Here is a 144,179-nt window from a genome sequence, read left to right as displayed (position 1 = left end):
TTTTAGCCTATCTAGTTCACTCTACAACCTTTTTCACCACCACTATGTGCTCAATAAACATGATGCACCTTGTCTAAAATGGCTGCTTGACATCAGATGGACAAGCCACTATGAGGTGACAAGGTGCACTGTGTTATAATCTGATGAGGAATATTTAATTTTTTGTTGTTTTATTTTTCAGTTTTCCACCTGCGGGATTACCACCTTATCGTGGTCAGGGGGTTTGCGTGCCTCAGTGACCCTAAGAGCTACACCAGCAGAAGCTTAACCTTCAGGTGGGACACCCAAGTTGGACAGGTCTTAGGGTAGAGGCCTGATAAAGAGCAATCCAATTACATGACAAAAACAGTTACCCAGAGCACCCCACCCCTTTCCAGCCTCCATCGCCACCATGTGCCCCCTTCACATTTCTGTCTGCCCCCTTAAATATGCCTGTCTAGAACCGGCCCAGCTCTCAAGGTGTCGTAAAGGCAGCGTATGAGCTAAACACACCATTTCGCAACAAAGAATCACCTGAATTAAAACTAAACTAAAAACTGAACTTAAAAAAAATCTACTAAAAGGCAACTACTTCTTGCCCAGATTAAGTGCACACACTTGTCTTACCGCCCAACAACAACGCGACTAACATTTTTCCAGTTTCTTAAAACACAGAACAGTTATCACACAAACTCCAAGTTACTTTCCCTTGGAAATGAAGAGCTACACTAAGCTGCAAACAGATTGTTCATACAAAACATTCTAAGGTCCTGCTTTGCCTTTCAGATTTCCCAGAATACACTTCACTCCAGTTCAGTTTGACAATTCTTTCAGGTATCGGCTGTTTAGCTTGAATATGTAAATTGAAAAGATTAAAGCATCCACATACAATATTGAATTTGAGATTTAACATTTTATTGTTTAAACCATCACAAAATATATAGCTCTTTAACTTATACAGTGTTACTAACTTTTAAGGTTATCCACAACCTTGCCCCTCCATATCTGTCTGACCTCTTCCATGTTGCCTTTCCCTCCCGTACACTTAGATCCTCTTCCTCCATCCACTTGACTGTCCCCTTCGTCCGTCTTACCACTATGGGGAGCAGAGCATTCAGTTGCTCTGCTCCCCAGCTTTGGAACTCACTACCACCTGAGCTTAGAAATATTGAATCATTTTCCCTTTTCAAATCTAAACTTAAAACTCATTTTTTTAGGACTGCTTTTTCTCTTTGATTACAATTGCTCTGTCTGATTTTAACTTTTGTATTTAACTTTTGTTTATAATTTGTGTTTTGTCTATTGTTCGGTGTCCTTGAGTGTTTAGAAAGGCGCCTACAAATAAATAAAATGTGTTATTATTATTATTAGTAATGTATATCCTCTATTTTTGTGTGTGTACAGTATATTCTTTTTATCACTTTCTTAACAACATAAGTGGTACCAAAAAGAAGATCAATAAGTTCCCAGACTTCTAGTAGGACATTAGGTCACCTTCTGCAACTGGATTTTAGATTTGCTAACTGACAGAACTCTACATGTGAAGACTGACACTATCATTTCCTCCTCAAAGATCCCCAACATTGATATCCCACAGGGTAGTTCTCAGAGTCCATTTTTAATGCTTATTTTATATTTTTAAACTTTCACTTTATGACCAGACACAACTTCAACTCTATCACTACCTTTATTGATGATACCACCTTCGTAGGCCTGATCACAAGCAACAGAGACTGTTTTCAGAAAAGGGTTCTACCTGCTGACAAAGTGGTGCTAGGACAATAATGTCAGCAAAACTAATCAACTTGTCATAGTATTCATGTAGCAGAATGTAGACCATAATATACTGCTGAGTGTCAGACACTTTAAGCAACCGGACGTGGTTACACAACACATCACAGCTATCATCGAGAAGGCTCATCAATGCCTTTACTTCCTTAGACATCTTAAAAAATGCACATTTGCTTCCTATTTTCAATATGTGCACAGTGGAATCTGTCAGCAATGGCTCCATAATAGTGTTGTGACGTGTTTTTCACTTTATTTTTTAACTATCCGTTTAACTGACTCCTTTCTTTTGATTCATTTAGAGTCTGGCATATTGTGCTTTCTGAGGGTGGTCCTCCCCTCTGTGATCACATCACAAATATATAATTTCATAATTCATACATTATTTTCATATATATGAACAATAAGACACAATGAATAGGATCAGACCAGATTTCATTATCAGTTCTTAATCACTACAGTAACAATCCTAAGAACATTGTCTCCCCCACGTAATCAAAACCCCATCTCGGAGCCTAACAAATTGAAATGACACTCACTTTTGGAGGCACTAGCACTTCTCCCTTCTTACTTCTTCTTGTCCAGTTTTTCCACTGATGAGTCAATGTCCAGTTTATGAAGAGCCTCATATATGTGCCTCATGTTCATGGTTTCAGCTTCTGAACCCAGGGACACTTTAAACTCTGGCATTTCTATCTCCCTCACCATCTTTTTGTTCTTGCTTCTCCAGTAATAAGTAAACCTTCTGGTTTCTTTTCTGATTCTTATGGGTTTGCAGTTCTGCTGCCAGACACGCAAACACTCTGATGCCAGGTAACTTATGTTTTCTTCTGCTTTTATTTTGGTATTCACAGATTTCACTTTAATGCTGGCTTCCTCTTTTAAGATTCTGTTCTGATTTTTCAATGATATTAATACTAGAATTACCAGAGCCAACGTGAAAACTCATAAATCCGGCCCACCTTAAATCCGTTCGCACCTCTCCGTCAGCGTCTTTTGTCCTGTACATGTGCCGATTAAGACAAACAGCAAGCAGCCTGCTATTCCATCCCCCACTGTCGCAGAACGTTCACTAAGTTCTCCCAGCTCATGCCTTGATTATCTGGGAGTGAACTGCTGGAGTTTTAGAGTGGAAATAATAGATCGTTATTTGGAACACATGCATTTCATATGTGTTCCGTTTCTACAGTAATCTGTGTAAACACATTGTTAAAACAGAAACTTTTTCATATTTTAGTAATAAATGTTACAAAATGTAGGCATAAACTATACAATGTGTGAAGCCTGAAGTCCAAAGATCAAATAAACACTTCCACAAAAGGTTCAAGGGCAATACAACAGCTTCCGTGGTGTAGCAGTAAGATTTGCCAACTTATAATCAAGAGTCCCCGGTTCGATCCTGTCTCCTGTATTTACTGTTTTCAGTAGTGAGCTGTAACAGCTGTAACAGACGGTGTGCATTTGCAGGACTTGTGAAAGTTACCTTTTTTTTTTCACTTTTATTGTCTCCGTCACGATCACGATACATACTAAGGGGAGCTGACACTGTTAGTTTTTATTTGAAACTAGGAGTAATTGTAGATGTGAGTGGTGTTTTGAGGCAATGGAACTGGACATTCTCTGATCCGGAGGGATAAAAGCTGACACACAAATGCTGGTGAATCTGCCTTCTCCGTATCTCACCATCACTTTATTTGTTTTTATTCAGTTTTATTGAGTGTTCCTGCTGCAGTGAATAAGCTCACGCCTTCTGTTGCACAATGTTGACGCAGCATGGAGAAAAAAAAGAAAGAGACAAATATATGGGACATTGGGTATAAATTTATGGTACTTGTAAAAGTTAGCTTTTTTCAGTTTTATTCTCTCAATCACGATCACGCTCTAACACAACCCGCGCCTCCTGAACGGACTCCAAGTAACAGTGCCAGCATAAATTGACACCCGATCTGATGCTGTTCGTTTTCAAATAATATTGCATTAGTGCGATGATGTTTTCTGATTGGCACTATTTATTTAAAGAATTCTGGGCAAGAGAATTAAGAAATGTCAGCAAGTTTCCTCTCAGATAAAATCCGTACAACCATGTACAGTACATGAAGTGTTGTGTAATTTGTCACCTGCACGGGATGCTACTGAGGGACCCACAAACCAGAATGATGCTCTGACACTCCAAATTCAAACACAATAGGAGGTTATTGACAGAATCTGAAGTTCCAGGGAGGATATAAGAGAAGAAAAATACAGAAGGAAATATTAAAAAAAAATATAAGGTTGTCCCTCTACACACAAAATCACCTTCCTGCCACTTCATCTCACACCAGGCCTCTGGTCACATCTTCCTCCTTTTTCTACTCTTCCTACTTCTCGGCAGGAGAGCTGTTGTCTACTCTTCTGTCCCACCTGAGAATTTGCGAGTTCTTTTAAAGTAGCCCTTCTTTAAATTCACTTTAGGAGCTGTGCAGCTATCACATTATAGGGCCAGCCGTCCACAAATGTGGCTGGAGAACAGTGGTGGTCCCCTGCTGATTCCAACAGACTTGATAACCACTTACAGCAGCTTTGAATGACTTGTCTGAGATGTGGCATCTTCCAACCCCAGGATGACATCACATCTGGGCAATCACCAAGACCATCTTCTGAACAGCTCTTTGGCATCCAGTGCAGGCAGCAATTCCTACCAACTCTTGGATGGTGCTTTGGCATCCCATCCTGGTAATATTCCATGCCAATACATTAACAGGAGAAAAAAAACCTCTTTCGGTATGCATCACCACCTTGCTTTCCTTCACAAAGGGTAATAACATATAATGTTGTTCAACTTTTTATCATAATATCTTAATAATATTTAGCAGCACACCTTTGTTTTCTTTTTTGTTTTCTTGTCAATAGCCTTCCATTAAAATTCTTATTTCTATGAGATATGACACAGAAGTGATCTTTGTATCAGCCACATTTCCTTAGCAATCTCAAATATGAGGGCTTCCTCCAGCCACCCCAACCATTTTCAGAATTGGCTATCTGAACTAATTTCAGCAATTTAACTAGCAATCACAGGATGCAAAGCAGGAACACACACATACAGTACATCTGGGGCCAATTTGGCATCTCCAGTCCATTAACCTTCATAACTTTTGATTGTGGAAGAAAACCAGAGCACACAGAGTAAACCCACATGGAGATGAGGAGAACATGCAAACAAAAAAGAGTTTGGTCTCATTATTGTGAAGCAGTAGCATTACCACTGAGACCAGTTTAATCAGTTTAATTAATTTGGAGTTTAGTGGACCACTGGAGACGAATCTAGCAGCACTGAGCAAAAGGCAGGAAACAGCCTACATTTAATTTAATGTGGCCAATAAAAGACAACCTGTGTTTTGTCTTGGTAAAGTAATATATTACTCTACTTTCCCCTTTTGTATTATTAATATGTAGCCTTTGTCAGAATGCCTCAAATCTCACAGACTTACTACTGTTTATAAGGTATTAGAGCATATAATTTCTCCCCACCTTTCTACATCTATAACCTCAGATAATTAATTAGGTGTAGTTAAAGACAAGCAGGAGTTAAGTTACACTTTAAATAATATATTATTGATAATATTCATAAATAATAACAATATGCAGAGTAAGTCAGCTTTCTTTAGAACGGGCCACATGCTTGTCTCAATAAGGCTGCCGAGCTGTGCTCTCCATTGTTTTGTCCTTTTCAGTTCATGTTGTGTGACATGGTCATTCAACAGTTTGGTGAGAGAGAGAGAGAGGTAAAGCAAGCAAATGTATAGGTTTTCTGCCCAACCCCTATAGCCAATAGGGCATCATCGTACTTAAAGACATCTGATACAAGCCAATTCTAAACAGCCATACTTCAGACCAATTTGACATTTTACTGTCATACTGCTACCTCTATACTGCACACTAGTTCCTAATACAAACTTGTTCCCATAATGAGGAAAAAATTAAAAACAGAGCACAATTGAACAACATGGATGATAGATTATGAGCATATTGTTATGTCACGACTTTCCAAAGTTGCTTAGATGGACTGCAGCACAGATCACATTCACCTATTTTTTCAGATCCAGCTGATCTTTTTAAATTGTGTCATACTCATGCACTTGCAAAATAAATTGAGGGTTTATCCAATGGTAATTCCACCCTGAGTCGAGGGTTGGCACTGTTGCCTAATGTTTCTTCTCCTCTCTTCCTTACAGATCAGAAAATTGGTAGCACTAATGATGTCAGAATGGTTTCCTGGCTCTGCCACTTCCATTCTGGCTTCTTCTTAAGAGGTTCCACTGCCATATTGAGCCAATCTCTTTGCTGACTCGTGTCTGAAAAGACATACTTGCTATTTGCAATTGTTTTGATATTTTATTCCATCAGCTATATGGGGTTTGCATACAAGGTGTCTCAACTCTTTATCTTGTTTTTGTGTTTGTTTTACAATGGTTTAGTCAGTTTCATACTGGCAATGAGTGAACAAGTGGACTTGAAAGTGTTGGTGTCTGCCATGACAGAGGAAATCCAGGCACTATGGTGGGGAACCAGAGAACCCAGCTGGCCAAGTCAGAAGATCATCTAACTGCCTGGATGGCACTCTGTGAAGAGAGAGCAATGGGCATCCCCCAGGTATTGTTGCCCTGTCATCACAGGAATGATATGGAAGTGTATATGCTCATCTTTGAATGAACAGCGGTACAACATCACTGGGCACACAAGGATTGTGCACAAATACTGTCCCTTTTACTGACAGGTGAGGCTTGGAAGGATGATTACGACCTAAATGAGTGGGTTGCTGAAGATTATGATAAGCTTAAGGCAGAGAATCCCTCATGCTATGGAATGACTGCGGACCTGCAGATGAAACAATTTTGCACTACCAAGCATATGAGTTGTGGAGCAAACTTGGGCACTGCTTAAAGCCAGGGAGTAACTCGGCTGTGCAAATTGTGGAACTACTCACATCTACTTGCTCCCCAAGTCTCTCAGACGACTAGTCCGCAGGAAAGTATAGAAAAATATGGATTCTAGTGGATCAGACAGCCAGTAGTCTGATCTGCTTGTAATGATACTGGTACAGTAATTTTACATCCTTTTCCTTTCTCGGACACTTTCTGTTTATGTTTTAATTACAATTATACGCGTATATGTATGTATGTGTGGAAGAAATTAAATTAGTAACTTTTTTTTTTAACATCATACCCTTGGTGTATTGTTATTATTGTATTAGGGCTTACTAAGCTTATCCAGGGCCACTTTTTAACACCAGATATCTTAATTTAAGTCCTCATATGCCGCTGCTGGAGGGCTTGTTTTGTTTTGGACGTGCTCTGTCTCTAGATATGTCAGTAGATTGGGACTTTGTGAAGTGTGGTCCAGTCTCAAGTGGGGAGGCAAAATGGGGGGATGGGGGACTAGGGGGGAAGAGAAAGAAAACGAGCTATATCTAAACTATCCTTTTAATCCTTATAATGATAAGTGCCAATGTAACAATAGGCTTCATGGCAATAACACATGGGAAAACTGGAAATTAAGGTCAAAGCTGTCTCACTTTCAGTTAAGATTACAAAATGACATCAAAAATTCGGAATCAATGTTTCCATGATGGGACAGTTAACTTTGTGAGCTGGAATGTTAAAGGCCTGAATCATGAATTAATGAGAAAGTATTCTCTCATCTAACAGGTCAAAATGCTAAAATAGTATTTTTATAAGAGACTCACTTATTAAGTAAGGATCAGTTCCAGCTGCAAAAAGACTGGACCCACCAAATATTCCATTCCAGCTTTACAAAGAAAACTAGAGGTGTGGAAATTCTTATACATAGAACAGTCTCATTTGTGGTATCAGATGCAATATCTGATCCTGAAGGGAGATATGTGATTTTCATGGATAATTTATTTAATTATAAAGTGATTTTGATAAACGTTTATGCACCCAATGTGAACACTCATAAAACAATAATGTCTGGGAACTTTAATTGTGTTTAAAATCCAGACTTAGGTCTCCTGTCACAGGGGTGATGACATCTAACACTGCAAAAACAAATACTCAGCTTTGTGTCCCAATAAATGCAAGTTATTGCCAATATACTAACAACCCAATTGTGCTTCATTCACTCAGAATATGGAACCAATGTAGGAAGCACTTTAAGATAAAGAAGCTTTTATTTGTGGCACCTCTGCATGAGAACCACCTTTTTCCACCCTCTCAAATGTATGTAGTTTTTAATGTCTGGAAAACATTTGGGATTAAATCACTTAGAGATCTGTACATAGACACCATCTTTGCATCCTACAAATGATTACATTCCAAATTTAACTTTCCAGCCACACATTTCTTTCACTACCTTCAAATCAGAAACTTTGTTAAATAGAACCTTAACAATTTTCCTCACCTCCCACCTACTTCTGCACCAGAAAAAATATTGATCAGTCTTGAGGACTCAAACAGCATTTCTGCAACATATAAAACCATTCTAGACTCCCTCCCTTTCAAAGATCCAATAGGACATTGGGAAAAGGATCTCTCACTCAACATCTCAGAAAAGGAGTGGAAGGTATCAATGCAGGGTATTCACTCATGTAACATTTTTTTTTTCAAAACAATGTGTTTTTTGTTTACATAAATCTGATATCTTGAAGAAATGGTTTATGGTAGAGAAATTACAATTTAAAAAATAAATTCATCACATCTCAAAAGTCTAAACTACTTTTTTTGCAGAAGGATTTTGGTACAGGACAGTGCAACTGATAAATAAATATCCTTGGTAAAAATAACTTCCAAGTGAACTTAACTTAATGAATGGCAAAACTCATGCATGTATGTATGAGTAAGTTTACTGCCAAAATGATGTAGGGGCATCATACTGTACTTTTATAAATTCAAGGGATGCCAAACAGAATACAATAACTATTATAAGTATTGTAATGAGACAAAAAGACAAAGAAAGATGTCGGGGGCATCTTGAAGGCAAACACCACCTATTAATAAATATGCAAAAGGCATAGAAGAAAACATGTGGTATTGACTCATTTGGTAAAAAAGTTGGACTGTCCAAGATGGTGGTGTTTCCTGTTTTGATGGATTCTGGAAATTCCAGGTGGTCTGATCCCAAAAGTGATCTCATAGATGGAAATATGTCAGTCTTCCTTTCTAGGGAAGGGAAAGGAGAGTGATCATTATTGCACAGTGCCCCCTCATGTCTCAGTGGAGAATTACAATCATATAAGCCCTTAAACTGTTCCCCAAGGGTATGCATGTGACAATACATAGGGACATATAACATTTGAGGCATTACCCTCCTGTCACTCCAAGAAAGGCTTCTATCATTACAATATCAGAATGAGGAAAGCACCCTCTGAAACATTGAACAAAGGAGCAAAGTGGCTTTACCCCAGCACACAAAAAGTGCATGTTATACAATATTTACGTTGAATGCTCTCATTAAATCCCACAGAGATCCAGTGGCTTTTATTGACTGCATAGATTGCAGGGTCACAGAGTGATGCACTAGTGTTCTTATTTAGCTGCCAGAGATTTCCTGCAAAGATCACTAACTTACAAAATGTCACTAAATTGTGGTTTCTACAACCATTCAGGCACAGACTAGTACCATATTAAAACTAGAATCAAGAAGTACTGCAAAATGGCTTCTGATCTTTTTGTAAGACCTATGAATGAGATAGACCATATAGTCCACAAAAGAATACTGAGTAAAACATTAGGAGGGACCCTCAAATGCCTGGAGTTTGCATATGATGCTTTTTTGCTGGCACAGATGTTGGAAGTTCTATTTTGCCAATGGAAGTCTTCTTCTTTCGGCTGCTTCCGTTAGTGGTTGCCATAGCGGAACATCTTCCATATCTTTCTGTCCTCTGCATCTTCCTGTGTTACACCCATCACCTGCATGTCCTCTCTCACCACATCCATACAACATTGCTTAGGCCTTCTTCTTTTCCTCTACCCTGGCAGCTCTATCCTTAGCATCCTTCTCCCAATATACCCCTCATCTCTCCTCTGCACATGTCCAAACCAATGCAATCTCACCTCTCTGACTTTGTCTCCCAACCATCCAACTTGAACTGACCCTCTAATTTCCTCATTTCTAATCCTATCCATCCTCGTCACATCCATTGCAAATCTTAGCATCTTTAACTCTGCTACCTCCAGCTCTGTCTCCTGCTTTCTGGTCAGTGCCACCATCTCCAACCCATATAATATAGCTGGTCTCACTACCGTCCTGTAGATCTTCCCTTTCACTCTTGCTGATATCCTTCTGTCACAAATTACTCCTGATACTCTTCTCCACCCATTCCACCCTGCCTGCACTCTCTTTTCACCTCCTTCCACAATCCCATTACTCTGTACTGTTGATCCCAAGTATTTAAACTCATCCACCTTCGCCAGCTCTACTTCCTGCATCCTCACCATTCCACTGACCTCCCTCTCATTTACACACATGTATTCTGTCTTGTTCCTACTCACCTTCATTCCTCTCCTCTCTAGAGCATATCTCCACCTCTCCAGGGTCTCCTCAACCTGCTCCCTACTATCGCTACAGATCACAATGTCATCAGCAAACATCATAGTCCACGGGACTCCTGTCTAATCTGTCTGTCAACCTGTCCATCACCATTGCAAATAAGAAAGGGCTCAGAGCTGATCCCTGATGTAATCCCACCTACAACTTGAATGCATTTGTCATCCTACCGCAGACCTACACCACTGTTACACTTCCCACGTACATATCCTGTACAACTCTTATGTACTTCTCTGCCACTCCCGACTTCCTCATACAATACCACAACTCCTCTCGAGGCACCCTGTCATATGCTTTCTCCAGGTCCACAAAGATGCAATGCAACTCCTTCTGGCCTCTAAACTTCTCCATCAACATCCTCAGAGCAAACATTGCATCTGTGGTGCTCTTTCTTGGCATGAAACCATACTGCTGCTCACTAATCATCACCTCACTTCTTAACCTAGCTTCCACTACTTTTCCCATAACTTCATGCTGTGGCTCATCAATTTTATTCCCCTGTAGTTACTGCAGTCCTGCACATCCCCCTTATTCTTAAATATCAGCACCAGTACACTTCTTCTCCACTCCTCAGGCATCCTCTCACTTTCCAAGATTCCATTAAACAATCTGGTTAAAACTCCACTGCCATCTCTCCTAAACACCTCCATGCTTCCATAGGTATGTCATCTGGACCAACGGCCTTTCCTTTTTTCATCCTCTTCATAGCTGTCCTTACTTCTTCCTTGCTAATCCATTGCACTTCCTGATTCACTATCTCCACATCATCCAACCTCTTCTCTCTCGTTCTCTTCATTCATCAGCCTCTCAAAGTACTCTTTCCATCTGCTCAACACACTCTCCTCACTTGTGAGTACATTTCCATCTTTATCCTTTATCACCCTAACCTGCTGCACATCTTTCCCAGCTTGGTCCCTCTGTCTAGCCAATCAGTACAGGTCCTTTTCTCCCTCCTTAGTGTCCAACCTCTCATACAACTCATCATATGCCTTTTCTTTAGCCTTCACCACCTCTCTCTTCACCTTGCGCCTTATCTCCTTGTACTCTTGTCTACTTTCTGCATCTCTGACTATCCCACTTCTTCTTTGCCATCCTCTTCCTCTGTATACTCTCCTGTATTTCCTCATTCCACCACCAGGTTTCCTTTTCCTCCTTCCTTTTTCCAGATGTCATGCCAAGCACCCTTCTTGCTGTCACCCTTACTACATCTGCTGTAGTTTCCCAGCTGTCTGGTAACTCTTCACTGCCACCCAGTGCCTGTCTCACCTCCTCCCTAAACTCAACCTTGCAGTCTTCCTTTTTCAACTTCCACCATTTGATCCTTGGCTCTGCCCTCACTCTTCCTCTTCTTGATCTCCAACATCATCCTACAGACCACCATCCTATGCTGCTTAACTACACTTTCCTGCCACCACTTTGCAGTCTTCAATCTCCTTCAGATCAGCTCTTCTGCATAGGATATAATCTACCTGTGTGCATCTTCCTCCACTCTTTATGTACCCTATGTTCCTCCCTCTTCTTAAAATACATATTCACCACAGCCATGTCCATCCTTTTGGCAAAATCCACTATCCTCTGACCTTCTTCATTCCTCTCCTTGACACCATACCTACCCATCACCTCCTCGTCTCCACTGTTCCCTTCACCAACATGCCCATTGAAATCTGCTCCAATCACCACTTTCTGTCCCTTGGGTACACTGTTCATCACTTCATCCAACTCACTCCAAAAATCTTCTTTCTCACCCATTGCACACCAACTTGGGTATATGCACTAACAACATTCATCATCACACCTCCAATTTCCAGCTTCATAATCATTACTCTGCCTGACACTCTTTTCACCTCCAAAACACTCTTGACATACTGTTCCTTCAGAATAACTCCTACCCCATTTCTCCTCCCATCCACACCATGATAGAACAATTTGAATCCACCTCCGATCCACCTGGCCTTACTCCCCTTCCATTTAGTCTCTTGCACGAACAATATATAAATCTTCCTTCTCTCCATCATATCAGCTAAATCTTTCCCTTTACCAGTCATACTGCCAACATTCAAAGTTCCTACCCTCAGTTCCACTCTCTTTATTTTCCTCCTGTCCTCCTGCCTCCGGACACGTCTCCCCCCTCTTCTTCTTCGGCCAACAGTATCCCAATTTCCACCGGCACCCTGTTGGATAACAGTACTGGTGACGGTCGTTGTTAACCTGGGGCTTGACCGATCTGGTATGGAAATTTGTATTGTTGTCCACATATTGATTTGGCAAAATTTTCCACTGGATGCCCTTCCTGACGTAACCCTCCCCATTTATCCGGGCTTGGGACCGGCATGAAGAAACACACTGTTTTGTGCATCCAAAATTAAAAAAAAAACTTTGCTCTTAAGATAAACGGTACAAATACCAAAATAAACATTACTATAGATTAGGCCATAAGGTGCTATGGAAAATATTCAGTTAATAACAAAAAGTTTTGAGTCTACGTTGCAAATAAAATTCAGGATGGACATCCCTTATTTACATTAGCAGCAATGGAGCCTAAAAAAGTAAGACTGAAAGGATAAACAGAATAGTGTCCTGGAATTGGCTACTCTTATTTACATATAATAGCTTGTACTAGGGTGTTGTACAGTGATAACCAGTATGAATATAGTGAGAAGTCAAGCTTTATATCTTTGCCTGAAGAAGGGTCCTGAGTTGCCTCGACAGCTTGCATATTGTAATCTTTTCAGTTAGCCAATAAAAGGTGTAATTTTGCTTGACTTCTCACTACATATAATAGCTAGAAAGCATTTCAATCAAACCAATCAGCACACAGATAAATAGTATATTTCTTAAACATCCTCCATACCATTAAGTACCATTGAAAGGTCTCAAAATAGTTAATCATTAAAAGTCTTGGGCATGGTTAATAAAATATTTTTTATGTAGAGAACAAAAAATAAAAAGGTAAAATGTTACATGAACTCACGTCTAATTTAAATGTGCTGGTACAAATAAAATCAGGATATCCTAGGCAGGCATTTAAGCACATTTTCCCTTACAAAGACAAACTGGGGAATATACCATAGGAGAAATAAAAGTTGTTTTCACCTTCACTTACAGTGCAAGCCAGACCATAACGAGTGGTTTCAATCAACCTTAGACAAAGTGTCTTGTAATCCAACATGCATGGAATTTACCTGGACTGGAACATCTGCCACTTTAGATTTAACTGCATTTGAATAGGCAGAAAGTGTTGCCTGTCCTGATTTACGGTTAAAAGACATGAATACATATGAGGCAAGGAGATTGGTATTTTTAATGTGCAACCTCCAAAGAAATCTTTCAGTTCCATGCAATATACATGTTAATAATCCAGAATTTTGGAGCAGATTAGCCAGTGTCTAGGTTCAATAGATTTATGGAAAACCTCACTACAGTTATGTGGGCACATCATAAGACTAGACCTTAAGGAGAAGGGTGCCACATGCAGACATGAACAAAACACTTCAAGGATTAAAGAGGCTGAGCTATTGGCCCACGTCCACATGGACAAGAACAGTTGAGAAGCATTTGGACCCAAATTTACACAATAGTTGACCTACACACAACATTTAAGTTTGCCCTTGTCTGTATATGGTTATGTTTCAGAGAGACGTTTGCCCCTATAAAGTGAAAATTGTCTTAGCCTTAGAAAATTAAGATTAAGAAATGTTGTGTCTCATTTTGCTCCTCCTTAAAGAAAGCAGAGGTGACAGTTATTAATGTGACAATTTTAATGCTCACAATATGATTTGCCATTAGGAGAAAATAAGGAAGACAGAAGTTTTGGAGTTAGTTGTTTTATTCACTAATCATGTTGCTGAAGAATGGCAACATGTTGCATGTTGATTAACATGTTGAAACTTCTGTTTCCTTACTTCAAACTATCTGTCTGAAATAGCTTCCTTAACTTGAGGTTTGAATTCTTATAAAAGAAGACACATCAGTCTCAGTATTACTTATGAACCTGCTTTATTGAAAGGCAGTCTCTTTTCTTAGAAGAAACACGGCTAACCTTACAACAGAAGTGCTTAAAATGCATGGTGGATTCCTGCCTAAAACCCTCATTGTACAGTGCCTTGCAAATTTTGTTTTGTCGCATTGCAATCTGGAATTAAAATTGACTTTCATTTGTATTTTAGATAATGAACTTAAACGTATAGTCCAAATTGTAAAAGTGTAACAAAAATAAAATATCTTGTATATATATATATATATATTGTGACAGATTAAAGGCTTTCTCGCTCTCTTGTACCCTCAAACCACTCGTCAGACACCAGATAAAAAGTCCAATTATTATTTATTATACTAATAATGTGCACAAAGCACCCTCCACTCCCAAATACTCAATAAACAATACAATAATCCAATCCTCTACTCCCAACAACAACAACAACATTTATTTATATAGCACATTTTCATACAAACAATAGCTCAAAGTGCTTTACATATTAAAGAATAGAAAAATGAAAGACACAATTATAAAACAAAATAAATCAACATTAACATCGAATAAGAGTAAGGTTCAATGGCCAGGGGGGACAGAAAAAACAAAAACTCCAGACGGCTGGAGAAAAAAATAAAATCTGCAGGGATTTCAGACCATGAGACCGCCCAGTCCCCTCTGGGCATTCTACCTAACATAAATGAAGGAGTCCTCTTTGGATTTAGGATTCTCACGGAAGGACTTGACGATGATGATGGTCACGTAGACTTCTGCCTTTTAATCCGTCCATCATTGTTTGAGCATCATGAAGCTTTGAGTAGGTGGTGGTGGCGCAGGCCACCACCACAAAGAAACCGGAAAAAGAAACGGAAGAGAGAGTAGGGGTCAGTACAGATTTTAGAGCCACCATGAATAGTTATTTTGAGGAGATTGAACATATAGAGTATCAGGATTAAGTTAAATTACGATTAAAATGAAGTTATAAAAAGGCCATGTTAAAGTAATGTGTTTTCAGCAGTGTTTTAAAGTGCTCAACTGTATCAGCCTGGCGAATTCCTATTGGCAGGCTATTCCAGATTTTAGGTGCATAGCAGCAGAAGGCCGCCTCACCACTTCTTTTAAGCTTTGTTCTTGGAATTCTAAGGAGACACTCATTTGAGGATCTGAGGTTACGATTTGGAATATAAGGTGTCAGACATTCCGATATATAAGATGGGGGCTTAGATTATTTAAGGCTTTATAAACCATAAGCAGAATTTTAAAGTCAATCCTGAATGACACAGGCAACCAGTGTAGTGACATTAAAACTGGAGAAATGTGTTCGGATTTTCTTTTCCTAGTTAGGATTCTAGCAGCTGCATTCTGCACTAGTTGGAAATGATTTATATCTTTTTTGGGTAGTCCAGAGAGGAGTGCATTACAGTAATCTAGTCGACTGAAAACAAATGCGTGAACTAATTTCTCAGCATCTTTCAGTGATATAAGCGGTCTAACTTTACTTATGTTTCTTAAGTGAAAAAATGCTGTCCTAGTGATCTGATTAATATGCGATTTAAAATTAAGATTACAGTCAACAATCACCTCTAAGCTTTTTAAGCCTCCCAACTCAGCTCGTCCGTCTGGGATTTCCCAGAGTCCTTTATAGTCCTTGACCCAGAAGTGTTTGTCCCTCAGTCCATGTGACTTTCTATCACTTCCGGGTCAGGAAAAAACTCCTTTTCTTCATCCCGGAAGCACGTCATTTCTTCTGTCCATGTGACTGGGACGTACTTCCAGGGTGTAGGGAAAATAGTCCCTGGGCTTCCCTGCAGCGACTCCTGGCTGCCCCCATGGTATCCAGCAGGGCTGTGCATTAAAAGTCCACTGTCCATAATTCTCTGCTGGCATTAGGGGCATCTCCATGCTGCAAGGAGGGCTCCACCTGGCGGCCTGAGGGTATTGGCCTCGATGAATGGCCGGCCATGTACCACAATATATATACACACCCCTTCTGCCATGGACTCCTCAGTACCTCTCCCGGGACGCTTGGTGGCAGCCTCCCTGGTTGACGATGATGCCTCAGTTTCCTGCAGGGTTTCATGAGAGATGGAGTTCTCCCCAACCCTGTGGGGACCGGGGATTGCCGCAAGGGAGCGTGGCAGAGATCGTTGAGCCCAGCTGCTCTACTTATCGGCCCCACCCGGGAGTGCGATTGGGAACAGGTGAGCAAGCACGAGGAGCACTTCCGGGAGGGCCATAAAAGGAGCCAGCAACCACCACTCAGGGCCAGAATCGGGAGGAAGAGGACGAGGTTACCTGGAAGGAGTGTTGGTGGTGCCAGAGGAAGAGTATGGTCGGTGACTCATTTGTGTTTGGGACTGTGTTGGGACTGTGTTGGGCCTGTGGTACACGGGGAAGGCATGCCCCACGGCTGAAGAAAAATAAAAGATTTCTGTTCCTTTGACACGTGCCTCTGTGTAAGTCTGTTCAGGGTCGGGCGCTATAAAGCCCAAATATCAGAATATATATATATATATATATATATATATATATATATATATATATATATATATATATATATATATATATATATATATAAACATAAAAACAGACAAGATGAAACCCTGAAGTAAGATCTGATCCAACCAATTGCCTTCAGAAGTCACATAATAATTTGATTAGGGTCCACATGCACATGCAAACAAAGTGTCACCTGATCTGTCACATGATGTCTGTATAAGTAGGCCTATTCTGAAAGGCCTCTGGCTCTGCAACACCATTAAGCAAGCAAAATTAAGACCAAACAGCTCTCCAAACAGGCCAGAGACAAAGTTGTGAAGATGTACAGATCAGTGTTGGGTTATAAAAATATATCCCAAACTTTGAATGTCCCACGGAACACCATTGAATCCATTATAACAAAATGGAAAGAATATAGCACCACTACAAAGAGAAGTTTGCCCACCAAAACTCAGAGACCAGGCAAGGAGGGCATTAATCAGAGATGCAACAAAGACACCATGGATAACAATGAAAGAAATGCAAAGATCCACAGTGGAAATGGGAGTATCTTTTTATAGGACGACTATAAGTTGTACAATTCACAGGGAGGGGCTTAATAGAAGAGTGGCAAGAAAAAAGCACACATTTGCCATTTGCCTAAAAGCATGTGGTGGACTCTCTAAACACAAGGAAAAAGGTTCTCTGGTCAGATGAGAGTAAAACTGATGTTTGTCGCTATCATGGGAAACACCATGTGTGGAATAAACCTAACACTTCCCATCACCCAGAGAACTCCATTCTCACAGGGAAGCATGGTGGTGGCAGCATCATGTTATGGGGGTGTTTTTCATACAGGAAAACTAGACAGGATTGAAGGAAAGATGGAAGGCACTAAATACAAGGCCATTCTTGAGGAAAACCTGGTTCAGTCTGACAGAGATTTGAGACTGGGACGAAGGTTGACCTTCCATACTGCTAAAGCTAAACTAGAGTGGTTTAAAGGAAAACATTTAAATGTCTTGGAATAGCCTAGTCAAAACCCAGACCTCTATCCAACAGAATCTGTGGCATGACTTGAAGATTGCTGTACACCAACGTAAGCAATCAAACTTGAAGGATTTGGAGCAGTTTTGCCTTAAGGAATGGGTGAAAATCCCAGTAGTAAGATGTAGGCATTCACCAAGAGACCTGCAGCTGGAATTGCAGCAACAGGTGGCTATACAAAGTATTGACTTTAGGGGGTGAATACCTATGCACACTCAAGTGTTCTGTTTTTTTGTCTTAATTGTTGCTTGTGTTGAAATGAAACATATTTTGCACCTTCAAAATGGTATGCAGGACAAACACAGAGGGGAGGAATACTTTCGCAAGGAGCTGTATAGATTATGGGTACTAGACGTATAGTTCAGCTTCTCGATTGTGATTAAGAAAACTGAATGCAACATAATCAGCTGTGCCCAATGGAATGTGCTGGGAGGAGCTCTAAGGGGAGCCACCCGGAAGGTATCCTTATGACAGCAATTCTACTCTGAGGATCTCCTAAATTGCTGAACTTATCACCCTATCACAGAGTGTCAGCCCTACAAAGAAACCTCATTTCTGCTGCTTGTACTCGTGATATCATTCTTTTGAATATTAACTAAACCTCATGGCCATAGGTGAGGACAGGGATGTAGATTGATTGGTAAACCAAGAGTTTGTCTTTAGACATAGTTTCTATTTCACCTGCACAGACAGGTGCAGCACCCGCAGAACATCAACCGCTGCTCCAATCATATTGTTAATCTCATATTCTCTTTTTCCATTCTAAATGTGCTGTAGCTGCCTTCCTTGTGTTAACGATGCTAGCTCAGCAATGTCTAGAAGCTTCAACATCTCTATTTGGATTTCATCTTCACTGGCAGCTTTACCACTACAGAGTCCCTGAACCACCACAGTGACTTCGGCAAATGTGATGGGATGACCTTCCATGGGACAAGTCCAATGCTGCTGGTAGGAGGACATGTCCACCAGGTTGAGGAATTCCTCAAAGTGTTCTTTCCACACAAAACAATTTCCCTAGAAGGGGTCTGCACTTGTCTAGGCAAGGTCATGCCCTTCTCTCCTGATATGTTGAGCAGTTTTCCAGAACAGTCTGGAGGCCATCTGATGAGGCCTCTCCAAACTCCTCCCATGCTCAAGCTTTTGCTTCCAAGACTTTGGCAGCAGTCCTCTTAGGCTACTGGTACCTCTTCACTGAGTCAGGAGATCTCACAGAGAGCATTTCCCTCCCTCCCTTCTGGATGGATGGATGGATGGATGAAAAAGTGGAAGATGCAGTTTATAGTATATACAGTACCTCAATTCAGTGTAAATATTATGACATTCTGCTCCTGTCGGCATCCGCATAGTGTTTTGTGGAATCCAACTCATGTGGATATATTTAGTATTAAAAAAATTTTGATGGAATTCTACAATTGCCTAGGAAATATATATTAATGTTAAAGTGCCACTGAGTATGTCTGAAGTTGAGAGTCTCTGTATAAAGGAAATTAGGAAATTGTGGCACGAAAGGTGGAATCCAGGGAATTTGAATACATATTTGTTCCAAATCCAGAATTCAGTTCATAGTATTCTCTTTTGGGAAGCATAGGAGGGAAGGTATCATTGTAAAAAGACTTAGAATAAAATAGAATGGAACTAGTGGATGGGAACTGCAAGGATTATGAAATGCAGGAAAGTGTTTCACATACTATTGCAATGTACAATTTATGAGTTGAGTCTGAAAACTAAGTTGAAGGCTTTAGGTATTTATGACTTTACCTTTAAATATCTTTTGGGTAAAAGTTAAATAAGCAAAGAAATTTATGACATATAACTACAATTCTTAAAAACACACTATTATGTAAAAGATTTAAGGTTGCAGACTCCAATAGAACAGAAGATGGCAGTAATGCACCACAAAATGGATCCTAGTTCTGATGGCTGTAATCACATTCACCAAAAGTAGAAGAGAAATCTAACTTCTAAAGCTACATGTCTGTTACACAGGTAAACATATGAAGACTTCAAAGAACTTTTCTTAAAAAAACACTGGGCTCTGAAAGCCTAGAATGGAGGTATGTCTTTGGCTTAACATTTATCTGAACTGTACTTAAGTTTCAAATAATTTGTATCAAACACTGTGGGAGAGAAACACTTTTTTGTGAGTTTATGCTTTGAATGGCAGAGCACCTTATAGTGCTTACATATGACAGTACTGTTTATATTTGAGAAGTAGGCAAGAAAATGTAATCTCTACTCTTTCATTTAAAATTAAATCTATACTAATAAAAGGCAAAGCCCTCACTGACTGACTGACTGACTGACTCATTCACTCACTCACTCACTGACTCATCACTAATTCTCCAACATCCCGTGTAGGTAGAAGGCTGAAATTTGGCAGGCTCATTCCTTACAGGTTATTTACAAAAGTTAAGCAGGTTTCATTTCGAAATTCTATGTGTAATGGTCATAACTGAATCCTACTTACGTACATATATACGGCCATAGCCTGCAGCTCGGTCGCCGTGTGAGGCGGAGTTGCGTACCCCATCACCACGCATCCCACGTAGCTGGCTGCCTGCCTATATTGCGTCCCCCATCCCCACACCTCCCACGTAATTGACTGCCTGCCCATATAAGGCCATCCGTCAGCAGCAATCCAAGCTGTGAGAAAACAGTAAAAAGGAGGCGTGTCAGACGTTGTGGTACATTTTCTGATGCAGCTAGACGGAAACAACTTCGTGACGCTGTCACTAAATACTCGCAGAAAAATCCACAAGTTAATAGACACGCTGTCACTAAATACTCTCAGGCAAATCCACAACTTCATAGAGACGCTGCCGCTAAATACTCGCGGACCAATCCACAAGTTCATAGAGACGGTGTCGCTAAATACTCGCAGGCAATTCCACAACTTAATAGAGACTGTAGCGAGTTCCTCTTAACTTGAATGAGGAGCCCACCACACGCAAAAGGAACAGAAACCGACAGAACCTTAGCCCCAATTTGATATCCTCAAGTGTAGTTGGATTTTGTGAATTTATAGGAGAAAAGGAAATAATCACCACAACAATTCTTTAAACAATCAAAAAAAATATATATATATTATAAATCAAACAAAACAATAAACACTCTTTAAACAATCCTTAACTAATCTATAATAACTATACAACTCCTAAATAATCTGCCACCCCCTTAAACACTTTATAATATATTACTCAGAAAACTGCAAAACAAGAAAAAAAACGAAAGAATGCAAGAAAGCAGGAAAGAAAGAAAACAAGGTAAAGAAACGAAAGAATATCTTATTTATAAACGGCACAAATATATTCACATGTACTTAACCTATATTACAACTATATACACATATAAATTAGACACCCAGACACACACAATCCCCACACGTTCCCCAGTCCTTTATTTGAACTTTGTTTTAAAAGTTTATAATCACACGTCCTGGGAAGTCTACAGTGAATCCAGCGACCAATCCTGATGTGCGCCATGCACATGTTTACTTAATTTACATGTAAAGAAGCGATCTCACCGGCTTGGTAACAGTTCCTTTATTGAAGAATGAAGTCCGTCTCACCCAGGTGACTCGGCGTTAGCATCCATCCATGTTCGATGCCTGCTCCACAACAGACAAGTAAAGCCATGAGGTCCGAATATCCCTTTTAGGTTAGCAGGCACCCATTCTACGTGCACCCAACCGTCCTTATTACGGAGACTTCCTTGCTTTACCGCTGGCTGCTTCTTTCCAATCACCTTCCCAGCTCTTTATTTAAACAGTTTTCCTTCTCACTTTTCTGCTCCTTCTCTCTCTTAACCTTTTCCTTCAAAATACGCATCTCCTTGCCTTTTTACAGTCAGTTCCCCTTACGTCACACCATGGTACGTTTAGCAAGGACCCACAGGCATAGTTTGGCCCCCAATTCTTCTTAAAGAGATATCCCACAGACAGTTAATTACAGGGACATAATCTCTAAAAGGAAGCACACGGCAGAAATAGTTAAAAGCACACAATAAAAAAAATATGTGACAACCGTTACAAGGCGCTGTCGCTAAATACTCGCAAGAGATTCCACAAGTTTATAGACACTCTGCCGCTAAATATTTGCAGGCAAATCCACAAGTTAATACTGGGAATGCCTGTTAAACATCTTAGATTCACGAGTAGCGATTTGGGTAGTGAACACTTCGATGAATGAAACCGTTATCTTTACAACGGTTGACAAACACGGAATATAACTTGAACACAACACGTCCTCCAAATACGAACCTGATTGAAAGAAATAATGATAATCAAATCCTTGATGACAGCAACACTCATAACAGTGACAAAACAATTACATTGACAATCATGTTACGCTATTTTTAAAATGTTTTTCTTTTCATAACTTCTTTAACACACTACTTCTCCGTTGCGAAGCGCGGGTATTTTGCTAGTATCCAATAAAACGTAAGACAACAGAGGAACATGGAAAATAGAAAATTAAAAAAAAAAAGTCTGGAAATATTTTTTTATCTGAGAATACACTGTGTGCACAATTATTAGGCAAGTGAGTATTTTGACCATATCATCATTTTTAATGCGTATATTCCAACTCCAAGCTGTATTAACTTGAATGCTTATTGGATTTAAGCAAGTCAGGTGATGTGTATTTGTGTAATGAGGGAGGGTGTGGCCTAAGGAGATCAACACCCTATATCAAGGTGTGCAGAATTATTAGGCAGCTAGTTTTCCTCAGGCAAAATGGGCCAAAAAAGAGATTTAACTGACTCTGAAAAGTCAAAAATTGTAAAAAGTCTTTCAGAGGGATGCAGCACTTTTGGAATTGCTAAGATATTGGTGTGTGATCACAGAACCATCAAACATTTTGTTGCAAATAGTCAACAGGGTCGCAAGAAACGTGTTGAGAACAAAAGACGCAAATTAGCTGCCAAAGATTTGAGAAGAATCAAACGTGAAGCTACCAGGAACCCATTATCCTCCAGTACTTTCATATTCCAGAGCTGCAACCTACCTGGAGTGCCCAGAAGTACAAGGTGTTCAGTGCTCAAAGACATGGGCAAGGTAAGGAGGGCTGAAACCCAACCACCACTGAACAAGAAACATAAGTTGAAACGTCAAAACTGGGCCAAGAAATATCTGAAGACAGATTTTTTTCAAAGGTTTTATGGACCGATGAGATGAGAGTGACTCTTGATGGACCAGATGGATGGACCTGTGGATCAGTAATGGCACAGAGCTCCACTCCAACGTGGAGGTGGGGTACTGGTATGAGCTGGTATTTTTAAAGATGAGTTAGTTGGACCTTTTTGCATTGAAGATGAACTCAAAATCAACTCCCAAACCTACTGCCAGTTTTTCGAAGACACTTTCTTCAAACAGTGATACAGGAAAAAGACCATGATTTTTATGCAGGCCAATGCTCCATCACTTGCATCGAAGTTCTCCACTGCGTGGCCAGCCAGTAAAGGCCTTAAAGATGAAGGAATAATGACATGGCCCCCGTTCCTCATCTGACCTAAACTCTATCGAGAACTTGTGGGCACTTCTTAAACGCTTAGATTTACGGGGAGAAAAACAATACACCTCTCTGAAGAGTGTCTGGGAGGCTGTAGTCACTGCTCCACAAAAGCTGATCGTCAACAGATCAAGAAACTGACAGACTCCATGAATGGAAAGGCTTATGACTGTTATTGGAAAGAAGGGTGGCTATATTGGTCATTGATTGATTGATTTATTTTTTGAAATGTCAGAGATGTTTATTTGTAAATTTTGAGGTGTTTGTTTATTATTCTCACTATAACAGATGAAAATAAACAAGTGAGATGGGAAAATTTTCATTGTTCCTTTAGTTGCATAATAAATCTGCACACTAATAGTTGCCTAATAATTGTGCGCACATATGTATTCCCCTGATGATGTTCACACACATTTCCGTTGTGAAACATTCAGGTTTCAGGTTTATTAACATTTTGGATTGACTGATAGCACTGTGTTTGTTCCATATTAAAATTAATCCTCAAAAATACAACTTGCCTAATAATTCTGCACTCCCTGTAATAGTTGCTTTAAATAAGTTACCAAGTAGTTTAGTTGACAGTGAAAGTAGTAGTTTAGTTGAAAAGTAGAAGTAATAATATTTTGTTAACAATAAGTAAACTGGAATCCTCATCCCATGAGGTATGCTGGGATGCATGACGTAATGTTTCTTGTGTTTTTATGGCTTAAGTTGTAAAATGAGGTCTTTCCTGATCCTGACACATGAGGTTCAAAAGTCTGAGTACAGTTGTTTACACAGCAAGGTTCTTACAGACATTAATGAGAATATGAGACAATGTTCAATATTTAACAATAGGAGTTAATCTTCTTGAGTTGTGCTAAAATTCTAAAAGGAAACTGCATGACTTTGTTAGCATCTCAGCAGATAATGAGCTCTTTTATAGTTAATGTACATCTAGGAGAAAATTTGTGTGTAGCTTTTTAACAGTAAAATATTAATGTAAATAACACAAATACAAGACATTCATTTAATTATTATTTCTTTATTGGTCATATTGGTTGTTGGTATAAGGTAATTGCATTTCCTTTACTAAAATTTACATGGAGAATTATAATAATACAATTTCTAAAGCAATTAGAAAATTATTTAGCATTACAGAACTAGTCAAAACATTAATTGATTATAACTGAACTTATAAAAACATAGGCACTGAAACCAAAAAATGGTGAATCATTAATAGAAAAGCTCTTAAATTCAAATACAGCACGAATAAGCAGCAAATCATTTCAAAATGTTGAATATTTAGTATTTTATTATAAGCTTAAATTATATCCAGACTTGTCATTACCATAAAGTTAAATCAACTGTATCCACTGCTTATCTTAGTTAGTTTTCTTCATATTGTATGCATACTGTAAAACTGGTATTAGTAGGTGGATAAATCATATGAAACATAGTAGTTTATTTATATTTAACAAGGTATTCATTTCTTAGGACTGCACTATAGTAAACATTATAGACTATGTATAAATGTTCTAAGGTCTATTCATGATCAGCTAACCTTTGAAGCATTGTGAAAAAGCCGACATTCCAGTGTAAGGACAGCACATTTGCTGATATTCAAGAGACTTTTTTAGGTGAACATATTTTTGAATCCTCTGTATGCTGCCCCAAACAGCCTTACTACCATTCCCCTTTGTTTTTTCCTCTCTTCTTTATAGTTGTATCTGATTTTTTCAGAAGGTAAAAGCTCTTCTTTATTTTTGAGTTTCTGTATTATCACAGCCTGCTGCTTCACCTCCTCGAGTGATTTTATTCTTTCCATAAATCCTGGCTTTGCTTCTTGTTTTTCGTTGTTAATGAGGAGGTCAATGTAGTCTGGGGTTGAAAGAGGGTTTGGCCGGAGAGCAATTTCCTCAAGCCGTGTTATACAGTAGTGAGAGACATGTATGTGATCACAAACAGCATCTTCAACTTCATCAAACTCATGTTGAAGCTGCTGAAATAGTTTTTCTGTTGTCATTTTTTCACCTGTTGCTTTTTCATAATTTTTCTTAAGCTCATCATAAGTCCTCTTTATCTTTGAAGTTACATAGTTAAACTTGTACTGTTGGTTGGAGTGAACGCTCCATACACACTTGCCAGGACAAACCCTGCAATCCCCATTAGTCATAGAAGCACAATTGATCTTTTGTTCATCATTTGGTAAAGCACATGGGTAATGACATGTATAGTTGCATTTCTGGCAGTTAGTTATGAACTTGCCAGTTCCAGCTATACTCTCTCGTACTGTCTCTGTTACTTCAACTTCATACTCAAAGTCCTTGTTACTCTCTATTTGATTCATATGTTGTTTTAAAGCCTGTTCTGTCTTTCTAATTTCCTCAAGTTTAGTCAAACCTGCTCTGATTTGAGGCTGCAAACCTTCTATTGATGTTTCCAAACGTTTGCGCTCTTCAAGCACCTCCATTGTCAGAGTTAAACTTTTTGTATTCATCTGCTCCAAAGAGTCAAAAAATCTTTTCATACTTTGTGTACCCATCTCCCAAAACATTTTATCAAAAATCATATCACTGCAGGTAGACTCCTTATTGTTAGCAAAAAGGACAGAATTGTTGAATTTGAAATAAACTGGGTTCCCTTTGTCATCTGTGTTACATGGGATGTTGGAAGCAGTGATAGCATCCAGGACTGGTGGACGCTGTCCATCTGCAAATGTGATGAGCATCAATATGTTGTTTGCTATGTCTTTACCAAAAATTGACAATATTGAATCAAAAATGTACTTTTGTGCATGGGTTAATCGTGCTTGAGAGGCCTGGACTACAAAGCATACAGCATCAATTTGTTGGATGCCCTGTGGGCTTAAAAAGCATTCTGCTATCTGTTCAGTGATCTCTTGGTCACGTTTAATCCCCATGGTATCTCCAAATCCTGGTGTGTCGATTATAGTCAGGGAGTAATTAACCTGGAAACCTTCCTGATGCTTCATTTCATAAGCAGTAATTTTAGAGGTCTGACTTTCAGCCTGAGATTTACAAGTTTCTTCATAAATCAGTTTGAACCTCAAGTCATCGTCCCACTGAACTCCAAGAATGTAATTGATCATTCCATTGATGAGTGTGGATTTCCCAGATCCAGTGGCTCCAAGGAGCATTATTGTTCTCTTTGGTCTGTAGCTTATTTGTTCTCCAAAAGTACATTTTACTATTTCCCTGTACTTGTTGATGTATTCTAATCTCAGCTTCAGTCGATAAAAACTAGGACAACCTTGTTTTAACAAAGTACCTTTAGACTTAAGTTTAAAAGCGAGTCTCTCTTCAATATCAGGGGGTTTATTTATGAAAGTTTCTTCTATTTGTTGCTCGGGTAAACATGCTGAGGTCTTGCAATGGGTTTTAATTTCAGTCACATCACTAGCTACCCCCACATCTGACCAGCAAACAGTCTTGTATCGTACTTGATAGACTGACTCTGGAAGGAGTCCTGAAAGAATAACTTCTTCATATTCATCATGGATGTTCTTCACTGTCCACTCGTCATCTTCTCTTTTCTTATACTCCAGCTGAGTGTTTTGTGTTGGATTCTCAAGTTTTACTGTAATGCTATCACTAGACACACATTTCTCAGCAGGAGGCAGAGGCTTAGATGGTATTTGAAAATCACAATCTAATTCTCCAAAAGAGTAAAGGCAAATGAATGATCCTGGGCAAGCTGTGTCAGGGATTGATGTTATAATAAATTTGGTTTTAAGACTATTAGCATTCTCTTTGGAAAATTCAATAAACTGCACAGCACAGGCTCTCATGGTTTTTGATATGATGTCATAATCATACTTTTGTGCCACACTTTTCTCAAGATTACTGTCTTCGTTCACAATTTCCATTTCATTGCTACTGAAAGACGACGGCACCAAGTCAATGGTGTGTTGGGAAGGTTTATAAAAAAAATGCAAAATGTACAGCCAGAGTTGCCACATTATTGTCATTATGTAAGATGAAGAACTCAAGTTTTGTGTCTGAATGTCTTCCTCAGTGTCATGTAGTGACTGCAGATGATTTTTCAAATGAAATAAATCTGGTTCTTCTTCAAGAAGTGAGCTAAAATTAAAACAGACAATGTGCTCAATATCAGGATTGTGAATTAATTGATCAAGTTCATTTCTAGATACAACCTGAATATCTTTCATAAAATTAAAATAAGATATTATTGTAGCTATGTCTTTCTCTTTATGTTTAATCCATGATGTGAGGAACTTTTTACTGAAAGGAGAATGTTCTTTCTTCTTGAGAATCTCTACCAACTTTTGCTTCACTGCACTACCACTTCTTATGGCAGGTAGAATGTGTGCTAGATCCCGCTGAAAGAACTGTTTGTACTCAAGAAGGATTGCTTTAAATTCTTCAATCCCATATGTAGCCTCAGGAAACATTGAAATAACTTCTTTCATTATGTCATTACATTTGATCACATATTCATTCAGTTCTTCTATGACAGCCTGGCACTGTGAGACTTGATCTTCACTGATGTCCTGTACAACAGATGCAGCCCGAGAGTTCAGTTGTTTCAGAGGGTACAGCCAGACCAGCACAGGCACAGCCAGCTGTGGATTTTCCTCAAGCTGTTGAGGAACGCTGGAGCAAATCTGAAAGACATCTGTTAAATCTGGGTTGACGTCAAATAAAAAATCACCATAAAATGTACAGCTGAATAAATTGTTCTGTTCTTCTTCTTTTGTCAGTTTTAGATCTCCTTTCCCTTCTTTTATAGCAGTTACTATTCTTGAGAGTAAATACTTTGCTTTTTTCTCAAAGTCAAGCTTTTTTTCATTTTTTGTACAAATGTGATCTAAAAATAAAAAGGCCTGAATACCATAGAGAACACCTGCTACCACATGAGTTGCTGTTTTTTCCTTAAAAACCTTAGAACTGGAAACTTTCTTTGTCCTCAGTGTGTTCATATTAAGTTGCTCCAGTCTGCTTGTCGTGCTGTAATGAAGGGTTACTCTTGACTGTTGATTTGATATTTTGTTAGAATTGAGATACTCAGCTGCCCCTTGTGGTTCAACCAAACCTGCTAGTATACTGGCTTTAAGGGGAAGGTTTACATTCAGTGCAGATGCTTTCTCATCCAAGGAGTCTGATGTTAGGACATTAAACACGGTGGTGGTCTGCTTTGTGACATTAAGGTTGTTCTTGAGTGTGTCCATATCCCACAATGTGCCATCTGTCAAAAAAGAATTTTATCAGAAATTTAGTTTGTGAGATTGAACTGTGTAAGGAGTTATTAATTATTTTATTCATTCACTTAATTTTCTCATTCTATGTTACGTTCCTGTCATTAACTCTAATATTAACTGTTATGCAGTGTACTATATAGAGACCTACTTTTTCAATTTGCACTTTATTTTTCTATGTTAAGTTTATCATAGTCAGGATCATAAGGCACTTGAATGCTTTCCATATTTTTAGTTTGTTTTTGGAATGTTTTTTAAATACTTTTTTCTTTTTCTCTATGTCTTTTCTGGTCTTCTTAGAGTCATAAATTAGAAACACAGTATCCTTATTTATGTGTAATGTATTGTTACGCCAATGAAGACTCGAACCCAGAAATGATCTCATAGGCTCTCTTAATAGCAAGTGACAAATAGAGCTAGTTTTTTTGTGAGTAAGGGCTCAGATGGGTTTTAGTAAAAAAAAACTTATATTTTCTCCTTTCCGGGTGAGAGAAGTATAAAAGAGATGTTCCAGCTGGGAGAGTGATGCAAAAATCTTTGATGCCATTTGACCACATTTTGAGACTTAGCTAAAGGATCTACATTTTTGGATTCCATCTTTACTTGTGGTTTAAAGCTTGATTTTGCTTTTGGTTAGCTTCTCTACATGCATATTAACAATCACAATTTGCTTGGCAGGTGAGAGTTTTAGGACCAGTTTATTTAAACATGACATAGTCACTCTTATTTTTGGAGGGGGGTGGGGGTGAATTGTGAATGTTTTGAAAAATAAAACAGGACTTTTTGTGGCAAAAACATTTTTACGTATCGAATGGCTTTTGTTTAATTACTTGTTAATTAACATCAGGGATCTTTAGATGTCCACTAAGAATCCTAGGAAAATTAACTTTAGGCTTTTTATTTTGTTTAATCCTGGAAACTGTGTGCATCTCACTGAGTGGCAGCAGTCCAATCAGCCAACTTGTAAGTGTCTGGGATAACTGCTAAATCCACTTTAGAGTTTTTTTGTTTGTGATACATTTCTAATTTTTATTATCATTTGTTTATATTTATTACTGTTATTTCAGTAGCATAAATAATGTCCCCTTTTCAAGTGTGTATTTTATTAATGTTACCACCATTTTTGTGTGATAGGAAACACCAATTTAAAAACTTTTGGTTGATGTAATACTACTTGGTTGTTTGACATGTGATTCCTTTGTCATGTGACCCATGGCATAATAGTATTCTTAATAAAAGATTGCAATACATATCTCACAGTGTCCAAATAATTTAAATGAAACAATCTAGTTGAAATAACATCTTCTTTTTTTAATTCTTTGTTTCTGATTTTATGCTAGTTTTGCCCTTCACTTTATGTACGTATAACACCTTGTTTTTTAGTTTTGTTTCTGATTTTGTGCTAGTTTTACCTTATTTATATAAATGTCTTGTGCCTACTTTTTTACTTAATCCTTATAGCAAGACCATATTTTAGAACTCTTCCACTCGAATAATTATTTGATCACATGGATTCTATCAATTCTCTCCTATTACCAAGAGGCTATTTGGTTTGCCTGTTTGTTCAGTTACAACAAAAAACTACAGAGGTTACCAAGAAAACCAAAATTTGCCTACAGCCAGATGGTGGCAAAATCAAAACAACAAAATTTGGAAACTGCAATAAGTTAGGATATGTAGCATTGTGCCTCTTTAAAAACTTTCCACGGTTATAAGCAAAAGACCTATTAGAACATGATTAAAATATAGGAAGGATGGCCAGGTAGTTGTGATGTGCTGCTGTGTTTGCCTAAAGCATGCGGAATGATAGGTTACAGCACATCCTCCAGAGATTTCCTTTCTTCTAGACCTCTCAAGGTACGGCACGTGCATTATGGCACAATATTTTTGCCTGTGTTCATATAGGACAGGCGTGACGGAGCACCTGCAATCACAGCAACAGATAACAATATGGAAAATGAAGTAAGTTGTTTTGTTAAAGCTTACTGGGCTTGATTGGAATCATCCGTTAACCTAAGTTGCACATTGAGATATGAAAGGAAAACTTGAGTACCCAAATGGAAAACCCCATGGATATGGGGAGAACATGCACACTCTACATGGACTTCAAACACCCATGGTATTCAATCCTAGAATGTTGCAGGTAGGACTTCTAATCACGATGATACTGATCTGCTTCCTTCAAAATACACAAAATGACAAAACAATAAATGAAGTGGATAATAACTAGGATCACTTCAATGAAACAAACAGAAAGAAGCATACTAGTCTCAATGATCTTGTAAATTAAAAAATGTAGTTATTGATTTTTAATCTATGGTAAGTGTGCCTGTATATATGTGGTTTTATAACAATTTCATGTCAGGTAGTTTTTGCAGAAAAAGTAAATGATAAAAACAATATAGTTCCAATTTATTTGCTGAGTTGCTCTTTAATAATAGAGGGACAATGGCTAACCAAGCTTTTAGCAAAACATAATTAATGGCAGCATACAAATGCAACAGAAAAAAAAAAAAAAATTAAAAGAAACCTAGCCATCGTAACACATACAGAACAACTGGAAAAAGAACACTAAGTTTGCCTGAAGCTGTTTGTTTCATCCCATCACCAATCAGTCTCCCAAATGAAAGGAATGGAAATGGAAATGAGTTCCTTCCACCCTTTAACTCTGTAAGTTACAGCTACAAAAATACTTTGTGTTCCTTTTGTTATAATAAAAATGAGAGCCACCCAGTAAAATACAGATTTCTCATAGATTTGCTTGCTACCTGTTCTTATACCGAAATGACAGAGGTCCTGTGACACTTTTGTGTTCTTACTGTATGACTCAACTTTAACGAATATTATTAGATCATGATTGTGTAAGAGAGGTGAAAAAGAGAGTGCAGACAGGGTGGAATGGGTGGAGAAGAGTGTCAGGAGTGATTTTTGACAGACGGGTATCAGCAAGAGTGAAAGGGAAGGTCTACAGGACGGTAGTGAGACCAGCCATGTTATATGGGTTGGAGACAGTGGCATTGACCAGAAAGCAGGAGACAGCGCTGGAGGTGGCAGAGTTAAAGATGTTAAGATTTGCATTGGGTGTGACGAGGATGGACAGGATTAGAAATGATGGCATTAGAGGGTCAGCTCATGTTGGACAGTTGGGAGACAAAGTCAGCGAGGCAAGATTGCATTGGTTTGGACATGTGCAGAGGAGAGATGCTAAGGATAGAGCTGCCAGGTAAGAGGAAAATAGGGAGGCCTAAGAGAAGGTTTATGGATGTGGTGAGAAAGGACATTCTGGTGATTAGTGTAACGAAACAAGATGATCCGCTGTGGAAACCCGTAATGGGAGCACCCGAAAGAAGATGAAGAAGATTAGATCATGATTTCATATTAGAGCTGGAAAAAAAAACAAGTCATGAAACACCATACACTCCAGATATTCCCACCATTGTTAGGACCATTTGTCAGGGCTTAAACACTATTCAAAGAAGTATTTTAAATATCATGTAATTCCTAGATCTAATGAGACATATGCTAAGTATCATATCTAAAGTATAATGTGTTTCTTCTGGACTTTTAAAGAAGTGGGAACACATTGACAAGAATACAAACAATTGGGGGATGATTGGGAATGATTCATATTTTATTCTATACATAGTTATCTTTTTAAACTGTTTCTTAATTTTATAAAATTATTTCAGAATTTACTGTTGCTTACAGAACTGTACAATTACCATTAAAAGCAAGAGATACATTTATAAAGTGTGTAAAGAGATAATGAAAAGAACGCTTACCTTGCATTAAAACATCTTTGCGGCAATCATACAACTGTCCCACCTCAAAACTGCGTCCAAGAGGAGCCATCTCAAGCAGAGCACCATCTTTGCTTACCAAGGGAGGCTTTGGAAAAGATTTGATTGGCAAAAGTGGAATATTAAGCTTTTGGGATTCCACCCTGACTATTGCATTTTTTCTCAAATCTGTCAGGATATTGTCACCTTTTGAATGCATTTGTAAAACCTCTTTTTCACTATATTTGACTGAAACTTGAGACCTTCTTACATTTCTGGAATTCTCTGTAGTGTCAGATTGTAGTTCTTTAAGAGCATTAAATGTTAGTCTTGAATGTGAACTAGCTTGTTCTTTCACAGTTACGTTGAAATTTTTATTTTTTATAGAGTTGTTGCTCTCATTTTGATCTGTTGAAGAGCTGATCTGCAGAGCATTATTGTTTCTATGTTGCAATTCTAAATTTACATTATTTGTATCTCCTCTAGTTGAGCTCATTTTAGAAATATTTCCGCATATTTTAGAGGATTTATGCTCATTCTGTTCTAACAAATCCATTATGGAGCCTCCCTGCAATTTTTTTGGGGGGTTAAAGGGTAGCGCTGCTGCTGAAATTTGTAAATCTGAATTATTTCTGTCTTCTTTATTATTGCTGCCAATATTGGTAGGCACTGTAAAAGATTTATTATCATTTTGTTCATTTGAATTTGCTGTGCAGTCAGTTTTCAACTCTTTATTAAAATTAGAATCTTCTGTAACTTTGCTGACTGAGTTGTTAGGTAATGCAGAAGATTTATTCTCATTCTTTCCAACCAAATCTGCTGTGGAGTCTGTCTTTGGTTCTGCATTCTGGTTAGGAGAGACATGTAATGAAGCAATAGCCCTATTGTCTGCATTTACATCAGATATACTGTTGTATATGTCATCAGATTTGCATTCATTCTTTTGCAGTGTTTCCACTATGGAGTCTGGCTTCAATGTGTTTTTGCGTTTTGAAGTTATAGGTGTGATTGAGTTATTTCTGTCTTCTTTATTATTGCTGCTAATACTAGTTGGCACTGCAGAAGATTCACTATCATTTTGTTCATTTGAATCAGCAGTGGAATCCATTTGCAACTCTTTATTAGAATTAGAATCCTCTGTAACTTTGCTGACTGAGTTGTTTGGTAATACCGAAGATTTATTCTCTTTCTTTCCAACCAAATCCACTGTGGAGTCTGTCTTTGGTTCTGCATTCTGGTTAGGAGAGACATGTGATGAAGCAGTAGACGTATTGTCTGCATTTACATCAGATATACTGTTGTATATGTCATCAGATTTGCATTCATTCTTTTGCAGTGTTTCCACTATGGAGTCTGGCTTCAATGTGTTTTTGCGTTTTGAAGTTATAGGTGTGATTGAGTTATTTCTGTCTTCTTTATTATTGCTGCTAATACTAGTTGGCACTGCAGAAGATTCACTATCATTTTGTTCATTTGAATCAGCAGTGGAATCCATTTGCAACTCTTTATTAGAATTAGAATCCTCTGTAACTTTGCTGACTGAGTTGTTTGGTAATACCGAAGATTTATTCTCTTTCTTTCCAACCAAATCCACTGTGGAGTCTGTCTTTGGTTCTGCATTCTGGTTAGGAGAGACATGTGATGAAGCAGTAGACTTATTGTCTGCATTTACATCAGATATACTGTTGTATATGTCATCAGATTTGCATTCATTCTTTTGCAGTGGTTCCTCTGTGGAATCAGGCTGCAACGTATTTTCACATTTGGAAATTAGAGGTGCAATTACGTTATTTCTGTCTTCTTTATTATTGCTGCTAATATTGGTGGGCACTACAGATGATTTACTATCATTTTGTTCATTTGAATCTGCTGTGCAGTCAGTTTGCAACTCTTTATTAGAATTAGAATCCTCTGTAACTTTGCTGACTGAGTTGTTTGGTAATACAGAAGATTTATTCTCATTCTTTTCAACCAAATCCGCTGTGGAGTCTGTCTTTGGTTCTGCATTCTGATTAGGAGAGACATGTGATGAAGCAGTAGACTTATTGTCTGCATTTACATCAGATATACTGTTGTTTATGTCCTCAGATTTGCATTCATTCTTTTGCAGTGGTTCCTCTGTGGAGTCTAACTGCAACAGGTTTATGCGTTTAGAAATTAGAGGTGCAATTGAGTTATTTCTGTCTTCTTTATCATTGCTGCCAATATTGGTAGGCACTGCAAAAGATTTATTATCATTTTGTTCATTTGAATCTGCTGTGAAGTCAGTTTTCAACTCTTTATTAAAATTAGAATCTTCTGTAACTTTGCTGACTGAGTTGTTAGGTAATACAGAAGATTTATTCTCTTTCTTTCCAACCAAATCTGCTGTGGAGTCTGTCTTTGGTTCTGCATTCTGGTTAGGAGAGACATGTAATGAAGCAATAGCCCTATTGTCTGCATTTACATCAGATATACTGTTGTATATGTCATCAGATTTGCATTCATTCTTTTGCAGTGGTTCCTCTGTGGAATCAGGCTGCAACGTGTTTTCGCATTTGGAAATTAGAGGTGCAATTACGTTATTTCTGTCTTCTTTATTATTGCTGCTAATATTGGTGGGCACTGCAGAAGATTCACTATCATTTTGTTCATTTGAATCAGCAGTGGAATCCATTTGCAACTCTTTATTAGAATTAGAATCCTCTGTAACTTTGCTGACTGAGTTGTTTGGTAATACAGAAGATTTATTCTCATTCTTTTCAACCAAATCCACTGTGGAGTCTGTCTTTGGTTCTGCATTCTGGTTAGGAGAAACATGTGATGAAACAATAGCCCTATTGTCTGCATTTACATCAGATATACTGTTGTATATGTCATCAGATTTGCATCCATTCTTTTGCAGTGGTTCCTCTGTGGAATCAGGCTGCAACGTGTTTTCACATTTGGAAATTAGAGGTGCAATTACGTTATTTCTGTCTTCTTTATTATTGATGCCAATATTGGTGGGCACTACAGATGATTTACTATCATTTTGTTCATTTGAATCTGCTGTGCAGTCAGTTTGCAACTCTTTATTAGAATTAGAATCTTCTGTAACTTTGCTGACTGAGTTGTTGGGTAATACAGAAGATGTATTCCTGTTCTGCTGAGATGAAGCTGATATGCAGTCAGTCTTCAGCTCTGTGTCTTGGTTAGAAGAATGAGGTGATGAAGGAATACACTTACTGTCTGCATTAACGTTGGGTGCATTACTGCATATTTTCGATAATTTGCATTCATCCTGTTCCACCGAATCTTTTGTGGATTCACTCATCAGGTCTTTATTAGAATCAGAAGACACCTGTGTTGCTGAACTCTGTGTATCTTCTTTACTCTGACTAACTATGTTGTTGGCCAGTAAACATGATTCATTTTCCTTCTCTTCCCCTGGATTCTGTGCAGCTGAACTGTCTTTCTTGTCCACACTCATAGTGGATTTGTTGTGGAGAACCAATTTTGTTCTTTTTTTATTTTGTTGCAATAAATATTCTATGGAGTTGGTCTGTGGCGTTTTTCTGCAGTTATTTGAAGGTTTGAGAAGGCAGTATCCCTTTTGTCCTCCTTCCACTAGTGACAGTAATATACTACCAATAAAAGACAGAAAAAGACAATGAACACCAAAACATTCACAGAATGCAAAATAAATTTATAATATATACAGAAGCATGTATATATCACTTTGAGTGGCTGTAAAGTAATCTTATGACCTGTGGTTAAAAACTGCCTCTGAATGTAATGGCGCCGGTATCAATCCTCCTGTACTGTTTGCCAAAAGAGAGGAGAGAGACCAGTGACTATGAAGGATTTCTGAGTTCTTTCATACTACAGTTAACCTCTCCAGGGCAAGGTAGCAAGTGTTACATACAATAAGTCTTGAACAGTAGATGTGTGTCAATAATATTCTGTGCCACCTTTACCAGCCTCTGTACTGCCCTTAGGCATAAAAGAATGTAATGCAGACAGTGAGTATTGACTTCACTGTGCATCTGTAAAGGCTGGTGAGCATAGGTTCTGTGTTACCGTATTTTTCAGACCATAAGACGCACCCAGTTTTTACAGCAGGAAAACAAGAAAAAAATATTCTGAACCAAATAGTACCGTTATACTAAAATTTTTATTAAAATATAGCAAAATACGGTAATATTTAACAGCATAAACTCAACAGTGGTGTTAAGAACCATCATCACTTCCATTAACAAATGAGGAAAGACTTAGAGGCTCAAGCACTTTTCTAGTTTTCTGGAAACCCCAAAAACTCATCATAGCTAGTGTCAGAATTTATGAAGCTCAGTTGCTTACAATCACTTATATCACTTTCTTCGCTATCTTCATATATGATATTATCTTCAGTTTAATCTAAGACATTGCTAATGCCACATTTTTTGAATGATCGTGCAACGATTTCCTCCTTCACTGACTGCCATGATGTTTTAACCCATTCACAAAGTTCAGTGATAGTGGGCTTCATCATTCGTCCAGTAGGAGTCAGATCATGATTCCCAGCAGCCATCCATTTGTTCCACTCTTCTCTCATAAAGACTTTAAATGGTTTGTTGATTGAAACATCGAGTGGTTGCAACCGGCTGGTAAGACCCCCAGGAATTACAGCTAGATGAGTCTTCACCTCTTTAAATCTGTTTTTTGTTGCTTCGCTAATATGTGCTCTGAACTGGTCAAGCACTAATAAAGTAGATTTTTTCAGAAGCCCTCCAGGATGTTTGGACCACACTTTTTCAATCCATACTTTCATTCCATTTTCGTCCATCCATCCTTTTTCATGAACATGTACAACAACTCCTCATGGAATAACATCTTTTGGAAAGGTTTTCCTTTTGAAAATTAGCATCGGTGGCAATTTGGTGCCGTCAGCACAGCAGGACAACACAGCAGTGTAATGTGTTTTCTCATGTCCTAAGGTTTTCACAGTTATTGTTTTGGCACCTTTGAGGTCAACCATTTTATTAGATGGCACATCAAAGGTTAGCAGAACTTCATCCATATTCCCAATCTGGTCTATTGGAAAATTATTTTTTTCCTACCATTAATTACAAATTTATGAAAAGACAGAATCTTCGATTCATATTCTTGCGCCATTTTTTGTGCAATTCTAGTTTTGGTGTGCATAGCAAGGTCCCTTCTCCTCATAAATCTGTAGCACCATGATGGTGAGCCAGTAAAATCCTTAATGCCTTTCTCTACAGCAATGCATTTGGCTTTATAGATGATCATTTTTGTAGAAACTGAGAAGCCCATATTCCAGAGACGTGTGATCCATTCTTTCATGTTCATTTCTAACTGTGGCCATTTTGCAGCATGCCCACGCAAAGTGTGCTTACCGGTAGTTTTATCAAGTTTTTGCAGCTGATCCTCCTGTTTCCTCCACTCTCTTATCTTTTTTTCAGTTGGAGGTGGCCCAAAATGTCTCTCCGCTGCTCTGTTTCCATGTTCTTTTGCATATTTTACTACCTCCAGTTTAAACGGAATTTTATATGCTAATCTTTTCGTCTTTGACATTTTGTACTGTTAGAGAATTGGTGTTTTTCTGAGGAAAATACAGTAATGAAGAACTGTCAGTTGTTATGAGAGACATATTACCATACACATCAGTAATTTGACTCATACTGCTTGGTGATGCGCATGGGTTACCATAAGTCTTAATCCATGCATGGCCAAGCGGTATTAAAATTAAAGCGCACCAACCAGCCTGACAGGCAGGGCTTTGCATGGCAGGAGAGACTATGTGTCCCTCCTGCCATGACGGGCTCCTTGCCTGCCTGTCAGGGCACTGTGCGGCATCACATAGTCCCGGCCGGCCAATCAAGAGGCCGACTGGACGAACCCATGCTCCGCCAAATGGAGCAGGTGACAGGGCGGACAGCGGCTCCACAGATGGGTGAGTAGCGTGATCTATGCAGTGCACAACTGAGCTGATGGTTCTTCACTCTCTCTCTCTATCGCTGCGGGATTGTGGGCAATCGTCTCCTATTCTCCATCTGAGTCTGCATGCCTCACTCATATAGTCAACATACGTACGCGCGTATACTGTTTAATGCAGCATTGTGTATGTGTGTGTGTGTGCGCGTGTGTGTGCTGTGACGTGCGAGTCCCCATCTTGCACCCCAAAACACGAAGCTGAATCTCAGTACTTTAGCAGCACCAACTTTATTCAGCTTGAAACAGCGGTTATTTATGGGATCTGCCACTCTCCTATACACATACACATCAGTCAGGCAGGGTCATGGCCAAGTAGTACTGTGCCCTGCACATTTGTAATGTTCCTTGTTCCTTGTATCACCCATCGACGGCAGGCGCTTATAGCATGTCTGCGATCTTTTCGGATTCGCGCTTACGGCGAACTGCTACAGCGATGGGAGACTGCGATTACTTTGGGACGCTCTTCCGCATGTCATCACGTTGGGTAGAATCCCACAAGAGTTTAGAAACTCACTCACACCAGCCATGATTCTTTTTAAAGGTAAAGTGCAGGTTAATTTGTTTTATGTATTTTTACTTTAGATTTTGTATTAATCATTTTTATATGAACAGTTTTGGGTTGTGGAACAAACCTTCTGAGTTTCCATTACTGGTATTTCTTATGGGAAAATTTACTTTAATATACGAGTGCTTTGGACTGCGAGCACGTTTCCGGAACGAATTATGCTCACAAACTGAGGTTCCACTGTATTTTGTTTTGTAAGTGCTGCTGGCTAGTGCCCTTTAAAAAAGCACCTAGGCAGGGCTTTTTATTTTTATTTTTTTAATATACCACTGTACATTCGTTTATTGTTTAAACACATTTTGTTGTAAACGTACGGTAACTAGAACACTTCTGGTGATGGAATTGAATCCTCCTGTCTGGACCTGTCCTTGATGATCTGTCAGTCAGTCAATCAGAATCACACACACACACACACACAGGGGAGGCATGAGCTGTGCTGATCATGTGACCTGAATGACTGACTGACCATTGAGACTCCAGGAGGCATGACTTGCAGTGCTCTCACGAACACAGCTACAACAAGCTGGACATGGAGCAGCACATTAGTACCAGCACAGTAAGAAGCAGGCGGAGGGAGAAAGGGAGACGACTGTCACAGGCTGTCATGGTTTTAATAATCTTTTATTTTCCCAGGTACCGGTACATTAAGCCTTTCCCCCTCCCTCCTTCACACAGTCATCGCCATCGAGGTCATCTGACTCCTACTGTTGGCGGACGCTATCCCGCCTCCTTTCACGTCGTTTGACGCAGGGTGTGTGGCGTGTCTGAGAGTGGTGGGCGGGCATTGCCTCAGCAACAGTCCATATGGCGTTGCTGATTGAGCGGCTGTGGCTATGAGGGGCGGGGAGGGCTGACATCACCTCAAGCACCTGAACTGTAAATTGTAAGTACCGTAAGCGACAGTAAGCGTATGCAGCAGCGGCCGACAGCACATGGGACACCACGAGCAAACAAATATCCTTTTACAACAGCTTTGCTGCACAGCATTCAGACCATAAGACGCACCCTCATTTTCCCCCCATTTTTGAGGAAAAAATAGTGCATCTTATGGTTCGAAAAAAGCAGTAATTTTTTTAGAGGATTTGTTCTCATTCTGCTTAATTTCATTGTGGCACAGTGTACACTTTGCAGATGTTTTTTTTTGCTTTCCCAATTAGAAAGTCATCTGAATGAGAGAAAAGTAGATTGAGTAAGCAAAAAATTAAGATACATTACTGCATCTATACTAATAAACGGCAAAGCCCTCACTGACTCAGTCACTGACTGACTGACTGACTCATCACTAATTCTCCAACTTCCCGTGTGGGTGGAAGGCTGAAATTTGGCAGGTTCATTCCTTACAGCTTCCTTACAAAAGTTGGGCAGGTTTTATATCGAAATTCTACGCGTAATGGTCATAACTGGAAGCTGTTTTTCCATTTACTGTAATGGAGATGAGCTTGAACGCCGTGGGGCGGAGTTTCGTGTGACATCATCACGCCTCCACGTAATCACGCAGTACATAGAAAACCAGGAAGACCTCCAAAAAGCGCTGAAGAAAACATGCATTATATAATTGAGAAGGCAGCGAAACAATAAGAAGCGAGCGAGTGACATATACAACCATATTCATGAGTTCTGCTACTTCGGAAACAAAGCACGATGTAAACCTACACTTTAAATTAAGTTCATAGACAGGCTGCGCTGGCGTTTGTAATTTAGTGCCTGCCCATATAAGGCCGTCCGTCAGCGGCAATCCAATAGCAAACTGCCACTAAATATTCACGGGTGAAGGACTGTGCTTATGCAGAGGAAGATGAGATGGTCAGGGTGGTGTTTGACACAAACTCAGCGAAACTGCGAGAGAAAGTTTTAAGTGCCAGGACTAAGGTAACATTAAATACAGCCATGGACATAGCACGAGATGGCACCAGCACAGCTGGGAACCTTCGATGCATGTACACCGGCGGCTCACGGAACTGACGCAGTGCACAGATAAAAGCAACAGTTCCAAAGAGCGCTGAACAAAACCAATTACACAATTGAAAAGGCAGCAAAAATATGAAGCGTCTGATACATACAAGCATATTCATAAATCCAGCTACTGCGGAAACAAAGCACACGTGGAAAAAGTCAATGTCCCGCTAAAGGAAGACAGTGTAAAAAACCGTGCATGCAGTGTGTCAGGTCTCAGATAAAGAAGAAGACGAGCTGTTTATTGATGCAGTAAGAAACGAATCGATGAATGAAACCTGTCATCTTTACAACGATTGACAAACACGGAATGTAACTTGAACACAACACATCCTACAAATACGAACCTGATTGAAAGAAATAATGATAATCAAATCCTTGATGACAGCAACACTCAGTAACACTCACAAAACAAATACTGTATATTGACAGTCATGTTACGTTATTTTTAAAATGTTCCCTTTTCTTTTCTAGCTTTTTAACACACTACTTCTCCTGCGATACGCTGGTATATATATATATATATATATATATATATCCCGATCTACATACTCGAATAATGGATACTTTATTCGCCATCAATGATTGTTTTGGTAAAGCCATACTCAGTGTATTCATTAGATGAACGGTAAAAAGTAAGAGCGAGGGAGGATGACTTATTGAGGCATGCAGGCTGTAGCGCGCCAACTCTATCTGAATTGCGCGATCACATTTGAAAAATATATCTTTTCAAGTTCTATTTAGTCCATATGTGTCAAACTCAAGGGCAGGGCCACATCCGCCCGGCGTGTAATTATATCCGCCCGAGATCATTTTATATACTGTATTATTGTTATTAATGGCCCGAGTATATGAAGCGCTGGTAACACAATAAACTACAGATCCCATAATGCAGCGCTTCAGCTGCCTTGCCGAACACTTACCCGTTAATCAAGTCTAGCTTATGATGCTGCAAGTTATTGCGAAGCTAGCTCACACGATGCTGAAGAGAAAAGTTGATTCTGAAAATAGAGCCTTTAAAACCGATGGGAGGCTGAGTATATGTTTACTGAACCCGTGTGTCTCATTTGTGGAGCTAATGTGGCTGTAATTACAGAATTTAATCTAAGACGGCACTATGAGACAAAACATCAGGGTAACCTGAATGCAATGCAGAAGATACAGAAAGCAGAAGAATTAAATAAGAATCTGACACTTCAGCGGACGTTTTACCGTGCACAATCACAAAGTGATTTCAAGTGAAGCTGCTTTTATGGGAGACACAAATGCACCAGTGCACCTTGCCCCACTTTCCCTGTTGCCAAGTAATGTTAAACCAAGTCGTCACTACGGTGTTCCCAAATACGCACTTTGCTGATAAACTGGCGCACTGAGTTTGCACGGCGCTTTGGTGACTTTGAAGAACAAAAAGTCCGTCTACATGCGGCTCGAACCTTGTGCATGTTTGGTAGCACATATCTGTGTGAGAAGCTCTTCTCAGTGATAAAGACTAACAAAACAGCACACAGGAGTCGCCTCACTGATGAGCACCTGCAATCCATCCTGAGAATCTCCACAACACAGAACCTCACACCAAACAGAAACGAACCTGTTGCCAAAAAGATGCCAGGCGTCCAGCTCTAAAATGACATATGAGCAAAGAAAACTGAATGATTTGATTTGTTATTGCTGAAAGGAACACATTTCATTTATATTTCCAGGTTTTGTTATGCAGCATGTTCATATTTGAATTTGTATAATTTTGACAGGATATATTTTTATGGAGAGCAAAATCTTTTGGGATATTTAAAATCTAAGTTTATTTTTTATATAAAATTACATAAGAGTAAAGAAATGTGAATGTTTGTTCTTTTAACGTTTACTTTATTTCTAACTTGTATAATTTAGACAGGATAAATTTTTATGGAGAGCAAAATATTATAAGTTGTTTAAGGTTTGAGTTGATTTATTCACGAATAATATTCCTGTCTGTTTTTACCATTCCTACCAAAGATATTTCTGTCGACTAAATAAAAATTCCTTCTATTTAAAATTTAAATAGAACTTGAACAAATACGATAGTTCATAATATCCACGCAGACTTGCACGTAAGAGCGGGAGTTATCCGTTTTAACAAGCAGCATATTGCACTGATACAAAATAGCTGTGTGTGTATATATATAGAACTGAGTATGTCGCACTTGGCAGTGCAAAATCTCACACCCATAATGTTACCTGTGGTGTTCCACAGGGCTCTGTGTTGGGCCCCATCCTTTTCATCATTTAGATGCTCCCCCTTGGAAGTGTCATTAGCAGACATGGTTTTTCTTTTCATTGTTATGCCGATGAAACTCAGCTTTATCTTAGGACTACTCCCACCTCCTCTACTGCTCCTCTGCCAACATCTACACTGACTATTTGTTTGGAGGAAATAGAGGCATGGATGAGGCTCAACTTCCTTCAGCTAAACAGATCTAAAACAGAAGCCATTTTAGTTGGCACACCACACCAGCTTCGTTCCACTACCATCACCAGTATCACCTTCTCTGGAAAAAAGATACCTCTTTCTACATTTGTTACAAACTTGGGTGTTAAAATGGATTCTCAACTAACTTTTGACACCCACATTAAACATCTCTGTAAGTCATCTTTTCACCATCTCAGGAACATTGCTAAACTCCGTCTAACAATTACCCTGGCAGATGCAGAGAGGCTTGTCCATGCCTTTGTCTCATCCAGGCTGGATTACTGTAATGCGCTCCCTCATTGGGATTCCTGGCAAGAGTATCCAGAGACTCCAGTACATTCAGAACAGCGCTGCCAGGATCCTGATGAGGGTGCGAAAGCATGACCACATCACTCCTATCCTGAAAACCCTTCACTGGCTCCCTGTACCACTTAGAATTGAGTACAAGGTTTCCCTCCTTACCCATCACTGCATTTATGGATCTGCTCCCCTGTATTTACAGGAACTCCTTATCCCTCATACTTCCTCACGCACCCTCCGCTCTGTGCATACCAACACTCTTCAAGTTCCCAGAACTAAACTTAGCAGTATGGGTGATAGGGCCTTTTCTTCGGTGGCACCGAGGCTGTGGAATTCCCTCCCCGACTACTTGAGAGCCCCACAGTCGATTGATGCCTTCAAACAAAACCTAAAAACTTATCTTTTTAGTAAGGCTTTTTGTTAAATTATTTCTATTGATTTTTTGTTTGTTAATTTTATTTTTATTTTGTAGCACTTTGAGATTGTTAAATATAAAGCGCGATATAAATAAAATCTATTATTATTTATTATTATTATTATATGTAGATATGTATGTATATGTATATATATGTTTATATATGTGTGTGTGTATGTATGTATATATATGTATTTGTGTGTATATATGTGTGTGTATGTATGTATGTGTGTATGTATATGTATGTGTATATTGTAACGACCCGGCAGCAAGCGCTGGCGGAGTGACGCCTCATGGGTAATTTATGTAAATAGTTTGTGGGGAATTTATGGGTAATTTATGTAAAAGCTTATTGTTGTGTAAAAATTAACTAAGTACGTAATTGTCTTTCCTGTTGTAAGTGTTATATGTGTTTGTGCTCAACCGGTGGGGTGGGTTGGGTTATCACCGTCTGGGGTTGTGTAAATGTAAATAGTCACCATCAATGAGAAAGATGGCTCTGTAAATGACCTTGACCATGGCTATTCAATGAGTTTTAAGCTTTGTTTTACTGGCTATCTGTTAATAAAAAGATACAACAGGACAGAGCTGTATCATTGCTAAGATTCTATCTAAGCAATTATTGCCGAGACACTCGGAGTCGTGCGGTGTATGGGACACGAGTGCTCGTTATCTAAAGAGCTGGGTGCAGCTGCGTGCATAACGCTGGCAATCCACTAGCCGACAGCTTGGGAGAGGTGCACGGCAGAGTTTGGCTCTAAAATCTTTAAAGACTCCACCACGGGTCGCTACATTGGTGTCAGAAGTGGGAGACCAGGCTGTTTAGAAGACGCCGTTATGGACAGAGTCTTGAAGAATTAGAGCGTGCCATCTTAGAGAACAGCGTTACGCTAGAGCGCTTGATCAGCGGAGCTGTGCGGAGAAAAGAGGCAGACCGGCCTGATGGTGCCAGTGTTCCCCGGACAGTGTTGCGATCTTCTAAGCACGGCCAGAGTGGGCCGTCGGCTGCCGCAGCGATACCCCAGGTTACCAGTCGGCCGGTCCTCTTCTCACGGTCACCTGCTAAGCTGGCGCGATACAGCGGATTGACGCCCTTAGAGCCATACCTTGCACAAGTGGATCTGGCCGCGATACACAATGAGTGGAACCGCGAGGAAGCTGCGACACACTTGGCCCTGGCCTTGGAGGGTCCCGCACTTCAGGTACTCATTGATCTTCCATCGGAAGAGTGTCGTGATCTTCAGGCTCTCACCGCTGCTCTCACCCGTCGCTTTGGACAAAGAACCTCAGCAGAATGCAGCAGAGAAAAGCTGACTAGCCGACGTCGGCGTGAAGGTGAGAGTGTAGGAGCCTTGCCGCTGACATCAGGGTATATACACGAAAAGGTTACCCTACTTTCGACAGCAGCGAGGAGGAACTCAGTCTTCATGCTTTCCTGCGGGCCTCACACCAGAACGTCTTCGCCAGCATGTCTGTCTATCGTCACCCCGAGATTTGAGCGAGGCACTACGAGAGGCTGAGCGGGCTGAAGAGGTACTACAGGCTGAGTCACCGACAAGACGAATGCCACACCCGAGTCGACTAACAAGAGCAGTTGAACGAAGGACGGAAGGGGACCTGTCTGAGGTAGTGGAGGTCAGTCGCACCCAACCAACATCAACCCCCCGACAGAGACAACGAGGTGAGGCTGTGAGGGGACCCTCGCTCCGTTTTTCAGCACCCCTCCACAATGACTGCTTTAAAGTTGGGCGCTGTGGATTTTCCACTGGACTATACCTAGACTGCACTATTGACGGACGGCCATGCAGTGCTTTAGTGGACACGGGGTCCACTATTTGTTTGCTACAAAGGAGTGTTGCCCGAAACCGCTAGTCTTCTCCCAGAGGGCTGGACGCCCACAGCGAACTACGCACTGTTACGGGTGAACGGACAGTAATGCCCGGAAAGAAACTGTTATCTGTGTTGGTAGGGACGAGCCAGACCAACCACGAATTCTGGCTTGTGGACATTAAAGACCAGTGCATTATTGGGTTGGACTTGTTGGCCCACTGGGGAGCACATGTTGATGTGTCAAGGTCCGTCCTTTGTTTGGGTAATGAGACTGTGCCGCTCCGGTCGGGCTGGAACCGTCCTGGAAGGACTGCCAGAGTGGATTCACCTGGACACCACTGCTCACCGGCTCCCAACCATTGTTTGGAAGTGGCAAGGGTTCAAGAGAACCCCCAGGAGAGTATTGCTGGACAGTCAAAATTATCGCACGACCCCCATTAGCTGAGACAATTGCCGCTGTGGAGGAATTGGGCCATCGAAGTGGTGAACATCTGAGCACGCCACAGCAGGAGCAACTCCAGAAATTACTGAACGACTTTGTGGACATTTTGCGGCTCGAGAGGAGGACTGCACCAGAACCTCGTTAGTAAACACCACATTGACACTGGCCATGCCGCTCCCATTCGTTTGCGCCCCCACCGATTGCCTCTTGCAAAACGCCAAGCTGCCGAAGAATTGATTCGCGAGATGGTAACCAACGACATCATTGAGCCTTCGGACAGTCCCTGGGCCGCACCCATGGTCATGGTGCGGAAGAAAACGGGGGGTTGGCGCCCTTGTGTGGACTTTCGTAAATTAAATGCAGTCACTCGAAAAGACTCTTACCCACTGCCCCGCATCGATGATGCATTGGACTATGTGGCTGGATCCCGTTGGTTCAGCACCTTGGACTTGCGCAGTGGATATTGGCAGGTAGAACTGGCAGCAGAGGACCGACCCAAAACTGCATTCACCATCGGACAAGGGCTGTGGCAGTTCAAGGTAATGCCGTTTGGACTTTGTAATGCACCGGCCACTTTTGAAAGACTAATGGAGCGGGTCCTAAAAGACATTCCCGAACCCGTTGTGTGGTCTATTTAGATGATCTGTTGATTCATGCCAGAGACTTTGACCAGGCTGTGCACAATTTAAGGGAGGTCCTGACCGCCATTCGTAGCGTCGGGTTGCAGTTGAACCCTGAGAAATGCAATCTTCTCGCCTGACAGACCCAGTTTCTAGGGCACGTAATCAGCGAGAGTGGGGTGGCTGCCGTGAGCAACTGGCCCCCACCAGCCAACATCACCGAACTGCGGAGCTTCCTGGGTTTAGCCTCATATTACAGGAGGTTTGTAAAAAAACTTTGCAACCATTGCCAGCCCCTTGCACCGACTGACGAGTAAGGGCCAACAGTTTGGGTGGACGGAGGACTTTCCAACAATTAAAGGCTGCCCTCGTCAGCGCGCCTGTCCTGGCGTACCCTGACCCCAACCAACCTTTTGTGGTGGACACTGACGCTAGCAATGTGGGGATTGGGGCCGTGACTCTCACAGAAGGGGAGGCTGGAGAGAGTGGTAGCTTATTACAGCTGCAGCCTCAGTCGACGGAGAGGAATCACTCGGCGGGAACTGTTGGCAGTGATCCTAGCGGTACGGCACTTTCGGCCCTACCTATTGGGCACTAGGTTCACGCCATGGACTGACCATGCTAGCCTCACCTGGATGTTGAATTTCCGCAACCAGAGGGCCAGGTGGCAAGGTGGATGGAGATTCTACAGGAATATGACTTTGAGATACAGCACCGACCGGACGGCAGCATGCCAACGCTGATGCCCTCTCCAGGCGTCCATGCCTCAGCAATGAATGTCGATATTGCCGCCGACAGGAAGAAAGGGGTCTGGGGCCATCGTCAGCATCCGCAAGGATAGATGACACTGTTGGAGTAGGGGAGCCGTTCACTATTGACCAATTGAGGCAATTACAGGCGAGCGACCAAGCGCTAGAAAAGGTAAAGGGCTGGTTGGAGACACAAGAACGTCCCGACTGGCAAACCGTGTCTCACAGGGCCTGAACTCAAACTACTACACTCCCAGTGGGGCAACTTGGAGTTGCATGATGGCGTAATCTACAGAAGGTGGCAAGCACCCGGGGGGGGAATTGACCGACTACAACTGCTGGTTCCCCAGGCTTTGCGCGCCGAGGGCCATGTGACCATAGTATTAAGTGGAATATTTATTGACTCATTCTTACAGTCTTAAATAAGATTTTATAAATAATTTTTCATTTTCCTTATTTATAACCTCTTTGATGTATTTATGTAATGTACTTAAAGCTATCTTAATATGAAAATACCCTATACTATATATATATACTGTATATATATATATATATATATATATATATATATATATATATATATATATATATATATATATATATAAAAGATGTGTGTACAGGTGTGCATGGGAGGCAGCTAAAGGGCTTGAGTAAGGGCAGTTCCGAATCATGCTGGGATGTGCACTGAGTCTTTTTCTCCCTTTCCTGTAGACCATTCACAGGAGATTCCACCTGGTCCTCTTGATATCACTTCTGGGACCAAGCCTATGGAAGGAGACGTTGTCAGCTCCGGCCCCTGGTATCTCACGTCCGGGCTCAAACCTATAGCTGAAGACCTTCATGAGCCCGACCCCTTTGATCTCACTTCTTGTCTTCCCCTTTAAAAGCATCCACCTTCTCCCTATTCCCACAGTTCTGTTTTGGACTTGGTTTTGTGCACAGCAGTGCTATCATTTAAACAACAATTTGCAGCCTGGAAACCAAATATACGTGTGGCTGCACGAAACCTTGCTATGGCTCTTTGTGGCTTTTGTGACAATGGTGTAACCAGCAGGATGGAGAAGTCTCGGAAGAGAAGGGGACAGAACCTGCAATGTACTCAGGTGGGAGCGTACCGGGGCAGAGTTTTCAGGCGGGGAGGGTGTCCCATGGTTCAGCAAGTCCTGGTATGGTCTCCGCTCCTGGCATGCTTAACTAGGCAACCTAGAGAGGCCAGGGAGTGTGTGGGAGGGGCTCACAGAGTTGGGCTGCTCCGGAGGGGGGAGGTAAAAGGGGCTTATTATGTTCTCTCGGAGGAGAGTGCCCGTCTCCCTGTGAAACCAGAGTCCCAATTACCACCTAGGGGTGCCCCAGACTGGCAAGTGTGAAAAATAAAAAACAGGAGGTTGGACCCAGAGTGGCTGACCCACAGACAAGCCTGGTCCTTCTGGGCAATGGCAGGGCAGTGGTTACGGCCATCTGAGAACAAGCCCTACCAAATAATAGAGCAGGTATCCTGCTATCTATTCCTGAAAGCACTTTCCCATGGCTTCACCCAGCCGGTCTGGGGAAAGCAGTTTAAGAACATGGCAGAGCTCATAGAGCTTCTGGAGACACAAAGGACGGCCTCAGAATCTGAGGGAGCAGAACCGTTCCTTTGTCCAACTCAGCCGGAGTACGTCCCAAAACCTAGCCCCTCCCTCGTACAACCCGGAGCTTGTGATGGCGTCCCCTGAGTCGTGGACGCGCTTGGAAGCTAGGAGAGATGCCAGTGGAGGTGGAGAAGGGGTTGGTGTGCTCTGACTAACCTGTTGGCGGCCCCACATACAGGCGTGGTGATCGTAAATGAGTATAAGACCACAGCTTTATTCGATTCTGGCAGCAACATTACCATTGTTGCCCGCCGGTTTGTGCTGCTGCAACAGTGGTTAAAAATGAAGACCAGTATAACCTGTGTCCACGAAGAAATCCGCTGGTACAGGTCCGCCATCTGTGTCATCAGTTGTGGAGGATCGGTAAAAATTTAACCGTGCAGTGATCCTGGTCAATGGCCAGCGCACTCACCAGTTGATGCCACAGGGTCCTCACTTTGTGTTGGAAAATTACCTCCTATATCGTATAGTTGAGCATGATAGGCAGGAGAGATGGCTACTGCTAATCCCGCAGACCTTCCAGCAGCAGGTCTGTGAGTTAGCACATGCCCACCTCCTAGGTGGCCATTTGGGCACCGAGAAAACCCTGGAGTGGTTCAAGATCTGCTTTTATTGGCTGGGAATCAATGAGGAGGTTCGTCGCTTTTGCACTTCCTGCCCGGAGTGTAAGTTGTCACTGATTCCTAGGAAGGATCATGATCCTCTCATTCCTATTCCCCTAATTGATGTTCCCTTTCACAGAATTGGGGTCAATTTAGTAGGACCCCTAGAACCCTCAGCCCGAGGACACAAGTATATTTTAGTCCTCCTGGATTATGCTACCAAATACCCCAAAGCTGTTCCACTGCACTCAGCCACTTCTAAAGCCATTGCACGGGAATTAGTAGGGGTCTTTGCACGCGTTGGCATCCCTAAGGAAGTCCTGACGGATCAAGGGATGCCTTTTACCTCGGAGACGTTCAAGAAGACTGCCAAGTTACTTAAAACATTTAAAGACCGCGGTAAATCATCTTCAAACTGACGGTTTGGTAGAGAGGTTCAATCAAACTCTCAAGCAAATGCTTCGTAAGGTGGTCAACAAGGATAGAATGAACTGGGATCAGCTCCTCCCCCTCATACTTTTTGCCTATCGGGAAGTCCCACAAGCCTCCACGGGGTTCTCCCCTTTTGAATTATTGTATGGGCAACAATCCCAGGGAATATTAGATATCTTAAAAGAAGGATGGGAAGAAGAGGCCCTTCCCTCTACAAATATATTGGAATATATTGCGCAATTACACAATAGATTTGGTAAAATTCGTCCCCTCCTTACAAGTCACATGGAAGAGGCTCAAGCAGCACAGGTCCGATATTACGACCTTGGCATGTCTCTCCGGGACATCAGGTCATGGTCCTAGTACCTACCTCCCACTCTAAGTTGCTTGCCCATTGGCAAAGTCCCTATGAATTTAAGGAGAGGAAAGGACTCTTCGACTATTTGGTGAGTCAACCCAATCGTCGGCAGAGGGAGAGGGTTTATTATGTAAATCTGCTGAAACTGTGGAAGGACAGGGATCCCGATCCCTACTCCGGTCAGCCCAGCTCACTCTTTGTTCACATGGCTAGCCTTAACTTCGGTGCGCATTTAAGTCCCAGACAATGACGGGAGCTGAAAACAGTTATCCTGTCTGTCCTGGAGGTAGTGAGTTAAAACCCCGGAAGGACCTCTCTGGTTGAGCACAACATTGTGACAGAACCCGGGGTTATAGTCCGCGAACATCTGTATCATCTTCCTGAGGCAAAAAAGGGCTGAAGTAGAGCTTGAGATCAAACACATGCTGGAACTAGGTGTAATCGAGGAGAGTCATAGTCCCTGGTCCAGTCCCATTGTATTGGTCACTAAGCCTGACGGGAGTTGGAGGTTTTGCAATGACTTCCGTCGGCTTAATCAAGTCTCCCAATTTGATGCTTATCCAATGCCACAAGTGGACAACCTCCTCGAGAGGCTTGGACAGGCTCAATATTTCACCACACTGGACATGACAAATGGGGTACTGGCAGGTTCCTTTAACGGATCCACGAAGGTTAAAACTGCATTTAGCATCCCTAGCGGACACTGGCAGTATTGTGTCCTTCCATTTGGCTTACACGGGGCTCCAGCAACCTTCCAGCATCTGGTGGACAAAGTGCTCAGGCCTCATAACTCATACAGTGCTGCCTACCTGAATGACGTGGTCATCTATTCCAGCACATGGATGGAACACCTACTGCAGGTAAAAGAGGTATTGCGGACACTTGGTGAGGCTGGGCTTCGGATTAATCCCAAGAAATGTTTCTTTGGATTGAGCAAAGCCAAGTATTTAGGTTATCTGGTAGGTTGGAGTACCAAAGTGTTTCAAAGTAGATGCCATTTTGAAATGGCCCAGTCCGCGAACCAAGCGGCAGGTCCATGCCTTTCTCGGGTTAGCGGGGTACTACCACCGGTTTGTACCCCAGTTCTCAGAGAGAGTGGCACCCTTGTCTGATTTGACAAAGAAGAGGGCCCCAAACATTGTGGTATAGACTGAAAAGACAGGCGCTTACTTCTGCACCTATTTTGAAAGCACCTAACTTTTCTTTACCTTTCATCCTCCAGATGGACGCTTCGGACACAGGCATGGGGGCCGTGCTGAGCCAAAGCATCGATGGTGTGGAACACCCCATCATGTTCCTGAGCCAGAAACTGTTGGACCGAGAGACCAGGTATGCGGCGGTGGAGAGAGAGGCTTTGACGATTAAATGGGCGATTACTCAGCTGAGATACTACCTGTTGAGCCGGGAATTAACCCTTGTCATGGACCATGCACCTTTACAGTGGATGGCCCTGCACAAGGAGTCGAATCTACGGGTAACCAGGTTGTTTCTTGACCTCCAGCAATACAAGTTTTCACTTCTTCATTGTCGGGGCTGTCTTCATGCCAACACTGATGCCCTTTCTCGGGTTCACGACCTCTCGGTCAGGGTCGCCCAACCCAACAGGTCCGGACAGAGGGGGGTGCCTTGTCACACACGTGTGCATGGGAGGCAGTTAAAGGGCTTGAGTAAGGGCAGTTCCGAGTCATACCAGGATGTGGCAGAGTGCACTGACTCTCTTTGTCCCTTTTCTACAGGCCATTCACGGGAGATTCCACCTGGCCCTCTTGACGTCCTTCCGGGAACGAGCCTATGGAAGAAGACCTTGCCGGCTCTGGCCCCAGTGATGTCATGTCCGGGCTCGAGCCTATGGCTGAAGACCTTCATGAGCCCGACTCCTTTGATCTGACTTCTTGTCTTCCCCATTAAAAGCCTCCACCTTTTCTCTATTCCTTCAGTTCTGTTTTGGACTCGGTTTTGTGCACAGCAGTGCTATCATTTAAACAACAATTTTCAGCCAGGAAACCAAATATATGGGTGGCTGCACCAAACCTTGCTATGGCTCTTTGTGGATTTTGTGACAATATACAGTATATCTATGAGTGTGTGTATGTGTGTGTATATATATAATAATAAAATGTTTTTGTTCATATTTATTTTTAATATTATGATGATAACATCACTGGGGTGCCATTTTAGTATGGATTTTCCTTGAAAGTGCCATTCGCTCTTGATTTTCATGTTATTTGTAGCAATCTGGTAGTTGCTACACATGATCAGCAGCATTGCATGGTCAGCATACTAAATGAAGGCAAAGCAGCTTGCTTAGCAAAGCAAACCTTTGGTTAGCACATTAGATAAATAGGGAAAGATCTTTAAATATAGATGTAGACTTTTGTGACTATGATTTTCTTTTGCAATATTTAACACGTCTTGCTTTGACCTCTTGCTGTTTATTGACTACTCCCTTGGATCTCCCATAAAGCTCCTGATTATTTACTGTTTTCTCTGCTTTTCATTTGACCTTCAAACTGCTCATTAAACTATGCATCAAATATTTAAAAAGCATCAGCGTACCATCTCAGGTTTGACGGCATTGGTAAGAAAGGTTCAGTTAAGCCTTCAAACAGATGTTAAAAAAGTACTTAAAACAGATGGAAAGGATTGCGATCAGCTGCTCTTTTTGTGATGTTTACATGTATGATGTACAATACAATCTAATAAGAAAATATAGGGAGGTGCTTCAAGTGTCAGTTAACTTTAACCAACCTTAAGCTGCAGTAAAAGACAAAACCCTTCTTCTTCACCTAATCAAGAAAACCAATGTTTGAACCATTATTTATTTTGTTTTTTGTGGTTATTTATTTTTGTAATGCTATACTATTGACATTGTTTTGTGACATGGAGGACATGTGACATACAGTATTTTGTTATACCAGATATAATCATAGCTTTATTATCATGGAAACATGTACAAATTTCTGCCAGTGACAGAGTTATGGTCCTTATCCCTCCCTTCCAATTCAAACTTCTAGCTCACTGCTAGAGATCCTACAGAAGGGTTTCTTCCTCCGAACTGATTGAAGAAACAAAAAGCAAACCTATTGAAACCATTTTTTTCAATGGACGAGCTGATTAGCCCAGCTGGGTAGACATTAACACATATTTCCCTATTGTTGGACCTAAATTTTGGATAACAGCTAACTCCAAACCAATGAAAAAGTTAATAACAATTATACAAAATGTGGCTGTTCCCATGGGTACCAAGCTAGGGTTTACAAACCTAATCTTGCACTTTATTATTACCAGACCAGAGTAGTGGTTCATGAACAACCCTATTGAATCCTCATAGAAAAGTGTGTGGAATTAATGCCAAAGATCCCAAAATGTTATATGTAGGGATAATCTAAGATAATACTTGTTTTTAGTATAACCCCATCACATTCCTCCCTAAGCCTGTTGGGCAATTTGTTCTTGTAACGACTTCCAAAGATTTAAGATTATCATTTTGTCATGGATTGTTGATCTTATCAAATAACTTTGTAACACTTGATTCCTACCACCATTATCTTAACAAATGAATATTGGCAAAATCCTTTACCTCAAAAGACAAACAAAAAACATGTTTAGCATTCCCGGTGAACATTGGCAGTACTGACACCTCATTTTTGGGATACATGGGGTCCTGAACACTTTCCAACATCTGGTGGACAGACTATTTAGGCCTATCAATACGATTAGTGTTGCCAAACTTGATGATATCATCCAGCACCTGGGAAGAACACCAACTGAAATTATTGGTTACAGTACTAAACGTAAAAGTCAATGGCCTATATATAAATAAAAAAATATATATTTTGGGCTAGCAGAGTAATAGAATATCTTGTGTGTAGTATGACAAGCAAAGGTTAGGCCACAGATATCATAGTAGAAGCCATTTGCAACTGGCTCCACTTGAAATAAAAGCAAGTGCAAGCTGTTTTAAGATTTAGTATCAAAGATAAGTGCCTTGCTCTTCTAAAGGAAATGCACCGTTAAGAAACATAACACTGGAATCACCACACATTTTTTTCAATACTATAACCACCAAGGCTACATCAATTGGCATCCAAATCATTTTGTTTTTACTAATGATCGATCTCCAAAAATACAGAGAAACTAACTGAATGTATATACAAAAAACATTTCCAGAGCCAAGCTGATACGTGGCATAGAACCACTTTGGTACAGTATTTAATAATGAGAAGCAAAGCAACATAACTATTTAATATCATTAGAGCACATAAATAACAAAACAAATAGAGACAATTTTTTCTTTGAAGATAGATAAAAATGTATGGCCATACTACTATCTGAGGGTACATCTAAACATTTGTAAATGTTAGCTCATCAGCAGTCCGCATAGAGTTTGGTGATCAGCTCAGCACTTTATAGAGTTCTCCTTTGCTTTGTTGCATGTGTATCATCCCACTTAGCCCTGTGACTGCACCATGTTGACCATCTTTTGGTATGCTGCTTTTTACAATGTTGAACTTAGGGCAGAGGTTCCTGTCTCATTTTGTCCACAGTATTAAGAAGGCTTGTTTTGCACTTTTCGCTACGTTATTTGTATGAAAATGTGCTATATAAATAAATGTTGTTGTTTTTTTTTTGTCAGTTATGAGTCACAGCACCACAGTCCCAGTCTTCCTCTTGAAATAGTGTTTTAGCACATGTGACATTTATGTCAGTGGTTGTAGAATATTTGATGCCAAACTTACTGGGTTTGTTTAATATATACATAAGTGAAAAGGTATAGACAGTTCATCTGACATAACTGTTCTTTAATGGTTATGTTCTGCCTAAGCTTACAACACATTATGAAGCGTGCCAGATGTCTGAAATACTGTAGCAGCTAAGTTGTCAATATGTAAACATTCTTGCCACATATCCCTATTATCAAACTGCAGAAATGTCATGATTTTTTAGTTGCAGTTCCATTGCATGGACTAAAACTACTTTGACCAGATGTCCCCATATCCATATGCCATCAGTTCAGTCAAGACCCATTTGCAATGGTCCATCTGGCTTCAGTCGTGGTACACTGTCAACATCTTCATGTTACACAAACAAATAAAATCAATTGGTTGTCCTTGCATTTGCATGCATAGTCATGCCTTCCATGGCTATGAAAATGTATTGAATGGACTATCTTCCTGAACTGGCTAGCTCTTTCACTTTGTCCTTCCTCAATGTGATTATTGATGGTCGCTGTGCACTGTGCAATTTATTGACCTTGGTACTGTCAGGGAGTCTCATGGACCCAGGGTTCTTTTGTCCATTCTATTCTGTGTCATTATATTTTACATAACATATGGAGCAAGATTTATGGTGCCAGAGATTGATAACGTGTTGAGTGTTGGTCAAACCCAGAAATAAGAATGTAATTAAATTCTGCATATGTGACAATAAATTTAAACTGAACTGATACTATAGTACATTTCTTTCAAATCAAAGCCTTAGTAACCCTGCGTGTGTTTACTGACCTTGTAATACCAAACAATTCAATGTTACACACTTTGTAATACCAAACAATTCAATGTTACACACTTTCTGTAAAGTGGTGTTTGTACACAAGACAGCAAAAATACAAACAAAAAGGAAAGAAGCGACACTAACCAATTACTCCTTTTTTATACTACATGCTTAGGCTGACAATTGTAGAGAGAAAAAGAACAATTGAGGAAAGCATGTTTGAGTGTGTAGAAGTTATTAGTAGCTTTTACGTTTTCTTGTTGGTAGATGTCTATTCAGGTCCACAATATCATGAATCAATTTTCCTATTAGTAACTGACACAGATGCATAGTTGTGATTCTTACCACTTTTAAATATCTTTGACTGATTTGTAATCATGTTCATAACCAAATACTGCTTTCAATGATCTCTGCTGAAGTACAACCCCAATTATAAAAGTGCTGAGACAGAAAAGAAAATGCTAATAAAAATAAATCAAATTTACTTGGATTTATATTCAGAGAAAAACAGTATAAAGGCAAAGTATTTCATATTTTACCTAATCAACTAAAAATGTTTTTTATAACATATATATCAGAAATTGATGCCTGCAACAGGTTCCAAAAAGTTCGGGACTGATAACAATGTGACATTAAAATAACAAGATGATGTGAAACAGATGATGTTAAACAGGTGAGATCATTGTGTTCTAATACTATTTATAAGGAGCCTCCAAAAAAGGCCTAGTCCTTCAAGAAATTGGATGGGTCACAGCTCACCAGTTATCCCACAGATGAGTTAGTTAATAACCTAGCACTTTGAGAACAACACTCTCCAAAGACATGTGAGTAGGATTTAGAGTTTTCCCCCCTCTACAGTGCTCAATAAAATTAAAAGGTTCAAGCAATCCTGTCAAAACTTGGTGCATAAAGGGAAAATCTGGCAACAGCTTTGGAATGTGCATGATCTCTGATCCTTCAGGCTTCACTATCTTAAAAACTACCATTCATCAGCAATGGATATCATGACAAGTGCTCCAGAATACTTAAGTAAACGTTTGTCAGTCAACAAAGTTCACTGCTGTAAACTCCCAGTAATCTGTTTGTATCACAACCACATCCTTTGCTAGTCAACTGCCATCTTAAAACCTCCCCACCTCTCCAATGCTTTCTACAGTCAGTGTTCCAAGTACAGTACTTTGAAAAACATTGTGATACCAGTTCACCTCATTTGTAACTGAAATAATGGGAACATCAACAGATTTTTTAATTGGACTTTAACCTTCGTCAGAAAGCTTGAAATATTGTCAATATTTTTAATATCTAGATGGCTAGAGAAGACAGAGGTAACGATTCATATTTATATTTAAGGCAAATAAAATATGCTGTAGTGATTCACACCTGGGTGCCAGTGTCCAATAGCATTGCTTATGGCAGTAGTAATGGGTCCTTCATGTAAAAAAAGTGAAAATAAATAAATAAATATCTCTTTTTCTGAAAAGAATGTTGGAGATGCAACAAGTAGAGCATTTGCAGTGCAGCTGTTTAGAAAAGGTTAAGAAATGATAGGAGTGAGACATGCAAACTGATGAAATAATTTAAAATACAAAAATACAATTGACTTGACTATGTGTGTTTTTTTGTTTATTAAGATCAGAAGATAACTAAGTACTGGGGTCTTGTGCTGAAGAAAGGGCAGAAGATTAAAAAGTAAAACAATGAAGGAATATGTTACATTGTTTTTGGATATTGGCTTATCTTCCATCCATTCACTTTCCAACCCGCCAAATCCGAACACAGGGTCACGGGGGTCTGCTGGAGCCAATCCTAGCCTACACAGGAACCAAACCCACCGCAGGACACACACAAACTAGGGCCAATTTAGAATCACCAATCCACCTAACCGGCATGTCTTTGGACTGTGGGAGGAAACCCATGCAGACACGGGGAGAACATGCAAGCTCCACGCAGGACTGGGGAAGTGAACCCGGGTCTTCTAACTGCGAGGCAGCAGTGCTACCACTGCACCACCGTGCCACCCTTGGCTTATCTTACAATTAATCATTTGTTCTATTTCTATTACAACATAAAAGCTGTCAATCAAAGCTACTCAAATATGAATGTTAATCACAGGGATGAGATCATTAGAATTTAGAATGATTGGTTAGGCCTAGGATACTTGATTTACATTTGGTTAAAAAACACTGATTTAAGGGGTACTCTGGTAGAGCAGTTGTTAGAGTGTTGTTTTGCTCTCCCTTCAATCTAATCAATGATATGCTATTTGATTAATCCACCAGCCTGAGAGTGAATTATATTTCATCCAGAGCAGTGTTAATAATGACCAAAGTACTGTAATAATAACAATAATTATTTGCATTTATATAGCACTTTTCTCACTACTCAAAGCACTCAACAATTGCAGATTAAGGGCCTTGCAATACAGCAGAGTCTCTTTTGGCATTTACGGGATTCAAACCAGCAACCCTCCGATTGAAGTAGGAGATGCATCAGTGCATATGATTCATTTTTTCACCTACATTTTTCCTTTTTTCATCTTGACTATGGCAAATAAATAGAGAACTTTTGCCCCCAAATTCTTTTTATTTCATCCAATCTGGCTAATCCAAAAACTCTAAATAAAAAATGGGTTCCTGGATTGTACAAAAATTACAGCAATATGTAGTCTATCTTTTTTTCTATTCTATGTCATTGCTCTTGTCCTGCAAAATTCATCTGTTAAAAGTTTTTTTTTTTTTGTTCCTTGACTACAAGGTATTTTTATCTATCTTAACATGGATATTTGAACTGTGAAGGTCCAGGTTGGCTTGGTGCTCCATGGTGCTTCCAGGTGCCTCTTGAACCCAGGACCATCAATAGTCATACACATTCAGCTAGGGTTTGGTGTAAAAGTGCAAACAGTGCAAACAGTGCTGTGTTTTTCCTTAAATAAATAATCCAGTTAAAACAGTGAATAACCCGTGAGTTAAAAATCAGCTGTAAAACAACAATCATCAAGTCCTTAATCTTCCTCCTTTCTTCCCACACAAATCCAGAACGTCTCCCTCTCTGTCCACCTAGTCCAACCATAGCCAACTCAGCTGGTGGCGACTCACCGACCCTGTCTTGGCTGCCTCTGTTGGTATACTGGATAAAGACAGTGAATAGCATACTTATTTCTACAATACCCTGTGTCAGGTAAACTTTTATATATTTTTCCTCCTAAATTAATAGGCGCCCTGCAGTGGGCTGGCACCCTGCCCAGGGTTTGTTTCCTGCCTTGTGCCCTTTGTTGGCTGGGAATGGCTCCAGCAGGCCCCCGTGACCTTGTAGTTAGGATATAGCAGGTTGGATGAATGGATGGATGAATAAATTAATAGGAAAGATAAACTCGTGAGAGCATTAGTTTCTTCCATTAAACTCTCCGCAGCTGTTTCCAGCTTTGTTTAGTGCTGCAGGCTGTTTGTGACATCACACAAATATTATACATCAGGAAATGTATAATGAGTAAAAGAATGAGGTTATGGGAAAAGTGCAAACCAGACAAACCAGCTGAAGAGCTTAATATTTAACCAGACAGAGACCGGTATCATGCAAAAGTATTTAAGAGCCAGTACTGAATGAATGTTTCTTTGGGCGATTCTCTCAAAATATTTATATAGGAAAATATAATTCATAATATTGTGTGACCTGTTCATAGAAGGGAAGAAATTCATTCAGCTTGTTTTATGTTTTTCATTATCCAGTGACAATATGCATTTATTCATTTTCTTTTTTGTGTTATGAATTTTCCCTCAAAATAGAGACATTCAAGGTTTTTATGGTCCTTTGCATGGATTTTAAGTTAAGTTTAACTTTAGCACACAACACCTTTTAGCCTCTGTGTATGTATAGTTAAAAAAGATAAACTTGCACAGGTGCCAAATGTACTTAAGGTTTTATCCCTTGTCTGAAATTTGAACACATTGTCATTAGCATCTGAGTCTGCCCCTTGTTAACTGACATTTTTAAATAAAATTATTTTGAAGAATATGAAATGTTTAATTTGCACAATGAAGTGCATTCAGATGAATATAATAAATAATGTGAAACACCTGCATAACAAATGCTATAAAAAATATCACAATATCTCTGAAAACCAAAAATGAAGTATTTTTTTCTGCTGAATGTGAATGAAAACCCTTTTGAAAAAAAGAAAAATTATTTGTCTTTATTTTCTGCAGCGAACAGAAACAGACAAAATGGAACTGCCATATATAAGGGTGAAAGCTCTTGTTTTAATAGCCTTTAACATCATATTAAAATGTTATTATTTTTTCAGTTTTATAATAGTTAAGTGTACATAACATTTTATACATAAAATTTATTCCTTTTGCCTTTGATCTTCTTAGTTTCTGAGTATATGCATCCAATGCAACTGACTAAATCACAATGATTTACAGTATCTGTTTCATACAGTATTATTTTTCAGCCAGGTCTGGAGCTATTGTAAAGTTTCAACAATTTTTCAAAAATGAAAGAAAAAAATCATATTCACTTACCTGTTGCTTACCTGCTACATTTTGACTGAAGTGCTTGCGATATGTGTAAAGGATCAACAGGAAGGATGTCCTAAAGTACTCCTTATTTATATCCTGAAGGTTAAAAAAAAACAACAAAAAAAAAACAGGAAAGAGCTTTTTAGAACTCACGTGGTTTCTTATAAAAAGTTATGACTAATAGGTAGCAGATAGTGAAAGTATCAAGTACTGTAAATACTGCATATTAAAAGTTTAAACTAAACATTAAAGATTCATAGATTGTATAAGATTTAGCATCCCATGCCTATGCTTTGTTAAAATATACTTAGGTAGCTCTAAATAAAGAGGAATATTAGATGATGTTAGCCAATGACTGGGATTAACTAATTTAGGTAATTGCCACCTGGACACTTACAAGAATTTAGCTGCACCAATATCTAAATTAAAGGATTGCTTTTGGAAAGAAGAAAGGAGATATATCTTTATTAGTGGAAAGTGGAAAAAGGACCTCCTAGGTTTGACACTATGAAAGCGTGATTTGAGTAGAATAATCATCTGAATAGGCTAAGAACATGATCACGCACACAAGGTAATGCAACGTAGTTGCTTTGGTATACAGACTGTCACCTTTTACAGCATACTCACATAAATTTAAGGTGAAACCCATCTGTACTGCAATATAGGCCTGCATACTGGCATGGAAACAATCATATAGATGACGAATGTCCTCCTGTGCATTGATAGTCAATGCATTTTTCAACCTGGAGGTTCAACTGACTAAGGTTAATTGGCAGTGGCTGGGTGCAGGAGACATGTTTTGAAGCTGGTCCCAGTTGTGGAAGAGTCTGATGAGCATGCTGACCATGAGAGTTGATGAACAGCCTCTGGAACATATTGAGTTTCACACCTCTAATTTGGGTAGGGATTGTTTTTCTGGATAAACAAATTTTCCATTTCATGTAGGAAAGTGATCAGTACTGGCTGGACAATATCTGTCATGTAGGTGGCACTGGTCAGTAGTCAGTGTTCCCTCTGGAAACACAAAATGATCCCCAATATGGGCACAATGTGTGTCACAGGTGTATACGTTATGGTCACATCTGCTTACCAAGTTTGTGCCAAGCATTTACACAGTTATTACTCATTGCCTGGTAAAATTTGCTTTTATCACTAATAAAAAAATCACTGTTCCTTCCCTCAGGTGCTACAAATAGTGAATGGCAGTTGTGCCAGGGGAACATATGCGTACAGTCCTGCTTCAAATAGAAGGTGCCAATCAGGCTAGCCACGGTTGTTTGGTGAGGATTACTTGTTCACATGATCACTTCTGTCCATTGGGATCAGACTTAATCCAGCTTTGAACGATTAAGGTTACTTATGTACAATTTAAAAACTTTTGACCCCTAAGATTACAGACTTTTATTCCCAGCAGGGTCTCTTATGCACTTCAGGAGCCGCAAATTTCAAACATGTCTTTCCAATCTGGTTTAATGTAATGTCAGATCACTCGGGAACAAAATTGACAAATTTCATCTTCTTCTTCTCACAACAAATAAGGATTATTTTTTCACGTCAGCATATTGCTTTGTGGAACTGTGACTTTATGCATCAGTTCTCAACTCTGCATCAGAACTGCTGTATTCCTCCTTTGCAGAGCAGATAGTGACACAGATCTTTGTCAAAAGTAAGAAGGTGGTGGGGTCTATTTCTTTATTAATAAATATTGGTGCAACAACATTTCCATGTTATGGAGGCAATGCTCTGGCAATCTGGAACTATTTATTATTAACTGTAAGTAATTCTATTCATCTAGAGGATTGTCTTCAATAATTCTCATTGGAGTTTACAGTGAACAAAAATGAAGTGCAATAGCAGTTGGCAGATTACATCACTATAGAGAACAGTCACACATACTCTTGATTATAGTGATGGGTGACTTTAATCATGCAAACTTAACCATTGAGCTTCCCAGAAACAAACAGTTCATTAAATGTCCTACCAGGAACAAGAAGATGCTGAGATCACTGCTACTGCAGTATATATGATGCATAACAAGCTTTAGCTATAGCACTCAACTGAGAAATTCTGACCATTTTATGCTATATTTACTACCCATTTATAAACTGCAGGGGTTGGTGAAGTTCTGGGGTGTTAAAATTTTGAAGGATAAGTGCTTAGGGGTTAAATTGTTTTTCTAACCATATAGTGGTCTTGACATATTTTATTTAAGCTCATATTTGTATTAACTTATAACTGCTTTTACTGTTTACTTATTTGTATCTATTGTTTTTGCTTATACATTGACATAAGATATGCGTTTCTCAACCTTTAAGTATTTGCGACCCGAGTTTTTATAACAGTTTTAATCGCGCCCTCCTAATGTTTTTTTGAAAGGAGCCCACTAATACCAATTTGTTCTTTTTTAATTAATAATATATCATAGACACATATTTTATTATACCTACTTAACTTTTATTGACATTTATCTAACTCTATATTCATTTTTCTAGTATCAGAATATAGTTTAAGTTAATTGTTTTGTTTTCAATGGATGTATTTTTCATATTTTTGATTCTTGTTTTCTTTTTTTCACATCTTTGCACCCCCCTTTTTGTTACTTCACGCCCCACTAGGGGGGCGCACCCCAAAGGTTGAGAACCACTGAAGTAAAGCAAATAATGCAACAACAATGTTAAGACTCTTAAGTCTGTCTGTGGTTTTTACTAGCAAAACTGCCTATGAAGCTTGTTTCAAAATTAGCTTTCCCATTAGTTTTTAAAATTGTTTGGTTCTTTCATAGAAATGACATTTGATAATAGTTAAATGATCATGTATGTATGAAGGTATAAAAGCAGCCTGCTCAATCCACCGGGTACACACACATATTGGTAGCTGCAGCAAGGTCCTCTCAATGAGTAGGGAATTTTTGTGTGTTTAACAATAAAGTCTTTCTTCGGACTGATCAATGCTTAAAGTTGTGATTTATTTTTCATATAGTTAATCATTTTAAATGCTTATACAGTTTGGTGACAGAGGTGGCTTTCAAGACTGCTAGTCCCTGGTCAACACCAGTGTGTAAAGGTAAGGCGTAGGTAAGCCATTTGGCTTAAGTTTCTCTGTTTCCCTTTGGATTGTTGCTTACAGCCTTGGGTGGGGCCATTAACTGCCAGTTCTCAAATCCTGTAGTAAGTAAGTAAATAAATATTTAAAAGTGACTTATTTACATCCTGAAGCTAAAAAAAAAAAAATTAAAAGAGGTTTTTGTAACACACGTGATTTCTTAGAAAAAGTTATGACTAATAGGTAGGAGATTGTTAAAGTATTATGCACCCACCGCGTGACAATATTAAAAAAACTTAGGCATTGACTGGGATTAACTCATTTAGGTAATTTCCACTTGGACACTTACTATTCAATCCTGTAATAAGTGAGAAAATATTATAAAGTGACCGATTTTCTGAGCAATGGGTATTGCTAAAAAACCAAGCTTGGTAAAATGGGAAATAGGACTGGAAGCTCAGCATCACCATTTCCCAGTTTAGATATTTCAGCATTTAATATGTAAAATGGTTTTGTTATGTTAATAAGTATATTGTAGACCCCACAAATTCTACAAGTTAAAAGGACTACATCACCTCTGAACAACCAAAGTCTTTCCCCCAAAGGGTCTTAATCAATTAACATAGCTTTAATACATGTGCTTTAATTACTGAGCTCATTAGAATAAAGTTAAAATCTGCAGAAAAAATAGTTTACTTCCTAATAAAAAGTTTAGCCCATTATGACTGATCAGCCAGGGTTATTAAGGTAACTAAATACTTTGATCCAGACACCACCTGGCAAGCACAGACTAGGTGAGTGAAAAAGTGTTTAGTGAAATACCAAAAAAACCAAAACACACAAACAAATGTAACAATAAAAGAAAACCTGTGAGAAAACTATACAAACCACATTAAATACCACATAAATATACAATTAAAACTAGTGTGACCTCCAAAACCAGGTTTACAATACTCTAATTGCCACATCAAGTATCACCCAGGCTAATCTGACATTTCCCATGCATTATGCAAACTAAACATTTATTTGGTCTTAAATTAATCAAAACTATTAATAGTTAATTAGCCAAGTAACAATGCTAAAAGCAAATAATCCAACAACAATAATCAAAATATCCAATAAATGCACAATAATCAGTGCATTCAAACCACTTTTGAGCAGGAGTCATATCTACCATGGGTTGCCCAAGGATATCAACCAAGGAGCCACAGTTGACCAGAAAGTAGCAAAGGATCACTCAGTTCCACTACAAGGCCCAAATGTTTCTCCATAGATAGATAGATAGATACTTTATTAATCCCAAGGGGAAATTCACATAATCCAGCAGCAGCATACTGATACAAAAAAAAAAAAAATTAATTTAAAGAGTAATAAAAATACATGTAAAAACAGACAATAACTTTGAATAATGTTAGCATAATGCTACTACCTGACCTCAAATAGCTAATGATGATCCTAAGAGTCTGTATGTGGCAGTGTTGAATAAGGTGCCCAGAAATTAAAAAAAAATATTTGTGTTGTGGTTTCAGATAATGAATTTGTTTTTCCTCCACCTTGTGCAACATTAATGCCATTATTGGACTCTGACCTATCCACAACGATTCACACTGCTGGTCCAGTAGTAAGTCTGGTTGTGCATGCAGATGTTGGAGCTGGAGGAGCGGAAAAAAATAGAAAACCAAAATTGCTCAAAGTGATCACTTTGCAGACTCAGAAATAAGCAGCAGAGTCTGAGATAAATCTAAGTACAAGCAATAAATAACAACATTTATTTACATGGCATGTTTTCATACAAATGATGTAGCTCAAAGTCCTTTACAAGATGAAGAAAGAAAAGTTTATAAAATAGAAAAATATAAAAGTAAAAGTAGGCAATACTAAGCAACAATGAATAAAGTAAGGTCTGATGACCAGGAGGACAAAAAAAAAAAATAGGAAAAAAAACTCTAGAGGGCTGGAGAAAAAAACTAAATCTGCAGGGGATCCCAGGCCACGAGACCACCCAGCTCCCACTGGGCATTCTACTTAACATCAATGATCTCAATCAGTCCTCATGGTTTTCAGGCTTCACGTGAAAGAATTAGATGATGGTGGTCATGTGGACCTCCAGCCTTCAATCCATCAGCGTAGGGACATCACAGTGCTTTGATCAGGTGGTGGTGGTGCAGATCACCAGCACAGGAAACCAGAAAAAGAATAGCAAAGAAAGTAGGGATTAGTATAGATTTTGGAGTCACCATGAATGATAATAATTAAATGCATATACAGAGTATTAGGATTAAGCTAAATGAAGCTATGAGAAAGCCATGTTAAAATAATGTGTTTTTAGAATTTTTTTTAAAGTGCTCCACCATATTGGCCTGGAGGGAGTAGGGTCTGTAGGAAACTACTGAATTGGTGATCTTTAGTTTACTTGTTTTTGGTTACTATCGAGCAGACTTCTTCTTCTTCTTTCAGCTGCTCCCATTAGGGGTTGCCACAGCAGATCATCTTCTTCCATATCTTTCTGTCCTCTGCATCTTGTTCTGCTACACCCATCACCTGCATGTCCTCTCTCACCACATCCATAAACCTTCTCTTAGGCCTTCATCTTTTTTTCTTCCCTGGCAGCTCTTTCCTTAGCACCCTTCTCCCAGTATACCCAGCATCTCTCCTCTGCACATGTCCAAACCAACGCAATCTCACCTCTCTGACTTTGTCTCCCAACCGTCCAACCTGAGCTGACCCTCTAATGTACTCATTTCTAATCCTATCCATCCTCATCGCACCCAGTGCAAATCTTAGCATCTTTAACTCTGCCACCTCCAGCTCTATCTCCTGCTTTCTGGTCAGTGCCACCGTGTCCAACCCATATAACATAGCTGGTCTCACTACCATCCTGTAGACCTTCCCTTTCACTCTTGCTGATACCCGTCTGTCACAAATCACTCCTGACACACTTCTCCACCCACTCCACCCTGCCTGCACTCTCCTCTTCACCTCTCTTCCACAATCCCCATTACTCTGTACTGTTGATCCCAAGTATTTAAACTCATCCACCTTCGCCAACTCTACTTTCTGCATCTTCACCATTCCAATGACCTCCTCTCATTTACACACATGTATTCTGTCTTGTTCCTACTGACCTTCATTCCTCTTCTCTCTAGGCTGCTATCCAGCAGACTGCTCCTTCAAATTGCAACTTCTTGATTCTTAGAGGGCATCAGTCTTGCAAAGCAATTGTTATTCAGCTTCATATGTGTCTCATTTTTTAATCAGACCTATGTAAACCCAGTAAACGCACTCTACAGCTCCTCTTTTTCTCTGTATGTAGTGCTGCTACTTGGTCTGTTTATTGATAAAACATTTCTCTGGAAGTTATATGTTCCTTTTTTGCTATCATTTGAGACTGCCACTGAGTGGAATTGAATGCAGACTAGATGAAACAGTAATGAACTAATAAAGTTATGTCTTTAACTGTCTTCATTGATTACTCCTTTGGATCACTGTGGAGGAAAGCCTCTGTGTAGTACTGCTGATCAGATGTGAACAACATATATGCAGATATAAAAGTGATTTATTTATAGCTGACTGCTTAGATAAAGAAGCTGGTAATATCTGAGCACTGGCCAAAAGGATGCATAGATATTAGAGTTGACTGTGACTGTTTCACAGCTCACTGTGATAAACACATATTGTAATTTGCTGTCTGAATGAGCAAATGTTCAGCTGGCCATTTCATATATGGATCAGTGGACATTTTGGCTATCCAGCTGCCTATCTCTACAGCTGTGTAATTCCACTTAACCATCACAAGTTTTTTATCTTGCAACGTTTCTGTTTCTTCCTTGTTGACTAGATAAGCAAAAATCAGTTTAGCAGAGGCTGTCCCTTTCCTGCTTGCTGCTACTATAAGTAATGGTAGTCTTTCTCTGTAGCCAGAAATTTCAAATAGTTGCAATGTAAATTGACTTTAAAATCTAGATTCATATTCTGCTTTTCATAATCATAATTCTGGTTTGTCCTCTAGTCTAGAAACCCTGTTCTCTAGCACTTGTTCCTAATAGACCCTGCAAATGAGCTTTAGTTTTCCCATTTAAAATTATTTTCAAGCTCCCAACTAGTAGTAATATAAGACAGAAACTGTCAGATGGATGATTGATGACCTTAAACCCAGACCCAAATTATGATTTATGAAACATTGCTTTGTTTTCAGGAAGTTTCCAATACTGTTTTGTGGCCTCACCCTGTAAAATAAGAAATGGAGCAAAACATGAACAGGCATGCACATCCCTTAAAATTCTTTATTTGATTCTGACATTTTGTATCTTTAACACAATGTCTGTATAATTCAAAAGATATTAATTAAATGTGATTACATGTGATTTTGCCTCAATTCACAGATTCAGTGTCCTAAGCTTGAATCACACTATTCTCTTTTATTAGTTATATTTATACAGTACTTCAGAAAGAAGGAGTCTATAATGTAGAAACATTTGTCCAGCATCCATTCTTTTTTCTAAAGGACATGTCAGAATTTGGGGTGCTTCTGGGCTTGTCTCTGCACCTTTTCTAAATTTTAGGGGTATTTAGTTATATTTTGCCCTCTTTTACTTTTGGTGTTTATATTGTTGCATGTCAATGATTTAGCAGATACATACTGTGGATATGTGGAGCCATATATGTCCATGGAATTCCTAATGTGTTGTCATGAACTCCATCTCTATAAATGAAATAAATAGTCTGACTACAGCTACATAAAAAGAGGCCAACTGTAGTCTCCTTTTCAGTACCACCAAACCCTGTGTAATGAAAAAGCCTTTAATATTTAATTCAGGATATAGTTTTAATATCCCCATCACCCCTAAACATATGGAATGAATGAGAAAATAAACTCTTCTTTAAAGACAGACTTACAAAGTGTCCAGGGTTTTAGGTTGACACAGACTTTTTCCTTGTCATGATGGCCCTCAAGAGGAAGTCCAAGAAAGTCATGAAACTGAGTCTGCATGAGGTAATTATTAGAAGGCCAATGGCAACATCTGCAGCTCAAAACATTAGACACGCAACTCTACAGTATATTCATTGCCTGATTCACAGTTGCACTATTGCAAAGAATTTGTGGAAGCTGTGCTTCACAGGTAAAAAGTGCAGTTGTAGAAGACAAGCAACTCTTTCAAAACAATGAAAAACATGAAGGATGAACTGATTGTACAGGCTGGTATCAGTGCAGCTGAGAGTACAGAGTCTAAATAGTTGATTTAAAGATTTTTCGACAACAAAACAATTCTGTTGTTTCAGCTAACGGCTGTCAGAGGAGAAGAAAAAAATTCTGTCTTAACATTTTTTACAGGATAAATTTGACTGAACCAGCCAAACTCCAATCTATTATGGTTACATTTGCTGCTTAAACCTGGTATTTTATTTGTATTACCTAGAAGTACCGTGAGGAATATCATGACATTTCTTTACAGATATTTTACCACCATTATGCTTGATTAGAGGTATAATGTCTATAAGACATTTGCACAGGAGGAATCAACACTTTAGCACTGATTGAATTTTCTGTATCTATGGAAAGAAGAAGAATGTTGCCCTGAGCTGGACAACAGTAAATGTCCTTCCAAATATATCACAAAAATGATATGGCTACAAACTGCCTATAGGAAACATGTTTAAAAATAAAAGGCATTTCGTGAAATGTGTCCATTAGTGAAAAATGAGAGTCTGGAAGAACTTGGAAAGAGATTTAGATTAAGAATGAGCTGTGTGGGATAGTGAGACTTGAACAGGACAGTAATATAGAAACCAGAGTGTTAGAAGATGGCGGTTTATTATAAAAATGTTTTTGGTCCTGTTTTAAATTCCTCCTACCTGGCCTCTCATACTGTGGCAATATCTGTTTTATAAAGTTATTAGGTAATCGTGACATTATTTCATAATAGTCTTTTACAGAAATCCATACAAATCAAGGACATTATCTTTTCCATTTCCTTTGGGTAAACGACTCTTTGACAAGTTTACACTTTGGGTCTGTATTCACAATTAAGTATTTGAGTTCTTCAGAAACATATCCAGGACACTCGAATGGGTACTGCCTCCTTAAAACTGAAATTTAACATCTCGCTCCTGATCATCTGGGATTGTTTGGAGCAGACTCAGACTGCTTTAGAACATGAGTAGGGTATGTCTGCAGTGGTCAGCATATTTTATCAAATATTGCCAAATTTGTCAGCAACAACAACAACAACAACATTTATTTATATAGCACATTTTCATACAAACAGTAGCTCAAAGTGCTTTACATATTAAAGAATAGAAAAATAAAAGACATAATTATAAAAAATAAATCAACATTAACATCGAATAAGAGTAAGGTTCAATGGCCAGGGGGGACAGAAAAACAAAAACTCCAGACAGCTGGAGAAAAAATAAAATCTGTAGGGATTCCAGACCATGAGACTGCCCAGTCCCCTCTGGGCATTCTACCTAACATAAATGAAACAGTCCTCTTTGGATTTAGGATTCTCATGGAAGGGCTTGATGATGATGATGGTCACGTAGACTTCTTCATTTTAATCCGTCCATCATTGTTGGAGCATCATGAAGCTTTGAGTAGGTGGAGGTGGCGCAGGCCACCACCACAAAGAAACCGGAAAAAGAAACAGAAAAGAGAGTAGGGGTCAGTACCGATTTTAGAGCCACCATGAATAGTTATTATGATGAATTGAACATACAGAGTATCAGGATTAAGTGAAAGTGAAGTTATAAAAAGGCCATGTTAAAGTAATGTGTTTTCAGCAGTGTTTTAAAGTGCTCTACTGTATCAGCCTGGCGAATTCCTATCGGCAGGCTATTCCAGATTTTAGGTGCATAACAGCAGAAGGCCGCCTCACCACTTCTTTTAAGTTTTGTTCTTGGATTTCTAAGGAGACACTCATTTGAGGATCTGAGGTTACGATTTGGAATATAAGGTGTCAGACATTCCGATATATAAGATGGGGCGAGATTATTTAAGGCTTTATAAACCATAAGCAGAATTTTAAAGTCAATTCTGAATGACACAGGTAACCAGTGTAGTGACATCAAAACTGGAGAAATGTGTTCTGATTTTCTTTTCCTAGTTAGGATTCTAGCAGCTGCATTCTGCACTAGTTGCAAACGATTTATATCTTTTTTGGGTAGTCCTGAGAGGAGTGCGTTACAGTAATCTAGTCGACTGAAAACAAACGCGTGAACTAATTTCTCAGCATCTTTCAGTGATATAAGAGGTCTAACTTTACTTATGTTTCTTAAGTGAAAAATGCTGTCCTAATGATCTGATTAATATGTGATTTAAAATTCAGATTACAGTCAACAATCACCCCTAAGCTTTTTACCTCCGTCTTGACTTTTAATCCTAATGTATCCAGTTTATTTCTAATAGCCTCATTGTATCCATTATTGCTGATCACTAAAATTTCAGTTTTCTCTTTATTTAACTTGAGAAAATTACTATTCATCCATTCTGAGATACCAGTCAGACATTGTGTTAGTGAATAAATAGAATCGGGGTCATCAGGTGCTATTGATAAGTACAGCTGTGTGTCATCAGCATAGCTGTGGTAGCTCACGTTGTGCCCTGAGATAATCTGACCTAACGGAAGCATGTAGATTGAGAACAGCAGCGGACCCAGGATAGAGCCTTGTGGAACACCATATTGAATATCATGTGTCTTCGAGTTGTAATTCCCACAACTAACAAAATATTTGTCAGCACATATTGATTTCAGATGTTGACAAATACTGCATATGAGATCATGTTCAAATATCCAAGAGCACACACATTTAATTTCCTGTGAATAGTGTGGCAATAAGCAGACTGCCTTACAGAGGGTGGGACTGGACACCTGAGTGAAAATAGCCCATTACCAAGAGTGTTGTACTCCACAAACTTTGGGAGTGCTACACCCTGCAACCCAGAGAAGATTTAAGAATGAGAGAGCAGAGACCATCATAGCAGAAAATAAGTAGAAGCCCTTGCAGAAGACACAGTAAGTGGTCTTCAGTGGAACGCACAGTGAAATGAGAGTGGCAGATCATCTTGACTACTGCATGAGTTAATGTAATGAAGGAACCTTGCAAGAATAGCTGTGGCTAGTTTTCAGTAGGTGTCTGTTGTTTTAACAAAAACATTCACATGATGATAATTCACTAATGATAATTCTCTTAGAGATTCGATAAGAAGTTTGGAAGGAACACAGGCCACATGTAAAGAAAAAGGCTATCCCAGACTGGAACAGCAGCATGGCGATCTGAGCAAATCTCCATTCCACGTCACTCATACCACTATGAAAGAATATTTTAAAAACAAAAATGTCTTAATTTCTTAAATTACAGAAAACGTTCAACTTTCAATTCAGTTAACTAAGGTGCACTTAAATGTTATGCTATGTGCATATTTTCTAACTTAAAATAAGGAAGACAGACAAGTTGATGATCTTATTATGCTTCAAGGTAACTTAAAAGTCTTCAGTGTGAAAAACCATAAAAAAAGAAAGAAAATAAATTACAAAACAAAATGTCCTCTTGCACTTGTTCCAGGATTCCCCTGGTAACGAGCTTTACTTCTCCCACTTAAAATTATACTCAAGCTCCCAACAAAACTATGCTTTTTTAATTAATTAATTAATTTATTTATTTATCATTTATAAAAAGGTATTGCTTCATAATTGCTTGAAAAAATATTAGTTAAAAATCACGAGGTAATAAGTAAGAAAATTTGTGTTTCATTTTTATATTTTACACTTAAGAAAAGCACACACCTTAAAATGTTAGGGAGGGAGGATTCTTCTGGTTTAAGTAAGTTCCAAATACTGTTTTGTGGTTTCAAATGAGAAATGTATCAAAACATAAACTGGAATGCAAGAATCTTAAATGTATTCAGTTGATTCTGATACTTTGCAGCCTAACCTCAATTTATATAAAGTTCAAAAGAAGATAGTTAAATGTGATTATATGTGCCGTTGCCTCAGAGATTTAGTGTCCTGAGTTTGAAACACACTTCTGTTTGCTCTCAACATACTAACAGAAAAGAATTTTTGATCACAATAAAAAAGTTTTAACTGTTTCAGTTAAGGTGTTACAAACCAAGATTTACCTAAATGAGTAGCAGTAGATCAGGTTTCACTTGCATTGCTGGAAGCCCCAGTAATCCTTGCTACAGACAACTCCAGACGTATTAAATTATAGAAGGAAGACTACCAGTTGTCTACAGTAATGCGCTCAGGTGCCTTCCAGTGGTATTCAATTATTAGTTTGTTTGCCAGGGTACCCAAACAAAATAACTTACGTTCAGGGGATCACATTCATGAATTGTTTGTAAATGAATAAAGACATTCACGCATAACAGGCGATTTTACTAAAATCTTACGCCACATTCACAAACCATGAGTAAAACCTTTTCTTAATACCCTGTGTAGTTTCATAAATGCCAATCAATTGTAAATTGTCAGGAGCGTGCACGTTGTCAGTTAATTAGCATAATCCACACCCATCAATGCTCCAAAACATTCCATGGCACACATGCCCGGGATCTGGCAAAATGTCAAAAACAAAAAAAAAAAAAGAAAAAAAACTTCAAAGAAGCAGAGATTAGGCTAATTTTAACACATGTTAACAAAAGTGCATTCGATAACAGCCCACACTGTGGCGTCTGTGGGTTGTTTGGAGGTGTCATAATCCATGTCTTCAATAGGTAACCGCTGTCTCCTCTGGGTATAACAAGATAGGATATTTATACCTTTCAAATAAATACAATTTAATCCACAGGAGAAACTTTTACTCTTACAGAGAAGCTAGCCATCTTGCACAGTTCCTTGTTATAGACGCATGCCAACAGAACTGTGCTGCAGAATGAAACTGTTGTGCATACCCCCATGCAACAACACTGAGAAGTAAGCACTTTGCATCACATATAAGCTGCATGTTGATAGAATGGAAGTGTTTTCTATTCATATATGCAAACGCATCATTTGATGGAGCTTTGATGCGTACATGTGTGTAGTCTATTGCACCAATGACCCTGGGTAGGTTGGCCAGCTCGTAAGACCCTCTACTAATTTCCACTTGCCTTTCCCCACCATATGAGAACTGGATATAATCCCGCCTAAGTGTTAATATACCTTTAAGTACTCAAGGTAGTATGCAACACACAGATGGCTGAGAAATCCCAAACCTGTCTCTAATCTCTTGCTGAAATGTCCCTGTAGCCAAAAAGCCAAGTGTTGACAGCACTTGCAGATGTACAGATATGGCATGGCTTCTTGTTGTTGCTCTTTTCAGAATAGGATCCATAATAGTGCATAGTGCACCAGAATGAGTCTGAGTAGTCTAAAACAATTAATCAACCATTCATCACTCTTTCCCACCACATCAGCGTGATTCTGGAATCTGTGCTCTCTCCTCAGTGTGTCGTGGGTCAAATCATGCAGTAGTGTGAGATCAACCATTGTTACGTTCAGTCAAATCAGGTTCAAATCAATGCCCTTTAATAGGAAAATACATTCACTTAGGTACAGACCTGTGTGATGTGTTTACTGAGACACAAAACTAGACACCTGTGTTGTTGAATAATTATCATTCTAGTAGACAGAGATTTTATTGAAGGATTGTGATATCTTGTAATTTATATTTGACATACGTATTTATACAGTATTTATTTTATTTTATTCATTTAAAATGTGTTTTGGGCAAATGGTATTCATATATCATGCTTTTGATTATTTACACATGCATAGACGTGGTCCTGAGCATGTGTAAGATCTGTTCATTTTTACGAACAGACGGTCCTTGCTAAAACATTGATAAATACCAGATTTTTTTTATATACAAATTCATTCTGCTTACGTTACATGAATGAGACCCACGGGGTTTAAGTGGAAGCACAGAGAGGTCTAAAAGAAACAGGATTTGAGGCAACAGAGGAATATTACAAGAGAGAACAGAAGACAGTAGGTGACAAACGTGCATCCAAAAGAAGAAGACTGAAGGGCACATGGAGAAAAGTTCCAAGTAAACCAAATGAACATAATTGACAATGAGGATAAACGGTGAAGCCCATCAGATGGCACTTACGGAGAGGGGTTGGGGTAAAGTCTGTGTGGAAATGTGAATTGGGTGTGCTAATAATTCAGATTTATAGAGCAAAACCCATGAGAAGGGTGAAGAGAGAGGAGAAATGTCAGAGAAAAGTTAGGGACAGAACTTTGTAAGATGCTTTGCAAAGTAAAGAGTAGAGACTAGAGGCATTTTTTTTCTTAGGAGAAGAAAAACAATCAGAGAGTACAATGAGTGGTTGGGCAGAGGTGCAATTAGAGAAATCCCACTTGTTCTTACCACTGATTGGAGGTGTAGGTAGAAAAAGAAAGTACAACAAAGGAAATTAAAATGAGCTTGTAAATACTTCATAAATCCTGAACTATTGAACAAATCCCCCAGCACACTGATTCCTGTATGCTGCCAAGGAGGAAAAACACAGGGCTGGCCCCCTATTGAGAGAGCAGGGTTATAAAATATGTTTCACTCTTGTTGATGTTTCATGTTGATGTTTCACTCATTACTAGCCCTGGGACTTTTATTGGACATTCCTGACCCTGGAATTAACCACAACTGGGAGTCTAAAAGCTCTTTCCAGTTACAGATTATAACCAGTTGAAAAATAAATATGTGATACTTAAATAGTCATGTTTAACATACACATGCTGACATAAGATTTCTAACTAAAGAAAGCAGAAAAATCCTTTCAGACAGGTGTGACAAACTAAAGACTGTACAGTAAATGAAGGTTAGCGATTGAAACAGGTAATCTGACAGAGGAAGGCAGAATTGGCTAAAGGAGGCTAATCTGTCCATAGCATTGGCCAGCAGAACCTGCAAATAGCTCAATGAATGTGCTAACCTGGTACTAATCTAAGTTAGGTTGGTCGGTGAAAGGTTTGGCTATAAAAGCCTTTCAGAGCTTTAAAGAGCCAGAAGCCAAGAGAAATATCTGAGACTCCTCCAAAAGGTGGAAATGCAATTGTCAAAGTTCCCAATGAAGAACTGTAAGACAACTGCACTGTTTCATGGCTTCTCTTCAGCTGTATGTATGTACAGTATAAAGTATATTATACTCCAATGTATATTGGAAGTGAAAGCTGAATTTTCAAGCAAGTTACATCTTCTCCATTGTTTTGTATCATATTTCTCATCATCAAATCTCTGCTGTGGATACAAGGGAAAGCATATGTTGTGACACTAAAGGGCGATGTCACTCCTCCAACCCAACAGACAGATGCTCAGGACACCAGGTAAAAGTACTAAGAAGTATTTGAATTCTTTTCTTCTTTTATAAATAGTACTCCTAAACACCACAGCCACCATACACAGCCAATTAAATACAATAATCTCTATCTCCTCCACACCTCCCAGCAAGTGTTGTCCACTACCTCCCAACTCTGGCTCGCTTGCTGGGTTCACATCAGTCTTTTATATAGTCCTTGATGAGTCCGGGTCAGATGGAGAACTTGAATTTTCTTCAGCCCGGAAGTACTTTGGAGCGTCCATCCTCGTGACTTGGGAGTACTTCCAGGCTGTGGATGAGACATGAACCCCATCCCCCAGTTCTCTTGTGGCATCTCCTGGTGACACCCGTGGTACCCAGCAGGGCTGTGTTGCTGAACTCCATGTCCCATAGTGCTCTACCAGTGCACCGCTAAACAGCAGGGAAGCTGCCTTCTAACATCTTGGGGGAAGAAGTGTCCCAAAGAGGTTGCCTTCCCTCATCCATCCACTCTGTGGGTATCCCGACCGGGTTAAGCTACCGGCCATCTATCACAATGTATAGCTTTAAAATATAAGCTGCAATTTAAAAAAGAACACATTCCCAGGGAGCATGTTCCTCTTGTTAGATGCACAGGCATCCTGAGCCTGAAGTCAGCAGTGGAGCGTGTGGAAATGGCACTCCAGCCAGAACAAAGTGTGGCCAGTCGAGTTACAGAGAAAATGCAGAAAACAGTTGCTTTCTAATGTTCAGAAGAAACAAAGTGGACCAATCACCCTCAATAGAGGTACTGTAATTATTTTAAGAGTAGAGACGAGTATTGTCTTTTTCTTAATATTATGTTTTTGTTCCACTCTTCACTGTTAACCTTCCCTACATGGTTATATTTTTCTTATTACAACATACTTTTTATTTTACCTGTGCCTTTTTCGGTTATTCTGGGTTTAGTGTCATCTCCAGAGGACCAACAATGGCCAAATTAAATGCTATATTTATCTGCTCCATGCTCATTTCTGGCTCTTTGAATGATCTTCAGTACAACACTCAAGATGCAATTTTAAAAAAATATCTGTAATCAGTTTTATTGTATAAATACCCAGTAAGTTACCTTAGATAAAGATGTCCGCGAAACATACAATAATAAAAAAGGGTAAAACCAGAATCTGTTAGAGGAACTGACTATAACCAGAATCAGAGAACTCAAAATGGTTCGCTGTGTAGCAGTCTTACTACGGACAAGTAAGCAGTTGACTGTGGGTGGGACTGTCAGCTGCACACAGCAGCGTGGAAATGTCTGCAAAAAGGTCTAGCATACAAGGATATAGGATGGCACCATTTGAAAGCCCTTTGGAAACCAGTATGGATACTACTCAAACCACAGAACATGTACTCCAGAATTAACACACAACACAGTGACAGCCACTGCTGAAGTCAAGGACAATGCAAACTGAACTCTCCAAAACAAAACCTCTGATATTTACTTCTAGAATCCCTACTCATTCCAGAGTTTCTGTCTGTAAGCTAACAAATAAAAACTTAGGCTTTTCCATTCCTTATTCAAAAAAACATAAATTATATTTTTTGATCCAAGAAAGAAGCTACATATCTAGTATTCAAGAAAAATAAAAAGACTTTTAATTCTCATGCTCTTCTTACTTTGTTTTCAGGAGAACAGCATTTCCTCTAGCTCTTACTAAACAAAACAGCGACAAAAGATTCCTGTGACTACCACATGGCATTCAAACAAAATAGTGATAGTGACGTCACATGCTTGCATACGTGATGACACACTTAGCATCACAGAACTGTGTGGCTGTGTCCACCTTTTAATTTTCCAGGGAACCAGGGAGCAAAAAGGGATAAAAATGAAGAAACTGGAAAAAAAAAAACTTAAATAGAGAAAAGATATACATGAGAAAAAAATCATACCCACCACCCCAAAAATCTTGTAGACATCATCAAAATAAATGAAACCCTTATATTAATTTACATTTAGGTATGTAGAATGTAGCATGTTTTAAATGAAAGTATGTGAAAACCATGTCGGCAACAAATCATACATGCTGCCTAGAAATAATTTCATAAAGAACTGTAAACACTCTAAATAATTTACTTAGAAATGACTCTTCAATGTTTATATTACTGCATTTTGGGAAGGAATAACACATTTAAATATAAAGTTGTGTGATGCTTCTGCTTTCTTCTCTCTTTCTTACGTGATTGTTCATCTGTTGGCCTGGATTTCATGCCTTTTGCCTTGCTTATCTTATGATATGTGAAATCATCTATTAGTTCTGCTTTAGACAGAGATTTAAGTTAGAAGTGGGATCTTGTGTGGTGATCCAGTCAAACAAATTAAAAAGGTAAAACGGCATATTTTAAAACTGAAAAGTAATGTTTGTCTTTAATGTGTCTTGTCATGTTCTAAAGATTGTCTACATCTATCCATTTATTAATCCATTTTCTTAGCCCAATGTATGTAAGACAGGAATATCTGTTAACCACCTCTGGAGAGGACAAGAATGGAGCACTCTCCAAAAAGTTAACAAGCTAGGAGGTTAGATTGTTCATTGCTTGTCTAACTGTGATTACCTAAGGGCACAAGAGAATGAATTTGTGAAGTTCTCTGTTGGTGGTTACTGGGTTGAAGTAAAGGTTTAACAGTAAAGACAGCCCCAGCTAGCAGGTAGCCTGCCATTAGAAGCCTCTTGTGTTGAATAGACAGGTTACAACAAGGACAGCGACAGAGGTAAGAGGTTACAGATAACAGTTGCATAGCTGGTTTTGGAATTTCTTCATATCCTCCTTTAAGAAAAGAACCTATCAGGTTAGTGAGTGCCTTTTGTGTTAGGTGCCATGTCATAGGTGTTAAACACCATGGATAAAATTATGCAAATAAGGACCAAGACTAATTTTTTCTTACTTTTTTTTATAATATATTTTTGTTCCACTCTTTCATTTTTAATTTATCCTTCTTTGTTTATAATTTTTGTGAATGAAACATCTGTTTTTATTTTAACTCTGCTGCTCTTGGTTCTTCTGGATTTGGGATCACCTTAGGACATAACAATAAAAACACATTTTATCAATTCCGTTCTCACTGTGACCCTCAGCACATCACTTAATGTGTTTGTGATCCAACTGAAAACATTTCTGTAACAATTGTACTATATCTGACCTTGTAAGTTCCCTAGGATATAAATCATCAGCTAAATGGACAATGGGGAAAATACAAAGGGGAAAAACAGAATCTGTTATAAGAACTTGCTGTGATCAACCCATGGGAGGCATCCCAGACAAGTGGGTGTCTTCTGCAGAAAGCAATGCACAGAGAAGCATATGCAGACAAGTGGGCAACTGGATTAAAGTGGCACGGACAGCTGCACACAGCAGCAAGGAGTGGGGTAAGTCTTCTGAAAGGCTGGGTGCACGATAGTGAAAAGTGCAAGATGGCCATGGCTTTGCAGAGCAAGTGACAGGGCAAAAGCAAAGAATAGGCACTCAAACCACAGAGCTTGCACTGCAGTGATTAACACACATAAAGGGTTACATCCATAATACCATAACACCAACAATGTAAACTTTCAGCAAAGAAAACTCAAACAAAACCCTAATCTCTGGAATCCCAACTCGATCCAGAGTTTACAAGTACAAGCAAAAGAGTTTTGTGCCTACAACATGGCTTTTAGCAGAAGTAAAAAGGAGAAACCAAAGATAAACCACCATGAAAAAGTGGATATGAAAAATAATGTCCATTACCACAGAATTTCTGATCAAAATAAATGAAACCTTTACTTTAATTTACATTTAACTTTAATAGCATGGAAATTGCAAGGTTATCAAAAGGAAACCATGTAGTATCAAATCAAAACGTAGGTAACAAACCATATAAACAGTGTTGAACATATTCCAAAAGAAAGGTCAATACAGTATATAAAACTTACATAGGCATCATAATTTATGACAGTTGTAAAGTTTGCATGATAGCTTATTTGAGTTAAAATTTTTATAACATTTCTTAGCTAAATTCTCATTAAAATGATTGCTTATTTCATGGCCTGAATTGTACATTTTTTACCTTGTACACTTCATCATATATTGCATATTTTTATGGGACTGCTTGAGGCAAAGGTTACAATTAAAAGAGGTTGTTTGCTTTGTTTCATGTTCCAGTCAGGCAATGAAAAAGATAAAATAGAACCTGAAGCACTAGTACTGTTACAATCTGCACTTTTCAAGGAGGTGGCTTGGCTAGACGTGCAGATAAAACATAGGACTTTGTAGCTGTGCTTAACTGGAAGCTTCTTTCAGAGACAATGCATTATAGTGTCATTTTTTTGAGTTGCTACAGTATGTTTAACATCTACTTGTTACACAGATTTATTGTGAGAAAACAAGGAAGATATACAGTAAGAGTGAGAATTTTGCCCTTGTGTAAGAAAAAGAGAGCAACATTAAACAATTCTCAAATAGGAGGTCTATTGTACATTGATGGATTCATGGCCTTAAGTCCTGTATAAATTGGTACGCTTCGAGTTATCACTCCTCCTCACCTATGCATTCCCCTTATGTCATGCATGGCTGTGCTGTATTTGAAACAATTATTAAAGCAGGACCAGAGAAACGATTAATTAGTTCTTAGCTATTATCCCAGGGCTGTATATTAAAAGGGAGTATCTCATGTGGCTCCATTCTATGAGACCACAAACTGAGCTTGATTATTCTCATGAATTCCTTTGCTTATTTATATAATAACAAAGCTAACTTTGGCACCTAATATAATATATACATGTGTTAATATATTGTCACGCATGAGCGCATGGGGAGCAGTTTAAGGACCCACATCGCAACAGGTCGTTCCAAGGGGTCAATGGCAGTGCACTAACCTTTCATTTCTTGTTTTCTCAGCCAGAACAAGGAATCGCCGCCATAACAACGCCCGGACAAGCCAAAAAGCCGCCATACTTCCGGGTTCCCTTCTACCCTCCAGGTCCCTATGATGACGTCAATCACCCATCCTGCATCACGATTTTCCCAGCATTCAACCTTCTAATTTCCGGCCCCCCTGTATAAATTGTCCTTCTTCCCTGCATAATATGTCTTATGTTGACCTTGTAAAATACGTGGAGACGTTACTCCATTTTGTTGCAGTATACAGGGCAAAAACCCCAAACCTTTATGCTATGTGCTATTATTTCTTCACAATATATATAACCTACCTTGAGAAAACAACAGGCTTATGTCATAGCAAAAGGAATGCAACATTTCCTATTAGAAATATGGAATTCATTAATGTAAAACAAATGTTATATATTGCAGATAGAATTAAATGGCCATAAAGTACAATTCATGAATGATTCATATTCAAAAGCATAATAAAATTCCGTACCTGACATATATGTTTTTTTTTATCATAGGAGAACCAGAAATCTTTGTCGGAGAGAAGAAGGGCCAAAACTAACAATTCACATAAGAAGATGAGACATCTTAACAAAAAAAGAAACAGATAATGATTAGGGAGCCTAAGGGCATTACCAGTAATTCTTAAAACATTTGTGCTGCATAGTAGCTGCCTAAATGCTTCCTCAAGCAGCATGATTTAGCCACCATTTCCTATAAACCGTGACACAGTGAAATAAGAACTGGAACTGCTTACCTGAGCTGTCAGGGTGTATAAGCTAGTAGGATAAATCAGATAGGAAAGATAAAGTTCAACTAACACTGAGGTGCTTGTCATGCTACACAACTTTTGTAGCACTTTTTTCATCATAGTCTCTATTTATATAATTTTAGCAAGTTAGGGGCATTTGTCGCATGCTCCCAAGACAACAGATCATGTAGTTTGATATCCCCAGTGACTTGGTTAGACCAGCCTACGATAAAGGTTTGATTTTACCTTAAGTAGTAGGAGTAGGCGCTTGTGTATATAAGAGCTGACAACCAATGAACTCTCACATGTAAGTATAAGGCACACAATGCAGCCACAAGGAAAGAAGCAAAGCAGAGAGAGATGTTTGTCTGTCTGATGTCTTATGTTCATTGTACCATGACAAAATGGAGAGATGGAAAAGAATGGTTAAAGACTGTGACTAATTCTGTTATACCTTCAATGCATTAGAACAGGCACCAGCACTGTCATTTTGCAACTATGATGAAAACTTGCCAGAGTTGTTTAGTTTGTCATGCCCTGTGATTCTTACTCAAGGCAGTAAGATCCAGCAATTACAATTGTCAAGTTTGATATGTTCAAAGATTAGAAGTCATTTAATATTCCACTGGCTTAAGGAAGAACAAGCCAGATGCACATAAAAATAGGAATAAAGCTGCCACTAATTGGTTGGGAGCCAAGAAGCTGCGCACACATAGCAGGAGCAAGGACTGCAGTATCCATGAGTTGTGAATGTCAGGTTTATCTAATGACAGGACTTGGCGGCTGCTGGTTGATTTTTCATCATGTTTACTCCAGATGGGATCCTGCACCCAGAGGAGACAACCTTCTGACAGACACAGCCAACTTTTAATATCCAGGCTTGGGACCGAGTTGCAGTCACAGGCTCCCTGCAGGACACCATGCTGAGCCTTGCTCCTCCGACTCCTGCTGCCACTCCTCAGCCTTATGAGGGAGCCATCTTGAGCTACAGGCTGCTCCTGCTCCATCCTGGATCCTCAGCTGGAGTGACCCTCTTCAGCCCCTTTGAGTCCCAGCTATACGCTCCCCCTCAGTGCTTTCTATCTGGCTGCCTCTTCTCTGCTTCACCGTGGCATCTCCCAATCCTGCTGTCTCCATTATGTTTTTTTTTTTCATTCTTTAACCTCCCTCTCTCATGCTTTTTTTCGCCATGCAGACTCCCTTTGATGCACCAATCAGATGCAGGTGCTACAGTCATCTGCTCCGAGGTATGAATGAAGCATCTGACTGATCTGCCTGGACTTGTATGCAAATGCATGATAAGCCAGTCACCCAGATCAACTGCAAAGTGGTCCGTGCACATTCCCACGTGCACCTGCACATGCCTTTAGCCTGCTCGTTCCTGGACTTACAATAACTTATTTAAAATGTGCAGAGCTACAAACCTCTCTTATCTCAAACACACACCCCATAAGCCACCAGTTTTACAGGAAAGCTATACACTCTACCCAACCCAAGTTCATGGCATGGCCCCATTACACTACACTAAAAGCACTGATAAAACCCTTACCATAATAAAAGCACTAAATCAAAGCCCAATCCCCCTTCTAAAAACATAACACTAAAAAGATAAGAACTTTAAAAGACAATAAAATTACAAGTAAATAGTCCATTAAAAGTTCAACATTTTAAAAAGTCCTCTTCAGTCTTGGTTGCGCAGATTTGTGAAACAGTCAGTTGCCAGTCCCTCTTGTTGTTTCTTCTTCATCCTTCTTTCCTCACCACCACTTGCTCATCCCACTTCTGCCACCATTTGTGATGGCTCTGGGTTCAGGTGGCTCCCAGAAGCACCCAAGGAATGTGGAGCCAACCAGGAGCATCACAGGAGTATATTTCATTCAGATTCAAAAGCAGGTAATCATTTATCTGCTGCCGTTGCCTTTTGATCCACTTGTTTAACTCTTTTAGGGCAGATGTTGACTAATGTCAACATTCGTAGCCAGAGGGATGAAACGTCGATGAAACTTACCGTTGCATTACAGGCAGATCGTCTTTGGTAAAGGGATTGTTAGACTCAACTTGACATCAAATCCCTGCATGTGCGTGAGTAGCGTGGAATAAACACCATCTAGAATGGCATCGACATCAGGCGAGAGAGTGATGCCGATGTGCAAAACAAAACTCCCTGATATCGATCCATGGGAGACAAACTGCTACCTGGACTTCATCAAGGACATGGCATACTAGTGGAGTAGTTTTTTTTTTTTCCAGAAAGTGCCTTTCAGATTATAAGTGATAAGACAAGTAGGTATGTAATAAGTATGTGAATTTACATACTGTAGAGGCTCATGTAACATAAAACATAACATTTATCAAAAAGAAGCATTTTATGTTGGTTTATGTGTGAGACCATTGCCTTGTATGATGAGTTTTTTGGAGAAATATTCAGCTCTGGGACAAAAAGCAAAATAATAATAATAATAATAATAATAATAATTAGACCTAAAAGAGTTCATTTGGGTGCTGAGCATATACTTTGCATCCTCTAGGTGGGCTCCCAGTGCTTTCATTTTATTATAAAATTGGCTAATTTTTTTCTCTATACTACCATTTATTTTTCTTAGGTTGTCATTCAACCTTACATTGAAGCTACAATTTAGACAAACCTCCTTATATTTTATATACTGACTCAATTTGTTCATTCTATCATGCATGTTCTTTATAGCCTTCCAAGCTTAATTATAATTATCTTTTGTTTGTCTTTGCAGCTTATGTGTGACAAGCTTTCCGTCCCAATCTTTTTTCTCCATTCACTAAGGAACTGGTTAAATGTTCTACCCAGAGGAGACCAGCTGAACAGGTCTCCTCCTCCTCCTCAATCTATGACAGACGGTACTGTGTCACTAACATTAACTTTAACTTCACCAGCTCTTTAAGGGTCTTTGCTCTTTGTTTAAGATTTTTCACTCCCTTTTGTTTTCTTTTCATGGTTCTATATAATTTTGCAGTTCAATTCAGATTATGAATTACAGGATGCTATGATTTTTTTAAAGGATAACAGAAAAATAAACACCAATTTTAGACATTCATCCTGGTCTACAGATTAGACCAATAACCTGTACCTGATTAGATCAGAGCCTTATATACTATTCATTACCAACTGAACTGGAATGGCTAGGGACAAGACCGCCTCTGACCGTTAGTGTAGACTGACCATAACTGAAGACCAAATAAGGAGACAACTGAGAAAGCTACACACAGGAAAAGCTGTGGGACCACATGGAGTCAGTCCTCGAGTTCTTAAGGCCTGTGCTGACCAACTGAGTGGTGTCCTCTGTCACTTGTTCAGTTTGTCCCTAAGGCTTTAGAAAATGCCACTGCTGTGGAAAGCATCCTACATTGTTCCTGTTCTAAAAAAGGCAGGTGCCTCTTCACCTAATGACTACAGACACACTGCATTTTGCCTATCAGACAAAGACTGGAAGGATGCAGTTATCTATCTGCTCTACAACACTTATTCTCACCTAGGAAAAGCTGTCAGAATTGTGAGGATTATGTTTTTTTTTTATTTCTCCAGTGCCATCAATAGAGCATCCAGCCATCTCTGTTAAGGAGGAAACTCAGAGATATGCAGGTGGATGAGCCTGTAGTGTCCTATATAATGGACCACATTCCTTTAATGTGGGAGTAATATGCTTGGTATCTTTTATAACTCTTTGATGGCCAGTGCAATTTTCTTCATTGTGGTGTGCTGAGCTGGTAACATCACTTCAAGAGAGCCCCACCGAATCAACACACTAATTTAAAGCGCACTCTGGACCCACTGGAGGTCGTAGTGAAGGTAAGAACTATAAAGAAATCTGAGTGCCATTGTTAAGAAAACTGCACATCCCCTCTCTAACAACAAACTATTCAGGACAAGTGTGTCAAAGAACGCTATGGGGGATCCTTTATACGAACAGAAATACACCTAAACAAAGCTTCACTGCAAAATGTATAATAATAATAATAATAATAATATTATTATTATTATTATTATTATTATTATTATTATTATTATTATTATTATTATTATTATTATTATTATTATCTGGGACAACCAAGTTAGTAGTTGCCTTTCATTTTAATTTTCTTGCTTTATAGCCATTCCACTGTGTGTTAAGATCAAAGAGTGGGTGTATATTTATTTACTTTTCTACTTATTTATGTAATTATATCTATCTATCTATCTATCTATCTATCTATCTATCTATCTATCTATCTATCTATCTATCTATCTATCTATCTATCTATTGTAAAATTAGCTATAAATAACAAAGACATCCAGTTTAACAATACTAAGGCTAGTAAACTGGTTACTCATTTCATTTTTTGGTTAAGATTCTTACTTTCTTACTCACAAGAATTCAGTGTAAAGTGTAAAGTTGGGTACAAAAGTGAGTTAACTGCACAGAACAACTGACCATGGAAGAAGGCATTTCTCTTGGACTACAGAAGGAGATTATGATCATCAAAGGAAAAAGTAAGGTCAGTAATTGCAAGTTAAAATGTACTCTTAAAGTTGAAGGTAAATTTCACACAAATGTTTGAAAGATTTTGTTTCACATGAGGACCTTTCAGATTCATAGAACAAGCTAACAAAAAGGTGTAGTCCCAAGTAACAGCTTGGCAGCTTTAAATTCATTTCTTGGTAAATTTTGAAAATGTTGAGGTGATATGAATGCATGGACTAAATTGGATGGAGTGGCCTGATCTTATGTTTTTTTCTACTTTTAAAATGATGAGCACTGTGCCAAATAAGAATCCAAGGAGCATATAGTATTAATCTAAGAGATGTTTTCATGTTCATAACTTAGAAGATATTTTTTCTGGTATCAAACAAGTCATTAGCAAATATTTATGCTATTTTAATCATCCATCTAATTTTACATTTATTGTTAAAAAAGATGCCTCAATATGAAAATTGTAGAATTATTTACAGAAAATATGCAGTAGTGAGCATGGACTGAGAGTGGAAATTTTTTAAGACAAATATTCAAGTCCTTAAAAAATACTTAATTCTAAGACAATGATAAAAGGTATCATATAGTGAAAAGACAGCAGAATAAACATCTGGATAATGTGGAGGCAGCAGAACAGGACCCAGGTGTGTTTTTAGTTCATATTGCTACTAATTCACACAAGGTTTCTTCCAAAGCTGTTTTCTCAATGAAAGAAAACTTCCTCAGTTTGGTCATAGACAAGAGGGATAGCTTATACAATGGTGAAAATATTACTCTGTTGGAATAGTTAACTTTTTTTAATGTGACAGAAAATTAGCAAAATGGAAATGTTCTCATTTTCTGGTGATGGTAGTGTTAAAGGGAGCAGAGCCAGTATTATATTGGTGAATTTAGTCACAGGATGCTTAAGCTGAATGGTTACAAATAAAATGGGAGTCACCTAGAAAGTCAGAGACGTGTGTTTGAATGACGTGCTTAACTTGAATCCAGAAGAACCAAAGGATGAACTAAACTTTCTGAGAAGTGTCAAGGAACGTATTTTAGCAACGTCTAATAAGACTTCTCAGTTTTATAAGAGAAGAACCCTGCCATTTGCCCTGAAGTAGTCAGCTGAGAGAGGCTACAGCAAGCCAAAACAGTTAAACCAGTGGCATATATTAAATAGGCTACACCAGTAGTTCAAGTAGATTTAAAGTCTCCACATAGAATTATTTTCTTTTTCTTTTTAAATGACTGGGGGGTCCGCCCCTGATCAATTCGCTCGCCAACAGGTTTGGTTAACTGGACATACAATTTAAAGAGATTGTTATTTTCATGGGAATTGTTACATATGCATTATTTTCATTTTTACTTTAAAACTTCAGTTAAAACAATATTTGGAATTAACTTTTCTTCAAGATCGTATTGAATTTTGATTCCGTGTTTGGATTTACATTGTGACAATGTAATGTATAACTGCCCATGAGTGAATATTGTTTTTTTCTCTCTAATAAATAAATCGACTTTTTCAAATGTTTGTCCCTGTGATTTGCTAATTGTCATAGCAAAAGCATTCTAACTGGAAACTGTAAACATTTTTATATGAATGGCATATCAAGATATCCTATTATGTCTAATGGTATCCCCTGAAAATGTACTACATTATCTTTCTTGTCGCCTGTTAAAATTTTACATGTCAGAATTGTTCAACTAACTTTTAATACAACTAATCGTGTTCCATTGCATAGTCCATCAGTCATAATAAATTATGCAAAAACATTTCGATACATCCTTCTTTCAACTGTAAATCGGCCGGAGTAAGACCAGACGATGTTAACGCTTATATATATTATTCAGGAAATTGTAAGCTGATGTTTTAATCTTCCGCACGATCACCACCAACTGCTTCAGCATAGTGTATTGATACACATTTAACCAATTTGCTGAGTAGCTGATTGCCAATTTTCACGTTAATTCATTTGACTTTATCGTTTCTCGCTGCCATTTTTAGATGAATGGGTGATTCTAAACTGAATTGGTGTCTGTCCAGGTTAAGTACGGGAATGCACCTGATGACCGTGGTCTTGTTTAAAAATAGTTGTAACCAGGGCATGACTTGAATGAATCTCATGGCAAAAGTCTCCGCCTCGTGTGACTTGCTTCCAAAGGTTGTAAGTTTATAAGTCACAGGATTAGTCTTGTCTCGTCCCAAGATTTTCGCAGGATAACTCTCATCTCCTCCCAAGATTTTTTTTAAATATAATAAAGAGATAATTTACACTACAGCTAAGCATTTGAAACTACATCTAAACTGCACATCTAAACTATTTGTAGTACAATACTGACATCTAGTGGACTTTCTTGTAATTTACTGATTTTATTTTAATTCTGAGAGCTGCATTATTATTATTATTATTATTGTTATTATTATTATTATTGCGCTGTTACTCTTACCACATATTAGCTATTAGGCTATGAAAATCCTGCTGTCCTTTCACTTTTAAAAATAAAAGTGTCAGAATCGTTGCTTCAGAGTATTGCCATAGGGGAACCACCTCCCAAAAGAACCATCCAAATTAAGTTTTCAGAAAAAAAAAAACTTCAGATCCATAACAGGAACTCTAAATAATCATGAGTAGATGGTATATATATATATATATATATATATATATATATATATATATATATATATATATATATATATAATATTAGGGGGCTATGCCCCCTGCTCACTTCACTCATCAACCCCCATTTACCATTTATTCACAACATATTACAAAGTTTATACAAGAACATTAAGTGAGAGTGGAACTTGCTCTTCTTCAGAGTCAGTTTTTTTTTCTGATTCCTATGCTGCATTGTTTCCATATATAGTGTATGTTATTGCAATAATAAGTAATAATACTGAGGTGAGGTTGAGTAAGTTAAAAATAATTTGGGTGATTTTGTGTATGTTATATAGTGTATTAAAGGGATCCCTGTGAGTGCATTTTAAACAAGTTTATGTATGTTTGAGAGAGTTTGTGTGAAACATGTGGTGTTGTTTCAAATGATGAGATGATTGATATTAATATGTGTGAGAAAATAAATGTTTGTTGAAATTAAAAGAGCTCTTAATTTTAACTGAAAAATATATGAACAGGTGGTGTGAAAATGTCTCCAGATTAGGCATGATGTTGTATGAGCACCCATTTCATTTGAGAACTGGCCAGACTCAAATGCAGGTAGGATTTTTAATTAAAAAGAGTACATTTTAATGGGAGGAGACATTCTTTAAAACAGTAATAAAGCTGAAGAAAAACAGTGACTTCCTGTCCAGCTATAAAGAAAAGGGTATAAGGGGGGTTAACTAACAGAAAGACAGACTGTGCTTTTTGGAGTCAACATTCTGGAAAACATGCAATAAACATCTGAAAGTTAACAATGAATGAGCATGCAAGACAAAGTGGCTTTGACAGACGGTTATGGAGAAAAGAAATAAGTGTATGTAATTGTAATAAATTTAGAGTATTTTCTTACTTTGAGATTCTGGGAAGATTAACTAACAAAGAAGCGGATTCTTCATTCTAAATATGGGTGGGAATGTGCTATTTTCCAAGAGGGCATTAAAAAAAAAAATTAATAAATAAAGGCACATTTTGCTTTATAGGGCATTCTGATATATTGATTTCTTTCCTCATCCCCTTTTTGTGTAAAAAGTAACTTGCATATTTTAATTGTGAAATAGAATGGAATGCTGGTGTTTGTATCACTACAAAGCTGATGAAAGGTTCACTTTTTATAATTTGATGCTTTAATGAAACATTGAATCAGACATTTTTATTAAGATTTTAAAACCTAAGATCCAAATGTATGTGGTACTTTAATTAATAAAATAATTATTAATGAAATAAATAAATAATAATTGGGATACATGTATAGAAACTTTAAACTTTTAGATGGCAGGTTATAAGGGGTTAGAGATGAGTCCAAGATTATTTTGATGCTAAATAAACTTTGAAATAATTTAAGGGACTTTGAGTGGGAAGGGATAAAATATTTTACTTCACTGACCTTGTTAATCTTAGATATGGTCCAGATATAGTCAAATATGAACATCTTGTGTAAAAAGAAAAATCGTTTTAAGACTTTACATATTTGAACAATGTCTTATAATTAGATACATGGGAGAGGAAATGTGGAGCCTAACTGTATTTGTTATATTTAATGTCTAAAAACAATTAAGAATTTACCCGTCCAGACTGTGGATTTATTTCTTGACTCTGTTTGCTATGCTAACTATGAGATGTTCTCTGGAGGTCACTGGTATACATTCCCATCCATTTAAGGAAAGAGTACAGTGAGCACTGAGAGAAATTTATATTTATAATAATTAGCTAAAGTCTTCTTACTTTTTACAGCAAACTCCACAGAACATGGCTCTTTAACTAATGAACAATCGACTTTCTCTTTACTTTTGTTTGTTCTCCATCCCTGGAATTATTTGTATTCCCTGTAAGAGATGGTGAATGAGAGACCATGCAGGACCCCTCTGATTGCACATGGCATTGCTACTGTCCCAGGAGTAGTTGTTAGAGAACATCCACATCAGCTCCCAGAAGCAAAAAGAACAGAAGGTGAGAAATTGTGTTCTAAAGTTAAGTGCTTTCTAAATAAAAAATATATAATAATACAGTACATAGCTAGTTCTAGGATTTTACAATGAACCTTATGGTGACTGGAACTTCAGTGGGAAATAAAAACATAAAACACTTGAGTTTTAAAAGAAAATATGCATTCTATGTTTCCAACATGTATTTGTAACAACAAAGAGATCAAAAAATAATAATTTTATCACATATTTCTGGTACTACTTTTCTTAAGATAAGGATACAATTTCTATTTGCTTGTCTAAGTTTTCACATAAGTACAAAAGTAAATCAAAACAAAAATAACCAAATGCCTTTAGAAAGAAAGGGTTACCACAGAATAAGACAAACTCTGAGGTAGTGCATATAGCTAGTCTTCTTTTTAAATTGCTGAATCTCATAATATTAATGCTTTTTTATTCAAAAATGACATGTATAAGCTATTTTACAATAAGTGTGTAATTTCCCCTTGGGATTAATAAAGTATCTATCTATCTATCTATCTATCTATCTATCTATCTATCTATCTATCTATCTAATAGCAAGAATGCGGGCCAATACTCGACAACTGTCGTGGCGTCAAAGATGGACATGTTCTGCAAGGTTTTAGACTTTTATTTTTAATTTGAGGCTAATGACCCATAGGATTGATTGTAAAATGATAGATTGGCTATGTATTTTTAACATCTATGAAAAATGCTTAACTTTAAAATGCATATAAACCATGTTTGTGAAGAAATAACTTTGATAAGCACCAAAGTTATCCTTTAACAATGTTTAACAGAGGTCCAATATGTTTCTCTTTCTCGTGGGACATTCAGTGAACTTTATCAATTTACCATTGGTATTTCATTATGGAGATTTGCTCTGTTCAAATTAAATGCTCAGAAGGAAGTTTGCGTAGTTTTGCTCTCATGCTTGTAATCTGGCCAGCTACTTTTTGTTACATCTATTCCTGTTTATTTTTGAAGGAATAAGAAGAGAGCGAAAAAACTAATTGAGAGGAAAAATAATGTTAATTGATGAGGAAATCTGAAAACTTTTAAGCTTAGAATATACTGTATTGAAAATACTGGTCTGAGAGTGAAAAATACTTATGCCATAAAACTCATGTGATTTTTTTTTCAAAACAATGTTTTTTGTTTTTTTTACTATATCTGATTATCTTGAAGAAATGGTTTATGGTAAAGAAATTACAATTTTTAAAATAAAATCATCACATCTAAAAAGTCTAAACTACTTGTTTTTGCAGAAGGATTTTGGTATGGAACAGTGTAACTGTTAAATAAATATCCTTGGTAAAAATAACTTCCAAGTGATCTTAACTTAAAGAATGGCAAAACTCACGTATGAGTATATATGTATGAGTAAGTTTACTGCCAAAATGATGTAGTGATATCATACTGTCCTTTTATAAATTCAAGGGAAGCCAGATAGAATACAATAACTATTATAAGTATTGAAATGAGATAAAAAGACAAAAAAAAAGGTTGGAGACACCTTGAAGGCAAATACCACCTATTAATAAATAAGCAAAAGGTATAAAAGAAAACATATCCAAGATGGCAGTGTTTCTTATTTTGAAGGATTCTGGGAGTTGCAGGTCCAGGTGGTTTAATCCCAGAAGTGATCTCACAGATGGAAATACATTATGTCAGTCTTCCTTTCTAGGGAGGGGAAAAGAGAGGAGAGATCATTATTGCACAGTGCCTCCTCAAGGGTATGTGATTGAAAATGCATAGGGACATATAACTTTTGAGGCATTACCCTCCTGTCAGTCCAAGAAAGGCTTCTACCATTACAATATCAGAATGAGGAAAGCACCCTTCTGAAACACTGAATGAAGGAGCAAAGTGGCTTTACCCTGGCACACAAAAAAAGTGCATGTTATACAATATTTATGTTGAATGCTCTGATTACAACACACAGTGGCCACTGGCTTATATTGACTGCATAGATTGCAGGGCCACAGAATGATTAGTGTTCTTATTTTGCTACCAGAGATTTCCTGCAAAGATCACAAACCTACAAAATATCACTAAAGGTTTCTGCATCCATTCAGGCACAGACTAGTACCATATTAAAACTGGAATCAAGTAGTACTACAAAATGGCTTCTGATCTTTTTGTAAGACCTAAGAATGAGTTCTTAAAGCATATAGTCCACAAAAGAATACTGAGTAAGACATCAGGAGCAATCCTCAAATGCCTGGAATTTGCATATGATGTTGTTTTGCTGGCACCGATGTTGGAAGCTCTATTTTTGCCACTGGAAGTAATGAAAGAAGATAAAAAAAACTTTGGTCTTAAGATAAACTGTAGAAATACCAAAATACAGATTATAATAGATCAGGCCATAGGGTGCTACAGAAAATATTTAGTTAATGACAAAAGGGTGCGAGTCAGTGTTGCAAATAAAATCCAGGATGGATGTCCTTTATTTACATTAGTAGCAATGGAGCATCATGAAGTAAGACTGAAAGGATAAACAGAATCATTTCCTCGATTCAACTATGTTCATTTATATATAATAGCTAGAAAGCATTTCTATCACACTAATCAGCACACAAATAAATGGTATGTCTTAAAAATCCTCCATGCCATTAAGTATCATTGAAAGGTCTCAAAATAGTTAGTCATTAAAGTCTTAGGTAAATACTGTATCTGGTTCATATAATAAGACTTTTTATATGTAGAGAACAGAAAATAAAAAAGTAAAATGTTACATGATCTCACCTCTAATTTAAGTGTGCTGGTACAAATAAAATCAGGATATCCTAGCTTTAATAGGCAGGCATTTAAGCCCATATTCCTTTATAAAGGTAAACTGTAGAATATACCACAGGAGATGGAATAAAAGTTTTGACCTTCACTTACTTTGAAAGCCAGACGATAGGGACTGGTGCAAGTTAACCTGAGTTAAAGTGTCTTGTAAGCCAACATGCATGAAATTTACCTGGACTGGAACATCTGGCAGTTTAGAATTGATTGCATTTGCAAAGTCTAAATGTGTTGCCTGTCCTGATTTATGGTTGAAAGACATGAATACTTATGAGGCAAGGAGAATGATATTTTTAATGTACAACCTCCAAACAAATCTTTCAGTTCCATGCAATATACATGCTAACATAATTCTGGAGCAGTTTAGCCATTGTTCAAGGTTCAAGAGATTTATAGAAAACCTCACTAAAGTTATGTGGGCACATCATAAGACTAGGCAGGAGAAGGGTGCCACATGCAGCCATGAAGAAAACACTTCGAGGATGAAAGAGACTGAGCTATTGGCCCACATCTACATGCATAAGAACAGTTTAGAATTATTTGGAACCAAATTTATACAGTAGTTGACCTACACACAACATTTAAGATTGCCTTTCTCTGCTATTTATACTGTGGCATGGAAGATAAGCGAAGAGAGAAGTTTGCCCTATAAAGTGAAAAATGTGTTAACTTTAGTAAATTAAGATTAAGATGTACTGTGTCTCATTTTGCTCCTCCTTAAGGAAAGCAGAGGTGGCAGTTACTGATGTGACAATTTTAATGCTCACAATATGATATGTCATAGGGAGAAAATAAGGAAGACAGAAGTATTGGAGTTATTTGTTTTTATTCACTAATCATGGTGCTGAAGAATGGCGAAATGAAGCAGTTGATTAGCATGATGAAATTTCTGTTTCCTTACTTCCAAGCATCTATTTGAAATAGTTTCCATAACTTGAGGTTTTAATACTAATAAAAGAAGACCCATCAGTCTTAGTATTACTTGTGACCCCCAATCATCTTTTTTTGGAAGCAACATGGCTAACATTACAATAGAAGTGCCTAAAATGCATGGTGGATTTCTGCTATAAACCCTCATTGTACAGTGCAATGTAAAGTGGAAATAAAATTGATTTTCATTTGAATTTTATATAATGACCTTAAACGTATAGTCCAAAATTCTAAAAGTGCAACAAAAATAAAACATATTGTATATACAAAAAAAAACATGTAAAAACACACAAGTTGTGCATGCATATGTATTCATCATCTTTACTATGAAACCCTGAAGTAAGATCTGATCCAACCAATTACCTTCAGAAGTCACATAATAATTTGATTAGGGTCCACCTACATGCAATCAATGTGTCACCTGATCTATCACATGATATCTGTATAAGTAGACCTGTTCTGAAAGGCCCCTGGGTCTGCAACACCATTAAAAGCAAGCAACATGAAGACCAAAGAGCTCAACAAACAGGCCAGAGACAAAGTTGTGAAGATGTGTAGATCAGGGTTGGGTTATAAAAATATATCCCAAACTTTGAATGTCCCACAGAACACCATTTAATCCAATATTACAAAATGGAAAGAATATGGCACCACTACAAAGAGAAGATTGCCCACCAAAACTCAGAGACCAGGCAAGGAGGGCATTAATCAGAGATGCAAAAAAGACACCATGGATAACAATGAAAGTGCTGAAAAGATCCACAGTGGAGATGGGAGTATCTATCTATAGGATCACTTTAAGTTGTATACTCCAAAGATTTGGGTTTTATGGAAGAGTGGTAAGAAAAAAGCCAATGCTTAATGAATAAAATCAAAGAACATGTTTGCCGTTTGCCCAACAGCATGTGGTGGACTCCCCAAACACATGGAAAAAGATTCTCTGGCCAGATGAGACTAAAATTGAATTTTATGGTCATCATGGGAAACACCAGGCGTGTAGTAAACCCAACAGGCAGCATCATAATGTGGGGATGTTTTTCATACAGGAAAACTGGTCAGGATTGAAGGAAAAATGAAAGGCGCTAAATACAAGGCCATTCTTGAGGAAAACCTGGTTTAGTCTGACAGAGATTTGAGACTGGGATAAAGGTTGACCTTCCAGCAGGGCAATGTCCCTAAACATACTTGTAAAGCTACACTAGAGTGGTTTAAAGAAAATCATTTAAATGTCTTGGAATGGCCTAGTCAAACCCAGACCTCAATCCAACATAAAATCTGTGGCATGACATAAACATTGCTGTACACCAAGGTAAGCAATCAAACTTGAAGGATTTGGAGCAGTTTTGCCTTGAGGAATCGGTGAAAATCCCAGTAGTAAGATGGAGGCATTCAGCAAGAGACTTGCAGCTGGAATTGCAGCAATGGGTGGTTCTACAAAGTATTTGACTTTAGGCGGTGAATATCAATGCACACTCATATTATCTGTTTTTTGTTGTCTTAATTGTTGTATTTGTGATCTCATTCTTTTGGTCATTAACCAAACCTCATGGTCATAGGTGAGAACAAGGATGTAGATTCATTGGTAAACCAAGAGTTTTGACTTTAGACTTAGCTTCTGTTTCATCAGCACAGACAAGTGTAGCACACGCAGAACAATTACTGCTGCTCCAATCATTTTGTTAATCTCATGTTCCCTTTTTCCATCACTCATGAACAAGATCCCAAGGTACTTGAACTCCTCCATTATGAGCAGCTGTTATCCTGGAAGGAGTGATCCATTCTTTTCTGAGAGAGAACTATGACCTCATTCCAGCAACTTCTCACTTGGCAGAGAATCACTTAAATGAATGCTCACAGTTAATGTCAGATGAGGCAAAGAAAACAACATTGTTCCAATAAAGCAACAACGCTACCCCAAGCCTCCATAATTGGACACCTTCACATCCTTGGCTGCACCTTCATAACCTGTCCATTGGACACACCTCTAATTGCATTCATACAGGAAACAAACAGCACACAAGAGTGGCCCCGTTACCATTTATTCCTGTGACACTTCCCACAACATATGCCATGGTACATGGTCATATGCTTTTTCTAAATCTGCAAAGCAAATGAATTGTGTTATCATACTCCCATGAACCCTCTGGCAACTTGTCCAGAGAGAAGAACTGGTCTGCTGTTCCACAGCCAGGAAGGACTCCACATTATTCCTCATGTATCTTGGGTTTAACCCTCAGATGGATTCCTTCTCCAGCACCATTACATATGCCTTATCCTGGAGGCTGAGGAGGGTGATCCCTCTGTAGTTGGAACAAAACTTCTAGTCACTCTTCTTAAATATGGGAACGACTGCAACAGTCTGACATTCTAAATGTGCTGTATCTGCCTTCCTTGCATTAATCACACTATCTCAGCAATGTTTAGAACCTTCAATATCTGTATTTGGATTTCATCTACACTAGCAGCTTTACCACTACAGAGTCCCTGAACCACCACAGTGCCGTCAGCAACAGTGATGGGATACACACCATGGAACTTGTCCAGTGCTGTTTCCTGGTAGACATGTACACCAGGTTGAGGAATTCCTCAAAGTGTTCTTTCCACACAAAACAATTTCTCCAGAAGGAGTCTACACTTCTCCATCCCTGCTTAACATAGTCTAAGCAAGGTCATGCCCTTCTCTCCTGACGTGTTGAACAGTTTTCCAGAACAGTCTGAAGGCCATCTGATAGTGTTTGTCCATGGCCTCTCCAAACTCCTCCCATTCTCAAGCTTTTGCTTCCATAACGACTTTTGCAACAGTCCTCCTAGCCTGTTGGTAACTGAGTCAGGAGATTTCACAGAGAGGACTTGGACACCTTCTGGATGGATGGATGGATGGATGGAAGGAAGGATGAAAAAGTGGAAGATGTAGTTGATAGTATATACCTCAATTCAGTGTAAATATTATGACATTTTGCTCCTGTTGGCATCACCATAGTGTTTTGTGGGTTCCAGCTCATGTGGCTATATTTAGTAGTAAAAAAATGTTTGATGGAATTTCTACAATTGCCTAGGAAATAAATATTGATGTTAAAATGTTACTGAGTGTGTCTGAATTTGAGAGTCTCTATAAAAAGGAAATTAGAAAATTTTGGCAAGAAAGGTGGAATCCAATGAATTTGAATATACATTTGTTCCAAATCCAGAATTCAGTTCATTGTATTTTCTTTTGGAAAGCATAGGAGGGAAGGTATCATTGTAAAGGGACTTAGAATAAAACAGAACAGAATTAGTGGATGGGAATTGCAAGGACTCTGAAATCCAAGAGAGCATTTCACATGCCATTGCTATGCACAATTTATGAGTTGAGTCTGAAACTAAGTTGAAGGCTTTGAGTATTTATGACTTTACTTTAACATATATTTTGGGTAGGAGTGATATAAGTAAAGAAATTCATGACATAGAACTACAATTCTTAAAAACACACTAGTATGTAAAAAGATTTAAGGATGCAGACTCCAATAGAACAGAAGATGGCAGTAATGCACCACAGGGTATGAAACTGAAAATTAAAAAAGAAGAGCTTCTGAAATTCATTCAACAAAGAAATCCACCTATCACTTAGTACACTTATTGTAAAATGGCTGTAGTCATAGTAAACCAAAATAGAAAAGAAATCTAACTTGTAAAGCCACACGTCTGCTACAATCTAAACCTGGGCCACAGGTAAACGTATGGAGACTTTGAAGAAAATTTCATAAGAAAGACTAGGCTCTGAAGCCTAGAAAGGTGGTATGTCCTGGCTTAACATTTGTCTGAACTGTACTTATTTTTCATATAAATTGTATCCCATACTGTGGGAGAGAAAACACTCTTTTTTGAGTTTGTGTTTTGGTTGGCTGAGCACTACATAGTGCTTACATAGGACAGTAGTGATTATATTTTTGGAGTAGGCAAGAAAACATAATATCAGATCTTTCTTTTAAAATTAAATATTCAATAAAACATAAGAGAGCAGAGAGGCATGGAAAATAGTATATTACAAAAAAAGGTCTCAATGTATTTTTTTCATGCAGAGAATAATAATTGCTTTCAACAAGTTACCATGTAGTTTCGTTGAGAGTGTATTTCAATATTTTGGAACAGCAGGTGAACTGGAATCCTTGACCTATGTTGGGATGTATGACCTAATGTTTCTTGTGTTTTTATGGTTTAAGTGGTACAATGTGCTCTTTCCTGATCCAGACATATGAGACTGAAAACTCTGAGCACAGTTATTTACAGCACCAAGGTTTTTAGAGACATTAATGAGAATATGAGACAAAGATTAATATTTAGCAAATATTTAGCAATGATGAGTTAAGTTTTTTGAATTGTGCTAGAATTCTAAAAAGAAACTGCTTGTCTTTGTTAGCATCTAATCATATAGTTAATGTAAATCTAGGTGGAAATTTGGGTGGAGTTTTTTAACAGTAAAATATTAATGTAAATGGCACAAATACAAGACATTAATTTAGTTATTATTTCTTTATTGGTTACATTCGTTATTGATCCAAGGTAATTGCGTTTCTTTTACTACATTTTACATGGAGTAATATAACAATACAATTTCTAAAAGCAATTAGAATAGTATTTAGCATTATAGAAAACGTAGGCATTGAAACTAAAAAAAGGGTGAATCATTAAGAGCAAATGTATAAAATCCAAAAATAGCGCAAATAAGTAACAAATCATTTCTAAATCTTGAATAGTTAGTATATTATTATAAGCTTAAATGATATCCAGACTTGTCATTACCATAAATATAAAAATCAACTGTATCTACTGCTTATCTTAGTTGGTTTTCTTCATATTGTATGCATAGTGTGAAATTGTAAATTATGATAAACTGGTATTAGTAGTAGTGGATAAATCATTTGAAACGTCGTCATATTTATATTTAACAAGGCATTAATTTCTTAGGACTGCACTATAGTTCCCATTATAGACAATTTATTAATGGTCTATTCTTGATCAGCTAACCTTTGAAGCATTCCAGTGTAAGGACAGCACATTTGCTGATATTCAAGACATTTTTTTAGGTGAATATATTTTTGAATCCTCTGTATGCTGCCCCAAACAGCTTTACTACCATTTCCCTTTGTTTTTTCCTCTCTTCTTTATAGTTGTATCTGATTTTTTCAGAAGGTAAAAGCTCTTCTTTATTTTTGAGTTTCTGTATTATCACAGCCTGCTGCTTCACCTCCTCGAGTGATTTTATTCTTTCCAGAAATCCTGGCTTTGCTTCTTGTTTTTCGTTGTTAATGAGTAGGTCAATGTAGTCTGGGGTCGAGAGAGGGTTTGGCCGGAGAGCAATTTCCTCAAGCCGTGTTATACAGTAGTGAGAGGTATGTATGAGATTACAAACAGCATCTTCAACTTCATCAAACTCATGTTGAAGCTGCTGAAATAGTTTTTCTGTTGTCATTTTTTCACCTGTTGCTTTTTCATAATTTTTCTTAAGCTCATCATAAGTCCTCTTTATCTTTGATGTTTTATAGATAAACCTGTACTGTTGGTTGAAGTGAACGCTCCATACACACTTGCCAGGACAAACAGTGCAAACCCCATTATTCATAGCAGCACAACGGATCTTTTGTTCATCATTTGGTAAAGCACATGGGTAATGACATGTATAGTTGCATTTCTGGCAGTTAGTTATGAACTTGCCAGTTCCAGCTATACTCTCTCGTACTGTTTCCGTTACTTCAACTTCATACTCAAAGTTCTTGTTACTCTCTATTTGATCCATATGTTGTTTTAAAGCCTCTTCTGTCTTTCTAATTTCCTCAAGTTTAGTCAAACCTGCTCTGATTTGAGGCAGTAAACCTTCTATTGATGTTTCCAGACGTTTACGCTCTTCAAGCACCTCCTTTGTAAGAGGTAAACTTTTTGTATTCATCTGCTCTAAAGAGTCAAAAAATCTTTTCATACTTTGTGTACCCATCTCCCAAAACATTTTATCAAAAATCATATCACTGCAGGCAGACTCCTTATTGTTAGCAAAAAGGGCAGAATTGTTGAATTTGAAATAAACTGGGTTCCCTTTGTCATCTGTGTTACATGGGATGTTGGAAGCAGTGATAGCATCCAGGACTGGTGGACGCTGTCCATCTGCAAATGTGATGAGCATAAATATGTTGTTTGCTATGTCTTTACCAAAAATTGACAAAATTGAATCAAAAATGTACTTTTGTGCATGGGTTAATCGTGCTTGAGAGGCCTGGACTACAAAGCATACAGCATCAACTTGTTGGATGCCCTGTGGGCTTAAAAAGCATTCGGCTATCTGTGCGGTGATCTCTTGGTCACGTTTAATCCCCATGGTGTCTCCAAATCCTGGTGTGTCGATTATAGTCAGGGAGTAATTAACCTGGAAACCTTCCTGATGCTTCATTTCATAAGCAGTAATTGTGGAGGTCTGACTTTCAGCCTGAGATTTACAAGTTTCTTCATAAATCAGTTTGAACCTCAAGTCATCGTCCCACTGAACTCCGAGAATGTAATTGATCATTCCATTGATGAGTGTGGATTTCCCAGATCTAGTTGCTCCAAGGAGCATTATTGTTCTTTTTGATCTGTAGCTTATTTTTTCTCCAAAAGTACATTTTACTATTTCCCTGTACTTGTTGATGTATTCTGATCTCAGCTTCAGTCGATAAATATTAGGACTACCTTCTTTTAACAAAGTATCTTTAGACTTAAGTTTAAAAGCGAGTCTCTCTTCAATATCAGGGGGTTTATTTATGAAAGTTTCTTCTATTTGTTGCTCAGGTAAACATGCTGAGGTCTTGCAATGGGTTTTAATTTCAGTCACATCACTAGCTACCCCCACATCTGACCAGCAAACAGTTTTGTATCGCAGTTGATAGACTGACTCTGGAAGGAGTCCTGAAAGAATTAATTCTTCATGATCGTCATGGATGTTCTTCACTGTCCACTCATCATCTTCTCTTTTCTTATACTCCAGCTGAGTGTTTTGTGTTGGATTCTCAAGTTTTACTGTAATGCTATCACTAGACACACATTTCTCAGCAGGAGGCAGAGGCTTAGATGGTATTTGAAAATCGCAATCTAATTCGCCAAAAGAGTAAAGGCAAATGAATGATCCTGGGCAAGCATTGTCAGGGACTGATGTTATAATAAATTTGGTTTTAAGACTATTAGCGTTATCTTTGGAAAATTTAATAAACTGTATGGCACAGGTTCTCATGTTTTTTGATATGATTTCATAATCATACTTTTGAGCCACACTTTGCACTAGATCACTATCTTGGTTCACAATTTCCATTTCATTTCTGTCTAAAGATGAAGGCACCAAGTCAATGGTGTGTTGGGAAGGTTTATAAAAAAAATGCAAAATGTACAGCCAGAGTTGCCACATTATTGTCATTATGTAAGATGAAGAACTCAAGTTTTGTGTCTGAATGTCTTCCTCAGTGTCATGTAGTGATTGAAGATGATTTTGCAAATGGAATAAATCTGGTTCTTCTTCAAGAAGTGAGCTAAAATTAAAACAGACAATGTGCTCAATATCAGGATTATGAATTAATTGATTAAGTTCATTTCTAGATACAACCTGAGTGTCTTTCAAAAAATTAATATAAGATGTAATCATAGCTATGTCTTTCTCTTTATGTTCAATCCATGATGTGAGGAACTTTTTACTGAAAGGAGAATGTTCTTTCTTCTTGAGAATCTCTACCAACTTTTGCTTCACTGCACTACCACTTCTTATGGCAGGTAGAATGTGTGCTAGATCTCGCTGAAAGAACTGTTTGTACTCAAGAAGGATTGCTTTAAATTCTTCAATCCCATATGTAGCCTCAGGAAACATTGAAATAACTCCTTTCATCATGTCATTACATTTGATCACATATTCATTCAGTTCTTCTATGACAGCCTGGCACTGTGAGACTTGATCTTCACTGATGTCCTGAACAACAGATGCAGCCTGAGAGTTCAGTTGTTTCAGAGGGTACAGCCAGACCAGCACAGGCACAGCCAGCTGTGGATTTTCCTCAAGCTGTTGAGGAACGCTGGAGCAAATCTGAAAGACATCTGTTAAATCTGGGTTGATGTTAAATAAAAAATCACCATGAAATATACATCTGAATAGATTGGCAATTCCATGTTCTTCTCCTTTTATCAGTTTTAGATCTCCTTTCCCATCTTTTATGGCAGTTACTATTCCTGAGAGTAAATGCTTTGCTTTTTTCTCAAAGTCAAGTTTTTTTTCATTTTGCGTACAAATGTGATCTAAAGAAAAAAAGGCCTGAATACCATAGAGAACACCTGCTACCACATGAGTTGCTGTTTTTGCCTTAAAAACCTTAGAATTGGAAACTTTTTTTGTCCTCAGTGTGTTTATATTAAGTTGCTCCAGTCTGCTTGTCGTGCTGTAATGAAGGGTTACTCTTGACTGTTGATTTGATATTTTGTTAGAATTGAGATACTCAGCTGCCCCTTGTGGTTTAACCAAACCTGCTAGTATACTGGCTTTAAGGGGAAGGTTTACATTCAGTGCAGATGCTTTCTCATCCAAGGAGTCTGATGTTAGGACATTAAACACGGTGGTGGTCTGCTTTGTGACATTAAGGTTGTTCTTGAGTGTATCCATATTCCACAATGTGCCATCTGTCAAAAAAGAATTTTATCATTATTTAAAATTAAGTTTGATAGATTGAACTTTGGAAGGAGTTATTAATCCTTTATTTCTTTATTTAGTCATGTTTACAGAAGAAAACATGAAATTTGCCTTCTCAGTTGCATCTAATAACAGGCAGAATGAAATAAAACAGACAAATAGAAACAAGAAAGGTTAAGGTAAGGCAGTTAGATAATAAATATTTACACCAAAAAAAAAAAAGTTACAGGATATATATCAAAACCTTAATTATTATTTACGATATTTCTTATTGAAAAGTCATATGGCACTAGGAAGAAAGGAGTTTGTGGAGCGATTTGTGCGGGTTTTCAAAGCAACTATCCTTCCTGATTTACTGAAGCTTAGTTCTGCATGTAACGGATGACTGTCATCAGTTGAGATGATTTCCAGTTTCTTTAACATTTAATATTTTTCTGACACACACTTGTCAAATCATCTACATCAGCCCCAATAACTTTAGCTTTATACTTCGTAATCTGCTGGAGCTTTTTTGAGTTTTGGTTTGTCAGACTATTAAACCACGCAATGAAACTGAAAGTGATCACAGACTGGATCAGACTGCGACAAAAGGACAACATGAGGTCCTTGCCTACTTTAAATAATTTGAGTTTATGGAGGAGAAATAAGCGCTGGTTGCATTTAGAAAATATTTTTTTTGTATTTGTATTCCAGTTAAGATTGTTATCTAGGTAAGCTCCTAAGTATTCATATTCAGTCACTATTTCTCCCTCCTCTCCTAGAACTACAATAGGTGAACATACAGATTTCTGTCTCTTAAAATCAAATATCATTTCTTTGGTCTTTTTAACATTCAGAGTGAGAGACTTTTTATTGCACCAGTTTACCATCCAGTCCACTTGATTTAGATGGTGGCTTTCATCCTCCCCAGATATGCGTCCTATGATCATGGTGTCATTAGCATACTTGATAATGGAGCAGTGGTCATTGTTCTGTCTCAGGTCACTTGTGTACAGAGTAAACAGTAATGGTGATAAGACACACAACCTGTGGACTTCCTGTGTTTGAAAGAATAACTATTGAAAAAGTCATTAACTGTCATATGCTGTACTATATGGAAATCTAACTTTTCAATTTACTCTTTATTTTTCTGTGTTAAGTCTATCATAGTCAGGATCTTAAGGCACATGAATGCATTTCTACATTTTTAGTTTTTTTTTTGAAGAGTTTTTAAAATATTTTTTCTTTTTCTCCATTTCTTTTCTGGTCTTCTTAGAGTCATACATTAGAAACACAATACTCTGTATTGTGTGTAATGTATTTTTTTATTTTATAATTATTTATCTTGTGTGTAATGTATTGTTATGCCAATGAATATGTTACCACCCAAACCCAGAAATGATCTCATAGATTTTGTTAGTCGCAAGTGCCACGCATGAGCGTCTGAGGATCACCTTGAAGGCTCATTCATGGTAAATGGTAACCCACCAGGGCAAGAGGGGCCTTTTTTCTCCCAGAAACCTGTCAGTGAAAGAATATCTGCTCCACCCCTTTCAGTCCTCCCATTATAAAAAGACCGGGTGCCTCCACTAAGTCGTCTTATCTTAATGAGACCAGTTCTGGAGAGTGAAAGCTCTGGGAAAACTTTCCATTGTTTTGTTTACTGTTACTAAGCACTATAGTAGTTTTGTTTTGTTCTCACTTGCCTTATGTTGAGTGTTACAAGATGGCACCTGTTTAAGTTTGAGAAATTTGAAAGAATTTACTTGAACCCGGGTTCGGCCACCCCACACAAGTCACAAATAGAGCTAGTTTTTTGTGAGTAAGGGCTCAGATGGGTTTTGGTAAAACATAAAGAAAAAAAACCTTATATTTTCTTTTTTCCAGGTGACAATTTAGGGGAATATAAAAGAGGTGTTCCAACTAGGACAGTGAAACAAAATCTTTGATGCTTTTTGACCATTTATTTTGAGACTTAGAAAAGAATCTGCATTTTTGGATTCCATTTTTATACTTGTGGTTTAAACCTTGGTTTTGCTTTTGGTTAGCTTGTCTTGATGCATATTCACAATCACAATTTGCTTGGCAGATGAGATATAGAGTTTGTGTGACCAGTGACTTAGTCACTGTTAAAGTTTTAGGGGTAATGGATACAAAATTGTGAATGTTCTGTCATTTCTAAGGTATTTGTTGAAAAATTGTTGACTTTTTGTTGTTGACATTTTTACATTGTAATTATTAGTTAATTAGCATCAGGAGGTGTTTTGGCTCATTAATAAAAGATTACAATACATATCTCACAGTGTCCAAATAATTTAAATGAACAGCTTAATAAACAATCTAGTTAAAATAACATATTGCTTTTTAGTGCTTTATTTCTGATTTTGTGCTAGTTTTGCCCTTCAACTTATGTACATAAATGTGTTGTGACTACTTTTTTTATCTAATCTCTATTGCAAGACCATACTTTAGACCTCTTCCACTCCAATAATTATTTGATCACATGGATTCTATCAATTCTCTCCTATTGCCAAGAGGCTATTTGGTTTGCCTGCTTGTTCAGTTACAACAAAAAACTACCGAGGTTACCAAAAAAACTAAATTTAGCTGCTGCCAGATGGTGGCAAAATCAAATCAACAAAATATCCAAAGTGAAACAAGTTTGGACACACAGCACTGTGTCTTTTTAAAAACTTTCAACGGTCATAAGAAAGGTTAAACCCATTAAAACATGATTAAAAAAAGAACACTGGGAAGGATGGCCAGGTACTGTAGTTATGATGTGCAGTTGTGTTTGCCTGAAGCATACAGAATAATTAAAATCTTGCTGAATTTTTTCATTGCAACAGTGACGGAGAGGGTTACGGCACATCCTCCTGAGATCTGCTTCCTACTAGATCTCTCTGTGTTTGGCACCTGCATTATGACACAATGTCTGTGCATGTGTTCACATTGGATAAGCGTGACAGAGCACCTGCAATCACAGCAACAGATAATAATATGGAAAATGAAGTAAGTTGCTTTGTTAATGCATACTGGACCTGGTTTGGAATCATCAGTAAACCTAATCTGCACATTGTTGGAATTATGAGATGAACACTCGAGTACCCGAAAGGAAATCCCCTTGGATACGGGGAGAACATTTACACTCCACATGGACTTCGAACAGCCAGGGGATTCAATCCTAGGATGTTGCATACATGAGGTAGGAGTGCTAATCACGGTGATACTGATCTGCTTCCTTCAAAATACACAAAATGCCAAAACAATAAATGAATTGGATAATAAACAAAACAAACAAAATGCACCATACTAGTCTCAATGATCTGGTAAATTAAAAAGTTTAGTTATTGATTTTTAATCTACAGTAAGTGTGCCTGTATGTATGTGGTTTTATAACAGTTTAATGTCAGGTACCTTTTGCAGAAGAAGAAAATGATAAAAGCTATATAGTCCCAATTTATTTGATGAGTTGCTACCATATATGCTCGCATATAAGTCGGGTCTTGAAACACAAAAAATCGATCATAAAATCAAACCCCGACTTATACACCCTTTCAAAAATGCGACACTTATTTATTTATTTTTTTACATCTTCTTGCCTCCTCCAAACACGTATCAGTTTCTCAGACACATCAAATTTTGTTGCAGCAGTGCAGTTACCAATTTCTTTAGCCACTTCAATGTTTTTTAATTTAAAACCAGCTTCATATTTTCTTCTGATCGAACGCTCCATTGTAGATAAGGGATGCTCTTACGATAAAGGTGTAGTGTATGAGGGTGTGAGATACAAAAGACACAAAACAGTGCAAACGTTGCTTCAGAATAGTTTGGGTATTAACGTGTGGTCACGTAGGCACAGTACATAGAAAAAAAATATATGTGCTCCATGGTTACTCTCTCAGGTGGGCGTTAGCATATCATAATCTCTTGGACCAATAGCGTGAGTTTTCCGCATTCGACTTATACCAGCGACATTATAAAATACCGGAAATTATACAGGAAAATCAAGTCCTGACTTATACACAGAAGAACACAATTATATACAGTATTTAATAATAGAGGGTCAATGGTTAACCAAGCTTTTAGCAAAACATAATTAAAGGCAGCATACAAATGCCACAGAAAACAAACAGAAACCTAGGCATTGTAACACATACCTGCACAGAACAACTGGAAAGTAAAACACTAGGATTACCTGAAGCTCAGTTTGTTTCATTCCATCACCAATCAGTCTTCTAAATGATGAATTCCATCCACCCTTTAACTGTATAAGTTACAGCTACAAAAATACTCTGTATTCCTTGTGTTAGAATAAAAATGAGAGCCACCTGGTAAAATATAAATTTCTCACAAACATACTTTTGTGTTTTTACTGAATAACTCAGCTTTAATGAATATTATTAGATCACAATTTCATATCAGAGCTGGAAAAAAAAAGTAATGTATCATCACACACTCCAGGTATTTCCAGTATTGTTAGGACCATCTGTCAAGGTTAAACACTTCTCAAAGAAGTATTTTAATTATCATATCATTTTTAGATCTAATGAGACATAAATCATTAATTATGCTAAAAACCATATCCAAAGTATAATGTGTTTCTTCTGAAATTTTAAAAAAGTGGGAACACATTAACAACAATACAAACAATTGGGGGCTGAGTGATTCATATTTCTTCTGTATATAGCTCTACTTGAAAACTGTTTCATAGTTTTATGACTATTTCAGAATTTATTATTACTTACAAAATTGTACAATTAAACAAAGGGATACATTTATATTGTGTGTATAGAGAACATGAAAAGTGAGCTCACCTTGCATTACAACATCTTTGTGGCAATCATACAATTGTCCCACGTCAAAATTGCGTCCAACTGGTGCCATGTCAAGCATAGCCCCATCTTTGATTACCAAGGGAAGCTTTGAATAAAGTTTGATTGGCAAAAGTGGAATATTATGCTCTTGTGATTCCATCTTAACTATTTTTCTCAAACCTTTTAGGATATTGTCATCTTTTTAATGCATTTGTAAAACATCTTTTGTATTACAATTGACTGAAACTTGATATCTCATCACATTTCTGTAATTGTCTGTGGTGTTGGACTGTTGCTCTTTAAATGCATTAAATGTTAGTCTTGAATGTGAACTAGCTTGTTCTTCTGCTGTTACTCTGAATGTTGCTTCTGCATTCTGGTTAGGAATGACATATGATGAAGCAATAGACCTATTGTCTGCATTTACAGCAGAAAGTATTAAAATCAGAAGGCACCTGTGTTGCTGAACTCTGTGTATCTTCTTTACTCTTATTATGTTGTTGGCCAGTACACATGATTCACTTTTCCTTCTCTTCTGCTGGATTCTGTACAGTTGAACTGCATTTCTTGTCCACAAGATAGGATTTGCTTTGGGAAACCAATTTTTCTTTTTTTTTTATTTTTATTTTGATGCAGTAAATATTCTATGGAGTTGGTCTGTGGAGTTTTTCTGGAGTTAATTGAAGGTTTGAGAAGGCAGTATCCCTATGTCCTCCTTCGACTAGTAACAGTATTATGCTACTAAGAAAAGACAAAAAAAGACAATGAATACCAAAACATTCACAGACTGCAAAATAAATTTATAATATATACAGGATCATGTATTTATCACCCTGAGTGGCTGTAGAGCAATCTTATGACCTGTGGTTAAAAACTGCCTCTGAATGTAATGGTGCCGGTATCAATTGTCCTGTACCGTTTGCCAAAAGGGTGGAGGGAGACAAGTGACTATGAAGGATGTCTGAGTTCTTTCATACTACTGTTAACCTCTCCAGGGCAATGTAGCAAGTGTTACATATATAATAAGTCTTGAACAGAAGTAGACGTGTGCCACCTTTACCACCCTCTGTAGTGCCCTTAGGCATAAAAGAATGTCATGCAGTGAGTATTGACTTCACTGTGCATCTGTAGAGGATGGTTAGCATAGGTTCTGTGTTAATTTTTTAGAGGATTTGCTCTCATTCTGCTTCATTTTGGTACAGTGTACACTTTACAGATGGTATTTTCTTCACTGTGATGGTTATCTGCTTTTAGCTCAAATTGGGAAATGGTATTAATTAAAGGTATCTGTTGGAGTTGATTTTTTTTTTTTTGCTTTCTCAATTAGAAAGTCATCTGAATGAGAGAAAAGTAGATTGAGTAAACAAAAAATAAAATACATAAACAGAACCACAAGCACTTAAATGTCTGTGCTACTGCTCATCAGCTTATTAGGGATGACCATTTTTTATGAATATTTTTTGCCAGAATAAGTAAACTATGCTATGTTTTATTGTCTTACCATGCTTTATCACTATGCAAGTACATTGTGCTATGTGCACAATATTTACTGAGGAGAACTAGAGTAGATTTGAAAATTAAGGGGAAGGGCATTTAAGACAGAAATTAGAAAACACTATTTAATATTAAGGGAAATAAGAATTTGGAACAAACTACTGAGTAGGCAAGATGAAGTGGAAATCTTGATCATTTTTAAAAGTTGCTATGAGCTAAACAATTACACATGAAAGACTCAGTAAGCTCCATTACTTTGTCAAACTTATGTTCTTATATACTACAGGTATGTTTTTACAACCTGATTTTCCATAACATTGTGCAGATTACATAAGCATGGCAATGCTAAAACAAAGGCAAAATACAAAGACAGAAACTGATGAAAAGTCCAAAAACAACACATACAATGTCTCAAATCATGCAAAAAATACCCAAGATGTTCCAATTTTCATCAAAAGCATGTTAAATGGAGAAGAACAGTTGTTGATGTTGGAAGTTGATGTTAGAAGGCAGCTGCAGCTGGAAAGTGTTCCCTCATCATAGTTAGTGTACCCTCATGCCACTGGCACAAAATCACTAACCTTCCAAAATTGTGTGAGTACTGTCTGTTCCCTGGCCTTCTCAACTTAACAAATTCTACTAGTAGGCTCTTGGTCAAGGACAATTACATCCTGTCTTCTGAGTCCTTTATGCAATCATCTATAGAAGAGGAACAGGACTGTGTAATCTAGAGATTACTAGCCATGAATATATGCAAGAGATGAGCCTTGAAAGGTTCTTCTGCCACTTTAACTGATACATGAGAGTAGATCTGTAGTGACGTCTGTGATTGTCCTTTTCACTTAGAAAAGGTGCACTAAGCGTAGAAAGTTTTCCACCATGAATAGCCCTCATGTACCAGTCTTGCTTGTAGTCTTTTAGCCTTGGAACTGCTAGAGATTTATTTTCTCTAGAGTTCATGCCGGCTGTAGTTTTTGGTTTTAATATTTCTCCAACCTGGAAGAGAATTATTGTTTGGAAGTGCGTGTGTTTTTCACTGAGTTCCAGAAGGTAAGGGTTTCACTCTTTTTTTTCTGTGATATAAGAGAGAGAGGCATTAGCGTTCTGTGTCAAACCCCATCTGTTGTTATTTTAATACTACATCGGGCCCATTGGCAGCCCTCTATTCGCGCATGTGTGACATGACCTCTATCGCCCCGCCTAGACCCATCGCAAGGTCAAAAATATGAGAAAGGGCATCCGCGTTAGTTTGGAGAGAGCCACAGCGGTAAACAACATTGAACCTGTATGGCTGTATGTCCAAAAACCATCAACACTTTATGCACGGCCATCCACTGCAAACCTGCATGGTCTGTTACCAGTGTGAATTCCCAACCAGCAGGTAGTACCGCAGCTGGATCAGTGCCCATTTAATTACCAGGGTCTTGTTCTACTGCGGTATACCTGAGGCCTCATGTTTAAACAATGTGCATGCACAAAAATGTTGCATACGCCTGTTTCCACGCTCAAATCATGATGTGTAAAACCTAAACTTGCCGTTAAGCCACTCACATTTTCACGCTAGCTCAAACCCTGGCGTACACAAGTTCCCTGCTCAGTTTTGCAAACTGCCGGCACCCAGTGTCAAAGCAGTGTTTTTGTTCCAGTGTGTTTTCCCTTTCTTTTTCAGATCCACATCCCTGACGTGGCTTTACCATATACACTGAAATTAACCACATATTGTTTATTAGTTTAAGACCTCTGATTGTAATTAACCTGTAACAATATAATGGTCCACAGAATGGTCAAACTATTCCAAATACCATAGCTGCTTTAGCATTGTTACTCTCACTGCACCTTTCTTCTTCTTCTTCTTTCAGCTGCTCCTGTTAGGGTTTGCCACAGCAGATCATCTTTTTCTGTATTACTCTCACTGTAGCACTCGGAGTATCTATATCACTGTATCTGAGTGTGGAATCACAGCTCTATAGCAGCTGATCAGAAAGAGAATTATCAGGATAGAGCATCAAGCACACACTGCCTCAGCCATGCGCACAATCTATTGAACATCTCCTGTACGGCAAACACTTCAGAGCCTTTCCTGTACTGACTTTGTGGTTCAGAAACAGTTTCATCCCAAGAACAATAAACACAATCAATCAGTCCATCAAGTGCTCCTTGTAGAACTGTTGGTGCTTAGAAGTACAATTACCTCACTGTAAACTTGCGATACTGTTATACAAATATTATTGCACAACCTGAGTCACTTTATAAAGCGCGTATTTACATATGATGACAGTATTATTTTTAAGATGAAATGCAGCAAAATATGTTTATTATATTATACAGATGAAATGTTAACATCATTTAAATAATCTATATTTTTAATAATTAAACATGTGAGGACCCCATGACCCTGTAGTTAGGATATAGCTTGTTGGATAATGGATGGATGGAAACATGTGAGGACACGGTGTCGCAGAGCTCTGTTCAGGAATTGTTCCTGCCTCACGCTGTATTCTTGCTGGGGCTGGCATGACACTGGAAGAATAGATGTATAGAATAATTAAACATGTGCTATGAAGATATTTCATTGTTCCTTAAATGTTTTGAAGAATCAGAGTTCTAAGCTTACAGATGGCTTAACGTCTATTACTGAGCTGATTGTGTGGCGATTGGGAATTGGGGGTTAGAAAAGGAAAGACAAGAATTGGGGGTTAGTATGTTTGAAAGAGACAGTACTGTTGCAATAAATTATTTCATCGAAGGTCGCACACGGCACAGCAAGCATCTTGCGTGAGGGAGGAACAATCTCTGGAAGCGGCGGAAGTTCGCTACTGTCACTGCGCCACAATGTTCCCATGTTTAATACATGCTTTAATTCCTATCATCATGAAAATGATATCAAGTATTCATCTCAGTATTTAAATTACAGTCTTCACTGTATCGCGGGTTTTTAAATACAGTAATTACTTATTTACCTTTATTTAACAAAAAAAAGAGTTGGGGACCGTCCACTAATAATGTCCAAAAGATAATAATGAAAAAAAGCCAGAATTCGTGATCAAAATACTGTATAGCAACTGACAATTTTACATATGCAAGAATGGCGTTTTTATACGAAAAAATATGGCGGACGGAAGTGAGTTGGAAGGAGATGACATTATGGCTGTCAAACGGAAGTGATATCATCTTTGGAAGCGGAAGTGAGTCGGAAGTGATATCGTCGGGGTGGAAGCAGAAGTGATGTCATAACGAGGGCGTGACATTGTCTTTGGGAGTTGGAGAAGGACGTGATGGTCGGTCACCATCTTGGGAACCCAGAAGTATTGAAGGTATTTTATATTTCTTCTTTCTGTCTGAAGAGAGAGAGAGAGAGAGGCGTTATTACCGTGGATTGACCCCTTGTCTCACGATATTTCACTCACCTCCGGGCTTGTTGACTGCCTCTTAAGCGCACATGTGTGACAATATATATGTTTTTGTTCTTATTTATTTTTAATATTATGATGATAACATCACTGGACCACCATTTTAGTATGGATTTTCCTTGAAAGTGCCATTTGCTCTTGATTTTCATGTTGTGTGTAGCAATCTGGCAGTTGCTACACATGATCAGTAGCATTGCATGGTCAGCATACTAAATGAAGGCAAAGAAGCTTTCTTAGCAAAGCAAACCTATCGTTAGCACATTAGTTAAATAGGGAAATATTTTAAATTTCAAAGACTTAGATTTAGACTATTGTGACTATAATTTTCTTTTGCAATATTTAACACATCCTGCGTTGACCTCTTGCCTCTTTATTGAGTACTCCCTTGGATATCCCATAAAACTCCTGATCATTTACTGTTTTCTCTGATTTTCATTTGATCTTCAAACTGCTCATTAAACTTTGAATCAAATATTTAAAATACATATGCGTACCATCTCAGGTTTGACGGTATTGGTAAGAAAGTTTCAGTTAAGCCTTCAAACAAATGTTAAAAAAGTACTTAAAACAAATGGGAAGGATTGGGATCAGCTGCTCTTTTTGTGATGTTTACATATATGATGTACAATACATAATAATAAGAAGATATAAGAAGGTGCCTCAAGTGCCAGTTGACTTTAACCAAACTTAAGCTGCTGTACAGGAGAAAACCCAGAGTTCTTCTTCACTTAATCAAGAGATGAATCTGGATTTTAGGTGTCCTACTTTCAGTTCCTCTTATGCTTGATCCATTCCTTATTTTGTTTTTTTGTGGTTATTTATTTTTGTAATGCTATTCTATTGATACTGTTTTGTGACATGGAGGTCATGTGACATACAGTATTTTGTTACAACAGACATAGTCATAGCTTTATTATGATGGAAACATGTTGTCTGAATTTCTGCCAGGGACAGAGTTATGATCCTCATCCCTCCCTTCCACTTCAAACTTCTAGCTCACTGCCAGAGATCCTACAGGAGGGTTTCTTACTCCAAACTGACTGAAGAAACAAAGAGCAAACTTATTGAAACCTTTTTTTTCAATGGACAAGCTGATTAGCCTAGCTGGGTAGACACTAATACATTTTTCTCTATCCTTGGACCTAAATTTTGGAGAACAGTTAACTCCAAGCCAAAGAAAAAGTTAATAACAATTATACAAAATGTGGCTGTTCCCATGGGAAACAAGCTAGGGTTTACAAATCTAATCTTGCACTTCATTGTTACCAGACCAGGGTAGTGGTTCATGAACAACCCCATTGACTTGAGTGTGTGGAATTCATGCCAAAGATCCCAAAATGGGTAATCAAAGGTAATACTTTTTGTTAGTAAAACCCCATCACATTCCTTCCTAAGCCTGTTGGGCAATAGTGTTCTTGTAACGACTTCCAAAGACTTAAGATTATCATTTTGTCATGGAATGTTGATCTTATGAAATAACTTTGTAACACTTGATTCCTACCACCATTATCTTAATAAATGGATATTGGCAAACTCCTTTAACTTGAGAGACAAACAAAAAGCATGTTTGGCATTCCTAGTGAACATTGGAAGTACTGACACCTCCTTTTGGGATACATGAGGTCCTGACCACTTTCTAACATCCGGTGGACAGACTATTTAGGCCTATCAATACCATTAGTGCTGCCAAACTTGATGATATCATCCAGCACCTGGGAAGAATGCCAACTCAACCTATATATATATTTTTTTTTTGGGGGGGGGCTTGCAGAGTAATAGAATATCGTGGGTGTAGTATGACAAGCAAAGGTTAGGCCGAAGATATCATATCAGAACCCATTTGCAACTGGCCCCACTTGAAATAAAAGCAAGTGCAAGCTGTTTTAAGATTTAGTATTAAAGGTGAATGCCTTGCTCTTCTAAAGGAAATGCAGATTTAAGAAACATAACACTGGAACTACCACACATTTTTTTCAATACTATAACCAAGGCTACATCAATTGGCATCCAAATCATTTTGTTTTTACTAATGTTCGATCTACAAAAATCAGAGAAACTAACTGAACGTATATACAAAAATCATTTCCACAGCCATGTTGATACGTGGCATAGAACCACTTTGGTATTTAATAATGAGAAGCAAAGTAACATAACTATTTAATATCATCAAAGCACATAAATAACAAAACAAATAGACACAATATTTTCTTTGAAGATAGTTAAAAATGTATGGCTCTACTACTATCTGAGGGTATATCTAAACATTTGTAAATGTTAGCTCATCAGCAGTCTGCATAGAGTTTGGTGATCAGCTGAGCACTTTATAGAGTTCTCCTTTGCTTTGTTGCATGTGTATCATCCCACTTAGCCCTGTGACTGCACCATGTTGACCATCTTTTGGTATGCTGCTTTTTACAATGTTGAACTTAGGGCAGAGGTTCCTGTCTCATTTTGTCCACAGTATTAAGAAGGCTTGTTTTGCACTTTTCGCTACATTATTTGTGTGAAAATGTAATAATATATAAATGTTGTTTTTTTTTTGTCAGTTATGAGTCACAGCACCACAGTCCCAGTCTTCCTCTTGGTCTGCGACTGGGATCTTTCCCCAGATAAGTAATAGTGTTTTAGCACATGTGACATTTATGTCAGTGGTTGTAGAATATTTGATGCCAAACTTACTGGGTTTGTTTAATATATACATAAGTGAAAAGGTATAGACAGTTCATCTGTAATAACTGTTCTTTAATGGTTATGTTCTCCCTCAGCTTACAACACATTATGAAGCGTGCCAGATGTCTGAAATACTGTAGCAGCTAAGTTGTCAATATGTAAACATTCTTGCCACATATCCCTATTATCAAACTGCAGAAATGTCATGATTTTTTAGTTGCAGTTCCATGGCATGGACTGAAACTACTTTGACCAGACGTTCCCCATATCCATACTACTCAGTTCAGTCAAGACCCATTTGCAATGGTCCATCTGGCTTCAGTCGTGGTACACTGTCAACATCTTCATGTTACACAAACAAATAAAATCAATTGGTTGTCCTTGCATTTGCATGCATAGTCATGCCTTCCATGGCTATGAAAATGTATTGAATGGACTATCTTCCTGAACTGGCTAGCTCTTTCACTTTGTCCTTCCTCAATGTGATTATTGATGGTCGCTGTGCACTGTGCAATTTATTGACCTTGGTACTGTCAGGGAGTCTCATGGACCCAGGTTTTTTTTGTCTATTGTATTCTGTGTCATTATATTTTGGTTTGGTTTAGGTTTATTTGTCATATTTAGGTTAACACAGGGTCAACATACAATGAAATGTGTATGACGAGAAAAACAAGTCACTTAGGCTAGATCCAATAAAGCTAAAAAATAATTTAAAATCATTTTAAAAAATTACAAGTTAAAAATAGACTAGCTATATTAAATAAAATGTGTACATTTTAAAAGAAGTTATAGAGCAATATGAGTTGAATGAGCAGCAAGTACAAATGAGAGTTATTGCACAGATAATGTTTAATAAGTATAGATGCATATTCCATAAAGTGCAGATGCATGTTCCAGTCAGTATTCAGAGTGTATGCAGGTACAGTTTGTGTGTGAGTAGTGCAATGTAGGTGTAATGTAAGTGTATGTAAGTGTTCTGGTGTTGCTGTTGAGGAGTCAAATGGCCTGGTGGTAAAAACTGTTTTAAGTCTTGTAGTCCGAGCAGCCAGACTCTTGTATCATCTTCCAGATGGTAACAAGGAGAACAGCTGGTGTGCTGGATGGCTGTGGTCCTTTATGATGCTGCTGTTTGCCTTATGCAAGCACCGATGGAGGTAAATGTCTTCAATGGCAGGGAGACTCTTGCCCGTGATGTGTTCTGCTGCCTTCACCACTCTCTGTAGTGATTTTCGGCTGCTGGCAGAGCAGCTCCCATACCAGACGGTAATGCAGTCTGTCAGCAGGCTCTCGACTTCACTGCTATAAAAGTTTGAGTTGATGTTGGCATTCATGCCAAACTTCCTCAGCCTCCTCAGGAAGTAGAGCCGCTGGTGAGCTTTCTTAACCACATTGTCTATGTGAAGGGTCCATGAGTGATCCACGGTGATGTTTACTCCGAGGAACTTGAAGCTGTTAACCCTTTCAACTTCTACGCCGCTGATGTAGATGGCCTGGTGTTCTCCGACTTGCTGTTTCCGATAGTCCACGATCATCTCCTTGGTTTTGCTGACGTTAAGAGACAAGTTGGTATCCAGGCACCAATTACTCAGTGCCAGCACCTCCTATCGGTAGGCCGTCTCATCGTTGTCAGTGATAAGACCTATAATGGTTGTGTCGTCTGCAAACTTGATGATGTTTTGCAACACAGTTGTGGGTGAACAAGGAATACAAGAGGGGGCTAAGCACACAGCCCTGCGGCGCTCTTGTGTTTAAAATGAGTGATGAGGACATGTGTTTGCCAACTCTCACCACCTGGGGACTGTTTGTGAGGAAAGAGAAAATCCATCTGTAGATGGTCGTCCCCAACCCAAGGTCGTCAAGCTTCAAGACGAGTTTTGAGGGAATGATGGTGTTGAATGCCGAGCTGTAATCTATGAACAGCATTCTTACATATGTATTTCCTCTTTCCAGGTGGGTGAGGGCAGTGTTTATTGTTAGCGCAATGGCATCCTCTGCAGATCTGTTTGCTCTGTAAGCAAATTGGAGAGGATCCAGCGTGTCAGGGAGGGAGGAGCAGATGTAACCTTTGACCAGTTGCTCGAAGCACTTCATAATGACCGATGTCAGTGCAACTGGGCGATAGTCATTCAGACAGGAGACCACCGGTTTCTTTGGGACAGGAATGATGGTGGATGCCTTGAAGGAAGTGGGGAACACCGACTGCCTCAGGGAGAGACTGAAGATGTTGGTGAACACACCTACTAGCTGGTCAGCACACGCCTTGAGGGCACGGCCTGGGATGCCATCTGGTCCCCGAGCTTTGCGAGGATTGATCCTTTTGAAGGACCTTTTCACGTCAGACATTTCAAGGATCAGAGTAACAGACTCACTGACCCCTTGAGGATATAGCACCTGTTCTTTGTTGGCTCCATCAAAATGAGCATAGAAGGTGTTGAGCTTGTCTGCAAGAGATATAGTGGGCTGAACACTGACTGTGTTTTTCTTTTTATAGTCAGTGATGCAGCACAGTCTATTCCACAGGCGCTTGGTGTCAAAGATCTGGTAGCTTGACTATTTTACATAACATATGGAGCATGATTCATGGTGCCAGATATTGATAACATGTTGAGTGTTGGTCAAACCCATAAATAAGAATGATGTTAAACAGGTGAGATCATTGTGTTCTAGTACTATTTATAAGAAGCCTCCAAAAAAGGCCTAGTCCTTCAAGAAATTGGATGGGTCACAGCTCACCAGTTACTCCACAGATGAGTTAGTTAGCACTTTGAGAACAACTCTCTCCAAAGACATGTGAGTAGGATTTTAAGTTTTCCCCCCCTCTACAGTGCTCAATAAAATTAAAAGGTTCAAGGAATCCTGTCAAAACTTTTCCCTGGTGCATAAAGGGAAAATCTGAAAACCACTTTGGAATGTGCATGATCTCTGATCCTTCAGGCTTCACTATCTTAAAAACTACCATTCATCATCAATGGATATCATGACAAGTGCTCCAGAATACTTAAGTAAACGTTTGTTGGTCAACAAAGTTTACTGCTGTAGAAGCACCACTAACTCCTCTGGGTTCGGTTTCATCTGAGATGGAATGTATCACAGTGGAATCAAGTTTTGTGGTCTGATGAGTCAATATTTCAAATAGTTTTTACAAAAAACAGCTATCATGTTCTCTGCCCCAAAGAGTAAAAGGATCATCCAAGGTGTTATCAGCCTCAGGTTAAAAATCCAGTGTTTGTCATCATATGTTGTGTCAGTGCCCATGGCATGTACGACTTGTGCATCTTTGAGGTCACCATTTATGCAGAAAGATATATATACGTTTTGGAGCAACATATACTACCATTCAGCTGCTGTTTTTTCCAGAAATTTTCCCTACATTTTCCAGCAGGACAACACCAAACCACATTCTGCTTGGATTACAAGTGAATGGCTGTGTAAGACTAGAGTGCAGCTACCAGACTGGCCTGCCTGCAGTCCTGATCTGCCTCCGATTGAGAATGTATGATGTTTGAGCGGCTGCTACTTCACCACCTGAGGCCACGCCCTTGACGCTCTGCCGCTCGCATATCAGGAGAAGGTGGGAGCGGAGGATGCCATCATCTACTGTATATGCTACACCGATCCTTCTCCCACTTGGACAGAGGCAGTGGTGCAGTAAGAATTATGTTTCTGGACTTCTCTAGCGTCTTCAACACCATCCAGCCTCTGCTCCTTAGGGACAAGCTGACAGAGATGGGAGTAGATTCATACCTGGTGGCATGGATCAAGGACTTTGTTAAATGGTGTGACTCAAACCACTTACACCTGAACACCAGCAAAACCAAGGAACTGCAGATGGATTTTAGGAGACCCAGGCCCCTCATGGACCCTGTGTTTATCAGAGGCGACTGTGTGCAGAGGGTACAGACCAATAAATACCTAAGAGTGCAGCTGGATGATAAACTGAACTGGACTGCCAGTACTGATGCTCTGTGTAAGAAAGGACAGAGCCGAATATACTTCCTTAGAAGGCTGGCGTCCTTCAACATCTGCAATAAGATGCTGCAGATGTTCTATCAGACGGTTGTGACGAGTGCCCTCTTCTACGCGGTGGTGTGCTGGGGAGGCAGCATAAAGAAGAAGGACGCCTCACGCCTGGACAAACTGTTGAGGAAGGCAGGTTCTACAGTATTGTAGGCATGGAGCTGGACAGTTTGACATCTGTGGCAGAGCGACAGGGTGCTGAGCAGGCTCCTGTCAATCATGGAGAATCCACTGCATCCGCTGAACAGGATCATCTCCAGACTGAGGAGCAGCTTCAGCGACAGACTGCCGTCACTGTCCTGCTCCACTGATTAAGAATTAGAATATGCCAACAAAGGCCACGTAGAAATGCTAAATGAATGCATGAGGAATTTTTCTGCTTGCTAAACTTAACCAACTTGTGTCTTCAGTGCACAAATCTATACTAATACTAATCATCACGCCTCCCACGTAATCACGCAGTACATAGAAAACCAGGAAGACCTCCAAAAAGCGCTGAAGAAAACATGCATTATATAATTGAGAAGGCAGTGAAACAATAAGAAGCGAGCGAGTGACATATACAACCATATTCATGAGTTCTGCTACTTCGGAAACAAAGCACGATGTAAACCTACACTTTAAATTAAGTTCAAAAACCGATGGGAGGCTGAGTATATGTTTACTGAACCCGTGTGTCTCGTTTGTGGAGCTAATGTGGCTGTAATTACAGAATTTAATCTAAGATGGCACTATGAGACAAAACATCACAGTAACCTGAAAGACCTGAATGCAATGCAGAAGATACAGAAAGCAGAAGAATTAAATACGAATCTGACACTTCAGCGGACGTTTTTACCCGTGCAAAATCACAAAGTGATTTCAAGTGAAGCTGCTTTTATGGGAGACACAAATGCACCAGTGCAACTTGCCCCACTTTCCCTGTTGCCAAGTAATGTTGAACCAAGTCGTCACTACGGTGTTCCCAAATACGCACTTTGCTGATAAACCGAGCGCACTGAGTTTGTACGGCGCTTTGGTGACTTTGAAGAACAAAAAAAGTCCATCTACATGAGAGTAAAGAAATTTAAATGTTTGTTCTTTTAACGTTTACTTTATTTCTAACTTGTATAATTTAGACAGGATATATTTTTATGGAGAGCAAAATATTATAAGTTGTTTAAGGTTTGAGTTGATTTATTCAGGAATAATATTCCTGTCTGTTTTTACCATTCCTACCAAAGATATTTCTGTCGACTAAATAAAAATTCCTTCTATTTAAAATTTAAATAGAACTTGAACAAATACGATAGTTCATAATATCCACGCAGACTTGCACGTAAGAGCGGGAGTCATCCGTTTTAACAAACAGCGTATTGCACTGATACGAAATAGCTGTGTGTGTATATATGTAGATATGTATGTATATGTATATATATATATTTGTGTGTATATATGTGTGTGTATGTATGTATGTGTGTATGTATATGTATGTGTATATATGTAGATATATATATGTATGTATATATGTGTGTGTGTGTGTATATATATGTGTATATGTATAGATATGTATATATATATGTTTATGTGTGTGTGTGTAAATATATATATATATATATATATATATATATTACACAACACTCCACTCACAACAGTGACAAAACAATTACATTGACAATCATGTTACGTTATTTTTAAAATGTTTCCTTTTCTTTTTCATTGCTTCTTTAACACACTACTTCTCCGCTGCGAAGCGCGGGTATTTTGCTAGTACTTAATATGTCCTTCTAAAGCAAATGGTGATATTACACAGGGGTGGATGCACACGTTTCCCAACTTTTTTGGATTTTGTGGCAATCAACAGATTTTACATGAGTGTATATTTTCAAAAGAACAAATAATTTATAAGGTAAAACATCAAATGATGTATTTTCAATACAGTAAAGGGTGAATAGAATTTACAACTTCCTCTTTTAATTTTTTAATTAGCATTTTCCCTACTCCCAGTAATCTCTTTGTATCAAAACCACATCCTTTGCTAGTCAAATTCCATTTTAAAACCTCCCACCTCTCCAATGCTTTCTACAGTCAGTGCTCCAAGTAGTTTGAAAGACATTGTGATGCCAGCTCAGTTTATTTGTAACTGAAATAATTGGAGCACCAACAGATTTTCCAATTGGACATTAACCTTCTTCATCACGCATAGTAAATGATTGAAAGCTTGAAATATTGTCAATATTTTTAATATCTAGATGGCTAGAGGAGACAGAGAGATAACGATTCATATTTATGTTTAAGGCAAATAAAATATGCTGTAGTGATTCACATCTGGGTGTCAGTGTCCAATAGCATTGCTTATTGCAGTAGTAATGAGTCCTTCATGTAAAAAAAGTAAAAATAAATAAATAAATATCTTTTTCTGAAAAGAACGTTGGAAATGCGACAAGTAGAGCATTTGCAGTGCAGGTTAAGAAATGATAGGAGTGAGACATGCACACTGATGAAATAATTTAAAATACAAAAATACTCTTGTGTTCTTTTTGTTTATTAAGATCAGAAAATAACTAAGTACTGGAGTCTTGTGCTGAAGAAAGGGCAATAGATTAAAAAATAAAACATCCATCCATTATCCAACCCGCTATATCTACAGGGTCACGGGGTCCTGCTGGAGCCAATCCCAGCCAACACAGGGCGCAAGGCAGGAAACTAACCCCGGGCAGGGCATCAGCACACCATAGTTGTTATCTATCTGAACATGTATATTTGAACTATTATGGTCTGGGTTGGCTTGGTGCTCCTTGGTGCTTCCAGGATCCTCTTGAACCCAGGACCATCAATAGTCACACACATTCAGCAAGGGTTTGGTGCAAAAGTGCAAGCAGTGCTGTGCTGTTCCTTAAATAAATAATCCAGTTACAACAGTGGATAACCCGTGAGTTAAAAATCAACTGTAAAACAACAGTTATCGGGTCCTTAATCTTCCTCCTTTCTTCCCACACAAATTCAGCGCAACTCCTTCTCTGTCCCCTAGTCCAACCATAGCTCACTCAGCTCGTGGTGACGCAACGACCCTCTCTTGGCTGCCTGTGTTGGTATATTGGATAAAGATAGTGAATAGCATATTTATTTCTGCAATACCCTGTGTCAGGCAAATCTTTTAACTTTTATATATTTTTCCTCCTAAATTAATAGGAAAGCTAAACTTGTGAGAGCATTAAACTCTCCGCAGCTGTTTCCAGCTTTGTTTAGTGCTTCAGGCTGTTTGTGACATCACACAAATACTATACATCAGGAAATGTATAATGAATGGGAAAAGTGCAAACCAGACAAACCAGCTGAACAGCTTAATATTTAACCAGACAGAGACCAGTATCATGCAAAAGTATTTAAGAGCCAGTACTGAATGAATGCTGCTTTGGGTGATTCTCTCAAAATATTTATATAGAAAAATATCATTCATAATATTGTGCGACCTGTTCATAGAAGGGAAGAAATTCATCCAGCTTGTTTTATGTTGTTCATTATCCAGTGACAATATGCATTTATCCATTTTCTTTTTAGTGTGTTATGAATTTGCCCTCAAAACAGAGAAAGCCAAGGTTTTTGTGGCCCTTTGCATGGATTTTAAGCCAAGTTTAACTTAAGCACAAAACACCTTTTAACCTTAAAAAAGATAAACTTACACGGGTGAAAAATGTACTTAAGGTATGATCCCTTGTCTGAAATTTGAACACATTGTCATTAGTGTCTGAGTCTGCCCCTTCTTAATTGACATTTTTAAATAAAATTATTTTGAAGAAAATTAGGTTATTAATTTGCACAATCATGCAGAGGACAGAAAGATATGGAAGAAGATGATATGCTGTGGCAACCCCTAACGGGAGCAGCCGAAAGAAGAAGAAGTGCATTCAGATGAATATAATAAATAAATAGAAACACTTGCATAGCAAATGCTATGAAAATATCACAATATCTCTGAAATCATAAATGAAGTATTTTTTTTCTGCTGAATGAGAATGAAAACCCTTTTGAAAAAAAAAATATTTGTCTTTATTTTCTGCAGCAAACAGAAACAGACAAAATGGAACTGCCATATATAAGGGTGAAAGCTCTTGTTTAAATAGCCTTCAACATCATATTAAAATGTTATTATTTTTTCAGTTTTATAATTAGTTAAGTGGACATAACATTTTATACATAACATTTATTCCTTTTACCTTTGATCTTCTTAGTTTCTGAGTATATGCATCCAATGCAACTGACTAAATCACAATGATTTACAGTATCTGTTTCATACAGTATTATTTTTCAGCCAGGTCTGGAGCTATTGTAAAGTTTCAACAATTTTTCAAATAAAAAATCATATTCACTTACCTGTTGCTTATGCTGCTACATTTTGACTGAAGTGCTTGCGATATGTGTAAAGGATTAAAGGAAGGTTGTTCTAAAGTACTCCTTATTTATATCCAGAAGGATAAAAAAAAACCAGGAAAGAGCTGTTTTAGAACTCACGTGGTTTCTTATAAAAAGTTATGACTAATAGGTAGCAGATAATGAAAGTATCAAGTACTGTAAATACTGCATATTAAAAGTTTAAACTAAACATTAAAGATTCATAGATTGTATAAGATTTAGCATCCCATGCCTATGCTTTGTTAAAATATGCTTAGGGAGCTGTAAATGAAGAGGAATATTAGATGATGTTAGCCAATGTTTGAGATTAACTAATTTAGGTAATTGCCACCTGGACACTTACAACAATTTAGCTGCACCAATATCTAAATTAAAGGATTGCTTTTGGAAAGGAGAAAGTGGAAAGTGGAAACAGGACCTCCTGGGCTTGACACTATGAAAGCGTGATTTGAGTATAATAATCATCTGAATAGGCTAAGAACATGATCACGCACACAAGGTAATGCAACGTAGTTGCTTTGGTATACAGACTGTCACCTTTTACAGCATACTCACATAAATTTAAGGTGTAACCCATCTGTACTGCAATATAGGCCTGCATACTGGCATGGAAACAATCATATAGATGACGAATGTCCTCCTGTGCATTGTCAGTCTATGCATTTTTCAACCTGGAGGTTCAACTGACTAAGGTTAATTGGCAGTGACATGTTTTGAATCTTGTCCCAGTTGTGGAGGAGTTTGATGAGCATGCTGACTATGGAAGTTGATGAACAGCCTCGGGAACATATTGAGTTTCACACATCTAATTTGGGTAGGTGTCGTTTTTCTGGACAAACAAATTTTCCATTTCATGTAGGAAAGTGATCAGTACTGGCTGGACAATATCTGTCATGTAGGTGGCACTGGTCAGCTGTCAGTATCCCCTCTGCAAACACAAAATGATCCCCAATATGGGCCCAATGTGTGTCACAGGTGTATACGTTATGGTCACATCTGCTTACCAAGTTTGCGTCAAGCATTTACACATTTATTACTCATTGCCTGGTAAAATTTGCTTTTATCACTAATGACAAAAAATCACCGTTCCTTCCCTAAGGTGTGACAAATAATGAATGACAGTTGTGCCTGGGGAACATATGAGTACAGCCCTGCTTCAAACAGAAGGTGCCAATCAGGTCAGCCATGGTTGTTTGGTGAGGATTACTTGTACACAAGATCAGCTTCTATCTATTAGGATCAGACTTCATCCAGCTTCGAATGATTAAGGTCACTTACTTACAATTTAAAAACGTATGACCCCTATGATTACAGACTTGTGTTCCCAGCTAGTAACTGGCACCTGAAGTGGAGAAGAGGAAATCACGCAGGGTGTCTTATGCACTTCAGGAGCCGCAAATTTCAAGCATATCTTTCCAGTCTGGTTTTATTTGCAAGAGCCAATCATAGAGTGTTAAAGCTTTGAGGTTAACTCATCTTAGTGTTTGCTTAAATTGAATAGAATATAATTTTCTTTTATAGTCATTGACAATGGTTTTGTCTTTTCCCCCTATAAGTCAGCAAAAGATAGAACTGTCTTGCTATAACTGAGATACAGAGTGATAATTGTGTCAGTTGTTGTTTAGTATAGGTTGCAGTACACAGGGACTTAAAAGACCAATTTTTAGCTTCGAAATGGGATAGGCATGCAGTTTTCTGACCATTTTGAAATGATAAAGAAATGTTTTGAAGAGATTTGTAACAATTTCAAATGTAACTAGATTTAAGCTTTGAACAGAACTTTTCTTAACAAGACTTTTTCTCTTTTAACGCTATTTTAATTTTCTCTTTTTTGTATGAACTGTTTTACTTTGAAAAATGAAGGTATTTTGTCTGTGGCATCAATTCTGTGCGTCAGGCTTTTGTTGAATCCCATTTGTAAGCTTGAGCTGCTGAACTTTGGTAATTTTGGAAAAACGCAGCGACAGTATCTAATGTCAGATCACTCAGGAACAAATCAACGAACTTCATCTTCTTCTTCTCACAACAAGTAAGGATTATTTTTTCACATCAGCGTATTGCTTTGTGGAAATGTGGCTTCACACATCAGTTCTCAACTCTGCATCAGAACTGCTGGATTCCTCCTTTGCAGAGCAGATAGTGATATAGGATCTTTGTCAAAAGTCAGAAGGTGGTGGCGTCTATTTCTGTACTAATAAATATTGATGCAACCACATTTCCTTCTTATGGAGGCAATGGTCTGGCAGTCTGGAACTATTCATTATTAACTGTAAGTAATTCTATTCATCTAGAGAATTTTCTTCAATAATTCTCATTGGAGTTTACAGTGAACAATAACGAAGTGCAGTAGCAGTTGGCAGATTACATCACTACAGGGAAGAGACACACATTCTCCTGGTTATAGTGATGGGCAACTTTAATCATACATATTTAACCATTGAGCTTGCCAGATACAAACAGCTCATTAAATGTCCTACCAGGAACAGGAAGATGCTGAGATCACTGCTGCTGCACTACAGTATATATGATGCATAACAAGCTTTAGCTATAGCACTCAACTGAGAAATTCTGACCATTTTATGCTATATTTACTACCCACTTATAAACTGTAGGGGTTGATGAAGTTCTGGGGTGTTAAAATTTTGAAGGATAAGTGCTAAGGGCTAAATTGTTTTTCTAATCATGCAGTGGTCTTGACTTATATTTTATTTAAGCTCATCTTTGTATTAACTTAAAACTGCTTTTACTGTTTACTTATTTGTATCTATTGTTTTTGCTTATACATTGATGTAAGGCAAATAATGTAACAACAGTGTTAAGACTCTTAAGTCTTTCTGTGGTTTGTACTAGCAAAACTGCCTATTAAGCTTGTTTCAAAATTAGCTTTCCCATTAGTTTTTAAAATCATTTGGTTCTTTCAGAGAAATGACACTTGATAATAGTTAAATGATCATGTATGTATGAAGGTATAAAAGCAGCCTGCTCAATGCACCGAGCACACACACATATTGGTAGCTGCAGCAAGGACCTCTCAATGAGTAGGACATTTTTGTGTGTCAAGCAATAAAGTGTTTCTTCAGACTGATCAATGCTTAAAGTTGTGATTTATTTTTTCATATTGTTAATCATTTTAAATGCTTATACAGTTTGGTGACAGAGGTGGCTTTCAAGACTGCTAGTCCCTGGTCAACACCAGTGTGTAAAGGTAAGGAGTGAGGAAAGCCATTTGGCTTAAGTTTCTCTGTTTCCCTTTGGATTGCTGCTTACAGCCTTGGGTGGGGCCATTAACTGCCAGTTCTCAAATCCTGTAGTAAGTAAGTAAATAAATATTTAAAAGTGACTTATTTACATCCTGAAGCTAAAAAAAAAAAATTAAAAGAGGTTTTTATAACACACGTGATTTCTTAGAAAAAGTTATGACTAATAGGTAGCAGATTGTTAAAGTATTATGCACCCACCGCATGACAATATTAAATAAATTTAGGAATTGACTGGGATTAATTAATTTAGGTAATTTCCACTTGGACACTTACTCTTCAATCCTGTAATAAGTGAGTAAATATTTAAAAGTGACCGATTTTCTGAGCAATTGGTATTGCTAATAAACCAAGCTTGGTAAAATGGGAAATAGGACTGGATGCTCAGCATCACCATTTCCCAGTTTAGGTATTCCATCATTTTATATGTAAAGTAGTTTTGACAGTAATGTTGATAAGTATATTGTAGCCTCCCCAAATTCTACAAGTTAAAAAGACTAAACCACCTCTGAAACACCAAACTCTCTCCCCCAAAGGGTCTTAATCAATTAACATAGTTTTAATACAGGTGCTTTAATTACTGAGCTCATTAGAATATAGTTAAAATCTGTAGAAAAAAATAGTTTACTTACTAATAAAAAGTTTATCCCATTATGACTGATCAGCCAGGGTTATTAAGGTAACTAAATACTTTGATCCAGACACCACCTGTCAAGCACAGGCTAGATGAGTGAAAAAGTGTTTAGTGAAATACCAAAGAAAACAAAACACACAAACAAATGTAACAATAAAAGAAAACCTGTGAGAAAACTATACAAACCACATTAAATACCACATAAATATACACTTGAAACTAGTGTGACCTCCAAAACCAGGTTTACAATACTCTAATTGCCACATCAGGTATCACCCAGGCTAATCTGACATTTCCCATGCATTATGCAAAATAAACATTTATTTGGTCTTAAATTAATCAAAACAATTAATATTTAATTAGCCAAGTAACACTGTTAAAGCAAACCATCTGCCAGACAATAATCAAAATATCCAATAAATGCACAATAATCAGTGCATTCAAACCACTTTTGAGCAGGAGTCATATCTACCATGGGTTGCCCAATATTTACCAAGGATATCAATCAAGGAGCCACAGTTCACCAGAAAGTAGCAAAGGATCACTCAGTTTCACTACAAGGTCCAAGAGTTTCTCCATAATGCTACCACCTGGCCTCAAATAGCTAATGATCATCCTAGGAGTCTGTATGTGACAGTGTTGAGTAAGGTGCACAGAAATCAAAAAATATACATTCGTGTTGTGGTTTCAGATGATGAATTTGTTCTTCCTCCTCCTTGTGCAACGTTAATGCCATTATTGGACCTATCCATAATGATTTACACTGCTGGTCCAGTAGTAAGTCTGGTTGTGCATGCAGATGTTGAGATGGAGGAGCGGAAAAAAATAGAAAACCAAAACTGCTGAAAGTGATCACTTTGCAGACTCAGAAATACGCAGTAGAGTCTGAGATAAATCTAAGTAGAATCAGTAAACTACAACAACATTTATTTAAATGGCATGTTTTCATACAAATGATGTAGCTCAAAGTCCTTTACAAGCCGAAGAAAGAAAAGTTTATGAAAAAGAAAAATATAAAAGTAAGAGTAGGCAATACCAAGTAACAAAGAATAAAGTAAGGTCTGATGACCAGGAGGACAGAACAAAATAGAAAAAAAACTCCAGACGGCTGAAGAAATAAAACAAAATCTGCAGGAGTTCCAAGGTCATGAGACCACCCAGCCCCCACTGGGCATTCTACCTAACATCAATTATCTCAATCAGTCCTCATGATTTTCAGGCTTCACATGGAAAAATTAGATGATGGTGGTCATGTGGACCTCTGACCTTCAATCCATCAATGTAGGGACATCACAGTGCTTTGATCAGGTGGTGGTGGCGCAGATCACCATCACAGAAAAGCAAAAAAAGAATAGCAAAGAAAGTAGGGATTAGTACAGATTTTAGAACCATGAAAAATAGATAATTAAATGCATATACAGAATATTAGGGTTACACTAAAATGAAGCTATGAGAAAGCCAGGTTAAAATAATGAGTTTCTAGCAGTTTTTTAAAGTGCTCCACCGTAATGGCCTGGAGGGAGTAGGGTCTGTAGGAAACTACTGAATCGGTGATCTTTAATTTATTTATTTTTGGCTACTGTCCAGCAGACTACTCCTTCAAATTGCAACTCTTTGATTCTTAGAGGGCACCAGTCTTGCAAAGCAATTGTTATTCAGTTTCGTAAGTTTCTCATTTGTTTTTGAAAGAAAACAGTCCATTTTTTAATTTGTTAACCAGACATATATAAACCCACTCTACAGCTCTTCTTTTTCTCTGTATGTAGTGCTGCTATTTGGTCTGTTTATTGATAAAACATTTCTGTGGAGGTTATATGTTCCTTTTTTGCTATCATTTGAGACTGCCACTGAGTGGAATTGAATGCAGACTAGATGAAACAGTAATGAACTAATAAAGCTACGTCTTTAACTGTTTACATTGATTGCTCATTTGGATCACTGTGGGGGAAAGCCTCTGTGGAGTACTGCTGATCAGATGTGAACAACATATGTGCAGATGCAAAAGGGATTTATTTATAGCCGACTGCATAGACAAAGGAGATGATAATATCTGAGATGATGTATAGATGTTAGAGTTGACTGTGACTGTTTCACAGCTCACTGTGATAAACACATATTGTAATTAGCTCTCTGAATGAGCAAATGTTCAGCTGGCCATTTTATATATGGATCAGTGGACATGTAGGGTGTCCAGCTGCCTATTTCTACAGCTGTGTAATTCCACTTAACCATCACACGTTTTTTATCTTGCAAGGTTTCTGTTTCTTCCTTGTTGACTAGATAAGCAAAAATCAGTTTAGCTTTCGCTGTGTCTTTCCTGCTTGCTGCTACTATAAGTAATGGTAGCCTTTCTCTGTAGTTAAGAATTTCAAATAGTTGCAATGTAAATAGACTTTAAAATCTAGATTCATATTCTGCTTTTCATAATCATAATTCTGGTTTGTCCCCTAGTGTAGAAACCCTGTCCTCTAGCACTTGTTCTTGATAGTCCCTGCAAATGAGCTTAATATTTCCCATTGAAAATTATTTTCAAGCTCCCAACTAGTAGTAATATAAGACAGAAACTTTCAAATGGATGATTGATGACCTTAAACCCAGCCCCAAATTATGATTTATGAAACTTTGCTTTGTTTTCAGGAAGTTTCCAATACTGTTTTGTGGCCTCACCCTGTAAAATGAGAAATGGAGAAAAACATGAACAGGCCTGCACATCTCTTAAAATTCCTCATTTGATTCTGACATTTTGAATCTTTAACACAATGTCTGTATAATTCAAAAGAAATTAATTAAATGTGATTACATGTGATTTTGCCTCACAGATTCAGTGTCCTAAGCTTGAATCACACTATTCTCTTTTATTGGTTATATTTATACAGTACTTCAGAAAGAAGGAGTCTATAATTTAGAAACATTTGTCCAGCATCCATTCTTTATTCCAAAAGGACATGTCAGAATTTGGGGTGCTTCTGGGCTTGTCTCTGCACCTTTTCTAAATTTTAGGGGTATTTAGTTATATTTTACCCTCTTTTACTTTTGGTGTTTATACTTTTGCATGTTAATAATTTTGCAGATACATTCTGTGGATATGTGAAGCAATATATGTCCATGGATTTCCTCATGTGTTGTCATGAACTCCATCTCTATAAATTCATCATGATATGCATTCATTGAGAAAAAATGAACAAAAAAAAAAGACAGAAAACAGCGGCTATTTTCTCTTGGTTTTTGATTTGTTTGAATTGAGAATGGTCTGCAGAAAATAACTATTGCTGGGGTCCTTTGACTGCTATCCAAACAATAGCTTCTTCAAGTGGCATTTGTTGATGTTGGGAGGACATCAATTCTGCATGTTTTGGAGGGGTCTGCAAAGCAACAACCTAACTCTTATGAACCAGTGATATTGTCTGATGATGGCCATCGCCACTTCAATGTCATTCATTTTGTATGTGTACTGTGAATATCCTTCCTCGAGACTCCAAGAAAGTGACCATTAGCATACATTTGTCTGTAAAGTCACAATATCACTAACCTTGCTGACTGCTGTCCTGTGATATTGTGTATTTTACACAGTGGGCCATTTGGCCTTTCTGTGGCTGCTCCAAGTTTCTCTCCTTGACAACTGTCATCTGTGTTTTGTTGTTTCTCTTCATAGACAAAAGCGGTTAAAGTTTGTAACCAGCATCCTGTTTCATTGTTGCTGCCGGGTTCATAAACAGGTAAGTCGCACCACAGACAACTCTTCACCTGACTGCTAAATGTTTCTGAACATGCAACATCTGCTGAAACAGTTGCATCTTCTAAAGATACTGTATAGTCCCAAACCTCTGATTTCATGCAAAGCAGAAAACTCTAGAAAGTTTAGCTGTTGTGGTCCCCGGCCGGGACGCCTTAGAGGACCAGAGGAGGGTGTGTGCCTCCTCCAGACCGAGTGGGGGCGTCCGTCCTGGTTATGCAGGGGGCCTCGGGTAGGGGGCTTTGAAGCCCAGCCCTGTAGGGACCCGTGGCCAGCGCCAGGCAGCGCCCCAGTGCCTAATTGTCCTGGGAGCCCGGCACTTCCACCACACCAGGAAGTGCCGGGCGGAAGACGACCGGGGAGACACGGACGGCTTCCAGGTGCGCAGCCGGCACTTCCGCCACACAGGGGTGTGGCCACCGTTAAGTGCCGGGAAGCAGCTGGAGCCCATCCGGCTCCCCATAAAAGGGGCCGCCTCCTTCCAGTCAGCGGTGGAAGTCGGGAGGTAGAAGGACGGAGCTTGAGGAAGGACTGGAGGCGGCCAGGAGAAAAGAGGCACAGGACTGTGTGGCCTGGACTTGGGGGATTCAGTGCCAAGGGCACTGGGGTTTGTGGGTGCACGTGTTTTGGACTACTTTGTAAATAGTGTAAATAAAGAGTGTGTTGGGTGCAAAAATGTTGTCCGTCTGTCTGTGCCGGGGCCAGCGTTCACACTGTGTTAGAAGTTATTATTGAAAACAAAGTAATTGTAAGAGCCATTTCCTAGTTACATAAGAATCATAAATGTTTTACTAAATAATAGTGCATAATCTATGGGAGGTTCCTATAACCCCCATAAGTTGAATTGAATTGGTATATTCTCGTTATTTCTAGCTTCTCTGACTAAACATTATTCTCAGTTAGTGATCAGCCATGCCATGTGTAAGGTGTAGAGGGCATGTGGTTTTAAACCGTGCCTCTCGTGCCTTATGAGCCTTTTAAGAATTGCGTACCTTGTGTGTTTGTTTTATGTGTCAAGTAACATGTAACACAAAGCACTAAATTTAAAGTGCAGCGCCGTACACTTAAAGCGTACAGAAGAAGTTAAGAATCTTTAAGTATAGAAGAAGAAGTAAAGAACTTTTAAATACAGAAAGAAAGAAGTTTCTCAAGAAAAGCTAAGTTTAGAAAAGACACATTTTTCCTTTTTTTTTGCCTTTTATTCTACGTGTGTAACAACCTTTTTCTTTATTCTTGTGTGGATTATTTGCTTTGAATTTTCACTAAATATTTTAAAACAAACTTCTGGACTGTCGGATTTCTTTCGGCACGCGTTTTACCCGTGCTTGAGCTCGCCTTACACTTCGGCAGCTACAGTAATAGAGTGGCAGGAATTTCTAGACCTTGAGGAATACAAATTTTAAGAGATCCACATACATTTTGATTATGCTGAACAGAAGGACTCACCTTACCAGGGGTATTTCTTTTCAGAATATTTGCAGGGTATACTGGAAAGCAGTTACCAATCTCCCTCAAAAATGATTCTGAAGAGGGCACTGAATTTTACTCAGCCCTGGAAAGCTGAGGGGAGCACTCTCTGCTGTGAAGAACCAATGTTCAGGCTTGCTGTGCTAGTGTGAATTAAAATTTCACTCATTTCTTGCATGAGTGTTTGAACGTGAAATAAACAGTCTGACTGCAACTACATAAAAAGAGGCCAACTGTAGTCTTCCTTTCAGTACCTCCAAACCCTGTGTAATGAAAAAGCCTTCAATATTTAATTCAGGAAATAATTTTAATATCCCCATCACCCCTAAACATATGGAATGAATGAGAAAATATACTCGTCTTTAAAGACAGACTTACAACATGTCCAGAGTTTTAGGTTGACACAGGCTCTTTCTTGGTCATGATGGCTCTCAAGTGGAAGCCCAAGAAAGTCATGAAACTGAGTCTGCATGAGGTAATTATTAGAAGGCCAATGGCAACATCTACGCTAATGTATATTTATTGCCTGATTCACTGTTGCACTATTGCAAGAAATTTGTGGAAGCTGTACTTCACAGGTAAAATGAAAACCAGCTCTGACACTCTTTCAAAACAATGGAAAACATTAGGGCTGAACTGTTTGCACAGGCTGGTACAGAGCCTAAATATTTGGTTTAAAGATTTTTCAACACCAAAGCAATTCTGTTGTTTCAGCTAACAGCTGTCAGAGGAGAAGAAAAAATTCTGTCCAAACTCCAATATGTTGTGGTGACAAAGTTGCTGCTTAAACCTGGAATTTTATTTATATCACCTACAAGTATCATGAGGAATATCATGACATATTTTTACAGATATTTTTTACCACCGTTATGCTTGATTAGAGGTATGGTGTCTATAAGACATTTGCACAGTAGGAATCAATACGTTAGCACTGATTGAATTGTCTGTATCTATGGAGAGAAGAATAATGTCCTGAGCTTAGACAACAATAAATGTCCTATCCATCCATCCATCCTGCTATATCCTAACACAGGGCGCAAGGCAGGAAACAAACCCCAGCCCACCCACGGGACAATTTAGAATCGGCAATGCACATAACCTGTATGTCTTTGGACTGCGAGAGGAAACCAATGCAGACACGGGGAGAACATGCAAACTCCACGCAGGGAGAACCCAGGAAGCGAACCTGGGTCTCCTAACTGCAAGGCAGTAGCACTACCACTGTGCCACCATGCCACCATGCCACCCACAGTAAATGTCCTTCCAAATATATCATAAAAATGATATTGCTACAAACTGCCTAGAGGAAACATGTTTAACAGTAAAAGGCATCTTGTGAAATGTGTCCAACAGTGAAAAATGAGAGTCTGGGAGAACTTGGAAAACGATTAAGAGATTAAGAATGAGCTGTGTGGGAGACTGTGACTTGAACAAAACAGTAATATAGAATCCAGAGTGTTAAAGAAGATGGCAGTTTGTTATAAACATGCTTTTGGTCCTGTTTTAAATTCTTCTTACCTGGCCTCTCAAACTGTAGCAATAGTTATTTTATAAAGTTATGGAGCTTGGATGAGTACATGTGTGCAGTCTGTTCCACTAATGACCCTGGGTAGGTTGCTCATAACACTCTCTACTAATTTACACCTGCCTTTCCTCACCATATGAGAACTGGATATAATCACACCTGGTAGTAGTCGACTTATAAATGGCTGAGAAATCCAAGGCCTATCTCCAATCTTCTGCTGAAATGTCACTGTAGCCAAAAAGCCAATTGTTGACAGCACTTGCAAATATTCTACAGATATGGCACAGCTTCTTGTTGTTGATCTTTTCAGAATAGGATCCGTACTAGTGCATAGTGCACCAGAATGAGTCGGGGTTGTCTAAAACAATTAATCAACCATTCATCACTCTTTACCAGCACATCAATGCGATCCTGGAATGCTGGGAGAGCTGAAATATGAAGTGGTGTTTTGCATAATTTTGGCTAATTGTTTCCCAGAGGAATAATCCTAAACTATATGCTGAAAAGTGTTTTTACTTTACTTACAAGTTTATTAATAACTAGCTGTATAATCCTGTGCTGTAAAAAGCCTATAGTCCTAGAAACTATTGAAATCGTCAGAAAAAAATTGAAATGAAGAGATGTCAGGTAATTGAAAGGAACTACTCTAGGTGTCTCTCTCCTAGAAGGTTTTGTTTTGCCGACGTGCTTGCATCGCTTGTGCATTAGCAGCTAAGTGACTTTGTCTTTCATCTGAGGTTTTGTTTTGCTGATGTGCTCACCTCACTTGTTTATTAATGGTGGGAGGAATAGTAAAAGGGATACAGTTTTGCTGATGTGCTCGCCTTGCTTCTGTATTAGCAGCTAAGCAAGTCACTCTTTCTTCGGAGGTTTCATTTTGCTGATGTGCACGCCTCGCTTGTGTTATTAGCTGTTAAATGACTTTCTTTTTCCCCGGAGGTGGAGCCCTTACCCGACTCTACCTCTCAGTTCCCGACTGGACGGAAAGACACACACACTTCTACGTGTAGACATTTATATATAAGATGATGCTTGTAAAATTTTCTGTATTTTGAGAAACTGTAAAATGTGACGTGTCCTGCTTGCAGGGAGGAGAAAGTGTTATACGTTGTTTGGGAAAGAAGGGAGGAGGAAAGTTGCTGCCTTTAATAAAAGATGATACTTTTTGGATGCACTCTCTATATGTTTGTATTGCTTGAGAACACTTAATGTGCAAAAAAAACAACTGAGTAATCGTAATGTTTACCAGTGCCTTGCTTTTCCTGAAGGAATTACATGAAGACTTAGCCCACCCAGGCAAATTCCTTGTTTAGTATGTTTAGAAAGCCTTTATTGATATTTGTACCAGTACAATGAAATTGTAAAATCTACACCAATAGGTACAACAAAAGATAACAAACAAATAATATAAAAAGCACACATCCCATAACAAATACCCTACATAAATAAATAAGGGGCTGGGAATTATTATCCACTAAAGTAATCATCGTACATATCAGAAAAAAAGATATAAAACAGTTCTATGAGTATTTAAAATATAAAATTCCACAGTGGAGTCATCGCTTAAAAACACAGCATTACAACTGACCGAAGCGCTGTACAGTAACTTGATGATAGTGCTTCTGGAGTAATTATGTGTGCAGTCATAAGTGTACAGGACATAGAGAAGTGGGATCAGTACACAGCCCTGAGGGGAGCTGGTGCTAAGTATGACGGTGGAGGAGCTGTGAGGCCAGTTTTAACAATTTGTGGGCTGCCAGTGAGGAAATCCTTTATTGAAAGCACAGAAAGAGAGGGAAGAGTTCAGGTTGTGCAGCTTGTCGATTAGCTAGGGATGATTGTATTAAATGCTGAGCTGTAATCGACAAATAGCATTCCAGGCGGCTCATCAATGTATCGTGGGCTGTACTGATGGCATCTTCCCTGCATCTGTTTGATCTATGAGCAAACTGGAGAGGGTCGAAGGTGGGGGGGAGGCTGACTTTAATGTGCTGAGCAATAAATCTTTCAAAACATTTCATGAGAGTTGACGAAATGAAATCGATCTGTAATCATTGAGGTTATTGATGACTGACTTTTTACGGACAGTAAGGATAATAGCCGACTTAAGTTGGAGGGAATGGTGACAGATTAAATATCTTAGTAAGGACTCCTGCCAACTGCTAAGCACAAGCTTTAAGTACCATGCCAAGTGTGACATCTGGTCCAGCAGCTTTCCTTGGATTCACTGTCTTGAGCACCCATCTCACTTAAAGTTCCTGAAAAGTGAGAATGTCACAGCTGGGGCATCAGCAGGGTCAGAGAGTCTGTGTGAGACCACTTTGCTACAAAGCAAGCAAAGAAAAGATGAGACATCAACATAGATCAGCACACATGTATTGCTTTTATAGTTGGTGATTTGTTGTAATCCCTGCCATACCTGCTGTAAGTTATTGTATGTCAGATAGGCCTCTACCTTAGTCTTATAAGCCATCCTGGCAGTTATGATGCCCCTGTGCACATTTGGTCTTGCTATGGCTCTTCACAGATTTGCTCCTGCTTATACTCAGTCTTATTGATGTTGATGCAAGTAAATATAGTTTGTGGGCAAAATCTTAAAGCCATTGTCTCTGTGTTATAAGTAAACCAGAGTTTCCCTTCTGACTTAACCTTAAATGCCTGTTTTACTTTCAATCTGTTAATTTTTTAATCTTTGATTATTAATGTCTGCGGTGAGCTTCAACCAGCCACAGTTTGTTTCTTGGCTTGTGCCCTGTGTTGTCTGGGATTGGCTCCAGCAGACCCCTTGAACCTGTAGTTAGGATATAGTGAGTTGGATAATGGATGGATGGACTATTAATGTTTGTTGTAATATTGTTAGCTATTTTTATTATTTTTCTGATTATGTATTTTAGGTCAGTTTTATTTATTATGCAGTATTTTTGTGCCTAAATACTGTATATTCTCCTACGTTCATTGTACTTTGTGGAAGGACCTCGATAAAGGCAGGGCTACACCTCACCATGACTTCAAACATAAACGCAGACTGGCAAAGTGGACTCCTTGTGTTTCGTCTGAATGTGTTAGAGTGGAGTGGAATCTTCTTGTGAGTATTACTTTATATTTTCTGCCTTCTAAAAATAAAATGTATATTTTTGAAGAACTTTGTTTTGCGACTGTCTATCAGCCGAAATTTTTATGGTTTTGTTTCTCTAATAAAATATTTATTTCTGGATGTATTTTGAAGCAATATTTTGGCTTAAACCCCTTTAGGTCTGTGTAGAAAACCTCAGGCCAGTAGAGCCAAAGTTTGGCCTAGAGCTGTGGTGAGGCCTGTTTCAGACAGGCAAGGATGTCTGGCCTGACTTTTGAAGCCTTTTGGAAGCCTCACACCCTAATTTTTAATAGTAAACTTCAGTTTATGACACTCTGTCTAACTAGAGTTAACAGGCGAGGAGGTTAGATTGTTCATTGCTTGTCTAACTGTGATTACCTAAGGGCACAAAAGAATGAATTTGTGAAGTTCTCTGTTGGTGGTTATTGGGTTGAAGTAAAGGTTTGAAAGTAAAGACAGCCCCAGTTAGCAGGTAGCCTGCCATTAGAAGCTTCTTGTGTTGAATAGACGGGTTACAACAAGGACAGCAACAGAGGTAAGAGGTTACAGATAACAGTTGCATAGCTGGTTTTGGAATTTCTTCATATCCTCCTTTAAGAAAAGAACCATGTTAGTGAGTGCCTTTTGTGTTAGGTGCCATGTCATAGGTGTTGTAATAACGTGATAAATCACCACGGATAAAATTATGCAAATAAGGACCAAGACAAATTTTTTCGTAATTTTTTAAAATTTTTTTTTGTTCCACTCTCTCATTTTTAATTTATCCTTCTTAGATTATAATTTTTGTGAATGAAACATCTGTTTTTATTTTAACTGTGCTGCTTTTGGTACCCATTTTATCAATTCCTTTCTCACTGTGACCTTCAGCACACTATATCCTAACTACAGGGTCATGGAAGTCTGCTGGAGCCAATCCCAGCCAACACAGGCTGCAAGGCAGGAAATAAACCCCTGGCAGGGTGCCAGCCTACCACAAGTGAAAACATGCCTGTAAAAATTGTACTACAGTATATCTGACCTTGTAAGTTCCCTAGGATATAAATTATCAGCTAAACACACAATGGGGAAAATACAAAGGGGAAAAACAGAATCTGTTATAAGAACTTGCTGTGATCCACCCATGGGAGGCATCCCGGACATGTTGGTGTCTTCTGCAGAAAGCAATGCACAGAAAAGCATATGCAGACAAGTGGGCAACTGGCTTCAAGTGGTCCTAGAAACTGATGTGTGCTTTGTGCTGACTTGTGCTTTGCAAACACTAGAGGCTGTTGAGAGTTTTTGGTCTGTTCTGTGGTGTGAGATTTAAATAAAAAAATACATTTTGCTCTTAAAAACTTGGGTTTTGGTTGCTGCTAAGGAACTGTGTGGGAATTTTTAAAGCTTTTTTCCCTTTAGAAGGATTTTTTTTGCTTTTTTTTCGCCTGCACAAGAGCAAAAGTAGTTGGGTGTTTGGAAGTGCGCTTGGAAAAGTTATTTGTACTTGTACCTGTTCTTTTTATCTATATTTGAATTAGCATCGAGGCTGCAGGGTAGAAAGCAGCAGTAACTGATATTGGCATTTGTAAATAACCGCGTCGTTGTAACAGCGATTCCTTAGTTTAAAGGAAAAGAAAAAAAGGCCGCGGCTGACTTCAAAACAGTAAAAGGTGGAAGCTCAGTAGTGCGAAGGTAAGCGGCCTGCGTTAAGACGCTGATCAGGCACAAGGGGCTGTAGGAGCAAATAAGGTAGTAAAGTTGTATTTATTTGTTTATTTTAGATTAAACAGTCCTTAGCGGTCCAGAAGCAGAACAGTTAAGTGGGCAACAGCGTAAGGGTTCATTAATACGAATACAAACAGTGCAAGTGGAGGAGAGCTTATAAGTAAGAGGAGCGCAAAGTTTAGGAGAAGAGACAGAGAATAGTAAAGTTAACCTCATTGAAAGACAAATAGCAGGCAGCTGAGAGGGAGAACAGTACAGGAGCGTAAGGGGAAAAGGTGTAAAATATCTGTAGCAGATCTTAGTGTTACCATTTAAGTTAAGGAGCAGCTGAAAGAAGAAGAAATTTTAAGAAAAAAAAGTTAAGGCAGTTTAGTAATCCCAAATCAAATTTTAATAATGAGGCCAGTGCAATACAAGTCCTGTTGGATGTTGGACTTTTTAGATGATGGTTTGGAAGAGCCAGTTTATGAGGGCAACATCTGCAAGAGATGCCAGCTGATCCAACACCTCAAGCTCAGGGTCGCTGAACTGGAGGAGGAGTTGGCTGACCTGCATTGTAACAGAGAATTGGCAGACTTAGCCCAGGTGTCCTTTAGAGAGATGGTGTGCACCCCTAAGGTGGCGCAGGAGTAGATTATAGATCAGACCGGTAGGAATAGGTGGGTCACGGTCACAAGGCATAAGGTAAAGTGTGCACACTTTCTGGGGGCATCAACCCCAGAATTAGAAGTGTGAAACGGTTATCATGTCCTTGCGGAGATGGACGGTGCCTCTGGTAACACTGAGATGGTAGGCAAGGGATGAGGAGCCCCAACGGGCCACCTCAAAACCAGTTCTCAAAAAGAAAGAGAGAGTCCAGGAGCACAGGTAGGAGACCTCCATGGAAGGGTGGATAGGCTCTTGGCCAGAGTGGGGGAGGATCGTGTTGGAACAAATGACATACATGAAGGTAGTCTGTCACATCTATGATCCAAATTCAAAGAGTTATGTGCCAAGCTGATGAGCAGAACTGACAAGGTAGTCTTCTCTGAAGTTCTGCCTGTGCCACGTGCCAGTCCAGGTAAGATTGAGGAGATTAGAAGGTTTGGTGCAGGGTAGAGGGGTATAGGTTTATGGGGCATGGGGACTCCTTTTGAAACAGATGGGACCTGTTCCACCGTGACGGGTTACATCTGAACTGGAGGGGCACCAATGTATTGGGGAGGCGTATGTGTGGGCTAGTCGAGGATTGTTTAAACTAGGGAATGGGGGGGCAGGGAGTTTAGGACAGGCCAGGTTTAGATCTATACATGGAAGAACAAACAATGGTGTAGAAATAAAAATGCATAATAATGTAAATTCCAAGCAAACATTTAAATGTAGGGTAACACATTAAAAATAGCTTGCCTTAATGCTAGAAGTATCAAAAATAAGGTAAGTGAGTTGGAGTAGTATGTAGCAGAGCATAATTATGATATTATAGCATCAAGATGGGGATAAGTTTAACATAGAGGGATACACATTGTTTAGGAAGGATAGAGAGAACAGAAAAGGAGGTGGGGTTGCTGTTGCTGTTTATGCCAAACACTGTTTAAATGTAAGTTCTCTTCAGTTGGATGATGAGCACCATCTTAGTGAGGACATGTGGCTTCACCTGGAAAATATTTGGGGAAGAGGTCTTATTTTAGGTGTGTGTTATAGACCACCCAATTCATATAGTAATTTCAACACACATCTTTTTAGTAATATCAAAAAGGCAAGTTTGCAGGGGATATTATAGTCATGGGGGACTTTAATTATCCAAATATTAACTGGGATAACCTTGAAGATGGAGGAGCACAAGAGCAGGAGTTTTTAGAAGTAATCAGCGACTGTTTTTTAACACAGCATGTTTAAGTACCAACACGGGGTGAAGCCTGTCTGGATTTAGTATTTTGTAATAATCAGGATAGAATTGAGGGTGTAGAGGTGATTGAACCACTAGGGTCAAGTGACCATAATATAATAAAATTCTCAGTAGTGGAGGTTAAAAATACACACAAAAAAAACAATCCTTTAAAACGAAGTTAAAACGTTCTTTAGGAAGCTTCTTTTCTGTTAGCGTTAGCGTCTCACCTACTTCTCCCATACGGGCCCTGCAACAGGCGAGACGCTCTCAATGCAGCTGACCTTCTGCCTACTCCTCCTGCTACTGTCAGTCAACTTTCCGATCCTTGGCTCCGGTCGGCTCCCCCTGACAGTGACTTGGGAATTCCTCTCACAGTCAAGGCTCTCACATGGAGGACACCACATCCCAAATCCTGACTCCCGCTGCCATCCGTGGCCCCATGTGGAGTCACCCATCTCCTAGTCACTCCCGTACTTCTTGCAACAAACTCTGCGGGAGCGACAACAACTACTACACCTTGGGTGTCAGCCTAACACCCAGGCTGTCTGCGAGCACTTGCTTTTTTCTTTTTCTTTTTCTCTCTCTCAACCTCCGTTTACTTCTTTCTTTCCTTTTTGTTCTGTCCTTTAAACTGACTCGTGCTTCTTTTTATATACACTGAGAGGACATAGCAGCTGCAGCACATTAGCCACAGGAACAATCGTGGATGTGGGCAGTCCCTCACCTGTGCACTAGGTGAGAAACGCCAACACCGCAGATTGCCCTGCGGCTTGTTATGGCCACACGCCCCCTCGTTAAACCGCCACGAGCGCGGTGATTATCTAAAAACTGCTGGCCTTTGCTGAGTGAGCTGTGGACCCATAACACCACAGGCAGATCCAGGCCAGTAAGCTTAACGTGCATCACAGGAAAAATAATGGAAGGAATTATTAGGGATAAGATTGAACAACACCTGGCAAGGACAGGAGTTATTCTGAACAGTCAGCAGTGGCTCAGAAGAGGGAGGTTGTGTTTGACTAACATGCTGGAATTCTATGAGGAGGCAACAAAAGCATACGATCAAAGTGGAGCAGATGATATTATTTATCTGGACTTTCAGAAAGCATTTGATAAGGTGCCACATGAGAGGCTAGGCATCGAATTAAATGAAGTGGGAGTTCAGGGTGATGTTTTTAGATGGGTGCAGAATTGGCTCAGACACAGGAAGCAGAGGGTGATGGTGTAAGGTACCTCATGAGAACTGTTAAGAGTGGTGTTCCACAGGGGTCAGTGTTAGGGCCGCTGCTATTTTTAATATATATAAATGATTTAGATAGGAATATAAGTAACAAGCTGGTTGAGTTTGCAGATGATAGCAAGATAGGTGGATTAGCAGATAATTTGGAATCCGTTATATCATTACAGAAAGCCTTGGATAGCATACAGCCTTGGGCAGATTTGTGGCAGATGAAATTTAATATCAGTAAATGTAAAGTATGACATATAGGAGGTAAAAATGTTAGGTTTGAATACACAATGGGCGGTCGGAAAATTGAGAGTGCACCTTATGAGAAGTATTTAGGAGTCACAGTGGATTCTAAGTTATCGACTTCCCGACAGTGCCGCTAACTGGTTGGGAGCCAAGAAGCTGCGCACAAATAGCAGGAGCAAGGACTGCAGTATCCATGAGTTGTGAATGTCAGGTTTATCTAATGACGGGACTTGGTGGCTGCTGGTTGGTTTTTCATCATGTTTACCCCAGATTGTGTCCTGCACCAAGAGGAGACAACCTTCTGACAGACACAGCCAACTTTTAATATCCAGGCTTGGTGTCCTTTTCCCATCACAGGCTCCCTCAAACTCCTGCTGCCACTCCTCAGCCTTATGAGGGAGCCCTCTTGAGCTATGGGATGCTCCTGCTCCATCCTGGATGCTTAGCTGGAGCGACCCTCTTCAGCACCCTCAGGGCTTTCTACCTGGCTGCCTCCTCTCTGTTGCATCCTGGCATCTCCCAATCCTGTTGTCTCCATTATGTTTTTTTTTTTTCATTCTTTAACCTCCCTCTCTCATCCTTTTTTTTTTTTTGCCGTGCAGACTCCTTTTGATGCACCAATCAGATGCAGGTGCTACAGTCATCTGCTCCGAGGTATGAATGAAGCACCTGACTGATCTGCCTGCATTTGCATGTGAATGCTAGACCAGCTGCAGAGTGGCGTATGCACATTCCCACGTGCACCTGCATGCGTCTTTAGCCTGCTTACTCCTGGACTTACGATAACTTATTGAAAATGTGCAGTGCTACGAACCTCTCTCATCATACACCTCCCACCCATAAGACATAGGAAGGCTGTATAATCTACCCAACCCAGTGCAACTAGAGACCAAGGTTCATGGCATTGGCCCCATTACACTACACTAAAAGCACTGATAAAACCCTTACCATAATGAAAGCACTAAAACAAAGCCCAATTCCCCTTCTAAAAACATAACACTAAAAAGATAAAAACTTTAAAAGACAATAAAATCATCAATAAATAGTCCATTAAAAGTTCAACATTCTAAAAAGTCCTCTTCAGTCTTGGGTGAAACAGTCAGTTGCCAGTCCCTCTTGTTGTTTCTTCTTCATTCTTCTTTCTTCACCACCACTTGCTCATGCCACTGCTGCCACCATTTGTAATGGCTCTGGGTTCAGGTGGCTCCTTGAAGCAACCAAGGACTGTGGAGCCAACCAGGAGCATCACAGGAGTATATTTCATTTAGATTTAAAAGCAGGTAATCATTTATCTGCTGCCGTTGCCTTTTGTTCCACTTGTTTAATTTGGGTGCTGAGCATATACTTTGCATCCTTTGGGTGGGCTCCCAGTACTTTCATTTTATTCTAAAATTGGTTATTTTTCTTTCTCTATACTATCATTTATTTTTCTTAGATTGTCGTTCAACTTTACATCGAAGCTACAATTTAGACAAACCTCCTTATCTTTTATATCCTGGCTCAATTAGTTCATTCTATCAGGCATTTTCTTTATAGCCTTCAAAACTTAATTAATAAGTATCTTGTTTTTGCAGCTTATGTGTGACAAGCTTTCATTC

General features: G+C 38.6%; 1 protein-coding gene across 9 annotated transcripts; it reads right to left on the bottom strand.

Annotated features, from left to right (window-relative positions):
• Positions 1-24,346: 24,346 nt before the first annotated feature.
• LOC120528080 lies at positions 24,347-123,874 on the bottom strand. 9 transcript variants are annotated; one of them, XM_039752086.1, is made up of 3 exons: positions 123,794-123,874; positions 107,850-108,590; positions 24,347-28,518 (listed from the first exon to the last, which is right to left on the bottom strand). In XM_039752086.1, exons 2-3 carry the CDS (start codon positions 108,007-108,009, stop codon positions 24,926-24,928), a joined length of 3,753 nt encoding a protein of 1,250 aa, XP_039608020.1. In that variant the 5' UTR covers positions 108,010-108,590; positions 123,794-123,874; the 3' UTR covers positions 24,347-24,925. The 9 variants fall into 9 exon arrangements, with proteins under 9 accessions (XP_039608020.1, XP_039608015.1, XP_039608022.1 ...); XM_039752081.1 differs by lacking the exons at positions 107,850-108,590; positions 123,794-123,874 and adding exons at positions 32,311-35,912; positions 60,619-60,670; XM_039752082.1 differs by lacking the exon at positions 24,347-28,518 and adding an exon at positions 98,880-103,043.
• Between the last annotated feature and the right edge of the window lie 20,305 nt (positions 123,875-144,179).

Source organism: Polypterus senegalus, chromosome 4, assembly GCF_016835505.1.
Source record: "Polypterus senegalus isolate Bchr_013 chromosome 4, ASM1683550v1, whole genome shotgun sequence".
NCBI lineage: Eukaryota > Metazoa > Chordata > Cladistia > Polypteriformes > Polypteridae > Polypterus > Polypterus senegalus.
Note: the sequence above shows the minus strand (reverse complement) of the source record. Positions and strands in the feature narration are given on the sequence as shown.

Excerpts from the sequence above, each read along its gene's own strand:
- LOC120528080 (XM_039752081.1), bottom strand. The coding sequence starts at position 35,758 with ATGAGTGTGGACAAGAAAGACAGTTCAGCTGCACAGAATCCAGGGGAA. Across the intron at positions 28,519-32,310 it reads CAAAGATGTTTTAATGCAAG|ATGGCACATTGTGGGATATG; the intron begins GTAAGCGTTCTT and ends CTTTTTTGACAG.